The 140,442-nt window shown below is 39.5% G+C and overlaps 12 protein-coding genes and 1 long non-coding RNA gene across 21 annotated transcripts in view; 8 read left to right on the plus strand and 5 right to left on the minus strand.

The window, feature by feature from the left end:
* rnf5 (ring finger protein 5) overlaps positions 1-4,160 on the plus strand; it is a 4,749-nt gene extending 589 nt beyond the window's left edge. Inside the window, exons 2-6 of the mRNA XM_086062664.1 lie at positions 818-836; positions 1,472-1,584; positions 1,667-1,724; positions 2,774-2,885; positions 2,974-4,160. Of these exons, the coding sequence (XP_085918790.1) occupies positions 818-836; positions 1,472-1,584; positions 1,667-1,724; positions 2,774-2,885; positions 2,974-3,089 (418 nt within the window). The 3' untranslated portion in view covers positions 3,090-4,160. The remainder of the gene's footprint in view (positions 1-817; positions 837-1,471; positions 1,585-1,666; positions 1,725-2,773; positions 2,886-2,973) is intronic.
* Positions 4,161-10,837: 6,677 nt separating this feature from the next.
* On the minus strand, positions 10,838-23,946 carry slc44a4 (solute carrier family 44 member 4). Its single transcript, XM_086062663.1, has 22 exons — positions 23,729-23,946; positions 20,477-20,525; positions 20,266-20,339; positions 19,302-19,380; positions 19,112-19,211; positions 18,886-19,011; positions 18,724-18,784; positions 17,857-17,977; positions 17,361-17,444; positions 16,983-17,095; positions 16,329-16,451; positions 16,094-16,193; positions 15,901-15,993; positions 13,887-13,989; positions 13,546-13,805; positions 13,321-13,415; positions 13,118-13,221; positions 12,932-13,005; positions 11,742-11,812; positions 11,555-11,649; positions 11,377-11,461; positions 10,838-11,253 (listed from the first exon to the last, which is right to left on the minus strand). Exons 1-22 carry the CDS (start codon positions 23,766-23,768, stop codon positions 11,144-11,146), a joined length of 2,160 nt encoding a protein of 719 aa, XP_085918789.1. The 5' UTR covers positions 23,769-23,946; the 3' UTR covers positions 10,838-11,143.
* Positions 23,947-24,362: 416 nt separating this feature from the next.
* On the minus strand, positions 24,363-39,024 carry ehmt2 (euchromatic histone-lysine N-methyltransferase 2). Of its 3 annotated transcripts, none has more exons than XM_086063030.1 (27): positions 38,915-39,024; positions 37,976-38,033; positions 37,752-37,874; positions 37,443-37,675; positions 37,112-37,178; positions 36,142-36,224; positions 35,549-35,620; positions 35,165-35,285; positions 34,762-34,848; positions 32,561-32,697; positions 32,127-32,270; positions 31,732-32,051; positions 30,584-30,817; positions 30,404-30,486; positions 30,204-30,310; positions 29,911-30,033; positions 29,731-29,832; positions 28,808-28,912; positions 28,224-28,378; positions 27,928-28,095; positions 27,646-27,790; positions 27,491-27,568; positions 26,670-26,785; positions 26,363-26,449; positions 26,207-26,285; positions 25,965-26,140; positions 24,363-24,978 (listed from the first exon to the last, which is right to left on the minus strand). In XM_086063030.1, the coding sequence occupies exons 1-27, from the start codon at positions 38,939-38,941 to the stop codon at positions 24,801-24,803; spliced, it is 3,408 nt and encodes a 1,135-aa protein (XP_085919156.1). In that variant the 5' UTR covers positions 38,942-39,024; the 3' UTR covers positions 24,363-24,800. The 3 variants fall into 3 exon arrangements, with proteins under 3 accessions (XP_085919156.1, XP_085919155.1, XP_085919154.1); XM_086063029.1 differs by having other exon boundaries at positions 29,731-29,829; positions 35,165-35,303; XM_086063028.1 differs by having other exon boundaries at positions 35,165-35,303.
* LOC147158043 (uncharacterized) lies at positions 39,003-49,799 on the plus strand. Of its 2 annotated transcripts, none has more exons than XM_086063031.1 (5): positions 39,003-39,278; positions 39,794-40,002; positions 40,084-40,278; positions 41,093-41,281; positions 47,841-49,799. In XM_086063031.1, the coding sequence occupies exons 2-5, from the start codon at positions 39,799-39,801 to the stop codon at positions 48,900-48,902; spliced, it is 1,650 nt and encodes a 549-aa protein (XP_085919157.1). In that variant the 5' UTR covers positions 39,003-39,278; positions 39,794-39,798; the 3' UTR covers positions 48,903-49,799. The 2 variants fall into 2 exon arrangements, with proteins under 2 accessions (XP_085919157.1, XP_085919158.1); XM_086063032.1 differs by having other exon boundaries at positions 41,093-41,182.
* A 475-nt stretch (positions 49,800-50,274) lies between these two features.
* On the minus strand, positions 50,275-54,582 carry nelfe (negative elongation factor complex member E). Its single transcript, XM_086061935.1, has 11 exons — positions 54,475-54,582; positions 54,138-54,228; positions 53,970-54,039; positions 53,730-53,875; positions 53,549-53,623; positions 53,411-53,448; positions 52,907-53,322; positions 52,677-52,818; positions 52,531-52,585; positions 51,629-51,731; positions 50,275-51,541 (listed from the first exon to the last, which is right to left on the minus strand). The coding sequence occupies exons 2-11, from the start codon at positions 54,210-54,212 to the stop codon at positions 51,465-51,467; spliced, it is 1,197 nt and encodes a 398-aa protein (XP_085918061.1). The 5' UTR covers positions 54,213-54,228; positions 54,475-54,582; the 3' UTR covers positions 50,275-51,464.
* Positions 54,583-54,716: 134 nt separating this feature from the next.
* On the plus strand, positions 54,717-71,618 carry skic2 (SKI2 subunit of superkiller complex). Of its 2 annotated transcripts, XM_086063373.1 has the most exons (29): positions 54,717-54,784; positions 55,099-55,217; positions 55,309-55,430; positions 55,658-55,775; positions 55,912-56,026; positions 56,126-56,200; positions 56,468-56,521; positions 58,494-58,651; positions 58,887-59,042; positions 59,133-59,278; positions 60,140-60,286; positions 60,370-60,454; positions 60,540-60,646; positions 60,719-60,865; positions 60,964-61,060; positions 61,149-61,361; positions 62,977-63,087; positions 63,192-63,303; positions 63,390-63,508; positions 65,025-65,156; positions 65,415-65,552; positions 65,650-65,754; positions 66,575-66,710; positions 67,021-67,147; positions 67,231-67,441; positions 67,570-67,680; positions 67,841-68,059; positions 69,547-69,687; positions 70,748-71,618. In XM_086063373.1, exons 1-29 carry the CDS (start codon positions 54,772-54,774, stop codon positions 70,946-70,948), a joined length of 3,735 nt encoding a protein of 1,244 aa, XP_085919499.1. In that variant the 5' UTR covers positions 54,717-54,771; the 3' UTR covers positions 70,949-71,618. The 2 variants fall into 2 exon arrangements, with proteins under 2 accessions (XP_085919499.1, XP_085919500.1); XM_086063374.1 differs by lacking the exon at positions 62,977-63,087.
* Positions 71,619-71,788: 170 nt separating this feature from the next.
* Positions 71,789-83,186, plus strand: prrt1 (proline-rich transmembrane protein 1). Of its 3 annotated transcripts, none has more exons than XM_086063281.1 (4): positions 71,789-72,152; positions 74,338-74,669; positions 76,014-76,205; positions 78,709-83,186. In XM_086063281.1, the coding sequence occupies exons 2-4, from the start codon at positions 74,361-74,363 to the stop codon at positions 78,883-78,885; spliced, it is 678 nt and encodes a 225-aa protein (XP_085919407.1). In that variant the 5' UTR covers positions 71,789-72,152; positions 74,338-74,360; the 3' UTR covers positions 78,886-83,186. The 3 variants fall into 3 exon arrangements, with proteins under 3 accessions (XP_085919407.1, XP_085919406.1, XP_085919408.1); XM_086063280.1 differs by having other exon boundaries at positions 71,791-72,132; XM_086063282.1 differs by lacking the exon at positions 71,789-72,152 and adding an exon at positions 73,581-73,810.
* A 1,678-nt stretch (positions 83,187-84,864) lies between these two features.
* Positions 84,865-91,944, minus strand: tmem268 (transmembrane protein 268). The gene is made up of 9 exons (XM_086061952.1): positions 91,761-91,944; positions 89,541-89,653; positions 89,346-89,440; positions 89,119-89,226; positions 87,836-87,988; positions 87,652-87,762; positions 86,334-86,423; positions 86,011-86,214; positions 84,865-85,926 (listed from the first exon to the last, which is right to left on the minus strand). Exons 2-9 carry the CDS (start codon positions 89,632-89,634, stop codon positions 85,759-85,761), a joined length of 1,023 nt encoding a protein of 340 aa, XP_085918078.1. The 5' UTR covers positions 89,635-89,653; positions 91,761-91,944; the 3' UTR covers positions 84,865-85,758.
* A 2,615-nt stretch (positions 91,945-94,559) lies between these two features.
* neu1 (neuraminidase 1) lies at positions 94,560-100,693 on the plus strand. The gene is made up of 7 exons (XM_086061948.1): positions 94,560-94,735; positions 95,263-95,452; positions 96,197-96,459; positions 96,535-96,717; positions 98,057-98,276; positions 98,491-98,727; positions 99,895-100,693. Exons 1-6 carry the CDS (start codon positions 94,640-94,642, stop codon positions 98,709-98,711), a joined length of 1,173 nt encoding a protein of 390 aa, XP_085918074.1. The 5' UTR covers positions 94,560-94,639; the 3' UTR covers positions 98,712-98,727; positions 99,895-100,693.
* Positions 100,694-101,156: 463 nt separating this feature from the next.
* On the plus strand, positions 101,157-119,026 carry prrc2a (proline-rich coiled-coil 2A). Of its 3 annotated transcripts, none has more exons than XM_086062516.1 (17): positions 101,157-101,288; positions 106,027-106,178; positions 107,405-107,582; positions 107,694-107,805; positions 107,898-107,979; positions 108,064-108,207; positions 108,288-108,529; positions 108,641-108,729; positions 108,955-109,106; positions 109,947-110,049; positions 110,118-110,289; positions 110,618-110,710; positions 110,934-111,480; positions 111,571-111,824; positions 112,732-113,017; positions 113,097-113,319; positions 113,435-119,026. In XM_086062516.1, exons 2-17 carry the CDS (start codon positions 106,064-106,066, stop codon positions 116,514-116,516), a joined length of 5,874 nt encoding a protein of 1,957 aa, XP_085918642.1. In that variant the 5' UTR covers positions 101,157-101,288; positions 106,027-106,063; the 3' UTR covers positions 116,517-119,026. The 3 variants fall into 3 exon arrangements, with proteins under 3 accessions (XP_085918642.1, XP_085918641.1, XP_085918643.1); XM_086062515.1 differs by lacking the exon at positions 101,157-101,288 and adding an exon at positions 101,316-101,465; XM_086062517.1 differs by lacking the exons at positions 101,157-101,288; positions 110,618-110,710 and adding an exon at positions 101,316-101,465.
* Positions 119,027-120,960: 1,934 nt separating this feature from the next.
* On the plus strand, positions 120,961-126,522 carry csnk2b (casein kinase 2, beta polypeptide). Its single transcript, XM_086062588.1, has 7 exons — positions 120,961-121,094; positions 121,548-121,629; positions 121,933-122,035; positions 122,225-122,340; positions 122,585-122,660; positions 124,670-124,859; positions 125,495-126,522. The coding sequence occupies exons 2-7, from the start codon at positions 121,558-121,560 to the stop codon at positions 125,583-125,585; spliced, it is 648 nt and encodes a 215-aa protein (XP_085918714.1). The 5' UTR covers positions 120,961-121,094; positions 121,548-121,557; the 3' UTR covers positions 125,586-126,522.
* On the minus strand, positions 124,428-133,782 carry LOC147158051 (uncharacterized). Its single transcript, XR_015091215.1, has 2 exons — positions 133,669-133,782; positions 124,428-124,837 (listed from the first exon to the last, which is right to left on the minus strand). It is a non-coding gene; the product is annotated as an uncharacterized LOC147158051 (long non-coding RNA).
* LOC147158052 (uncharacterized) overlaps positions 132,823-140,442 on the plus strand; it is an 11,128-nt gene continuing 3,508 nt past the window's right edge. The window contains exons 1-2 of the mRNA XM_086062589.1: positions 132,823-133,035; positions 138,074-138,184. Of these exons, the coding sequence (XP_085918715.1) occupies positions 132,984-133,035; positions 138,074-138,184 (163 nt within the window). The 5' untranslated portion in view covers positions 132,823-132,983. The remainder of the gene's footprint in view (positions 133,036-138,073; positions 138,185-140,442) is intronic.

Raw genomic sequence — 140,442 nt, forward strand, 5'->3', positions numbered from 1 at the left:
TGCTGACCTTGTATGTTTTGACATAATGGCTTACTTGTAACATATTAACTTGCTGGTTCAGTTAATGCGAATCATTACAGATACAAGGTTCGCTTTACTCACGGAATGTGTCTCAAATTTGTTTATATTATCAGAGCTAACTGGTCAGACTTAAAATGTGATTATCACCTTTGAACATTTGACATTTGTTTTCCTCATAGGCTGTCGCACAGACGTAAACTTGAATTTCTGTTTTGTGATGCTGATGTACTTTAGTTGCCATGCTTACCCATCAACCAGCCCCCTTCTTCCCTCTGGCCTCCCCTGACACCTCCAGACTTTGTAATATGATGCAACAAGTCAGTAAGGCAGCTGGAGTGGTGACATCAGTTCACCTGTTGCAACTTTGCATCGCAGTTGCCATCATGTCAGAAACGGCTCTCAGAATGATGCAGTACAGAAAAATAAAAACAGAATGGAAAATCTGTCATAACCAGTAAGCGACTTTGGAGTCTTGACAACAAAGTTGGACATTTTGTTTAGTTGCGTGCAAATTCCAAAGGAATGTCAGCTATCTGATAGCCGGCGTTACACAAACGCTACATTGTTGAAGTGTGTGTCTCTTTCGGAGTCCCTTTGTGTGTATGTTGTTGTGCTTTGTTATCTCAGCTGGCTTCTTAGTTATGTCATGCATTCACCAACTATGTCAAAAAAAGTACATTTGAAAAGATAACAGTGATGACTTGTCATGATTCAGGTTGGTTGTCAAACTAGCTGAAGAAAAATGCATTTGTCATAGTCATACAAATGAATAATTGTTCAATTTCTGTCTTTCCAGCTGGCCCTGTCTCCATCAAGTAAGTTCATCATCATTGACTTTGTTCCAAACGTTTCAGCACGTTTGAACTTATTTGCAAATACGTACGATTCGTATTTGCAGGCTCAATGCAAAAATCCCCTGAGTACATTAACAGAGCAAATATGAATAATTTGTTATGAATTAATGTTAAAAATTTCTGACCCTATCTGATCACGGAATGTTGATGTAACCTTAATCGTCATTACATTTGCGTGTGATGTAACTTGGAAATCGGCACACATAAGATGACTTAGTCCAGCTTAAACATACTAATGCCTTTAATGCTTCTGTTTACCACTTCTTTCTCTGTGGCACACTTTAGTTGGATTTATATTGCATGGCTCAAGTGATCCTTTTTTTTTTTTTGCACTAAATGGCAACGTAATTGGAAACGCTTTAGAGTAACGGATAATATTGGTGTCGCACTAGACGCAGAATGAGAAATATTAGTCTGTAGTATACTGCCCCCTGGTGGCCAAGGTGTACATACCAGGAGCAGCATAATGTCTATTAAATTGATGCAAAAAATGCAACAAAACGGTTTAATTTTACATTCTACTGATGTCATTATCATACATCTGCTTCATTCTCTCACCAAATGACCGTTTTCCCTTCCCACTGCTTTCTGTTCAGTGGTTGGAGACGAGGCCCAGCAGACCACAGTGTCCCGTGTGTAAAGCCGGCATCAGCAGAGACAAAGTCATCCCGCTGTATGGACGGGGGAGCTCCAGTCAAGAGGACCCCCGGTGCGTTTCTGTGTCCTGCGTTCTGTGTATGTGAGTGATGGCCTGACGGTGTCCTCATGAGTGACTTTGTGTTGGATTTCAGGTTGAAAACTCCGCCACGCCCTCAGGGACAGAGAACCGAGCCAGAAAGCAGAGGCGGGGTGAGTCTGTTTTGATTACATTGACCGCTGTAAGGAGAAAAGTTTATTTCAACCACACAGGAAGTGAAAATGGAATACCGCTAGTAGACTAGCTGTGAATAGTGAAAATCTATGGTAGGGTTTCTGTGGGTCATTAAAAAAGTATTAAAAGTCATTGAATTGATTTAACTAAAAAATTAAGGCCTGGAATGGAATTAAATACAATGTCCAGAGGTATTCAAAATTTAAACAATTGTTGTAAAAACATTGCCGTTAGCGCTTTATTTTACATGCAACGTGCAAAGGTGTCACTATAATAAAAATTTAGCAATAATAAATTATATTTAAAAAAAAAAGTATTTGTGTGTACTAGTTGAAATGAACAATTAAAGGGATACTGAACTAATTGATAAAAAGTTAATATTTTGTCTATAATTAATGTGATAACTTAATTATTTTTCATGTACAATTAACACCTTTAAAAACAAATTCTTCCACTTGCTGTCAACTGAAGATGACCTGTGCTGAGGAAGTAGGTAACGACCAATCATGGCTCAGTTTAGGGACCAAACCCAGAAAACAGGTCATCTATGATTGGTCGTTACCTACTTCCTCAGCACAGGTGATGTCATCTTCAGTCGACAGCAAGTGGAAAAGGTAGTTTTGAAAGGTATTAATTGGAATGATGAAAAAATGAAGTTATCACATTAATTATAGACAAAATATTAACTTTTTACTGATGAAAATGGATCAATGAGTCAAGTATCCCTTTAACAAAATGGCCTGGAGTCCACAATTTGCTTCATGTTCCAAATACCAAATTGCTCTGAATTTGCCAAGAAAAATATCCTGTTCCTGTCACCAATGTCCAACATGAAAGACTAATGCCACCCAGTGGCAGAAAATTACCTCAAGGCAAATGTTTCATACTCCTTTTAACTGTTAGGTATATCTTTTTATCTTCAAATAACTTTATGAATTAGTTACTATAAAATTAGATTGAGCACAAAATTTGAGCACTTTTGATGTTTGTGTTTCATGCATTTCAAAGTATCTTTTATTTTTTTTAGATGTTTCAGGGTTTCAGCGACACCAGTTTTCACATGTCATTTGGCATTGGCGCTTTCCCCTTCGGCTTCTTCACCACCGTCTTCAACGGCAACGACCCTTTTCACAGACCAGGTAGTAGGCAGTTAGTAAAATATGTATTTCCTTCATGTGCATGTAAAATTGAAGTAGTATAACTCTAGCACCCGTCTCCTCCTTCCAGACCAATACGCAGGTGACGCCCAAGGAAACGGCGTCAACAACGGCAATCATAATTGGCAAGACTGCCTCTTCCTGTTCGTGGCCGTTTTCTTTTTCTTCTGGCTGCTGAGCGTTTGACGCAGAAGACGAGCGGCAAAGACAGACGGGCGGACAGAAGGGAAGGGACGGGGCTTGCTCACTACGAATCGCACACTTAACCTGAACCACATACACACTCATGTTACATTTTCCATGAGGTAATAACTTCGGGGTGCAGTTGTTTGCAAAATTGTCCGCCACCTTGCCTTTTGTTAATAGGAAACAGTAAAAAGCAGCTGTTGAATTACCCTCTCCCACCTCACTCAACATGCGCCCGGGGATAAACGAGGGTGGCACTAAACTATAATGGGCTCACTGTAAGAATAATCAGTCTGTCTTTCGGGGGTCAGAAGAGACAGTATTATGTGGTCAGGGTGACCAGGCCTTTCTCCAATGGCTATTTCAAGTGTCGCGACTGTAATTCACACCTCTGCCTCTTTCCCCAAGCTAAGGACAGTGGGAGAGTTGTGAAAACAGTGGCGAAAAGGAGAGAGAGAACACCGGTGGTTACCATAGCAACCATTTTCTTGCCTCTAAATGGCCAAAGAGTAGCAGTTTGGTTCCGAGTAATTGGGTTTGTGTGTATGTGTTGAACTATTTGTCTTAAATATGACTGCCAGTGCACTGTGATGTCATTTGAACCTGCCCTCGTTCTACCAGGGTAGAGCTGAAGCTACCCATAATGACAGCAGAGGAATTAGAGAGTAGAAAAAAAGCGAAATCTCAATGAACCATATTGGGAAAATGATTTCACTTAATACCGGGCAGGTTCGCCGCAGTTCAGTGAATTGTGCATCTTCTGGGCTCTAAACTATAAACCACATCCTGCGAATGACTGACGCATTTGTATATAGATATTGTAAATGTTTTTTCTGTTATTTTGAATTCATTTGTAGCTATGGCTATGACAACCAGGATGCTTTTTGTAAATTTTGCCACCCAAGGTTAACACACCTTCTGCCATGATCTACCATAAAAAAAAGATTGTCTGATTCCAGTTTGTTTTTTTTAGATGACAGGAGCGCTAGTCTTGGGTTGCATATTTGTCTTGTTTATTTACTATGTGGCTAATGTGAGACTAAGCAAGACATTAAAATTTCCATTAAAGCATCCATCTTGTTTTGTGTCTTAACTAATACAAGCCTGACAATCAAGCATAAGGAACCTCAAATGTTTGTGATTATTTCACCATTTTCAGAAATTCCTTCATCTTTTTTTTTTTTTTTTTTTTTTTTTTTTTTTTTTTTTTTTTTAGAGCTCAGTATTGTTCATTCGGAAATGTCATCATCATTGCTCTTTTTTTTTTTTTTTTTTTTTTTTTAAATATATATATATATATATATATATATACACATATATACATATATACATACATACATACATACATTTTTTTTTTTTTTTGTGTGTGTGGGTGAGTATGTGTGTGTGCGTGCGTGCGTGCGTGCGTGCGTGTGTTTGTTAGCTCACCAGAAAACCTATTAGAAAAAAAAAAATCTCATACCGTTCACCTAAATCGAACACCAGGAGACCCGAGGGGACCGAAGAAAACCAAGGAAGGTGAAATCCAGCACCGACCAGACACCCCCCACCAGAACTCCTCCCCAGCCCAAGAAACATCCAGACCCCAACAAATCCAAAAAACATAAAATCAGGGAGGCCTCAAGAGACCAACGGAGAGACCGAGAAAAGGAAGGAAGGACAGACGAAGCCGCGTGAGATCCGAGACACCAGCCTCCACCGATTCAATAACCTGAGGAGGAAACAGATTGTGTCTGAGTTTCGGTAGATGCTGGTGTGGTGGATCTGGCATGCATGAAAATCTCCACCAAAGAGGGGAGCCGTCGACCCCCGCCGGAACAGAGCAAGCGCAACACCTCAGGGCCCCCCAGGCCGCGGCAGCGCCAAAGGACGACCCCCGGGCCCCACCAGGGCCACCGGCCGGAGAGCAAACCCAGGAGCAGGAGCGCCCCCCGCCCCAACCCGGCCCGCGCCCCCGGCCCAACGCAGCAGGACGGGGCACTGCAGGCCCACCAGGCACCCCACCGGCCCCCAACCCCCGCCCCCCCCACAACCCCCCGCCCCCCATCCACCCCCGCCACCCACCCCAACCCAGCCCCAGCCGCCCCCATGCCCCCAATGCCCCAGACACCCCCCACCCCCAGCACCCCCCCACCCCGCAACCCCCACCACCGCCCCCCCCCAACAAAGCTGCCCCCCCCCCCGACCCCACCCCGACCAACCGGCAGCCCCCCAACCCCCGACCCCCAGCCCCCGGGGACCACCCGCACCCAGGCACCGGCGCCGAAGAGGGGCCGGGCAGCGGAGCGGAGAGGGCAGCCGCGCCCACCCCACCCCCCGCCGTGTGGAAGGACGGAACACCGGGGGCAGAAGGGGGAGATGGGGGCACCGGAGGGCGGCCGACACCCCCGAACCCCAGGCCCAGCGGGGGAAGGCCCCGGTCGTCACCCCAGCGTTCTTTGTGAAAATTAACCCCTGTTACTGAGTCCGCCAGCTCGCGGACTGGCGAACTCTACCCCTAAACCGTGAATGTGACCCCACCCAGTGTATATACAAGTGTGTGTGTGTGTGGTGCATTAAAATTAGGAGCAGGTGAACCGGAGCCGATGGAAATGATATTCCCACGCTCCGATCCACCCGCCACCCAAGCATGTTGCTGAGTGTATGTGGTGCATTAAAAAAAAATAGATAGGGCGGGGGGGGGGGGGGGCGGGTGGCGACACGGACAGGGGACCGCAGCACTGCTCTATACTGCGGCACCCAACCGATGGCACCCCCACAAGCCCCCCCCCCACCCACAAGTTGTGTGGTGTATTAAAATTGGAGGGGAGTTGTAGGGTGAAGACGGTGTTTCCACCCTACCCCACCCCCCAAAGTGTGTTATGTGCCCTATATGTCTATAAAAGTGTATTGTGCAAACCTAGTGTAGTGAGTTAAGAGGTGTGACCAGCGGGGCCCCCCCCAACCGGGCGGGGGCAGGAGGCGCACCGGCCCACCAAGCCCCCACCCACCCCACCAGGACCCCGGCGGGCATATGGGACCCGTCCGGCGGGGCGATAGGGCTCGCCCCCCGGATACTGGGTCCCGCCCGAGGTGTCAGGACGCCCACCGGAGCGGGGCGGGCACGACACCAAACCCCAGCCACCCCCGCCGGCCCCCATAGCACCGAGACCCGGGCCATGGATGGAGCCCCCGGTCCAGGGGAGGGGAAGGAAGGCGTACCGGGGAAGGGGAAGGGAGGAGGGAAGGGGACGACAAGAAGGGCAGGGGGCAGCGGCAGGGACGCAAGGAGAGGGGGAGAGGAGGAGGAAGGGCGACGAGGGAGAGGGGACAGGGAGGCGGAGGACGGGCGGGGAGAGGCGAGGAGGGAGAGGCAGCAAGGGGGAGGAAGGGGGAGGGGAGAGGGAACCACCGGGCACCCCGGCGGCCCACAGGCCCCGAACCGCGTCGCCGGGCCCAGAGCGACGGACCGCGCCGGAACGGCGCCGCCCCCGACACCAGGGAAAGCCCCGCAACGCAGCACCCCCCAAGAGACCCAGGGAACGGCCAAGACGCAGCCGCCACCCAGCAGCCAACAGAGGGGCAGACCCGCCCACTCCCCGCCAGGGGGGACAGCACCCACAGAATTAACCCACTAGCATGCCGTGAATCCGAATATCAACCCCTGGTGCCCATCGGAGGTGAATCCGCTCGATCCCGCTGGCAGCAGCCGGGTTCCTGACTATGGAAACACAACCATTAGTTACAAATTGCCTAATACAGAAACATCAATGCCAGTTATAACGCTGCTGTGGCTCTCGCTAACAGGCAGAATTAAAATCCAAGTTTAGGTTAAAAAATTCTATATACGTAGACCATGTTTCTTTAAATTTTGACATTTGGTTTTTATTTGAGGCAGATATTTTTTCCATTAAAATATGATTTATGAGGAGGTTAGACCATTGGTCGATATTCAAAGTTTGTTTATTTTTCCAGTTAACAAGAATTGTTTTTTTTGCGATAGTAAGGGCTACAAGTATAGATTGAAATTGTTTATGTGGTAAGTCAATTGTTGTTAAGTCACCTAGCAAACACAAGTTTGGAGAGAACGGTATCCTACAGTCCAAGACAGCGGAAAGTTTTTCTAAGACTTTAGTCCAGAAACACATAACCGGAGTACATAACCATAAAGCATGAAAATAAGTGTCTGTAGTGTTTTGTAAACACTGGAGACAAATGTCGGAGTCTGAGAGTCCCATTTTCTTCATCATATATTGAGTAATGTATGTTCTGTGAATAATTTTATATTGGATAAGTTGTAAATTTGTGTGTTTTGTCATTTTAAAAACATTTTCACAAACTTGAATCCAAAAGACAGATTCCGGAGCTATAGACAAGTCTGTTTCCCATTTTGAGATGGGTAAAGACGTTTTATCAGTATATGAAAGTAACTTATATATTTTTGAGAGTTTTTTTGTTGTTGTCGGAGAAAGCTTGGTAATATCTTTAGCTAAAACAGGCGGTTGGAGCGTACCCTGGAGTGTTGGAATTTGTTTCTTTATCATACTTTTAACTTGCAAATAATGTAAAAAGTTTCCGTTTTTTATTTTATATTTTTGGAGCAAGGATGTATATGATATAAACATATTATCTGAGAAGAGATGGTGGAGATGTGTAATTCCTTTCTGCTCCCACACATTCAAATAAAACGATTGGTTGTTAATTTGAAAGTCGGGGTTATGCCATAGGGGAGAAAGCCCGCTGGGCTCCACTTTGGCTTTTGTCATTTCTAGTGCCTTCCACCAGGCAGTCAGGGTGGCGGAAATCATTGGATTTTTAAAGCAGTTATGGCGCTTAATCGATGTTGTAATAAAGAGTAAATCTAGGAGTCTGAGGTTATTACAATCCTTCTGTTCTAGTTCCAGCCAACAGTTAGTATCTCTATTGGGTTGTGCCCATAAAATAATATATTGTAGCTGGTTGGCTATATAATAGTGCATAAAATTTGGTGCCTCTAGACCTCCTTTGGATTTATTTTTCTGAAGAGTAGATAGACTAATCTTTGCTTTTTTTTTTTTCCAGTAAAATTTTGTAACGGCTGAGTCCAACAACTGGAACCAGTTAGCCGTAGGTTTAAATGGAATCATTGAGAAAAAATAGTTTATTTTGGGTAAAACTTTCATTTTAATAGTGGCTATTCGTCCTATTAGAGAAATAGGAAGATTATTCCAGCGCTCCAAGTCACTATAAATGCTATCCAGAAGTGGAGTGAAATTTAAATGAACTAAATCAGTTAATTTAGGTGAGATTTTTATGCCTAAGTATTTTAAATTACCTATAGGAAATGAGTAGTATGGGTCCTGGCTTGCAGGGTTCCATGAATTTTCTGTAATAGGTAGAAGTGTTGATTTTGTCCAGTTAATAGAATAGTCTGATAACTGTGAGAATTTAGTTATTAAGTTAAATACTTCCCCTAATGAAATAGCAGGCTTTTCTAAATAAAGTAAAATATCATCGGCATATAGATTAATTTTATGTTCTGTTACCCCAGAGTGAATTCCTTGAATCATTCTTTCCTGGCGTATGGCTAATGCAAGCGGTTCAATAAATATTGCAAATAATAAAGGCGACAGTGGGCATCCCTGTCTTGTGCCTCTCTGTAGAGTAAAACTCTTAGATATAATCCCATTAGTAGTAACAGTAGCTTTAGGAGAATCATATAATACTGACACCCAGTGAATAAATGACTTCCCAAAGCCAAATTTATTTAAAACAGCAAAGAGGAAGGACCAGTTAACTTTATCAAAAGCTTTTTCTGCATCCAATGATATAATAACTGCCTTTTTATCATGCCGCTGTGACATACTAATAAGGTTAAAGAGCCTTCTAATATTATTAGTAGAGTGACGCTCTTTAATAAAGCCTGTTTGGTCGCTATGAATGATTGTCGGGATTACTGTTTCTAATCTAGATGTAAAAGCCTTAGTGATAATTTTAATATCAGTGTTAATTAGTGAAATCGGACGGTAACTTGATGGAAGGGTGGGGTCTTTTTCTGGCTTTAATAAAAGTTTAATTGCTGCTGTATTCATGTGTGGGCGTATGTGACCATTAGTTTTAATTTCTGTTACTACTCTTAAGAATAGTGGAGCAAGCATTGACCAGAAGTGCTTTAGAAATATAGCCGGATAACCATCCGGGCCGGGTGCTTTGCCATTTGGCATACTATCTAGAGCACTGTACAACTCGTTTATAGTAAGTGGTGCATCTAACATATCTTTATATTCAGTAGTTACCTGAGGTATACTTAAGCTACTGAGGAATGCCTCAATATGCTCTGGGTTAGGTTTATTAGTTTCTGAGTATAAGTTGTGATAATAATTATAAAAAATTTGATTAATTTCTTCTGGTGATTGTGTACATTCACCAGTTGTACCTTTAATAGCCGTTATAAGCGATTTTTCCCGATTACGTTGAAGTTGGTTTGCAAGAAATTTACCTGATTTGTTATTATATTCAAAGTTGTTGTATCTCAATTGTTGTATTATAAACTCTGTCTTTTTAGTTAACATATCGTCTAACTGTATTTTTGTATTTTTTAAGTCAGTCCATATTTGGTTATTTGGGTTTATTGCGTACTCATCCGTCAGTTGTTTAATTTTATCTTCCAAGTCTTTTTCTAATTTTTGATCCTGTTTCTTTTTATAAGATGAATATGATATAATTTTACCTCTAATTACTGCTTTCCCGGTTTCCCAGAGAAGAGCTGGAGATAGGTCTGGAGAGTCATTTATTTCCAAAAAGTCCGCCCATTCTTTTCTTATAATTTTGTCAAATTCTGCGTCGTTTAGTAGTGAGATGTTAAAACGCCATGTAGGTGGTGGTTTAAAGGTATAATCAACTTGTAGGGAAAGGGAGACTGGTGCATGGTCGCTAATAATAATAGGATGTATTTTTGTAACGGTTTTATCAGCAATAGAATTATTTGTAAGAAAAAAATCAATTCTTGAAAAGGACCGGTGCACAGCGGAAAAGAAGGTAAATTCCTTCTTATTTGGGTTTTTAAGTCTCCAGCTGTCGACGAGGCCAAAGTCATCCATATATTCCCCTATTACTTTTGTGGATTGTGATCGCCTTATACATGTTGTTTTATTAGAACGATCCATTAATGGATTTAAGGTTGTGTTAAAGTCTCCTCCAATAATAATAGTAGAGTTCGCTGCTAATTCAAACAGTTTAGAGAAAAATTCATGGAAAAAAGCCGGATCATCATTATTAGGGGCATATAAATTACCGAATGTATATATTTTATTAAATATAGTCACAGTCAATTCCTTCATCTTTAATCACAGGCCACATAGAAAATTAACACTGACCGAGTGGGATGTTGCCTGCACACAATTGCAACATCAGTGATTACTTTCATTAGTTTTTTTTCTGTTTTGTCATTTCATCTCATGTACTGTGTTGGGAATCACTCCGTCGACTATAGTCTCATATAGTGAGTTAGCCTTTTTTTTTTGTGCTGTCTAAATGTGAATTCACTAGGTTATCCCCTCATGTCCTCAATGGAGCTTGAAAAATAGTGAATATATCCCACAATGTATTGTGCAAACAATCCATTTTGTTAAATGCACTCCACTTTTTCACAATATATTTTTTTGTTCAATATCAATTACAAAAGGATCCATTAGTTATAGTTATGCGGCAGCAAAGCTGTTAATTAGGCTAAGCCCGACTAATGGTTAAAATAAAGAATCCATATACTATTAGGGAATTTTGGAAACAAACAATATTTTTATTACAAATGAAAAATATTAAGATGGTCAAGAGCATTTCTAAAAAAAAAAATCCATCGAAAGAAATCACCGAGATATTTTTTTCTGAGCCAACTTGCTTGAACAAAGCTGCGGTCAATCAAGAAAACTCACATCAACAGGCTCAGTCTTCATATGTACATTACGGTCATAAACATTAATATTTAAGCTTTGAAAAATAACTAAAAACGTGCAAAATCAGCATTTTTGTTTTGGTAAACATGACAACAGAACCGTCTGGAATCATGACTTATTCCTGCATGGGCAGTGGGAACAAGATCACTTCCTCTTTTGGGGGTTCTTGTTGGATTTGTTCAGGATCGTCATGAGGTTTCTGGACATGAAATACGGCTTCTCCAGAGAGCCGTCATTACGTTCCAAGTCCTCCACTGTGAACAGTTCACCATTGCAATGTAAAATGATCATGCTGGCTTGTTTACCCTTGAACTTTAAATTGAGCTTAGTATTGTTTAAGAAATACGGCGAAAGAAGCTTTGTCAATGTGTACTCACAAAAGCAGAGGAAGAGCGTGTCGACACACATGCTGTATACACTGAAGAATCCGTGTGCGATGAGGTAGCTGCCAAACACTACCGTCTATGATGATCATTTGGGGAAAAATAATAGCAAGACAATAAATGACTTTTGTTGGCATAGTTGAGTGGATGAAATGAAAAGATTCAGTCATACAATGATTGGCATCCAGTAGTAGTTGAGGGTCTCCGACTGCGCTGAGCTGTGTGGTAGAGGAATTCGGCCAGAGAAGAAGAAAAAGGACAACACGCCTGCAAGAAAAAGTGTGGCATTACCATTCATTGGATTCTTAATTCAAAATGTGCAGTAGAAATCTTGAAGGTGTTAAAGGTGAAATACGTACCCACACCTCCCACTACAAGGAGCTTCCCAAAGAACAGCAACAGGTCGGCCACTTTATCCAGTACTATAGTTCTGTGAGATAAAAAAAAAAAAAAGCGAATTTATCATAAATTGTAATATAATCAAATACTAAAATAAAAAATTAGCATTCATTATTTTATGATTCTATTAGAAATATATTACATACACATTTTAACATTTTGTTTTTAACCTATTCTATTTTTCCGTTTTAAAAACTAAACGTGGCCAAAGTGGAAGTCAACCTTAAACATTTCTTGACAATAATATGTTATATGTGACCTCACTAGTCTAAACATGACATTCTGATTAATATTACATTTGTGGAATATGAATTATGAAGCAGCCGTTTTTATCCATCTCAGGGGAGCGATCATTTTGCCACTTGTTTGCTGTCGACTTAAGATGACATCACAGTTGCTCAGGCAACGACCAATCACAGCACACCTGTTTTCTGAAGCTACACTGTGATTGGTTGATACCTGAGACCTGAGCAACTCGGATGTCATCTTCAGTCGACAGCAAGTGGCAAAATGGCCGCCCCCTGAAATGGATAAAAACGGCTGGATTTTGCTGCTTAACTCATATTCCACTAACCCAATATTAACTCATTTGCTTCCAAGAATGTATAAATACGTTATATTTTAAATATTAACATGCTCCCAAAGACGTATTTATACATTTTTATGTTTATTTTTATTTTTATGTTAGAGCATACAAAAGGCTTTGATGCAGCCTCTGAACTGAAGAGAACGATTGAAGCAATGGTGTTATTACAAAAACGGCTAGCAGGTGGCAGCAGAGTATAAGAGATCAACCAGGGCCATGTTGTAAATCATTGTGAATAATGATGAAACTTATCTATATTCTAATGCTAATTGCTGCAAAACGGAAACAGATAGAAATATATTTTTTTTCCTGATCAAAGAAGGGGCTCTAATCTTTCCTTTGGTAGGTGTTTTTATAGCAATAGAACACAATATATTCTGTGGGCCTTGCAAAATCAGACACAATCCAGTAAAACAGCCGAGAGCGAAGGGGGTTGCTTTAGTGAAAATGGCTGGGAGAAAATGAGTTAACCAGAATACCATATTTACTGGCTGCATAGAAGATATTATTGTCAAAATTTTTTGGGGGGGTTGATTTCCCCTATAAGCACAAAAAAGCACAAACCTTATTATGTTTCTTATGATTAGAGCGAAAGCATTTTTGGCTGAGGTACAGAAGTTTTTCCCATAAACAGCAATCTGTGGAAAAGTACAAGTTATATAAAAATATACTGTATAAACGGTACTAAAATGAATACACATTCATGTATTGTGTGCTAATGGCATGATAACTTACACCCGATGATCTTACCATTATGTATGCATTTCTATTGAGAAACTTCAAGAACTTCTCAAGGCACCAGAAGCAACATTTCATGCAGCACAGGATGAAACGTGCACACGGGTTTTGTGCCCCTGGGTGGACGTTAAGGAGACAAAAACATATCAATGGCCTTAAAAAAATTTATAACAGTATTGTATTTAAAAAAAAAAATTGTAGGTGAGATCCCTTACCTTTGGTTTTGTGGTCAATATATTCGAGGAGGACCCTCACAACCTGCACTAAGGTCAGGATCAAAGCACCAAATGCCAATGAGCCAACATGGTACCTGAAATTATTTACGAAGTGCTTGTTGTATTCATAATGCTACCACAGATTTCTTAAGGTATTTGGCGCCCACTAGAGGATAGAGCTGAAAATGCAGTTTTCTTTTCTACGGGGCACAAGAACCGACCTACCTCAGCGTGCGCACAAAGGCACCGAACACGGGGAACATGGGGATGTCATCCGGTTTGTTGTAAGCCCAATAGTAGGAGGAAAAGGCGCCGGCCAGAGTGCACTGGCCCAGAGCGATGACAAAGTTGACACACCAGAGAAAGGCCACCACGTTGTAGATCTGAAGGTTGAACAGGTTCCTCTGGAAGAGCCCCTCCATGTTGTAATTAACGAAGATGCACGCAGCAGAGGGGCAGCTTGGGTAATCGGATGCATTGAAGGTCTAAAGCAGGTAGAACAGTGAGTGAATCAATGTCGAGTTCATCTGTCCCGTAAAAAAAACACAATCTTGCAGCCCATTCACCTGAGGGTCGCAGTCCATGGTGCCGTTGATGAGCTGACACTCATTCGTGCTGGAGTTGAGAGCCACCACTTTGTAGACGGCCTCTCCCGAGGTGGCCAAATACCTGTATTGATTAGCTCAGGAGAAACAATCATGTCGTGTGCTGGTCTATATTTTACCGCTAGTCTCTATCTACACCAGGGGTCAGCAACCTTTTGTGTCAAAAGAGGCATTTTAGGCCAAATAAATAACAAAAAGCCTGTCTGGAGCCGCAAAAACCTTTGAGCATTGTTATGAACGAAACAGTGTGTTTGTGTTACTCTAATGTACTGAAGGCCCAAGAGCAAATTAGAGCTGACAATATTGACAATATGCAGAATCCAATACCTTTTGTTTTCCGTTTTTTGATTATTTTATTTATGTATTTATTTGTAATTTTTCAAACCTAGTTTTTCATAACTTTTGGGACTTTTCTGACATTTTTGGCAATGTTATGGACATGATATTTTTCTGCCTCTTTTCTTTCTTTTTTCGACATTTTATGACAGTTTTTTGAAAAATGTTCCTGCCTTTTTTGCTGTCAATGTTCTGACATTTTGGGAAATTTTGTGGACATTTTATGGTATTTTGGGGGATTTCTTCTTTTGTTTTTGGACATTTTATAAAGTACTTTTTGAATGCTTTCTTTTGTGCCTTTTTTTTTTTTAATGAATGAGTTTTCTGACTTTTTGGGCAATTCCAACGACATTTCATGGTAATTTTCTACCTTTATGATTAGTTTTTGAACGTTTTCTTTTCTGCCTTTTTTCAAATAAATTTTCTGACCTTTTTTGCAATTTTGTGTACATTTTATGGTAATAGTTAGATTTTTCTCTTCTTTTTTTAGACATTTTTAGGTATTTATTTTAACTCTTTCATCTACCTTTCCTCTATCTTTTCTGACAACTTAATTTGGACCTTTATGCCATCAATTTTTCTGAAATTTTTGGAAATTTTGTGGACATTTTATGGTATTTTTTGGATTTCTTTTTTTGTTTTTGGACATTTTTTAGGTACTTTTTGATCGTTTTCTTTTCGGACTTTTTTTTAATGAATGAATTTTCTGACGTTTTGGGAAATTCTAAAGACATTTCCTGGCAATTTTCTACCTTTATGATTACTTTTTGAATATTTTTTTCGCCCGCCTTTTTTAAAATAAACTTTTCTAGCAATTCGTGTACATTTTATGGTAACATTCTGATTTTCTTCTTCCTTTTCCTCCACATTTAGGTATTTATTTGAACTTTTTTATCTACCTTTCATCTCTCTTTTCTGACAACTTACAACTTAATTTGGAATCTGACCTCTTAAAAAAAGAAAATATAATTATAATAATTCATAATATAATAATATTTATAGTTTACATTGATTATGGCGATGCCAAATGGACAAAAGCGGTATTGTTATGCCTGAAGAAAGACCACATTTCCCATGAGGACAAGCGCATTATGTCATTTTTGAGCTCACACCAGCGACTAAAAGCCGGACCAATGTTGATCCTTGACCGTCCTTTTATCCGGGTAGCCTCCATTTCTTTTTTGTCTCCTCAAACAAAGCTCTTCATTTATTTTGCAGCTTCTGCCATGACAGCAGTAATCGTGCGTCAACATTCAAATTGACTTCCGTCTTTGTAACGAATGGGGAAAAGGGGAAGTAATTTATGCCATAAAGCATTCAGCACAATTTTTATGTGGCAGCGGTCCTATCGTCCTTCTCTAAGTTGCAAAGTGTCAGTAAAAATGGTAGCTACAGACCCCCTCAGGCCAAGGCAAAGGTCCCATTCAACTAAGTCGATGTTTCATCAGAATTATGAAAATATTTTATCAAGATTGAAAAGTTACTTAGCGCCACTTTAAAGAATATTTATCTAAAATATATAATTTTTTACTAGGTTTATTATTGTTATTATTTAGAGATCCACTGGAGTGACACAGGAGGGACTAAAGATCCGCAGGTTGCAGACCCCTGAATTGTGCATGCTCACTCGAAAGGATACAATGCGGTGCTACCCCAGTAGGCCACACAAACCAAGATGAGAAGAAATGTCACCAGTGGGTAAATCAAGGTACTCATGATTTGACTGATGGCCCTGTGGAACAGAACATGTCATTAAGAAGACACAAGATGCCTAACAAGCTGTACAAGTCCAAAAATAACCATCTATTAAATTGCGTCACAGCACGACTCACTTGCTGGACTCCTCTATGATTGCGATGGCGATGAGGATTCTGATTCGCAGGAAGATCAGGACTAAGATCAGGATGACCTCCACCACAGAGATGATGATCACTAAGTAAGCAACAGAAAAAGCAATAATCAAATACAAAACAAAACAGGATTACAGGATAAAATGCCTCATTGTCAATTTTGGCAGGATGTAGAAAGTATGTTTACTCATATGCTAAAATAACACAGTGAACTCACAGAAAGCTAACCAGGTCTCTTGCACTTTTAGGTAAAAACTGAAGTTGGTGGTGAATCCAATGTCAGTAATGGAAGCAGATAGTTTCTTGTAGTTATCGTACTCCCAGTAGCAGTGCCAAATCCCTGAAAGGAAATCACACAATACTTCAAACATAATGTACACACACTCACACAAGACAAATCAAAAAAAGGCTCCATCACAATCATAAGGAGGTTTGTATGCTGCTAAGTCAGGGTTACAAAAGGTTTGGATTTTTCATTATAGTTACCGTAGTTTTTATTTCATTTTGACTTGTGTTTATTTATAATTCAGTTAGTTTTAATTAGTTTCTAGAGCAAATTTGTTAGTTTTTATTTTTATGAAAATGTTTCATTTTAGCTTTAGTTTAGTTTTTTTTAATATATAGAGTATTTGTGGAGTGCAAGATGAATTAAAAGGAAAGGGACTGATGTCAAATAAATACATTTAAAAGGAACCCAGAAAGCTTCTGTATGATATTAACAAAAATTGAAACATTTTTGCTAGGTTTTTTCCCCAGTTTTAGTTGTTTAGGTTAATTTTTATTAATTATAATAACTTTGTACTGAGTAGTGTTTACTAAACCTTCTATTTCAAGCAGAAATGAATACATGCAAAGTTGAGTTTATATTCACCATAAGCCCCGATGCCGAGGACGGCTACAATAATGAACCACACCATAACCTTAGCAAGGAATCTCAGCAGCAACAGGAACCACATGCTGAGCACCATGGCTATTGCCAGACCACTGTTGTGGAAAACAAACAAAAAAACTATATTAAGGAAATCTGGAGAAAAAAAACAGTCAACAGTGAGATGATAGGGAGAAAAGAGAAGACAATAGATGATATTCATTCATGCTGACGTGCAATTGTTAAGAAAATGTCGCTTGTGATTCCATGTGTCCTGAATATTGTCAAATTATCACAAAGTTATAAAGGTAAGCATTGATACAGAAAGTTTTTTTTTTTAATGTGTTATCCAACAGGTGTAAGTGTGAGGCATCAACTAACGCAAGGATCCAGGGCCATGAAGATGCAAAATCCTCAAAGATCCTGACACTTATGTCCCTGAGACCGAAGCTGTTCAAAATGTCCCTGATCAAGACAAAAATAAAAACAATGTCAGTTGTGCATTGTGGCAACAATTCATACAAAGCATGTTATGAGCTACTAAAATTGATGCAGAGGTAAAGAAAAAGACATGACATTCAAATTCAACATCACAGGACAGTTTAGTTGCATTTTGGGAGAATTTTCTTTCCACTGCATCACTTTTGACATCCAAACCAAGACTGAACATGTCTCAAGATTACACAGCTGACTCATGCACACTACAATTAAGGTTCGACACACTTACGAGGCAACCGACCCTGTGCTGGTAATGAGGAGAAACAAGAGGATTACTAAAGTGGGTCTGCTTTCATTTGGGCATTTAACAGTGACCATAAAGGATGTGGGGGGAGAGATTCAAGCAACATTGCTATAAACTGATACTCATTGTCTCTACCCAGTGCCGTTGTTGAGGAGGTTGGTCGTGTCGCTGACAGATGGTGGCAAGCCCTCAACGTTGGAAAAATCCAGTGGCATATCCACAAGCGCTTGGACATCAGGCAAACATCTTCTTATAACTATGAAGAGGACAGACAATAGAATGACTCATTGACATTTTTAGTTTTGCGTATCAGAAGCAAACATTAAAAATTAGAGAGAAAATAATAAATCCAGTGGAACATCTAAAGTCAAACAGTCTGCTCTGCGATGTGTGTTCTTTTTGTTTTTCTTCTTCTATGAGAAATAATGTACAATACAATCTGTGTGATGTTAGCCTCAAGTTGGTCAAGAAGAGAGGTTGTTCAAAGTTTTGTGCAACTTCAGAGGCATATATACGGAAGAGGATTAGGGCCAGTAAAGATGAAAAAAAAAGGTTGGCAGGATTCTGACTCAGTCTGAATTCTGACTTTAATCTCATAATTCTGACTTTAAAGTGAGAATTCTGACCTTATCCTCAGAATTATGACTTTGACTTCCCCCCACAATTCGTCACAAAGTGAGAATTCTCACTTTAAAGTCAGAATTCTGAGATTTAAGTGATAAAGTGAGAATTCTGAGAATAAAGTGAGAATCTCACTTTAAAGTCAGAATTCTGTGATTAAAGTCAGAATTCTCACTTTAAAATCTGAATTCTGAGAATAAAGTGAGAATCCTGCCAACCCTTTTTTTCCCCCTCTTCACTGGCCCTAATCCTCTTCCGTACATATCTTTCCTGGTAATTTATATTTGTCTTTTGAAGTTCCACTGCGTCAAGAAACTTGAATCTCTAATTAGCATTTCGACCACAATTAAGATTGCTGCCAAACAGTTAATTTCCACTCACCAGACTTTGTGGGAATAGTGTAGAAAGGACACAGATCCTTTTGCACAATATCTTTAACAGTCTAAAAACAAATATATTGTATTGAGACATAAATCCTTGCACATAAATCAACACAGATTGCTGAACGAATAACAATTTTGCTTAAACAAGCACAAAACTTACCAAAATAGTGTTTGACAAGTTTAAAGTCGGAACACAGAAGCTTTGATTGAAAACTTCTGCAGGTTTTAGGGTGTAGTCAAGCGGCCCAACGGCAGAGAATTCAGTGGGGCACTTTTCCACACATACCTGGTAAAGTGTAAACAAGCAAGATTACGGCAGAGAAAGGTGGCAAGTATGGTAACAAAAAATAATAATGGTCACATATTCCACATGCAAACCATTCTACCTGTGTGGTTGGACACTGAAGCCCATTAAGAGCTGCTGCCATCACATTAAAACCTGTTGCACATTTGACTATGTCAAAGTAGAGAAGTGCGGGTCGGTTTCTGAGAGAGGAAAAATATTAACGACATTACTTTGGTGGCTTGCGATATTGTATAATTTTTTTGTAATCCATGCAAGTGAAAGTTAATCACATATTTGGTCCGGTGCCACAGAACCATCCAGTTGAGTTCCTTGGATAGAGAACTTGCCGGGGATCTCCGTAAAGCCATGCTGACAAAGGGGGGTAAAAAAACAACACACACAAAAGATTAAACAAAATGACAAATTGCCTCTTTCGTATAGTTTCAGCACATTTACAAAGGAGTGTCACTAAAGTTTCTAGTAAAACAAATCGACATGGACAGCGCTTAATGACGCAACTTAATGAGGTCCTATTGTGCTGCCTGCACACAGACTTTGTGTTGACTTAAGACAAGGGAGTGTGTGCTGTGTGTTGGAATGAGTTTGATGACCCAGCTGGTCATGCTTTAACAAGATCAGTGCAGCTCTTGTATTTAAACAGTTGGGTCAAAAATAACCCAACTATGGGTCAAAAATGGACCGATCCTCTACGTGGGTCGATTTGACCCAACTTTGAGTCAAGAAATGGGGTTTTCAGCGTAAAACAACACAGAAATATTGGTCAGATCCTTTACTAGGGTCAAAACATTGGGTCATTTTGTATAAAACAACCCAGAAAGTTGGGTCAAATTGACTTATAAAGTACATCGGTCTATTTTTGAGTCATAATTGGGTTTTTTTTGACCCAACTGTATTAAAAGTAATTGTTTCTAGATTAGGAGTGCACTTTGGGTTGATCCAAATTTATAAATGTTCTTATTACTTAAAAAAAATTCAGTAATAAAACGAGCCAAGCAGGAACCAAAAAAGGAACTCATTATGAGGTTAATCTACATATGTTAGCATCAGATAGTCCCCTCCAAGGCACTGTTGCCATTTTACCACTGTGTTTTAATGTAGCTGCAAAGGTCAACATGCAACTATCTCACTAATAAACCTTGACGTGTCTACTTTTATTGTGTTAAATATAAAACAATGAAAGAGGAAATAACAGAGTGCCTTAGAGGTCAAGTTTGGGAATATGATTTTGCTTACCTAAAATCCCAACTGCGATGTAGCCAAGGATGACTGCGATAAATAAAACGCAGCAAATTATGTCAGTGCACCCTCTGTGTGGGGGGGGGGGACAGGAGAGCAAAACTTGTAAGTGGGCTGTGTGGACTTTGCACAGAGACTTGTCTTCAATGTGAGTTAGTTAGTTGAAACTCATGGGAAAAATGCAGCAGGAAATGAAATTGAAAATCACCTCTTCCTTATGGGTCCATTAAAGGAGGGATCATATTGGACAGGTTCACCTAGATAAAAAAGAAAAGAAAAGTATTTATTACGTGTCGATTTTTAATCCCACACCACAAAATAACCAACACCGATCAGATGTAGCTTGACCACAATCGAATGATTATTAACAACTTTCTTGCATGTTTTACCAGATATTCATAATGCTAATTCATTTGAAATAATTTGTGTGTACAGTATTGTACAGCCGGTACAAGCGTACAGTATATCATTAAACAATGCAAAGTGTTGTGTTCCTTTTAAGTTAATGAATTACTGTGCCAAAAGCAAAAGGCGGGACTAATTGTTATGAGTTAAGTAGCTTAAAAGTGCTGTAAATGTATGTTTAGGACAGGGCGGTGGTGTTGCGGGAGAAGAAAAACAATTTGTTTCCTGGAACAAAAAGAATGACTAACTATTCTGTATAAAAAAACAAAAAAAACAAATGATGTCTTATACCTTAGACAGCATTCTGGGTTGCAAAAAATCTGCAACACGTGAAGTGAACCTGCTGCACAACACTGACACTAACACCTGAGAATGATTTGAATGTCATTTGAATTTACAATGTTGCTTATATTATGCTTTCGGAAGATTCCAAATAGACAGAGTGGGATCAAAATTGAACAACTGACAATTTGGAATTCAAACTAAATTTTCAGGAAAAATAAGCTTTAAAGGAAGTCAACTCTAAACTTTTCTTTTGAATATGTTCTATTCAGCCACACGAGTGTAAGCATGGTATTATGATAATATTTTGTTTGTGGAATGTAAATTAAGATGCGAAATCCACCTGTTTTTCCAGGGGGCGGCCATTTTGCCACTTGCTGTACTGAAAATGACATTGCAGTTGTTCAGGCTCAGGTAACAACTAATCATGGCACAGCTTGCAAATGTCACATGACCAAACTCAGAAAACTGGTGAGCCGTGAGCAACTGTGATGTCATTTTCAGTGGAAAGCAAGTGACAAAATGGCCGCCCACTACGATGGATTTAAGAAAACGGGTGCATTTTGCTGCTTAATTCATAATTCACAAACACAATATTAATCAGAACTCTAGTGGGGGCGGATAAAGTATATTATTGTGAAGAAACTTTTTGGGTTGACTTTCACCTGAACAGGAAAAAAAGGTTTTATTAAAGCAACCGTTTGAGCATCCAAAGATAATTAATGTCAATAGCAAATGTTTTGAAATCGGAACAAATCAGAGGTCAACCAGCCTCCATGGCTCCAAAAGTGGATTGTGCTCCACTATAGAGTGTCCAATGCCATGGAAATAAGACCATAAAACTAGTTTGGCAATATTCCAAAAGGAAGACATCACACTGCTCAAGAGGTCATCTTCAGAGTTAGAAGTGACAAAAGGAAGCATCATGAAATGCCCGCAACAAAGGAACCTGTTCATCGGCCTCTTGCAGTGACACGAGTGTCACATTTCACAATGCTGTTTGCAGTAAACGGTGACTCGTAAATAGGTTCACGTTGACTCCATTTAATGACGTCTGCAGTTTTAAAACGTTTTTATTGCTCTAGCTCATATGGAAGAGAGAATGGGTGCTGTGGGTCAGGAGGAGTAGCTTTCCAAGTTATCTAATGACTCAGCTTCCTTCATGTGTCCCATCTGTGCAACTTACTCATAAAAAGAAAAATCGGGTCACTTCCAGGGTACAGTTCTAATCCCAATCGATAAAGAAATGATCATTTTGATTATGTGTTGGCCTTAAGTAAGATTACAGAGACAGGGTGCCCCCATATGTGAGTTTTCAATTCAACTGTTTAAACTGAACTCGCGAAAACCTCAAGTGTCAGTGTGAAGAGTCATATTACCAGCTATTAGTGTCAAAAGGGGAATTTAACTCATATTCATATATGTTCGGTTTGCTATGGAATTGCCAGTTTTACTTCAAAAGTAACAAGCAAATAACACCACTGATACATGGATGAGTGTCGCAGCAGGTTTTGTACTATTTGTAATCTAATCGTAATGTGGCATTTTGTTATTGCTAAGTTGATAAAAGGTCATAAATGAATCACTGTAATGTTTTGTTTTTAATATACAAAGGTCAACATTCTGACAGATGATTTATCATGAATGGATGGATGGATGGTATAAGTACAAGCATGGTTGTAAATAACATTAGTGGCATTCTTAATGGCCATACCAGTTTAATAGGAAGTTAACCATTGTTCACGCATTGAGGATTAGAAAGGGTCCACCCTTTCCACACATTAAAAAAAAGAAAAGAAAAAGAAAAAAAGCCAAGGGTTAACATGAAGTTATTCCTTGGATTTCACCTCAATCATCACTTTCAGGTATACATTAATAATCACACAAACATGACATCCTCTTCTAAAGTGTTTTTTGTATTTTATTTGAAGACATGAAATACAATCTGTATTTACCGCAAGGGAGGGTTTATTTACTGTCGCTTGGTTAAGCCTCCCATTCAGTCAATACACTTACTTGTGGCTTCATCAAAAGAACAAATGTCAAGCTGAAGAATTTAAAGTGCCATACCAACCTGCCATACAAACCTTTTATAAATCTGTATCGCTAGTCCGATGGAATGTTCTCTTTGCCCCCAAAAAATAGTGATACTGTTTATTTTATTTTAATTAAGGACGGTTTCTAATTCTTATTTGTATTTATTTATTTATATTCTTTGTATACATGGTATGGCAGGGTCCGCTTCTGCTTATAGCTCAGTTATCCTCATTGGTGAAAACAGGTACAGCATTAAAATGACCAAGGAACTACACTTTGAAGCCAGACACAGTTTTAACAGTGAGTGGGTGAACTATCCCAAATAGCCTATCTGTTGTAATTTATTATTACTTATTGTGTTTGCGTAGGTTAGTAGAATTGAGTGTGAGAATGATACCTATACTTAATTTTTTATGTTTATATGGAAATTAGACAATGTAATATATGTGCCTTGCCCTTGACTAAAACAAACAAACAAACAAACAAACAAAAAATTTGGCAAACAGAGGGTGATTTCGACGCCCCGACTTACGTACACAATCGAGTTACTTCGCTGGCACTGCAACTAAAATATGTGGAACATATTACGGAGATTTGTAACACGCTTACGAAGGTAAAAGTAAAAATTTCTTAAATTGCACCTCAAACTCTTTTTATATTTGCCCCCTTATACCTTGAAGTGAAGAACAACAAAAAGTCTCCCGAGGTAACGGATGATGGCGACATGGCAACTCACCGTACGGAGAGTCTGGATTTGTCTGCTCTCTCTTGCCCATTTTCCACCTTGACCCCCACACCTCCTCTTCCTCGGCTTGTCACTCGCAGCTCACTTTACTTTAGCCAAAACTGTCCAAGTAGAGAGTACAACAAAAGCTTTTCAGAAGACACAGTCTCGTGAATCTTTCCCCCGACCACAGTTGTTACTAAGCAGTGACGACATGAACGCACCTGCTTTGGGACGTGCACCGGAAGTTGGCAGGTGCACTCGCTTCTTCAGAGGCGGGAAAACGTACATATAGAAATCTTTTGTTAATAGTAATTGTTTTTATGTTAATTTACTAATAACTCTGGACAGAAAGTAGTGCTAGCAGTGCGCGTTTCATTGCGTGTTAATATTAAATACGTCATTTTGGAAACTAAGGATTCATTGCCCATTTCGAAACAGTGGACAGTGGTACGTACATAACAATGGCGACGTCATCTTTATTTGTACGATGCTCTCTGGCTTTCTTCGATCGCAATGGCTAAGCATGTTATGTAACCACATTAGACTATATCAAAGATGGCATGTATAACCCAAATTTAAGCGTGGTTCCTCACTTGTATAGGCCAACACACCTGTAAACATTCAAATATGAATCGTTTTCCAATTTCTTCAAATTTATTACTCTAACTGTATATTTTAAAAAGAGTTAGAAAATAACAACAGTAAAAGGCAACACAAATGGATATGCTATGCCACCAATCCATGACAGGTCATTTCATTTCTGGTTTTCCAGAGTGTGTACAAAAAAGCAGTTTGTTTCTTAGAACCACAGAAAAAAATACAATATGGGTGACATATTAATGCTACAACCTGTTTTGTCAAATATACATTGTTCAACAACAAGCATACATTATGTAAACAAAAATGGTATTTCGACGAAACTGTTACATGTCTTAGCTTGGAGGAAATATTTAGTGACATTGAAAATCAGCCAGTGATTTGGTGGCAAAAGAAATACCATTGAAGAAAGTTTATATATATAAAAAAAAAAGCACCGTACAATCAAAAGCATCATATGAAAGACAAATTCCTATTTCTGTTGTTAAATGCTGGGAATAGTCAACCCACAGTCTGCTCCCAACTCAAGACTGGCCTCCAGTGGAGCCAATCTGCTCTGCTCCAAAGCAATGGCTTCTGCTGAGTGTTTGCATTTCTCCGAGCCACACTGACAGGTAAAGTATTTGCTCTTAATGTCCCAAAATCGATCTCCATAGTCAAACCTATGGAGGAAAACACATTTCGTTATGTTAAAATATTGGTAACCTATGAAATCTAGTCAGTTGCACAGGCATCGCAATTTTAATATGATCACTTATGGCAGGCACCATTGGCCTACTGCTAAAGGTGCCGCTACTTATTGGAATAGTACATTAAAAATGACTTCGAGTAACCAAGGCTTCAACGTAGAGGTGCACCGATCGATCGGCCGGCTGATTTATCAGCCCCGATTTCCTTAGTTTTGGGGGATCGGTGATCGGCCGAGCCCTTAAATATAAACTGATCTTTTCCACCGATCTCATCTCCCTCCTCAGAGGTCTGAAAAAGTCAGCCACTGTCCTCTTCTGCTGAGATGACTAATAGGCTTTTCATTTTTATTGCGCAAAAATACTTAATTTGCAGTTAAAACAAACCGTTTGTATTATTTCACGGATATTGGTCAATGTTTTACAATAAAATAAGATTGGAACTCTAAAGGTGTATGGTGCTTGTTCAATCAATCAAGATCGGCAAAAATCGGGATTGCCAGGTCAGACTTTTTAAAAAAAAATTGTGATCGGTGCACCCTTACTTCAAGGGAAATATAGTACAGTGAGATTTTAAATGGTAAAATATTAAGTAAAAGTACACATTCACAACCCTATTATATGCTATCCATCCCTTGATTTTCTGTCTGGCTTGACCTCATCGATGAGCTAGAGCCTATCCCGGCTGACTGAGGCGGGCTACAGCCTGGACTGGCTACCTGTCTAACGCAGGGCAACTATCATGCAAGCACTCGGAAAACATGCTAATTACTCCACAATGATAATGATACATTTCTTGTATTAGAACTTATTACATAATTGTCACTAGAGAGTGTAGTAGGGGACATAACAGCTAGAGTATTTCATTTCTGATTCTCTCAATGAAGAAAAAAATGGAAGTGCTGGTGACAATAAGCAAATAGCGGTTATATATTGGTGACATGCATTTCAACAAATCGCACCCCAGCTCTTGGCCGCTAAGGATGTCTCTGGAGCTGAAGAAGGCGATGCGTGGAAATCTCAGGTCCTGGTGCAGCATGAACACACGCACCGGGATCAGGTTAGGATCACAAAGGTGGTTGATGAAGCGGCTGATGTTCCCGTAGTAACGGGCATCAATACAGTACACCTCCCCATCCTTCAGAGAAAACACAGGATGTGTTAGACCTGAATTGAGCAGGATACTTTGTGTGCTCAATATTACCTTATTGTCCAGATCAAAAAGGTAGGAGTCATCCTCTCTAACATCTGCTTCAGCATCTGAGATCAGCTCCCCAACATATCTGCGTGGAATAAAGATATTTTAACATCAAACTCCCAGTGGCAAAGAGACCTAAGGGAGTGGATGGTCCTCTCTTACTCGCAGATGAAGCTTCCCTGAGGAATGTCCTGCAACGCTCGCACGCCCCAGCCCATCTTCGCGGTCCTGTAGAGTTGAAGGCGAACTCTGAGGGAATGAGAGGAACATAGTTCAATGGATTGAATGTGAGGCTGGCAAATTAAAAAAACAACAACCTCAAAATCATAAAATTAACAACAGTTTATTCAGGTTATATGCAATGTCATTGATGATTTAATTGACTCCACCCTTGGGCTACGTATTGGGTGATAGAATGTGAAGGTGTAGTGAATCTTGTGGCTGGTCAGCGTTTATTTTGAATACTTACTTGATGCCAGCCTGTACCACCCTATTCTTGCATGTACGGTGACAAGAACAGGCCATGTTGCATTCGAATATTAGGGGAGGTTCGATCTTATTAAATTCTTGAAGCAACCGCTGATCCTGTAAAATAAATATATATACATTTATATATATATATATATTAGGGGTGTCAGGCATTTAAAAATGTTAATCGTAATTAAATGTACAATGAAATGTACAATAAAAGATTTTTCTAGGTTTCATACTCTTGTTAACATAAAAGTGGAAACAAATGTTAAACTAATAGAAATATGGCAACATCTTTTAGTCATTGATACAGTGATTTCATAATTCATAAAATGTTGTTAAAATTAAAAAGATGTATTACTGTACTGTAAAAAAGTGTGATATTGATTTGTGTTGAGGTCATTTTTCTGCCACTAGATGGCATAATTGCATTTGTAAGACATTGGTGACAGCTCAGTGCATTTTTCTTTTCATATTAAGAGCTCAAAGAGATCTAATCTTTATCATGAAGTAACTTGTAAAATTCTGCTTTTTTTTTTTTTTTTTGTAAAATACAACTTGACCCCAATCTCCACAAAAATATGCATAATTATTACATTTATTACTGCTCAATTTTGACGTGGACGTGTCTGCTGTGCTGCGCCTGGAATTTCCCCAGTACAGGCTTTCCAAGTACGGGGCGGTCATTAATCGGGCGTTAAAAAAATTAGTGGCATTAAAGGAATTTTGACACACCTAATATAAAAAATAAAAAAAACACATTATTTTCATTACAACAGTTTTGGATCACAAACCTGATACATTTTGATTTTGTCTTACCTTGTCATACCAGCAACGGATGCTGAGCTGTCCACAGAGGCAGTTACTAGAAGAACAGTCATCAGTGCAGCCACAGTGCTGAGGAAACACGTGACAAATGTCGTCATCAAGTAGCTCATCTTCTTTTGGAGCAAAATAGCAGTCATCGATTTTACCTGTAAATGTGTGATGTTACGGTCTATGTTCATTGCTGACGTTTCACAGTTTTCTGAAACGTATTTGTAGTCTGAAGGACAGCCATCATCGTCTACTGCATTCACACATGGAATGGGTGCATTTTCGTAGCCCTGGGCAATGTCACTGGGACGGCAACAATGAGTAAGCAAGAAAAATGAAAAATTTCATTTTTAAATGTCATTCAAAGAAGCCCACAACAGAAAGAGAACATAGCAACATTTCCTTGATATGTAGCCCATTTGAAATGTCAACAGACCAACCTGCATATAATTCTTTCTGTCCTAAGCATACGATTGGTTATCCCCCTTCGTATCTTCCTGTTGATCTGGAGTGCAACCCATACTGGCGTGTCGGGGCGTGCAAGGGTGAGAGGCGTGTCTCCCTCCCTGTTAATAGTGTCAATATCTGCACCTCTTGAGAGAAACAACCTAAAGTGAAAACACAATTATTATTATCATACTTATTTTTTTAAAGTCATTTCATCGGGTAATTAGACAACCTAATAAGTGTTTTGATGATTTAGCTGAATAATAATGTAGCTAAAAAAACGACTCACGTGACACAATCCAAGTAGCCTTCTCTTGCGGCAATATGGAGTGGTGTGTCGCCATGCACATTAACTGAGGCAAGGGAACAACCAGCATTCAACACCATTTCTGCGATATCCAAATTTCCTGCATAAGCTGCCCAGTGGAGACATACATTCAACTCCTAATGGGGAAAGATGATATTTTAAGCATTATTTATTATTATTATTAGTTATATCCTCTACAACAACTAGTCGCAATTTGTTTTGTCTGTACCAGATTGAGACTTGTTCACTTAAACAAGAAATAAACAGAATTGTGTGAAAGTCTTTTGAAATAGTAAAAATAGTAAATAGTGGCGCAGTGAATGATGAATGCATAAATGATGATTCACCATCATGCAGTGTAAATACATATAGACAACATGTTTTGGTTGTATCCTGATAAAGACATGGATAAATGATTAGATGAAGTCAAAGTATTACTAAAACATATCACAAATACTTTAGTACAGCAATGTATGTATGTACTGAACTATAACATGACAAAAGCCATTATGACAATTTTTTTTTTTTTACTTTTGGAAAGCCTCCAGTTTGAGATATGAGATCACCTTGTCATTGATGGTAACGTCAGCTCCTCGGTTCAGCAGCACTTTGATCACATCCACATGTTTGTGTTCTGCAGCCCAGATGATTGGCGTCCAACCACCGTTATCCTGAGATGAGTCATGAAAATGTGTCAGCGTGGTGTTCTTGTATGCATGAGTGACGCCGTGCATTTTGTAAAAAATGTAAGATATGATTATAAAAGTGGTTGTAGTGGATGTTGATTTATTCCTTCAAACACAATTGAGTAATTTGAAAGTATAGATTTGCTTCCTGATTGCACAATTGGTAAATGCTTGAGCTTTCATAATTTTTCTGTTGATGTTCTTTAAGAGAAAGACAGATACAAATAAGAGTTTGAATAGCGATTAAATGCATTAAGACAAGTTACAAGTTTTGGAATTCTTTATTACACTGAATGTTTTTCAATTGTTTAATACTTAAGCTAAGAATTGCTTTCATACAAATATTTACTACAATTATGGTCAAGTTCATACTTCAGAGGTGTGATGCCCAATTCGGACTTTTGTTAAATCCAATCTTTATGTTATGTTTCTTTTAATATTCTTTCACATTCCAAATACAAATGGGACTTCTAATGTGAACACGCACGCAAATGCATTGGATACATATCTGATTTATATCCACATACAAAAGAGGCCCAGGTTGGGTTTGAGGGGGGAGCAGAAGTGTACTATTGAGCATACATGGAAAAAATCTGATACATGTTGAATATTGGCAAAAAAAATGGAATTGATCTGTTGTGTGAACACAACCTATAACTTTACTACCACATTAGCGTAGCGTAGCAATAGACTACAATTCTTTGCATGCAAACATGTTAAATCACTGCCATGGGAATGGAACTCCGTCTTATATCGAAGACCCCCTATACTGTATTTCATAGCTCAGCTTAAATTTTCTTTACCTGTGAATTCACATCCACTTGCCCTGTTTCCAGCAGTATGTTGACAATTTCAAGGTTGCCCTGTTTGGCCGCATGGTGAAGACCAGTATAACCATCCTCCTCCTCAAACAAAAAAACAAAAACTGAATAAATTAAATAAATCTTGACCAAATGCAAACGTTTACAACAAAAGATACTCACGACATGGTAGACACAGGCTCCATTCTGGATCAGGTATCGAACCACCTCTACGTGATTGTTGACGATGGCTTCTAGGAGTGGCGTTCTCAGGTCTTTGTCCTGGGCATCGATGTTAGCACCCGCCTGCCGGTAAAAGATGATCGTTTAGGGAAGGCACAAAATGTGGAAATGATGAATGCATAAATTAGATTAGATTAGATTAGGTGGATGGATGGATAGATAGATATAGTAGCTATATAGCTACAGTAGCTAGATGGACAGAAAGACAGAGATAGATAAATGGTCTCACACACTTGCAGAAGTATGTAGCAGACTTCCAAAAGACCTCTTTGAGTGGCAGCATGCAGAGCAGAGCGTCGATTCTGAGAGTCAGGCTGGTATGTGGGATCAATGCCCTCCACTTGGATAAACACATTACACACAAAACATTCGCTTTTACAAAGAAGTATCCAAAGCTATATACCACAATGTTGCAGGACCTTTTACAACGTACTTAGCATGAGCAGAACTCTCTGGACTTCGCCTTGTTTGGCAGCAGGGTACAGCTGGCGTGGGTGGAACCTAAGTTTCTTTCTCCTAGGAGGAAATTCCCCAACAATTTTCATAGATTTAGAAAAAAATCTCTCTTTATCTATATCTGACAGAAAGAGTAATACTGCACTTGAGAGCAAACCTTTCGGAATCCTGCGTAAGAATTGCCTTTTGTAGTGCCGCCCTGCTGGGTCCTGATGGAAGTGCACTGGGGCTAACAGCCTTCCCGTTTGGCATACAAACCGACGGCCCCACGCTGTCCACTCCCTCCTCGGGAGGGGGCGCGGTGGTGGCGGATGCAGTTGAAGGCACAGGCTGGGGCGGCTGCTGTTGCTCTACTGTTAGGGTCACCATTCCATGGCTGCGCATACGTGCACTGGTGAAGGCAGTTGTTGGTAAGAAGTACGCTAGATATGAAAATGATTTTTTTTTTCAATCATGTTTAATACATTTTTTTTCTTTTTCATCTACCACTGTTTGATTGCCTTTAAAAATCCCCAGACACCCAAAATAGCATTAAACACATTTTACAACCCATGTCTGATCTTAATCTGTTTATTTACTTAAAGCCGTTCATCTCTTTTTTTTTTACTTTGCCAAGAAATGTAAGCACTAAATGTTGATGAATCAGGCCTGCAAATAAATTAGTTTCATGTTAGTTTCATGTCCTAACACTCATTTGTTTGGGGGAAGTTGGCACCAGTTTGAAATGTGAAATACTGCCACCTACAGCTTAAATGTCAACCCTACACTCAGCTTTTATTTGACATTTTCCACTGGACATGACTTTTTATCTAAAAAAAATTTTTATTATTATAATTTTTTTTTACCGGTACTCATCAAAAAAACTGCTTTTCTGTCATTGCTTTGCTTTCCCTTAAAAAAATACAACATTAGTATATAAATAGTACAACTTTAATCTGTACAACAGTGGTCCTCTACCCTGGTCCTCGTGGACCAATATCCAGCCTGTTTTCCATGTCTCCCACAGCCAACACAGGTGAGTCATATCATCAGCAAGCTCTGGAGAAGCCCGATAATGATCCCCAGCTGTGTTGGCTGTGGAATACATGGAAAACAGGCTGGATACCTGTCCCCGGGGACCAGCATTGAGGACCACTGCTCTACAATATCACATACAACTTTTTATAGCACTAATTATTCGTACAGCTTTTTTCCCCATATCAATAGAATGCTGTATCATGTTGTAAATCAAACTAACACAGAAAATCTTGATTGAGCCAACAATACTAAATAACCGCTAACCAGCGAGCCCGCAAGGAACCATACCTGACAGGCCTTTCAGGCATTTTCCCGTCTTTCATCCCCCCCGTGGAGGCTGTGAGAGAGAGCGCCGAAGGGACAGTTGGCGGCAAAGACGGTGTGGTGGTGGAGGACGCCGACATGGTGACCACCATGGTTGCGGAAGCTGTCGCAGAGCTGAAGGAAGGCATGGTGACCTCCTGGGCCTCAGTGGCATCCTCGCCACAGTGGGGACAGAAAAGCATTCCGCCGTTTAGCCTGCTCCGCCCACCCCCGAGTACCGTGACGCACCCGCGGTGGAAACGGTGGGCGATGCGCTGGTCCGGGCAGCACTCAAGGAATGTTCCCTCGAAGAAGAAAATGGGGATGAGCATGGACAAATAACGCCGATTTGAAAATGACAGCAGCTGCTGCTTACTTACTGCTAAACAAAAGAAACCACAACCAGGACAACAGTGGTGTTTGACCATGTGGGAGCGATGGGTGTCACAAAGCACCATAAGGGGCACCCGGCTCGATGGACGCATGGTCTCTCCTTTGGTCGTCACATTGGTGCAAGCCCTCAGCTGGCAGATTACCCAAAAGAATGGCAGTTAGAAAGATATTCTCAAGCTTTTATCACCCCTCTAAATGAGGACATGCCAGTATCAGGGTTATTAGCTATAATGAGGAAATGTGCTCATCTTCTGCCTCTGACATTAGCAGATGTGAATATAATGTGAATAATGATCTGTTTTGCAAGTTTGGGTAACAGTTTAATGAACTAGCAGAAAATGTATTTAGTCAAACCGTAATTTTCATGCTCATCCTAAATGATGGGATCGCCTGCAGGATACACAAGAAAGTTGCCACAAACCTCTCCATTGCTGCTCTCAGTAGCCATACACTGTCTGCTGACACGGTGGTTGGTGCTGTCAACACGAGGCGCTTCCATCCTGCAGCTGCAAAGGGGAAGCTCCTCCAGTCGCTCCGTGTCCCCTCCATCACTTCCCTCTGTAACAAAGACAGCCCACGATTTTAGACTTTCCACTGATCCAATCGGCTATTATCGTATTGGCCGATAAAACCTGCCACAGTTTGGCTTCAGCCCCTGATGCTACCTAGCTAAAAGGTAAACAAGCACCGTGAGAGCTAGCTAGCTAGCACCTGGGGCTAAAGCCAAACTGCGGCAGGGTTTTTACTTTCTGGACCTGGATTTGCCACCTCTGCCGATATTTGGGATTTTTTTTCACCTGTAATCAGTGCACTGATCTTTGACCGAGTCAGGGAATTAAGACAATACCGTCACTGTGTTGTATTTTGATCAATATTGTGTTTGTGGAAAATTAATTGAGCAGAAAAATGCACCTGTTTGTATCCATCTTAGAGGGTGGCCATTTTGCCTCGTACAGCCACTTGCTGTCGACTGAAAATGACATCACAATGCCTAAGAGCTGAGGTAATGACCTGATTAATACTTTGGTTAATGCTAAACACTATTGCTAACTTGGTACAGTGCAATAGCTATAAACAAGTAAATACACTTACCAGGTACTGTATGCCAACTTACTTGCTCACCAAAATCACCCCTCAAAAGTCGGATTTCTAAATCCCGTGTATAATTCACAATTGCTGTTATCCATGCTAAAAGCCTGATGCATTAGACAAATATTTTTTCCCAAATAAAGATTCTACTTTGTGTGATTTATCAAAGGGGACATGGCAATCTACTAACATTTTAATGGTACAGTTTAAAATACTCTAGTACAGTCTGACATATTCATCAACTATTAATCCTCAACACATTGGTACCAGTACTAATGTTTAACATAAACATTTAACATGGTGCACTCTATCTATCACTAGAAGTCGTCCTAAAGCCCTGAACTGCTGTCACCTCGCTGCTGTCCTCGAGTGCTCATTAAAAGCTGTCAACTCAAGCAACTACCTCGTCACTCATTTCCACAGTTTTACTTGTCCTTCTACAGATTACACCTCTTTGATATATATATATTTTTTTTTTTAACAAGAAATGCATGTTACTCTCATGAAATTATGGTATTCAAAAATGTTTAACTTTTTTGCTTCTCGTCTTGAGCTTGATGGTGTGATAAACAACATATTGAGCAGATAAATCACATCTCAGGAATTCTTGTCTGGAATGCAAGAAATCTATAACAGGTGCGTGAGCTGTCTAAATTCCTGTAATTTCCCAGTAAGCATACATTTTGATTAGGGGTGTTAGAAAAAATCGATTCGGCAATATATCACGATATTACAGCGCGCAATTCTCGAATCGATTCAATATGCGGCCGACATCATTTTTTTTATGGGAATATTCAACAAAACGTCTTACTTAGGGTTAGGATTTACACATTAAGCATGGAAGAATGTTATATTAATGGAACATTAAGCCTTAATATTTTTATTTCAGTGCTGTTCAAACATGAAACAGACTACAACCTCTTTGTTAAATGCAGTGGCTCAGTTATAAGCCTGAATTTTCATATAAATAAATACATTTTCATACAAATCTTACAGTGCACATGTACAAGTTTACTGATTGGTATTTTCTAAATTTGAATTTTAAAAAAATCGCAATAATCAATTTATAGATTTGCATCAAGATTAATCGGTATCGAATAGAATCGTGATACAAATCGAATCGCCAGGTACTAGGCAATTCACACCCCTAATTTTGATGACCAGTTGAATGACACTATACTTTCCCTACAATTCCATGGGTGTAACATTATAAATTAGAAGATCGGAGAAAACTCTATTATTTCAAACAAACTAAAGTCTACGTACGTGTAAACAATCGTTTATTTGGTAATAAGACTGAATGAGGGGGCTGAGAATAATACTACTGCAGTTAGCTCAAATGAAAACTGCAGGTTACAATTACTGATCACCAGGACCTCAACATAGTCAATCACCATTTAAACCCAAATTATCTTTGAGTAAGACGATTTTAGTTGTGATGTTTGACACTTTTCACTCTGAATGTTAAATGTTAATGTGTTTCTAACAGTGTCCTCATGACAAAAGACACATGTCCTAAATCTATAAACCTACCATGATGAGGTGAGAGTGTCAGGCTATCGGCAGCAGCAATGTCCAGTGCATCTAAGGGAACCTCTGTGTACTCACTGGACCTTCCATCTGAAAAGCGCAAAAAGCATACCAGAACAAGTGGCTTGCTGTTATTCATGTGATATTCTTGGGACATAAAACAATTAAAAATAGTTCTAGTTCCACATGTAATGTTACAATAGCCTAAAGCTGAACTTGTAATAAACCTCACTTAATTGATTGTGTAAAAAAAATATCTTTGGGGATCGGAAGTTTTGGTCATGAGTTAGATATTAGTTACAGCACTGGTTATAAATAGACAACAATCAAATGAAATAATAATTCCTAATTTTACTGTTGGTGCAAAACAGATTTAATGGCTCGAAACTGCGCTTATGCCACTCACCTCCAACTGTCTCCAGCACATCAGCGCTGTTTCTGTTTTTCACCTGATCCACCTGTTTCCATGGAAACTCTCCAGACTTGATCTGAATCTGTGTGTCTGTTTGCGATTCAGAATCTGATTCCTGAGAAGAATGTTCAATCTGATAAAACATGTTCAATGCATGTGATGTTGCAGTCACATCACCATCTTCACAAGACATCCGTTGAATTTTTAATTCTTGAATGAACTATAAAGAATGGCCTGTGACCTTTTAAAAAGGCATACCCAAAAATATATTGTCTATCCCATTTTTTTAAGTGTACAAACATTTAAGGAACAGTAAGCTGTTACCGATAATCTACTAAATTGGAAACTTTAATACCAAGTAGAACAAAACTCACTTACATGATCTGACATGTTCACGGAGCCCTCTGTGTCTTGAACATTCTGCCTTTCTGTTCCACCAACATCTTCAAACTATTTACCAAAATCAATAATGATTAGCCCATAAGTAGCAGTACAGATTATTCATCACAGAAAAACGCTACCATAAGTTGTTCACACTTGCAGATGTGTTGGTACCATAAAGGTAAACAATTACTTCTCATTTTACCGTGACAATAATACTGTAAAAATATTGACCATACACATTTTTCTGCAGCATTTGTCCCCATTACGGTCACGGGACCCTATTCCAGAAGATTTTGGACTACAGGTGATGTCATCTTCAGTCGACAGCAAGTGGAAAAAATCATTTTTTTTAAAGTTATTAATTGTACAAGAAAAATAATGAAGTTATCAAATTCATTCTGGACAAAATATTAACTTTTTACTGCTGAAAATGGCTCAATGAGTCAAGTATCCCTTTAAAGCACTAAAGAAACAATTCCTGTGTTGTCCTTTCACTTGGCGGGCTTTATAATTACATGGCTTTCTAAACCAATCCACCACTCAAGTCATTTACAAATTTTGTGTGTAGCTTTCCAACTTTGACTTACCGTCTTTTGTGTACTGTCAGAAAAGCTCTCACACTTCTCAGGAGAGCTGGAAGATAATTGGCCAAGTTTTCTTTTTTTTGCAACTGTTGAGAAAGAGACATAACTTTTATCATTTATTTTCACAATGACAGCAAAACAAACGAGGATATTTTGGTATCTGTCATCGGGTTGTGTTGTGTGCAGTGTGACTGTGTGGTTTATGGGGATTTCTGTAATAGTGACAAGTGGATATAGAGCTGGACACTTATTAATTTATCTTCCTGACATATTAAAATATGGAACCTCTAGATTCTAATAGGGATGTAACGATCTCCAAATGTCACGATACGATAATTATCACGATATTGTGGGGAGGATGGCGATATTAAAAATGGTCATGATATTGTAAATGAAAAAAACCACAATATTTTGCTTTTGCACATAACAGCAATGCACATAAACAACCTACAATCTCTGATAACACTTAATATTGAGACACTTACTTGCTAATGCACACACACATTGAATTCCTCCACATATTGACTCGATTCACAAGCATATTACATTCCCTTTCATTTGACGATTAGCGTGGATTTTAAACATAGAAGGGCCAAAACCTGCCTTGTGAAAATTAAACTGCATTAAAAAAACTAACCACCAGAGGGTGCTGGAACTGCACAAATGAAAATCAACTTGACATTTTTAACAGATGTTCTGCTTTTAATATTGTGACATGACGACGACAATATATTGTGGCAGTTTTAATATTGCGATATCAAGATATTGCCGTTATCGTTACATCCCTAGATTCTAATGCTCCTAAGATTGCACAGTTTAAGTTTTAACCAATATTTTTTGCCTTGGAAGTTGGATAACAGTAATGGATGTGCAAAAGAGTTGTGAGCAAATGTCACTGTACATTGTATGTGAGATAATGTAATCCCAAAACAGAATTTTCTGTATATTATTCCAAGTGATGAAAGATGCTCACCAGTATCAGTGTCAGAGGATGACCCTGATGGAATCACAGGCGCAGTGGGTGTGTCAGTTTGGCTCCTCTGTATAACAAAGTAGTTAGTTACAAAAATGCTAATGAATATAATAAGAATATGCCACATATGATATATGTGTGTGTAGTATTGGCTCACAAAGACACATTGTAAAGTAGAGTTAGAGCGTTATCAAATACTTCATCACCAACATAGGGGGGGGGGGGGGTTCCTCAGGTTACAACAGCATGAACATATGACACGTGACGCATGAACTAGTTTGCGATGTGATGCAGCACAAGGTCCTATATCACAAACATGAAGCATATTTACCTGCATTGGTGGAAGCCGGGTCATTGTTTTACGTGCCCGATGGATTTTGGGTGATTCCGATAAGGGAGAGGGAGAAGACGACGATGGAGGTGCAGAGGGCAGGACAGGTTTACTACTAACAGGCCCAGAAACACTCATCTTTGCTCGGCCTGGGGATTGCGTCGTAGACGTAGAAGGAGAGGAGGCCAACAAGGAGGAGGTCACGGGTAGGGGTATGGATTTGGCTGCATATCCTTTAAGGGAGAAGTCAAATTTAGTACAAATGATGTTAATGTAGTAAATTGTGGACATTCACAAGCAAAATATCACCTGGAGGTGGTTTGTTCAGTGGTGAGGATGCTCCATCCTCCCCGTTTTTGGTTACATCCTTTGCAGGCTGCTGAGAACCGCCTGCTAGCTCTGTTTTTCTGGCAACGGCATCCATGGTGACATCTGCATTATATGAAGGTAAAAAGTAATTTATTGAAACAAATACATTACGTATCCAGTATTCACCTATTACACAGAGAAAATAAACGAAATTGGGTACATACCCTCCTTGACTTGACTTGGGCCAGCTATGGCCTCTGAGACATTTTCTTCTAGAGACTCCTGGAAAATAAACAAGACAATATCCAAAACAATTCATCTATTTTTTTGAGTCAATTTATTGATTTGTTGTGTGCATATGGAGACGTACAGTGAATATAAAAAGTCCACACACCCCTAATCAAGTGCCAGATTTTTGTGATGTAAAAAGTAAGACCAAACTTTTTCCAACTTTAATGTGACCTAAAAATTATACAACTCATTTGAAAACTGAAATATTTTAAGGAGAAAAACACAAAAAGTACAGTTTAGATGCAAAATCACTGCAACGACAAATAAAAGTTCAGTAATTAAACGTGCACAAATATATTGCCATCGACTGCCATTATGTTTATATTTCAACCAATGGCTGACCGACTTGGTGTTTACGTCAAATGCCGCCATCAGTAAAGCAACCCATTCATCACAATCGAGCAAAACATCCATCCACCATCCCTTTTTCAAAAGGACCCAACTTAAGCAATAGTGCACAAAGGCATCACAGCTAAAGAGCGACTGAAAACAAAAATACAAAACATTGTCAAATGTACAATTAGACCACGTTTATGACTCGACGAGTTCAGATCCATACAACTGTATGGGATGAATTACCCTATAGATAAAAGAACACGATCTCAACAGAAACGCAAAAAGAATATCTGAGATAAACGGGATCACATACATCGTAGTACAGTCATTTTAAACACAGCACTGTTACTTGCTAACAATCACAATTGCTAGCAGTTTAGCACAACTTGGCAGCAAACAGTTCCCGTAACCAACACATAAAACGCTGCCACATTCTAACATCCCTATGCTTTAAGCGTCATGTTTCGCTATGCATAACAGTGTGTTTTCAAATGTATTCATCTTTTTTTCCTGGCGTAATGTGTGTTCTTTACTACCTTTGTCGCAGGCTCAGACGCCGACATTTTTCCCAATGAGCGTAAACGTACGTGAACGTGCCTACGTCACACTCCAAGCCCCGCCCCCACTCGACGTTATTGATTTTAAAACCCGCTGATCAGAAATCAGTATACACCATCGCGCTTAAGGAGGACCATAGCGTAAACCGAACCATATAACCGACTCAAAGTTTGCTGTTGTCACGGGATGCTTTTCATCCAGACAGGTCGTAAAGTAAACAGTCTGGCTTGAGCAGCAAGCAGCGAAAGGAAGGAAGAAGACTGGAACTAAAATAAATAAATAAATCAGCGCCTGCCGAGTGACTACATCGGTTTGGAAAACTCGACGAAATAAGAGGGGGAGGTAAGTGCATTCAAAGTTAAAAACTGCAACACGATAAAGTGACGATGTTTCGTTTGTGCGTGAGTGGTCAGATGCCAACAAGCTAACCTGTTTGCTAACGCTAGCTGCTATTTGTACTGCGTGGATTAGCTGGGAAGGGTGTAAAAATAGTAATCATTGATCAATAACCTCATTTATTATTCTCTTTGCAGTTTATCATAACAATTGATGGTTTTGGAGACACCGAATTTAGCTGACTTTTCATTGCCGCTCACTTATTTATATTTGGATTATATATGTTTGTTGTTGTTTTTTGCAAAGATTATTGTTTATACCGCACTATTCTTTTTTGTCAGCATGTATTTTATGCTAGCTATCACATCTTAAATTCCATAGTACACTGTATATTGTATTCCTTTCCAAGTGTTCCGAGTGTTGTTATAACACGTGCTTTACGTCGACAATATATAACTCATGTGCAGTCATCTGCAAATGAAGTTGCTTAAAAGTGACACCTAAATGCTCCATCTCTTCAGACACGATGGAGATGCTGTGTTTCCGCTTGCCCGGCCATGGGGACATGACCCTCAAACACATGAATTCTTTGAGATTTCGCCAGCATTTTTGTGATGTCACCATATTGACCAGCAACAACCAAACATTCAGGGGACACAAGGTAGTGCTTGCTGCTTGCTCACCCTTCTTGAGAGACCAGTTCCTCCTCAACCCTTCATCTAAGCTTCAGGTAGATAAGGAATGGCAATTTGCACAATGCCATTGTGTCTGTCCTGTGATAAACAATGCTCTCTTTCTCATAAATGTCCAGGTGTCAATGCTGCACAGCTCTTCAGTCATGTGTGATTTGCTACAGTCCTGCTACACTGGTATTCTACAATTTAAACCAGAGGAGATAGTCAACTATTTGACTGCCGCAAGTTACTTGCAGATGGAATATATTGTAGAGCGCTGTAGGGATGCTCTGAAGAAGTACATGCAGCTGAAAACCCCTAATCCACTGAAGGTTAGTCACCCAAAGTTGTTTTTGCTAAAAGAGAAAAAAACACTACCATTGTTTTATTTCAGTGTAATATTCTTTAAAAAAATATATATATATATAAAAAAAAATACAGTAAATTGCCCTAAAAGTCATGTAATAAAATGATTGTTTTTGTTTTATTATTTGCAGTTGAAATAGTATTTAGAATGTCTTCCTATAGAACACATTCCAATGCTTTTAGCCTAATTGAAAACTCCCAAAACGCCCAAAGGCTTAAATGTGAGTGTAAATGTTTGTCTATATTTGTCCTGGATTGACTACTCACAACCTCCTTTAGAGGGCAAGTGCTATAGAAAATGGATGGATGGATAGTTCTACACGTTTATGACAGTTAAGAATGTTAGTGTTACCTTAAACATGAGCTCATCTGGTTAATAAACCTTTTATGAGCGACAGTTGCACTCTTAATTTGTATTGCTTTCTATAGGGACCATCATGCTTTATATGATTATTTCTCTACCTGCAGGCAAGCACCATATTGATTCCGAATGATGTTCAACAGAAAATAGTCAACCTAGCCGATCAATGAACCAATCTAAAATAAGTGACCCTATTGATTTTTTAAAGGAGTCAAAGATAAAAGCCTACTGAAATCATTATGTCAGAGAGAAAAGAATCCAGCAATTTTGGAGGTCAGCTGATCCAGAACCTGGTGTCATGAATCACATATTTTGCTAATGGTCATTTTGTATACGTTTGTGGGATCTCTTCATTCTTTTTTTTATGCCGATTTGCAATCAATTTGAGCTCTCATTATTTTCTTTTCCACATGTCGCAGATAACTACAGAGGAGAGACCGCCTCAGCCTGTGATTGTCAGCGGCAGCATTCATTCCATCGCATCACCCCTTGGCAGCCGACCTTCCCCCGTGCGTAGTTTAGAAGTACACTTGATGGAAGAGAACCGCACACAGCAAAGCAGTCAGCACCATAATGGCAGTCCTTTGGTGGAAAAAACATCTGTGAAGGTGTGTGTGTTCCCAATTGACAGCCATGTTCCACCAAGTAGTATAATACAGTGCAACTTTCCACTCTGGAATGCTGAATCTGGCTCTCCACTTCTACAATGTGGTGTGTTGCTGCATCATCAACACAAGCAGCATGGCATCACAACAGCATGAGTTTTAACTTGTGAAAGGAGGATCTTCAAATGTTGACCAATCAACAAACTGCATTTATCTCAGAAATTTGGTACATTGCGATGTATAGGACTTGCAGAGGTGGCAAATGCAGCTCCGTTCCGTCTTCAATTCCGCTCATCCGGGGTCGAGTCGCAGGGGCAGCAGCTTTAGCAGGGAAGCCCAGACTTCCCTCTCCCCAGCCACTTCAGCCAGCTCCTCCGACGGGATCCCAAGGCGTTCCCAGGCCAGTCGAGATATGTAGTCTCTCCAGCGTGTCCTGGGTCGTCCCCGGGACCTCCCGCCGGTAGGACATGCCCGGAACACCTCCCCAAGGAGGCGTCCAGGAGGCATCCGAACCAGATGCCCGAGCCACCTTAACTGGTTCCTCTCAACGCGGAGGAGTAGCGGCTCGATGCTGAGTCCCTCCCGGATGACCGAGCTTCTCACCCTATCTCTAAGGGAGAGCCCGGCTACCTTGCGGAGGAAACTCATTTCGGCCGCTTGTATCCGGGATCTTGTTCTTTCGGTCACGACCCACAGCTCGTGACCATAGGTGAGGGCAGGAACGTAGATCGGCCGGTAAATCGAGAGATTTGCCTTTCGGCTCAGCTCCTTCTTCACCACAACGGACCGATACAGCGTCCGCATCACTGCAGACGCTGCACCGATCCGCCTGTCGATCTCCCGCTCTAACCTACCCTCACTCGTGAACAAGACCCCAAGATACTTGAACTCCTCCACTTGGGGCAGGATCTCATCCCCGACCCGGAGAGGGCACTCCACCCTTTCCCGACTGAGGACCATGGTCTCAGATTTGGAGGTGCTGATCCTCATCCCAACCGCTTCACACTCGGCTGCGGATCGCTCCAGTGAGAGCTGGAGATCACGGCTTGAAGAAGCCAACAGCACCACATCATCTGCAAAAAGCAGAGATGCAATGGTGAGGCCACCAACGCTTCGGCTACGCCTAGAAATTCTGTCCATAAAAGTTATGAACAGAATCGGTGACAAAGGGCAACCTTGGCGGAGTCCAACCCTCACAGGAAACAAATTCGACTTACTGCCGGCAATGCGGACCAAACTGTGACATCGGTCGTACAGGGACCGAATAGCCCGTATCAGGTGGCTCGGTACCCCATACTCCCGAAGCACCCCCCACAGGACTCTCCGAGGGACACGGTCAAACGCCTTCTCCAACTCCACAAAGCACATGTGGACTGGTTGGGCGAACTCCCACGCACCCTCGAGGACCCTGCTGAGGGTGTAGAGCTGGTCCACTGTTCCACGGCCGGGACGAAAACCACACTGCTCCTCCTGAATCCGAGATTCGACTTCCCGACGGACCCTCCTCTCCAGTACCCCTGAATAGACCTTACCTGGGAGGCTGAGGAGTGTGAGCCTTCTAAAGTTGGAATACACCCTCCGGTCCCCTTTCTTAAAAAGGGGAACCACCACCCCGGTCTGCCAATCCAGAGGCACTGTCCCTGATGTCCACGCGATGTTGTAGAGACGTGTCAACCACGACAGCCCCACAACATCCAGAGCCTTTAGGAACTCCGGGCGGATCTCATCCACCCCCGAGGCCTCGCCACCGAGAAGCTTTCCAACCACCTCAGTGACTTTGACCCCAGAGATAGGGAAGCCCACCTCAGAGTCCCCAGACCCTGCTTCCTCAAAGGAAGGCGTGTCAGTGGAATTGAGAAGGTCTTCGAAGTATTCTCCCCACCGATTCATGACGTCCCGAGTCGAGGTCAACAGCACCCCATCTCCACTATACACAGTGTTAATGGCGCACTGCTTTCCTCTCCTGAGACGCCGGATGGTGGACCAGAACTTCCTCGAAGCCGTCCGGAAGTCGTTTTCCATGGCCTCACCGAACTCCTCCCATGTCCGAGTTTTTGCCTCCCCGACCGCCGAAGCCGCATTCCGCTTGGCCAGCCGGTACCTGTCAGCAGCCTCCGGAGTCCCACAGGCCAAAAAGGCCCAATAGGACTCCTTCTTTAGCTTGACGGCATCCAGCGGGTTTGAGGATTGCCGCCACGACAGGTACCAACCACCTTACGGCCACAGCTCAGATCGGCCGCCTCAACAATGGAAGCGCGGAACATGGTCCACTCGGACTCAATGTCCCCCGCCTCCCCCGGGACAAGGGAGAAGTTCTGCCGGAGGTGGGTGTTGAAACTCTTTCTGACAGGGGATTCTGCCAGACGTTCCCAGCAGACCATCACAATACGTTTGGGTCTGCCTGGTCGGACCAGCATCTTACCGCGCCCATCGGGGCCAACACACCACAAGGTGGTGATCAGTTGACAGCTCCGCCCCTCTCTTAACCCGAGTGTCCAACACATACGGCCGCAAATCCGATGACATGACTACAAAGTCGATCATCCCACTGCGGCCTAGGGTGTCCTGGTGCCAAGTGCACATATGGACACCTTTGTGTTTGAACATGGTGTTCGTTATGGTCAGTCCGTGGCGAGCACAGAAGTCCAATAACAAAACGCAGCTCGGGTTTTGATCGGGGGGGCCGTTCCTCCCAATCACGCCCCTCCAGGTCTCACTGTCATTACCCACGTGAGCGTTGAAGTCCCCCAGCAGAACGAGGGAGTCCCCAGAGGGAGCTCTCTCCAGCACACCCTCCAAGGACTCCAGAAAGGGTGGGTACTCTGAGCTGCTGTTCGGTGCATAAGCACAAACAACAGTCAAGACCCGTCCCCCCACCCGAAGGCAGAGGGAGGCTACCCTCTCATTCACCGGGGTAAACCCCAACGTACAGGCGCCTAGCCGGGGGGCAATGAGTATGCCCACACCTGCTCTGCGCCTCTCACCGTGGGCAACTCCAGAGTGGAAGAGTGTCCAGCCCCTCTCGAGAGGATTGGTACCAGAACCCAAGCCATGTGTGGAGGCGAGTCCGACTATATCTAGTCTATATCAGCCTCACACACCAGCTCGGGCTCCTTCCCTGTCAGAGAGGTGACATTCCATGTCCACAGAGCTAGCTTCAGTAGCCGGGGGTCGGACCGCCAAGGCCCCCGCCTTTGGCTGCCATCCAACTCACTGGGCACCCGACCCCTTTGGCCCCCTCCACCGGTGGTGAGCCCATGGGAAGGGGGACCCACGTTGCCTTTTTGGGCTGTGCCCGGCCGGGCCCCATGGGTATAGGCCCGGCCACCAGACGCTCGCCTTTGAGCCCCACCTCCAGGTAAATTTGCCCCTCCGTGAGTCATCACCTTATCGTGGTGGAGGGGTTTGCGTGTTCCAATGAGCCTAGGAGCTATGTTGTCCGGGGCTTCATGCCCCTGGTAGGGCCACCCATGGCAAACAGGTCCTAGGTGAGGGACCAGACAAAGCATGGCTCAAATGACCCCAATGATGAACACAAACTTTTGGATCTTCGTTTCCAACTCCATAAAGTAAAAACCCTGCCACAGTTTGGCTTTAGCCCCAGGAGCTAGCTAGCTAGCTAACATCAGAGGCTAAAGCCAAGCTGTGGCAGGGTTTTTACTTTCTGGACCTGGATTTGCCACCTCTGAGGTACCACACTCAATTTAGTGAGGGAAAGCACCCTAAACAGCAAACTCAACTACATGTGGCTCTTTAGTCCCTCTCCTTTGGCTCCCTTTGGATCTCTATAAAGAAAATTAATATTATTTTACATATTTAAGTTTTTTGCTTTATTTTTTGGATAAAATATTCTTTAAAATGAATTAAAATTAATAATTAAATATTAAAAAATGGTCTGGGTCCAAATTTTTACGTTGTCAGAAAAACAGAGATGACAGATAGATGAAAACGTTTTTTAAATTATCTAAAAATGTCAAAAACGTTACCAAAAAAATGACCAAGAAGAGGAAAATCAGAAAATTACCATAATATGTCAATGAACAGAAAATTTATTTTAAGAAAAGACAGGAAAGAAAATATTTAAAAAGTAACCACAAAAATGTCCAAAAACTAAATAAAAAATGACCATACAATGTCCACAAAAATGTCAGAAAATTGGTAGCAAAAAAGTCATGAAAACATGTAAAAAATAAATTTTTAAAAATTTCCGTAAAATGAAGAGGTAGAAAAATTGTACATAAAATTGCCAAAAATGTCAGAAAAGTCTAAAAATGTATGAAAAATTAAATCTGAAAATTTACCCCAAAAATCCAAAAAGGAAAGGAAGAAGAAAATGAATGTGTACGTATTGGATGCTGCGCTCATATTTTTATGTTGTGGTGCAGCTCTAATTTAGCTCTTGGGCCCTCAGTACATTAGACCATTGGTTCTAAACCCCGGTACTCGTATTCAGCCTGTTTTCCATGTGTCCATCAGCCAACACAGTTTTCAGGCTTCATGCAGAGCTTGCTGATCGTTTGAAACACCTGTGTTGGCTGTTGGAGACATGGAATACAGACTGGATAGGGGTACTCGAGAACCGAGGTTGAGAACCACTGCATCAGTCTAATAATAAACACACAGTTTCCTTCATCACAATCTTCAAATGTTGAGCGACTCCAGGCCCATTTTAGGTGATTTATTTGGCCTAAAATGGCTCTTTTGCTGACCCCTGCCTTATACCTATGTTTTGAATTTTGGGGGGGGGGGGGGGGGGGAGATTAGTTCATTTTTCAATAAAGGAGGGTTTGGTGAATGTGCATAGGAAATTACATTACATAACTCATTCACTCCCAGCCATTTTCACTGAAGCAACCCCCTTCACTCCTGGTTTTTGCTTTATTTTTTGGATAAAATATTCTTTAAAATGAATTAAAATTAATAATTAAATATTAAAAAATGGTCTGGGTCCAAATTTTTACGTTGTCAGAAAAACAGAGATGACAGATAGATGAAAACGTTTTTTAAATTATCTAAAAATGTCAAAAACGTTACCAAAAAAATGACCAAGAAGAGGAAAATCAGAAAATTACCATAATATGTCAATGAACAGAAAATTTATTTTAAGAAAAGACAGGAAAGAAAATATTTAAAAAGTAACCACAAAAATGTCCAAAAACTAAATAAAAAATGACCATACAATGTCCACAAAAATGTCAGAAAATTGGTAGCAAAAAAGTCATGAAAACATGTAAAAAATAAATTTTTAAAAATTTCCGTAAAATGAAGAGGTAGAAAAATTGTACATAAAATTGCCAAAAATGTCAGAAAAGTCTAAAAATGTATGAAAAATTAAATCTGAAAATTTACCCCAAAAATCCAAAAAGGAAAGGAAGAAGAAAATGAATGTGTACGTATTGGATGCTGCGCTCATATTTTTATGTTGTGGTGCAGCTCTAATTTAGCTCTTGGGCCCTCAGTACATTAGACCATTGGTTCTAAACCCCGGTACTCGTATTCAGCCTGTTTTCCATGTGTCCATCAGCCAACACAGTTTTCAGGCTTCATGCAGAGCTTGCTGATCGTTTGAAACACCTGTGTTGGCTGTTGGAGACATGGAATACAGACTGGATAGGGGTACTCGAGAACCGAGGTTGAGAACCACTGCATCAGTCTAATAATAAACACACAGTTTCCTTCATCACAATCTTCAAATGTTGAGCGACTCCAGGCCCATTTTAGGTGATTTATTTGGCCTAAAATGGCTCTTTTGCTGACCCCTGCCTTATACCTATGTTTTGAATTTTGGGGGGGGGGGGGGAAGATTAGTTCATTTTTCAATAAAGGAGGGTTTGGTGAATGTGCATAGGAAATTACATTACATAACTCATTCACTCCCAGCCATTTTCACTGAAGCAACCCCCTTCACTCCTGGCTGTTTTACTGGATTTTGACTGATTCTGCAAAGCCCATAGAATATTGTGTTCTATTGCTATAAAAACATGGAACCTACCAAAAGAAAGATTAGAGTCTCTTCTTTCATCAGGAAAAAAAAGTATATTTCTATCTATTTCCGTTTTGCAGCAATTAGCATTAGAATATAGCTAAATTTCATAATTAAGCACAAATCTGTTTATACCAGTGGGTAAAAGAGCTTTTTGCAACATGGCCCTGGTTGATCTCTTATACTCTGCTGCCACCTGCTGGACGTGTTTTAGTAATAACTAACATTGCTTTAAGCCACCTCCTCATGTCAGAAGCTGCATCAAAGCCTTTGGTATGCTCTTGCATAAAAACAACAACATAGAAACGTATAAATACGTTTTTGGGAGGGAAGCACAAAGTATCAAAATAACATACTTGCACATTTTTGTATTTGAATGAGTTAATGTGTAAATTTTGTCCATCCATTGCTTTAAGGGACTGCTTCAGGTCAGAGGCTGCATCAAAGCCTTCTGTATGCTCTAGCATAAAAAAAAAGAAGTTTTTATATGTTTTTGGGAGCAAATGAGTTAAGAACCATAATAGTAGTGTAAACACTGTTGTTTCCAATATTACGCTAATGTCTCTATTTTTGACACAGGATAATGCATCAGGCCAGAGTGGAGATGCCCAACGTGATATGTTCCAAGTTTACATCTCTGATGAAGAGCAGAACAATGTCAAGGAGGAAGAGGCCGGCGCTCCCATTGATGAGAATAGGGATGCCCGTTCCCCTGCAGCAGACAAGGAGGTTGCAGGAGAGGGTGGCGAATATGACTTGAATCCAACAGCTCAAATCCCTGACACTGACGGCTTCTCAAGGGAAGGACTGCGTGCTTTCAGACACAGGCTATCTGAACCTAGCTGTGGCCGAGGGCGAGCAACGGGGAGGGGTTTCAAGAGGAGACGGTGGGTGTCATCCCAGGAGAAAAAATCAGCCTCCCAAGATTTGTGGTATCTCGCAGGGACAGCTGGCGGCTTTGGGATGGACCTCAGCGAGGGGCTCAAGACGGGAAGTTTATTCTCAGTTGACCTTCCGCGATTGGACTTGAATCTAGATGACACTCAGGGGGATAAGTCTTTGCCACTGGCTGCCAATAGTTTGACACATTTCCCAGTGGAAGAGTCTGGCGATGCCGGTGAGGGGAGTTGTCGGCTCAATGCCGGTACGAGCGAGGGCGGGGACGAGTCCGTCGCCGTGGTGGGCTCTACATCCAGCGTAACCGGGCCCGTCATCTGTGAGCACTGCGGCGTGACGTGCCCCTCGACTCACGCCCTCGCCATGCACTACTGCTCCGCTCACCAGGTTTACGCCTGCCCCTTCTGCGACAAGCAGTTCCACCACTCCTACAACCTGAACCGACACATGTCCTTGCACCGGGGCAACGGCAAACCCCACCAGTGCCCCCTGTGCTCCAAGGGCTTCACCCAGCGCTCCACGCTCCTCGACCACATGAACCTCCACAGCGGCGAGCGCCCGCATCGCTGCGCGTACTGTCACGCCCGCTTCGCCCACAAGCCCGCCTTACGGCGCCACCTGAAGGAGCAGCACGGCAAAACAACAGTGCAGAATTCCATTCACGAGCAGGAGGAGCGGGAGAGATCGCTCGGTAGGATACGAGAAGAAGCGCAAGAATGTCCAGTTACGCAGCAAACGTCTTAAAAACCAAAGAATTTCAGGCTAAACTAGTTTGATCTGGTAAACAAAGTTTAGCTGTGAGGCCTTTAAAATCTGTGTCATTTTAGTCTTAAAGAACTGACTTTATTATTTTGTATGTTGTATATGTAGTTGCGTGTAGTGTAATGTCTTTAATGGGCAAAAAATATTTTTTTGCTGTGAAAAAAAATGCTGGTTTTAATGAATTGTAAATATTGTATTCCATCTAAAAGGCATTCCGAGGAATCTTTGGGGCCTAAGTCTGTTCACACTTATACACTGCCTAATATGGGGCCTTATATTTAAGGTTTGTTCGATTTATGGTTCCTTTGAAGCATCAATGATTTGGACCTCTGGTAATTACTGTTGTTCAAAGAAATAAATATTTGAGGTCGGTTTTCCTGTTAATTTACTGTACATCAAATATTTACATTTTTAAGTAACGGTCAGATGCAAGGTTTAAACAGGAATAGTGTACAAGAAATGTACAGGTAGCACTAATACTGTAATAACTTAATAATTTCATACATTTATGCTAAAGAAAGAGTACAGTTAATTAGAAATGTATCACACCCTGTCAACATTTTGTGTTAAAAGTGAAGTTATTAATTTTAGCTGGAAATGGCATAAGTGGCAAGACTGTAAAAAATCGATTCTCATTTAGTACGATTCAGAATCGATTTTAAATGTCACAAAATCGAATTTATTTAAATTATTTTATACTGTCTTGCCTTTTTCTGTGTGTGCCTTTTTGGAGCGCTGTTCGTGTTGTACCCGATTTGGCCAATTAGGGGCAGTGTGGTTCCACGCGGTCTAATACACTGTTAAGTTGTAGCCACATTAGAGAGTAGAAGGAAAAAGTCACGATCAAGTTATTCCAATAAAAGTCATTTTTTTACAGTGTGGAGCCGTTCTTTTGAGTGATAAGCGCTCTAATTAGCATTAGTGAGTCAGACTGGAGTAGATCATTACAATTCTTTGCACATCTATAGATTGAAGCAAAAATCCGTGTCAATCAAATCATTGTGAATCAAAAATCGTTCTTAATTGAAAATCAATTCTGAATCAAATCATGAAACATTCAAAGATTCCCACCCCTAATAATGTGTAACAATACATTGATTTTATTTCACAGTATTTGTCAAATTTTAACAAAATATTCCATGTTCAAAATTATGAGAATATCAAATGTTTTTAATATATCAAGTTTGTGAATGACGCTAGAATTTATTAGAATCCTTCAGAAAATTGTCAAATATCTCAAGTTTTCAAAATGTAAAAAAAACACATTGAAATTGCTAATATTTTAAATATATTTTTAACCTCTTAATGCCTTCACACGTTTTCTGCCAAGGTTGGCCCAAAAAAAACAAATACATAATTTTCCAAATAAAAATTTAATTGAATGGTCAAACCAACATTAACTGAGAATATTTCATATTCATCCATAGGTCAGTGGTTCACCTGACCTGTGCAGTGTGCACTACTAACCTTGCTCTGCAATCTGAATTCTCGCGGCGAGCCTGTTGATTTCCACCAATCACAGAGCGACATTGTGTTTGGGCGCGGGATATGTAGGTGTGACGAAACCAAAAAACGCAGACACTGTGGAAAACTAACCTAGGACAATGATTCATTAACACTGGATTTCAAGAATATTAAGTTTGGGATTGTAATATAAGACAGAAAAAGGGAAATGATGCCCAATACTTTGATAATAATGGCAAAACAGTTAATTCACAGATGTAGATTTATTAAATGTCGACCTTTTGTTTTTGATTTATTGTAGGGAAATTAAAAGGTTTGGAAGGACATTGAGGAGGGTTAAGACGAAGCAAGCTTTGGCGGTATTTAATAACTTAAAAAAATAATAATCTTTTTTCTTGTTTGACAGCACCATTCTGGCTGTGTGCTGAGTTTGAACTGGATGTTGGAGTTTGAATTAATAAAGAAAGCAAAAAAAACTAAAAACTAATCAAACATGGACAAAAGGACGCTGCAATTAATTCTGTCCTTGCAGAATTACCGTTTCCTTGTTGAATGTTGAACAGCGGGGCTTTGCATTTTTATCTGGTAAAGATGTTCGTGTTTTTTTTTCTCCATATGACGAGACCGAAGACGACGTTTTTGGTCAAAACAAAAGCGTACAAGATGCCGCTTCGTCCAATCAGCTCTAAGTATTGTACAGAATGTCCCGCCTTTCCCAAGCAAATCACCGTGGAGCAGTCCCAGATTGATATTGTGGAGAAATCTCTTGAGTGAATCACAATGATCAATCTGGCTATTGCCAGGTGAGTGCACTACCTTTCTCATTGCAATCAAGTTTCAGCTTCATGCATGCTAAGTTGCTAACCAATCTGACAACATTTTGGGAGTCACTGCAGCAAATGTGACAATAACAAAAAGACACTTCTTGATAAAAGAATCTAAACACTCATTTATGCATGTGGAAATGGATCAAGAAAAGAGTTGAAAAATAAAGCAATCCATCTTTTGATGGCCAACGAGTCATAATGAGAAAAAGGTTAAAGACAAATATAAAAAACTAATAATAATAGCCACTTTGTTTCATTCCAGGAAATCTTCACTGTACACGACCTGGTTCCTCTTGTCCCTATAAGAGCCTTTGGTGCTGTTGTGCACAGCTGTAAACGAGGGAGGCAAATATGCAGATTGAACTAGATGAAGATGCATAGGAGTCGAAAAGAGAAGTTGAACGAGTGAGTGTTTACCCAGAGAAGCCCACACAGACTTGCCGGTGGCAGCGTCCAACATAGGTTGCTTCCTGGCAATGCTGACTTTGATGTGAATGTCTCCCACTGTGCCCCCATTCAGCTGAAGGTGAGAAAAAGATTAGAATAAGGCAAAACAATAGATGTTTGTATTGCTTTACACAGGGTTTCTGCAGGCAAGTCTAATTTTATGCTTTTTAATGCTGTTTTCTATGCAACTTCGTAAAACAGATTTAATGCCCACGCCCATATACCGTTTATACTCAAATATTAGGACCGTCAGTTGTTTACAATTTTTAATCGTAATTACTGGTAATCGCACGATTTCCATAGTTAACTCACAATTACCGGTAACTGCAAATTAATCGCACATTATATCTGTTCCAAATGTACAATAAAATATTTTTTATGCTCTTGTTAATTAACATAAAAGTGGACAAATGTGGTTGCCAAGTACAAATGTGGTTGTATCTTTTCAAACATCGATACAGTGCTTTTATAATAAATAATTTGTAGTTAATTGAAGTTAAAAAGATATACTAAGCAGTTAAAAGGAGAGTAAAACATTGAGTTATACATTTGTGTTGAGGTAATTTTCTGCCACTAGGTGAGATTAGTGTTTCATGTTGGACATTGGTGACAGGAACTCTACGTTTTTCTTTTCAGAGCAATTGGTATAGGGAACAAAAAGCAACCGGTGGACTACAGGCCATTTTGTTCTTTGTAAATTACAAGTAGAGACCAGTCGACAAGATATAACTCATGTGTGAGTTTTTGATCTCATTTATTATGGCTAAATTGGGTTATACATTGTATGTAAAATAAAGCACGAACAACAATGTATTTAATTATTTATTTTAAATGACCCACTGAAACCCGGAATATTGTCATTATCTACCAACCTCAGCTACTGCCTGGTCTGCAGACTCCATCTTCTCAAATGTAATAAACGCACAACTACAAATCAAAACAGTAACAGTGAATAACACAATCAAAGAAAATGTACGAATAATGACAAACATTAGATGACGATGATATTGCTCCCTACTTGCGTGGGTTATCCATGGAGAGGTCGATGATGTTGCCGTGTTGAGAGAAAGCTGAGCGTATGCTGTCCTCAGAGAGCCCCGAGCCATAAACATACACTGTATTCCCCTTTCTCACTCTGCGCTCAGGATATGAATCCGATCCTTATAAAAGAAGGGACAGATTTACAAATCAAGTGATAAAGCAGGAGCCTTTTTTCCCTCCACTTTTCAACAGCGAATGGTTACTCACGTCTGAATGTCCCATCACGCTCTTTGTCTGACTCACGGTCCCGCTCCCGCTCCATCTCACTGCTCCGGTCTCTGCTTCGGTCTCTCTCCCTGTCCTTTTCTCTATCCCGCTCCCTCACTTTGTCACGTTCTCGATCCCCGTCACGTTCTCGATCTTTGTCACGCTCTCGATCCTTGTCACGCTCTCGATCCTTGTCACGCTCTCGATCCTTGTCACGCTCTCGATCCTTGTCACGCTCTCGATCTCTATCCCGGTCCCGTTCTCGCTCCCTGTCACGATCACGGTCCCTGTCACGGTCTCGGTCCCTCTCTCGATCTCTGTCTCGCTCTCTGTCCCGGTCTCTGTCCATCTCTCGGCTGGAGGACATTCCTCCCCCGTCATCTTCATCTCTGTATCTGTCACTTGAACTGACGAAGCTGTGGTAAAATGCAGGGGAAATATTTCACGTCAACAAATTGGAGTAGAACACCGTTCCACTTTTTCTTCAAGAAGCTGAGATAGTACCTCTCATACAGTGACTTCCTGTGGGATCTCCTTCCAGACTTGAAGTAACATATAAAAAAATATGGCAAAAAAAATTATGTTTAAAAGTGCCTCTTACCTTTGCAATAATGGCATCGTGCTTAACACATTGCATATTACCTCAAGTTGCTCTTCATCTGTAGAAACACTACTTTGGAAAGGTAAGAAAGCTGGAACTGTGCCCTTTTCAGGGTCCTGTGATGTTAAAAAATTAAAATAAAAAGGAGAAAAAATTATTAACACAAACAAAAGACAGGTAAAAAGTTCATATAGACATGCAAATAGAAGGACAATATGTTACCTTAAGTTTAATCTCCAGCATTCGAGAACGTTTAAAACCTGAGTTCTTGTTCTCTGACTTGATGGCACTGATCGCTCCTGATTTGATCAACATCTTCGCTTGCTCAGTTGCTGTCGCCGTGTCAACAACAGGCTGGTCTGACAGCGCTGTGATCAAGTCATGTACAAATAACAAAAAAGCTCAAGACTAATTTTGTACTTAGCAGAGGTGTCACAGTGCCACTGGTTAAAATTCACTTACTCCGTTTTAATCCACTCGGGTTTGTCTGGTTGGTTGTATTCTGCTTCTTAAGAGCAAGGAGTGCCTTTTTCTGAAACACAATGAGTGACTTAATAATCTAGCAATTATTCATAGAAAACAATACGTGTTTTTTTTGTGTACAGCATACAGAATGTGATTCCTCTTTACCTTTTTCTTGAGCTTCGCATACTTCTTTTGCAAAGCCTCTTCTTCCTCCGTTAGCGAAGATGGAAACGCAACCATGATGGAAGTGGTTTCACTACAAAAAACAAATGACTAATTACTATTCAACTGAACGGTTCTAACACTCGACAACACAATCCAACAACCCAGACGATTAGCTCGATAAGAACTTGCCATAAATTCAAACGCGTTACACAAAAATATTAACGTACGTAACTAAACATCGTTCAAAAGCAAACAACTCTCTTGATTTGTCATACTCGTGACGCATTTGCATAGACTAATTAGAATTTATCTGCAATAACCTGAATCGTCTACTCACCAAATTCACAGGGAGCGCTCAACAAAAACACAGTCGCGTAAATATGACGTACTACATGGCGACGGCATTTCGGAGAAAAGTTTACTAAATCGTATCTGTTTTTATGTGGCAATTGCATATTGTATTATTTACAACATAAGATATGTTAATTTATATTTTAGTTATTTTGACACCAAAGTCGATTTTTCCAATATTTTGCATCTGCCTTGGCTGTCGAGCCACTTCCGTTTCGTCAAGCAAGTTACTTCCGATTCCGAGGCAACCAAATGCGACAACTCAGCACCATTGATAGAGAATATGGAAAGAATAAGTAAGTTTAACATTTTTTGCCAAAAGTCCCACCAGTTCTATCAAATAACCAAAAATTGGAAAATAATCGTGCTTTATTATAAACTATCTAATTTCTGTTACTTGAGTATGAGGAGCTATTTTCGACAAACAGCTTCAGCATATTGCTTTATTTAGCAGAACCATCGCTTTTGGCCACAACTAGATTATGAATTCATATTAGTCATTGTTGAGTCTATCAGTGTTTTCTTACAGAAAGCATTTCCCCGATAGTATTTACGTTGTCAGGGTGCATCTCGTTTACTAGCGTGTTTGTTTACTCCTGCCTCTCTGTAGATGTGCCCCCACCGGGCCCTATGGACCTTCCTCTGTCCTTGTTGGAGATGGGATGCTCTGGCAGGTTTGAACTTATCACGCATCCTGTCCCGGGCTTACCTTTTCCTCCGCAAAGCACGGTCAGTATTGATGGTGGATCTGGAAGGTCTTTGCCAACTCAACAGGTTTCTTCATCTTGTACACTATCCTGTCATATATTTCCCTCATCAGCTCCCCAACGGGCTTCCCCCCACGAGCCTGAGCCTGGAGGCTGAAGTAAAGAAACAGTTTTTACAGGATCCTGGCTGGCTTCCTTTGCATGACACAGACTTTGCCTTCCAAAAGTTTCTCAGGTGCGTATCCTAAATAAAATCCTATTTGTTGTTTATGCCAGTATTCCTTTAGGAGGAGGTATAGATCATTCTTACTTGATGTTACCTCTGACAATGTCAGTCCACGCCCTGTGCTTGCTTGGGCTTCCTCCAACATTCAAAAATATTTTACCATTATTTATTTTGTTCTTTGGAAAGAATTATATATGCCGATATTTAAAGCTCAGCTCTGTTGTTGTCTCTTCCAGTGTGACACAGAGAAATGTGAATGTCGACTCCCTGCTCAACTGCACATCATCGCCACTCAATTCTGGTCTCTCTGTCATCAGAGATCCGACCACAGGGATGCTGCTGGATTTCACAGAGGTATTCTCACTCCTCCCCTTGTACTACTATTATGTTAATACTAGGAAGGGCATGCAGTGATTAGAACTCTTGCGAGTTATGCTATTGTATTGTTTGAAGTCAATGTGAACTTATTATTTGTTTTATTTACGGTTAGGTATCATTGGAGAACACTGGCCTTTCGTCAAAGAACTCGCTGTCATTACAACGCAAACCCGGACCTCCTTCAGAGAGCCTTCGAGGAAGCAACACAAACTACCCCTTTCTGCCTGGTGAAATAAATGCCTTCAGTTATTTTTCCAAATGAGGACAAAACTCTCAGTATCTGAAAGTGTATTTACCACATTTCCCCTCCCTCTACTTCTCCATAGGGGGTATGGAGGAACTTACTCTGGACCAAATCAAGCATAAGACAGAGCTGGAACAAGACATAGACTTTGAGAATGGTGAGCTTTAATGTTGTTTTCCACCAATGTCCAAATACAGTGGACCTTTGACATTCAAACGGTTCAGTGGTTGTTAACTCCAAACTTGACACCCAATTTACAAGAAAATGTGGTCCAAATATTGAACAAAAAACTGGAACAGATTCGTCCTCTTTCCATTATTCCTTTCTGGGAAAGTGAATGTAAATCAGTACAAATTAAACTCTACTGTAATGCCAAGATACTGTATACGTTGTTTAAATTTCCTAATTCATTTCTAACCAACAGATTTGCTACAAGTTCCTCCTGGTTTTAAAGCTGGAATGGACTTCACTGACAGAGGTTTGTCGACATGCCTTGGCTTGTGTATGTTGGTCAAGGTACATTTTGAATATTTTAATTGTGTTTATTGGTTCACACTAAGCCATTCTGCTATACAAACTGGAGTAGGTGGTAATGATTTTTACCTTAGCCATTACTACGGTAATCAGTAGTACAAACCAAATTCCCAAAAAGTTGGGACACTATACAAATTATGAATAAAAACTGAATGTAATTATATGGAAGTGCCAAATTTCAATATTTTGTTCAGAATACAACATAGATGACAGGTCAAAAGTTTTAAACTGAGAAAATGAATAATTTTAAGGGAAAAATATGTTGATTGTAAATTTCATGATGCCAACAAATCTCAAAAAAGTTGGGACAGATAGCAATAAAAGGCTGGAAAAGTCAATTGCACTTATAAAAAAAAACTGCTGGAAGATCAGTTACCACTAATGAGGTCCATTGGCAACTTGATTGGAGTATAAAAAGAGCTTCTCGGAGTGGCAGTGTCTCTCAGAAGCGAAGATGGGTAGAGAATCACCAATTCCTCCAATGTTGCGCAGAAAAATTGTGGAAAAAAATCTGAAAGGTGTTTACCAGCAAAAAACTGCAAAAAGGTTGAAGTAATCATCATCTATAGTGCATAACATCATCCAAAGATTCAGAAAATCTGGAACAATCTCTGTGTGTAAGGGTCAAGGCCGAAAAATCACACTGGATGCCCATGATCTTCGGGCCCTTAAACGGCACTGCACCGCAAACAGGAATGCTCACTCAGTGTAAGAGAAATCACAGAAAGGGCTCAACAATACTTCCAGAAAACATTGTGGGTGAACACAATCCACCATGCCAGCCACCGTTGCCAGATGAAACTCTACAGTACAAAGAAGAAGCCATTTCTAAAGCAGACCAAGAAGCGCAGATGTTTCTCTGGGCCAGGGGTTATTTAAAAATGGAGTGTGGCAAAGTGGAAACCTGTTTTGTGGTCAGACAAATCACGATTCAAAGTTCTTTGTGGAAAACTGGGGCGCTATATCATACTGACTAAAGAGGACAAGGACAACCCAAGTTGTTATCAGCACTTCGTTTATAAGCCTGCATCTGTGATGGTATAGGGTTGCATGAGTGCGTGTGGCATGGGCAGCTTCCACATCTGGAAAGGCATCGTCAATGCAGAAAGGTATATTCAGATTCGAGAACAACATATGCTCCCATCCAGGCATCATCACTTTCAGAGAAGATCTTGCATTTCTCAAAACGATAATGCCAGACCACATGCAGCACCAATTACAAAATCATGGCTGCGTAGGAAAAGGACCCGGGTATTGAAATGGCCAGCCTGCAGTCCACTTCTTTCACTTTTTAGAGCACATTTGGCGCATCATAAAGCGGAAGGTGCAACAAAGAAAGCCCAAGACAGTTGAACAGTTGGAGAGACGCGCGTTAGACAAGAATGGGACAGCATTCCTATTTCTAAACTTGAGAAACTTGTCTCCTCGATCCTCAGCTGTTTGCAGACTGTGGTGAAAATGGCCTTGTCCCAACTTTTTTGAGATTTGTTAACACCATGTAATTTAAAATCAACATCGTTTTCCCTTAAAATGATAAATTTTCACAGTTGAAACTTTTGACCTGTTCTCTATGTTCTATTCTGAATAAAATATTAAAATGTGGCACTTCCACATAATTGCATTCAGTTTTTATTCACAATTTGTGTAAGTGTCCCAACTTTTTTGGAATTGGGTTTGTAATTTCTTAACAGACAGTCACACAAAGAACAAACAACATGAGGTTCTTTCAGAATGAGTGTGCTATTTTCTAAGTCAAGACACTTACAATACAATACTGAAATTAAACAGGATGATAAAAAAATACATGGCACTGTAAGAAGAGCATGCACTAATTCACCAGTCCATGTACTGTATCTTGCAATATGCAAACACGTCATTTCGAGTAACTTTTCCTTTTCTAAATGTGAATCTTGAAGAAACTGAAGTAGCAAAACCCGAGGTCAACCTCATGTCACTCCTGTCGGCTTCTGATGATGTAATCGACTTGGAGGCAGAAGCAAAGGAGGAAGGCCAAGGACATGAACAGGCAGCCAAACTTCTGAGGACAAACAGCCTTGAAGACCTGGGCATCAAAGTAATCTATTTAGTGTTTTATAATATGTATTAATCTAACAATTTGCAGCTCAATGATATCTCCGCTTTGGCTTTCAGTTCATTTATGACAAATGAACTACAGTATTTTAAAGTACAACTTACTTGTTGATGGTACAGTTCTTTGTTATACATTTATCAAAGTGTTTGTAGCAACTACAATAAGTTCTGCATTTTAAAAAGTTGTATGACTATTTCTATTACTTTCAATGCATCAGGATGCTGTCTCTACCTCGTCTCGCTTCAGCAAAGAAAAAGATAGGAACTCAATAAAGAGTGAGAAGCTGGAAGAAACAAAGAAATGGGCCATTCCTGTTGACATAAGTTCACCCTGTGAGGATTTCCACAAACGTATCCCTCATCCAGCTTTTAAGGTACAGCTGTGCGCCAAACAGTGTCTTCATGCTCTTCTTCCATTGGTGTTTACTGTCATGCTATTTTTGCACCCTCCTCTCCTCCTGTAGTGGCCGTTTGAGTTAGATGTATTCCAGAAACAAGCCATATTACGACTGGAGGCCCATGACTCTGTGTTTGTAGCGGCACACACATCGGCTGGCAAAACTGTAGTGGCCGAATACGCCATTGCACTCTCACAGAAACACATGACAAGGTGTGTATTTGCAGATAAGGTCAAAATCACGTCACAGTTTTGTGTCTTTCTGAGCTGCCACTTTTCTTATTTGAAAATAGCGGCATATTTTGGTTAAAAGGGAAGGGAAACCCAATTGAAATGCTTGTCATTACCACTAGGGGGACACAAAAATGAAAAAAGATTGGAATACTACCTTCATGCACCTACTGGCTTTGGTTAAACAAGCAGCCTTAGTTACTAACTGAAAAGGAGTTCACTGGGCTAATAAAAAAAAAACATAATATGATTCTAAAGCACTGCTTCATGTAAAACATTATGAATGTTAAGAAAATATCCATAGATATGGATAATAAGCTCCAGCTCACGTTAAGTATAAAAAAAAATGGATTGATGGATGTTATTAACTCATTCCCTCCCAGCCATTTTCACTGAAGCAACCCCCTTCGCTCCCGGCTGTTTTACTGGATTTTGTCAGATTTTGCAAGGCCTACAGAATATTAGAGTCTCTTCTTTCATCAGGAAAAAATTATATTTCTATATGTTTTCGTTTTGCAGAAATTAGCATGAGAATATAGCTAAGTTTCATCATTGTTCACAAATCTGTTTAAAACAGTGGGGAACACAACTCGTTGCAACATGGCCCTGGTTGATCTCTTATACTCTGCTGCCACCTGCTGTCCGTTTTTGTAATAACTACCATTGCTTTAAGCCACCTCTTCATGTCAGAAGCTGCATCAAAGCCTTCAGTATGCTCTTGCATAAAAAAAAAACATAAACGGAAAAATACGTTTTTAGGAGTGAAGGACAAAGTATTAAAATAACATGCTTACACGTTTTTGGATTTGAATGAGTTAATGTGTATATTGTGTCTTATGATAGGACCATCTACACTTCCCCAATCAAGGCTTTGTCCAATCAGAAATTCAGAGACTTCAAGACCACCTTTGGGGATGTTGGTCTCCTCACCGGTGATGTCCAGCTCAGTCCTGAAGCTTCATGTCTCATTATGACCACTGAGATCCTCAGGTTTAAAAAAATAAATAAAAAATTGTGATTAGCATTTGAATATTTTTCCCCCAGAAAACTGAAAAGTTTCTCTTCACTTTAAGGTCAATGCTTTACAACGGTTCAGAAGTCATCAGAGACTTGGAGTGGGTCATATTTGATGAGGTCCACTATATTAATGATGCTGAGGTCAGGAGATTCTCAAAAATTCCCATTTAAAAAAATATTCAGATTCAATAGCACCCGTTTTTCTATTTTTTTTTTAATTGCACAGAGAGGAGTGGTGTGGGAAGAGGTTCTCATCATGTTGCCTGATCACGTAAGCATCATTCTCCTGAGTGCTACAGTGCCAAACGCTCTAGAGTTCAGCGAGTGGATCGGGTAGGTGCTGCCAAAATTCCCAAAACGCCTAAAGCCGGATAAATGTGACATGTCTACTACCGAACTTTCCAGACGCATTAAGAAGAAGCACATTTATGTGATCAGCACATTGAAGAGGCCCGTGCCTTTGGAGCATTATTTGTACACTGGAAACAACACTAAGACCCAGAAAGAGATGTTCTTACTTTTGGATGCTACAGGAAACTTCATCACCAAAGGGTACCAACTTTCGTCTTCTTATCCGTAGATCATACAAAAAAAGGGGACGTTTATAGCAGGCAAAGTTGTTACAAGTATAGCATACTGTGTGTTTTCAGCTATTACGCAGCTGTGGATGCCAAAAAGGAGCGAACTAGCAAATATGCCCAATCTTTTGGCGCAAAAAATACATCCCAGAACACCACAGCTAGTCAAGTAATTATTTATTTCTTCCTGAAAGCTGCTCTTATATCTTTATTTGTTCTTTTTTCCCCTCATATGTACATCCTTGTCTCCATTCTAGGACCGAGCAGTGTGGCTCACCCTCCTGCACTTCCTGTCCAATCGACAGCAGACCCCCGTGGTGGCTTTCACCTTCTCACGTACACGCTGTGACGAGAACGCCCGTTCGCTGGACTCCATGGACATGACCACCTCCATCGAGAAGGCCGAGATCCACTCGTTCTTCCAAAAGAGCCTGAGTCGCCTCAGAGGGGGAGACAGACAGCTGCCTCAGGTAGCTAGGACGTTATTTCACAGGAAATCTCAGTTCATCTATTTCCTATAGAGGTGGGTGAGCTAGAGCCTAACCCAGCATACTTTGGGTGAGAGCAAGGGTGTAACCTGGACTAAAATGGGTGGCAATGAATGAGTTAAGTCTTCAGTTAACCAAAGAAACATATTTTGAATGTGGCAAGAAACCAGTGTAGTTACAGAAAACCACTGAAAACACAGGAAGGCTGGAGCCATGATATCAACCTTGAACCTCAGAACTGTGATCTGTGCATCACACAAACTAGACTCAGGAAAAAGTCAGCTCTTTTGTTGTTGTTCCAAAAAAAGGAAACAGATCGCTCTTTATGTGTTGTTCTACATGAAATTAACATAATACTGAATAACTTCTCATATGCTGTTCCAAAAAAACCATTTGATTAGATGTTTTTTTTTTTATTATGTACAGTATGTTCTCTTTAAAGAGGAAGTCAAGTCAAAAAATGTATTTACAATAATATGTTCTATGCAGCCCCACTAGTCTAAACACGGCATTCTGTTTACTAGTTTAGGGTTTAGTTTAGCGTTTGTGGAATATGAAATAAGCATCAAAATCTACCCATTATTATCTATTTCAGTGGGCAGCCATTTTGTCACTTGCTGTCGACTGAAAATCACATCACAGTGCGAAAAGGGATACTTGACTCATTGAGCCCTTTTCAGCAGTAAGAAGTTGATATTTTGTCCAGAATTAATTTGATAACTTCAATATTTTTCATGTACATTAATACCTTTAAAAACAAAATTTTCCACTTGCTTTCAACTGAAGATGACATCAGCGGTGCTGAGGAAATAGATAACAACCAATCACGGCTCACCTGTTTTCTGGGTTTGGTCAGCAAACTGAGCCATTTGGTCGTTACCTGTTTCCTCAGCACAGATGATGTCAACTTTAGTTGAGAAAAAGTGGCAAAATTTGTTTTTAAAGGTATAAATTGTTCATAAAAAATAATGAAGTTATCACATTAATTTTAGAAAAATATTATCTTCTTACTCTTGAAAATATCTCAATGAGTCAAGGATCCCTTTAAGGGTTCAGGTAACGACCAATCATGGCTCTCCTGTTTTCTGGGTTTTGTCATGTTCGCAAGATGATGATTTATTTTTTTTGTTATATTGTTTCTTTTTTTAATTACTTTACTTTTTTACTGAACTCTTGAGAGAGTAGGGCTTGTCTTCTTTCTGCCCCTTTTTATTCATCACTGAAGAATATTGTTTTATATTGTCTTTAATTTATTTGACAAATGAATGAAGTAAATGATTGAAATGGAAAAATGGCTGCCCCCTGAGATGGTTAAAAACGGGTGGATGTTGCTACTTAATTCATATGCAATATTAATCAGAATACTGTGTTTAGCCTAATGGGTCCGCATAGAACATATTATTGTAAAAGAGATGTTTGACTTGTCTTCCCCTTATTATTACAACCGAAACTAAACATACAATGGCTTATATAATGATATCTGGAATGCTAATAATTTTGTGGCCGACATTTCGGCTTTTTAAGGTAAAACGTCATATATGCTTGAATACTATTTTAACAATAACAATTAACAAATTGAAAAAAAAATGGTATTCAGATTGTGCTCATGAGGGACCTGTTGAAGAGGGGAGTAGCGGTCCATCATAGTGGAATCCTGCCCATATTGAAGGAGGTTATTGAAATGCTCTTTTCAAAAGGTCTCGTAAAGGTGAGTCTTACTTGTCAAAGTATTTATTTTTAATTATTTGGCGTGGATTTTTTACATTACGTGGCGAAATAACCATCTTTTAATCTTATATGTCATTGCCTTAGGTGCTGTTCGCGACCGAGACGTTTGCGATGGGAGTAAACATGCCTGCCAGGACGGTGGTGTTCGACAGCATCCGGAAACATGACGGAACCGGCTTTAGGAATCTGCTGCCAGGTATGCTTCCGAGCCAAGTGTTTATTACACCGCTTCTTCTCAGCACACGAATAGGCGTTTTGACATTTTTTAAAATATTTTTTTAGGTGAATATATTCAGATGGCGGGCAGAGCAGGCAGGAGAGGTCTTGATGCCACAGGCACCGTCATCATTCTCTGTAAAGCCGGCGTTCACGAGATGTCTGATTTGCATGTCATGATGCTGGTGAGGCTCTCTGTGTTACATACACAGTACATTTTGTAGAGTACATTTTACACTAAAAAATACTATATTCTGTCCCAATCTGAACAGAGAAAACTTTACACTTGGAAGAGAGCAAAATATTATTCTAGTGGATATAATGTTTAAAAAAAAAATCACTCAAGGGTTGAGGCATGATTACAGAACCTTCAGGTTGGGAGATGGCCAATCTACCCATTGAGCCATGCCGCTGCTACTGTGTGTCAGTATGTAAAGTTCAGGTGGGAACTTATACTGGTTCTTGCACCTTAATGCTCACGATATTATGCTAAAAGAAATGACCAGAAGACTGCATGTTCTCAGCTGAACTATTTACTAGGATGCCAGAAAGATTGAGTACAAAACTTGTGGAGCTTTCTTCTCTTAGTATGCAGAAGAGGATCGAATCTATTCAAAATAGTCTCCACTAGGCCTACACGGGGGACGGCGTAGCCTAGCCAATATTAGAATGTGTGACCTGATAGCCTTAAATGGTTTCTACTGGATAAGTGTGCCAGAATGCAGATAGATAGAAAAGCGCCAAGCAAGGACAAATCACAACGACACAACGGCCTAGCTCAAGTCACCTATCTAATCATTAAGAGCCCTAATCTAACAAGTATATCGCAGGTGTCAGGTGGAATCCTTATACCTCCATCATTTTTGGTCTCCTTTTGGACACACCAGCAATATGTTAACAAACAGTAGGCGTGGCATAGCTCATGTGGTAGAGTGATGCTGAAGGTTGTGGGATTGTTCCTCAACCCTTGAGTGATTTTTTTTTTTTAATAATATTTTACTCTCTTCCAAGTGTAAAGTTTACTCTGTTTAGACTGGGACCGAATATAGTCAAAAATGTACTCTATGCAATTTACTGTGAGTATACTACAGCATACTGGTTCAGAATGCTGTAATCCACATATAGGGACGAAGGTCTTCACAAGCCCAATGTTCACTAATAGTGAAATTGTCTGTGGTAGCTTGAACGTAAACTGCATTGTTTTCCAAATCTTTAAAGTATTTTTTGTCCAAACTGCCATACTCTTAGGAGGCATATCTACAAGGGCCAAATTTTCTAATGGGTCTGGGCATAGACTTTTCTCAATGTTAAGCCAGCGTGTTTGTGTGTCATTTCAAATTCATATTATCATTGGCTTCATCTGTGCAGCCCAGAAATAGTATCTTAAATTTTGGAATTTAAGCCCTCCATTTGATTAAGGCATCTGTAATATTTTGAGCTTGATTCTGGGACATTTTTTTCCCCAGATAAATGTTGACATTTTGTCCAGGTAATCAAAAATTGATTTTGGAATGTCCACAGGCAACATTTGAAATAAGTACAGCAGTCTGGGTAAAACGTTCATACGTATACTTTCCACACGACCTAGCAGAGAGATTTGGAGTGAGGACCATCGTTCCAAATCGTTACATATATGTCGAATTAATTTATCGTAATTTTCTTCATATTTTTTGTTTTGATGTCACATCTTCGCCCTTCCAGGGTAAGCCCACCACACTTCACTCGCAGTTCAGACTGACTTACACCATGATCCTCAACCTGCTGCGAGTTGAGGCTCTCCATGTGACGGACATGATGAGGAGAAGTTTCTCTGAAAGCCACAGAGACACTCAGGTAGCAACACAACAAAGCGGATTGAAATGCTCAGCTAAAAAAAAAAAAGTAGGCTTAATGTATCAGCAAATACAGTGAACCCCTGTTTATCTTGTTTATCTCATTTTTTATGATTAGTTTTACTTCTCCCGCATGATTACAACACATCACAACTGAATTTGAATACAAAGAATTTACATACAAAGCATAGAATGTATACAAAATACGTAGTGTCTAGTGCGGTGGGAGTGTGCTCATTATCATTGTGTGCTCCTCTAGGCACATGAGAAGAGGATCGCCCAGTTAAAAGAGACATTGTCCACTCTGCCTGCTGTGGCCAGTGAGGGCCAGCTCTCTGATTTGTTGCCGTATTACCACACAGTGACCGAACTACAGACCACGAGAGACATCCTACAGGTGCTACAAACACGCCATGAAGCCACACAACTTCACCTCACTCCTTTCTATCACTGCTAATATAACCACCAGTCTTACCTGCTGTCTTTGGCTCCAGCGTGCTATTCTAGAGTCGATCAATGGGCTGAAAGCGCTGTCTGTGGGCAGAGTTGTGGTGGTGAACAACAAGCAGCATCTCAACGCCCTGGGAGTTATCCTGCAGGTAGATTTGCACACGCACATCCTGCTTGAAAGGTTTGAGGGGATAGTATATAGAAGAATGCAGCAGAACATTAAGAATATTGATACATTTTGATCTACTGAAGCATTACTGTGAATGGATGAGTCAGCATTTAGACAATGATTATTTAAGTGTGCTGTACATTGGTTTTAAGGCACAACTCTCCCAGCTTTCACACAATTATCAGACTTCCAGTATTTTCAACACTCACTTGTCGAGTCTCCCAGCATGCACTTGGCTAGAGGATGCATGCGACCTGGATCTGGGCTGCAGACAGTAATTCATACCTGCAGGTGATGATATCTCACCCAAGCTATTGCAGGAAACAGCTCCCTTACACTATGGAGAGGACCAAAAATGGAAATGGAAGAAAAAAATATATATATATATATATACACACACACACGCATTTCATGCTGACAGCGTATGCAGCATGAAATAAATAAATATGAGAGCAGAGCGTTTTTATCTATTGATTGACATTTAAATCAATTTATATATTTATTTCCACCTTTATTTTTATATTTTGAATCTATTTTTTTATTTATTTTTTTATTTTTACTTTTATAATTTTATTTATTTATTGTTGTTGTTTTTATTTCCATTTATATTCACTTTTTTTGTATTTAATTTTAGGATAATATTTTTTTGTTGTTTTTATTTTCACTTTTTTGTTAAAATGTATTTATTTTGGCATTTTTGGTCCTCCATATTACTCGAAGCCACTGTGAATAAGTGGGCAAAGTTAGGTTAGAGGCAGTGGCACGAATATCACCCACTCCATGTCCGCTTCCCTCACCAGGTGTCCAGTGACGCTGTGAATCGCACCTTCACAGCACTCGTCATATGCGACAAAGGCAACGAGGAAGGAGAAGGAAACAGTGGTGACAGCCGAGCTCTTCCTCACCTCTACAACACGGCGCTCTTCATCCCTGAAGGTTGGTGAGCTGGATTTGATTTGTGTGCATGTGTGCTGAACTCTACATTTTGGGAATACATTGGGAACCAGCAGATAGTACTGTTATGCTTTTCTGTCAAAATTAGGGATAAAGGCCTTAATTTGCCATTCAAACAAATGTTTTCTGCAGATGGAAGACATATGCATTTTTTTTAAATGGGCTTTTAAATGGACATTCACCACAAATTCTGCTTAGCAACAAGTGACTCAAGGTGTCGCAACCAAGAAAAATTCTCCATATTAAAACCATACAAGTATATAAGATGACCCTTGGTGTGTTTTTTTTCCAGGTCCATGCAGCCACACAGTGCAGAAGCTAAAGCCTCAGGACATCACTGGCATCACAATGAAGACCCTCAAAGTGATTCCCGACAGGATAATCGACAATTATCATAAGAGACAACAGCCCCGATTCAGGTTTGGCAGTCAACTGCCTTTATTAGGAATCCGAACGTTAGCCTAAGTTTGGTGGACAAAACCGATCTTCTCTCATCATCCAGGGCTGAACCACCCGGTCAAGCCATCTCCACGGCCACCCAAGAGCTCATGCGGCTGGCCGAGGCCAACGCAGGCGGCATCGCCACCCTCGACCCGGTCAATGACCTTCAGTTGAAGAGTGTCGATGTGGTGGAGGCCTCCATGCGTCTCCGCGTACTGCAGGACAGCCTGAGAGAATTCAACTGCATCCACTCGCCAACTTTCGCAGAGCAGGTGTGGGCTTCTTGTCAGTTTTGATCGGCGTACTGTACGCAAACGCCGCATCTGTGCGATATCGCTATCATGAAGTGTCATTTAAACCACTACACATTTTCACTGTGTACTCATTGTGTGCATTTCAGTTTGCTAAAGTTAAGGAGAGGATGAGTGTGCAAGAGGAGCTGGACAAGCTGCTTTTCCTGGTCTCAGATCAGTCGTTAACTCTGCTGCCCGAGTACCATCAGAGGATTAAGGTTTGGTTATTTGACATAGTTTGACTTTAGCAATTGAGCAATCACAGATGTTCATTGTTGTATAGTTATATCATAGTTCACATACCACCGCCCTGCTATATCAAAATAAATAAAGTAAATAGTAATGAGCTGGCTGTGTCTTCCCGTCGCTATTCCTCAGGTGCTGCAGTCGCTCCAGTACGTGGACGGCGGCGGCGCCGTGCAGCTTAAAGGCCGCGTGGCCTGTCAGATCAGCAGCCACGAGCTGCTCCTCACCGAGCTGCTGTTTGAGAACGCACTGAGCCCGCTGGCGCCTGAAGAGAGCGCCGCCCTGCTGTCCTGTTTGGTCTTCACGCAGAACACCCAAGTGGAGCCGCACATTACCAACACTTTACAGGAGGTGAGGTGCAAGTGATGATGTCTTCAACACTGTCAAGAATTGACTGTAGAATTTACAGTAAATAACTGGCAAAAAAGTTTCCAGATAATTATTGTAAAATTAATTAATTACTGTAAAAATATATTACTGCATATTATGACAAAAATATATTATTATTTATTACTGTATATCAATTACAGTTGTTACTTGGCCAGGTCACTCCTGGTTAAATAAAGGAATGAACTTACAGTTAATTTATATACAGTAAAAGAAATTGTAAAACAACAAAATGTTACAGTAAGTTACTTACTGTTAATTCATTTATATACAATAGCAATTATAAAAACAAAACAAAAAAACGTACTTACTGTTAATCTGTAATGAGTAAAAAATTGTTAAAAAAATTTACAGTAATATGATGTCATAGATTTTTACAGTAATTAATTGAATAATAACCTGGCAATGTTTTTTTTCCAGTAAATTCTACAGTCAATTTTTACAGTGTTGAAATGTAATGTTTCATTCTTATATCTTATTGTGTAACGCTCTTAGTGGTGGACTGTGCATTTGATAAATGGGCCTTTAGTGGGGACTTAATAATTGTATCATGTCAATCATCTGGAGCAGTTAAGAATCAATAATTATCGATTATTTATATCAATAATGTGGCAAAAACGTAAAACATTTGATACATGATGCGTACCATTGTATTAATGTGTGCAGATCGCTTTAGACGTGTTTCGTTGGTCAAGTTTTGCTCTGACCAACAAGTGATCAAGTCATCGAGAGCTAGCTAATTGTTGTCCCTGTGAGGATGAATTTCACACCTGATTGGTTAAAGAAACGCTTCCATTGCTAATAGTTTAAAGGGACAGTGGGCCAACCAGCATGTCTTGTAGGCTTACATCGCAAACACAATATTAATCAAAATACTGTGTTTAAACTAATGGGGCTGCATACAAAATATTATTGTAAATACATTTCTGTGGTTGCCTCCCACTATGACACTGAACACTGTACATGTGCACCAATGATGCATAACATCATTCTTCACTTGTGTTCCCTTAATTCACTCATGTTTTGTAAAAATACACCTTTTGCTGCTGCTGCTGCTTCTTCCACCTGTTTGGAGCTTAACCTGGGACATGAAAGGGCTTTATATGGTCTTAAATTAGTCATGAGCACTCTCTATCTAGTTATCATGCTCAGTTAAGCAGCAAATTCTTATTCTGATTCTTAAAAAAAAAAAACGGCATAATCTTTTTCGTAGCGGCAAGAGGCGAGTCATGTACTGTACACTCACCAAACAGCAGGTACAATTGCATAATTTATTGATCCAATGGAAGATTTGTATCAAACTCAATTTGACTCATTCAATAATTTCATTGGTTTAGAACTGAACTGCATTGTACTGAATATCAATATGTTTTCCTTAACCCCACCTTTCCTTTTCTACTTTCCTTTGGTTGACTCATCACCTGTTCCTCTAATTGACGTTTTCTACTCAGGGTATTAATCGTGTGCTGTCAGTGGCACAGCGTATAGGAGAGTTACAACGGGATTGCGGCTTACCACAAACAGCCGAAGAATTTGTGGGCCAGTTCAAGTTTGGCCTGACAGAGGTCGTGTACTGCTGGGCCAGAGGCATGGTGAGTTTTGAATTATTTTTTATCTGGGAGAAAATTTTCATTTCCGTTTCTGGTATGGAGGACCAAAAAATGTCCCAATAAATAAATAAATAATTTAAATGGAAAATAAAAACGGCTGTAAAAATATAATTCAAAAATGTAATGATATATTTATTTTTTACATCTTGTTTTTAAATGTTGTATTTATTTATTTTGTTGTTGTTTTTATTTCCATTTTGTATACATTTTTTGTATTTAATTTTGGAATTATATTTTTTTATATCCAAAATTAATTAAAATGGAAAATAAAAACAGATGTAAAAATATAATACAAAATTAAATTAGATATTAATTTTTATCTTGTTTTTAATTGTTGTATTTATTTTTACTTTTATTTATTTATTTTTTGTTGTTTTTATTTCCATTTATATTTATTTTTTGTATTTAATTTTGGAATTATATTTTTTATATCCAAAATGAATTAAAATGGAAAATAAAAACAGATGTAAAAATAAATAAAAAATAAAATTTATATTAATTTTTAGTTTTTTAATCTTGTTTTTAATTGTTGCGTTTATGTTTACTTTTGTTTGTTTATTTTCAGTTCTTTTAATTTCCATTTATATATATTTTTTATTTTTATTTGGGAATTATATTTTTTGTATCCGTTTTTATTTTCACTTTTATCATTTATTTAAAAAAAAAACATTATTTTGGCATTTTTGGTCCTGGAAGCAGCAAATCACTGCAATTCAAATTTCCTCTGAAACTGTGTGAATGGTAAGAGATGCTGTTGCCTAGCTACTACGGAAATGAATCATTTGAGGACAATAATTAATAATAATTCATTATGGCATATAGGGACTCATTCTGTTGTATGCAATGCAGACTCGTTACCATGGCAACAGGTGGCTACCCCAAGTAACCAACTTAACCTATATTTAGCTGCATTTCTGACCACACTGGTGATGAATTATAGTATAAAGCTTCATTTCATACCTTATCTATCATGTTGCTATTTCTCATATCTCATGCTTATATTGCACATCCCTCACCATTCATCTTCTATCAATTACCACAGCCGTTTGCCGAGATCGCCCAGTTGACGGACGTCCAGGAGGGCACGGTGGTGCGCTGCATCCAGCGTCTGGACGAGGTGCTGAAGGAGGTGCGTCAGGCCGCCCGCATCGTGGGAGACTCGGTGCTGGGGAGTAAGATGGAGAAGGCCTCCCTCGCCATCCGGAGAGATATCGTCTTCACCGCCTCCCTCTACACCCACTGAGAGATGGATGATGGACGTGTGCTTAAGACACGTTTCCACCAAGCCGCACGGTTCATTTCATCATAAGTGGATACACACATACACATTTTGCAAACGTCACATGATCAGAGGTGGTTAGTCGTTCAATAAGCTATTAACAACAGCAGTTTGGGGTGAACAGTGTACATTGAACAAAATTAACGAAAACATAGAAATGGGAGAAGTAGAACACATTGTTTACAACAGTTTCTGCTCGGTTGCCATATTTTTCTATGCGGACTGTCTGCATAGTTAACAAATTCTCTGAGGTGCACGATGTGGAAAATGTGAATGTTACTAAAATGATGTCATTTCGCCGCGTGGAGCCATGCAGACCTCACGGATGCGTCAAGCATAAATGAATCGAGTCATTTACAGTATTGGTGAAACTCTTCTCCGTTTGTGTCTGCATGACTAGCGTTTACTGCCCCTAGTGGCCAAGTCACACACACCAAAAGGAGATGCAATTAATTAATCATGATACACACATTGTTCAATTCTTACATTCTATTTAGAATTCAGCTAACCTAAACTGCATGGGACTGTTGGAGGAAACCACCATCCGCCACTGTGCTGCGAAATTACATTTACCTTCTGCCTTTGTACATTTTGTCTTTGTAAATTGTTGTAATAAAACGTACTGTATTCTTAAGTGTGTGTATTTTTGTAACTTAAAAAAACTCCTATAAGACCATTAAAATGCTCTGAAAATCATTTCAAAGAAGATGGAGGGAGGTGGGGGGGGGCGCAGCTAATCCAAATCCAGCCTCTTTATTGAGTTCTAATGGGATGTTCCAGCTCAATGCCTGCGCCTTTTCTTCAGTCAGAAATGACTGTCGCTTTAAGACAACCATCTCTGGGTGGCTGATTTCATATTCACCGACGTGTTCGTGGAGAAACCTTGTAGACACGCGCGCTCGCGTGCGCGCGAACGAGAGCAGAGATAGGCACAGTGTTCCAGGAGAGATAGCGCGCAGGTTATCAGTGCTCTTGAAGATGAAGGCATCTTGAGAATGGCCTGCACGCCTTTAGAGTAGAAGTCAGCGCCGTTGCGCATCTTTGGAAGGGATTTCCCGCCCCCCACCCCCTGCCTCACCTTTATCTGGATTGGGGACAACAGCATCCCTTTAAAGGAGGAGGATAGAGAGGCATGTCGGAAAAACACGGTAAAAATCAATTGTTTATGGTATGGCGCATTTTTTTACGCTGTGCTTTTGTGTGCTTGGAAACTATTGTATTCACTTTTTAAAAATACAATCCCCATTTGTCACCTTTTCCTTCCGATGTGCGCATTTGAAGCCTATAGATGCAACGCGCTGCGTGGGTGCAGCCAGCGGAGAAACATCATATGCGGCCTTAATTATCTTCTTTCATGCCATTATCACACTTTTTTATTTTCAAGTGTTTTTTTTTTCCAATTGGATTTGTTATTTTTATTCATTAGCCTTAACAAATGTTGGCATTACGTGGGCGTCCAGGCTGACATAATGATGATGTGATCGTGTGAATTAAGATTAAAGAATCACGTCATATGACTGGAAATCAAATGTGTGGCTACTTCGTCCACGGATGTACCTGCACACGCCACAATATTGTCCTGTAGTGTTTGTAATTTAAGCACATTAAATAAGTCTCGCTGATTATTTTTTGTTAACCTTCTAATTTTCACTCATTGTCCAAACATCCGTTGATGACGTCGCGGAATGCCACTATATCTGCTGATGGTGAATAGTAATTTTGGATTTTGTCAATTAAAATAATTAACACTAATCAATTGTCACTTTTATACCGGGATATTGGTCAACCTCAATATTAATACCCACAAAAATAGGGAAATAAAAAGTGGCTAAGCAGCTCGTTAATTATGAACTTTACGCCATCTAGTGGAAGAACATTACATTACGATACAACGCTCAACTAGTTTTGTGTGTGTGTGTTTTTACAACAGCAACCAGTACAGCTCAGCCGTTGTAAGTGGGAAAACAAAACAAAATAATAAAACACGATTAACTTTAAATGTTTATTTTATTTTATTTTTAGTTATCCTTACATTCTTTCTATACTGAAGTATCACGGGTGGGCTAATGTGTTCCTTAGGGCAGGGCGACGTAATATTGGTAATTATTGAATTTCTTATATCTATTAGTTGGATCTCTGAAGTTCCTGCCCATCCATCAAATGTGAAATTACTCAGCCAAGTAAAATCGTTTGGTAGCTGCTTATTTCTGAAAATGCATCAAGCTATACCAAAATAGCTGCTAGCATTAGCACTGTAAACAAACCACTATTAGCCATGAACTAGTAACATTATATGAGTTGTGTTGTGTGATTTATAAACTCTTCTTTCCATAGTATTTTGACAAAATAAAAAAAGTTATTATTGTATCCATCTATGGGTATAAATGGAACAATGGTGTGTTAAAAAGTCACCAGCCAGGGCTTAATACAATCATTTTTATCGACACAAAACTACTATTTGATCTCAGCATACTCTGTAAAGAAGGCAATCTGCTTTAATAGTTTTATTTCAGTTAAAGGTCATCCCTCCATCATTAAAATCCTTGCCCCGTCTTTCAATCTGTTTCTGGTCCCGTTCCTGCCTTGATAAGCGTGTGAGAGAGATAGTTGGAGGAGGACAATTATGTAAAATCGCTCCCTGAACACAAGTCGTCATCCTTCATCACTCAGCTGTTCTGCTCTCTGTCCCTTTAAGTCACTCCCTATACTATCTCCTATGTCACGCCCTCATCCATGCTCAACATCCTTTTCCAAACAGCGTGCAGTAGCCTCCGCTTCTATTAAAACACATCAGTCAACACCGGCTGGAGTCACAAGCTAAGGAAGGTAGTTTTGAAGGGTTTGATAGAAGGGGAACGGTCTTTATTCTGAGGAAATGTCAATCAATGTCATCATTAGCATATAGACGGGTATTCCTGCAGGGAAATGTCAGTGCCCTTTATGGATCTTACTTGAAATCTTTCTTTTGGAAATATGGTAAAAGAACAGACACTGTATAAACAAAAATAATGGGACACAAGGCCTATTTTTGTTTTTAAGTGTGCCTGTGAGAGTTTTATCCAGATACAAGCCATTACGCAAGATACTTTAACACAAAAAACAATGGAATAACACATGTCGACAAATAATTTAACATTAGGTATCCTCTGCAGAGAACATCTTATGTGACCGTCTCCTTCCTGTAATGTACTGCCCCCAGGTGGCCAAGGTGCATATACCAAAACGATCAAAACAATACCCATTGAACTAAAGCAACAAGAAACAAACAAAATATGGCAGAAACTTTTAATTCTTTGTGCTCAGTTATCCTGCCATGCCTTCCATAGTGTCCTCTTTTGTCCCTGCTCTCCCAGGCCTTGACGACTCTAGCCGTCAGATGATGCAGCCACCTCCGTACATCACGGGCCCGCAGGACCTTAATGTACCACAGCACCCCAACATGCCACCCGGCGCCCAGCCCGGCTATCCCCCGCCGCCTCCGCCCCCGGGCTCAGAGGGATACCTCCAAGAGACTCAGTTCCATTGTAACACAATAGGACCCCCGGGGGCCCCACAAGGCTACACAGTCCAGACTCAGGGCCCCGGAGGAACTATGTCTCATCCTCCAGTGGGATATCTCCATCCTGGGTACCCTCTGCAGCTGCAACCGTGTACCGCTTACGTTCCTGTGTACCCCATGGCCTCGGTAAGTCATATTTAAAAAGATTCTATTAGTGTCATCAACACTTGACATCTCTCTCTCTCTCGTTTTCTCTCCCCCTCTCTCTCCCCCCCCCCCCCTCTCTCTCTCTAGCTGCTAGCTAGCCGTATATAGGGAGAGTTTGGCCAACTCGATGTGATTGGTCAACTGCTGGTCACATGACATATGGACACCATGTTGTTACCGTGCTGTAACCGAGTTGGCCAAACTCTATATATATGGCTCTGTACCTAGCTAGCTAGCTACCTAGATACCTAGCTACATGATATAGCTAGTTAGCTAGCGAGCGAGCGTCTCTCACTGGGACGAAAAAAAAGGCTTATTTTTTGTGCGTTTTTTGTGAGTCTGAGTTTTTTTTTGTGTGGTCAATATTATAAACAAATCATGGTTATTTGTGACTTAACCAGTGAGCAATATAATACATGTAACAATATTTGAAATGTTAAAGTACCACTGATTGTCACACACACCTAAGAGGGGTGAAATTTGCTTTCCATAGTAGGCTTACTCACACCAATGTAGGGCAGCGCGGTACCCTCATGGAATGTTCTGGGTTCAAATGTCAGCTCACTTGCTCCCCAAATTCCAAAACCCTGCCTTTTTGATTAATTGAATACTTTATTGTCCAAAAGCGTGAATGTGTGTGTGAATGGTTGTTTTGTCAAAATGTGATTGGATGGCACTGGCAACCAGTCCAGGGTGTACCCTGCCACTTGACTCTCATAAATGGATGGATGCAGTGACATAGTCTACCAGAATTGGGTAGAAATTTTATTCTATATAGTATACAGAATTTTTTTAAGGAGCTGTACATAATGTGTGTGCGTGCGTGTGCGTGTGCGTGGGTGCGTGTGTGTGGGGGTGTGTGTGCGCGCTTACAGCTCCTTAAAAAAAATCTGAATTAGAAAATAATAAGTAGAAAGTTTAAATATGTGAGGTTGTACGATGATGTTTTAATCAGTTGATTTAATATGACACTAGTTGAATAGGAACTCTCAACATGATATACCGACTATGTCCATCTCTTTATACAAACTGCAGCATCATTAGTGGTGGTAAGATTATAGTCCATTGAAATCTGATTTAAAAAATGAATAACTTTCATTCCCAGAAGCATGTATTCCCTTTCAAATCTTGCAGCGAATTATAATTGCATTTAAGAGGTTATGAAAGCAATAAAGAGCTTCAAAAACATAAATAAATTTCAATGGAACATAAATAAGTCCATCCGTTAAATTCTAGCATAGCTAAATTTTAGATGTTAAAAATGTAACTCACAAAAATTCTAAACATCATTAAAAATGTGAAAATTTCCCATCTCCATTGTAGGGGCAGCCTTACATGCCTGCAACAGGAGGCCACCCGGCGATGCCGCCGGGTCAGATTCACCCCATGCAAATGCCGCCCAACATCACCTTGATGGACCGCCGGCCACCGCACGACTACTTGCCCATTGCCGTGCTCACCACGGTGTGCTGCTTCTGGCCCACCGGCATCATCGCCATCATCAAAGCGGTACAGGTGGGTGCACTCACAAAATGTCTGTCTGTCTGTCTATCTATCTATCTGTCTGTCTGTCTGTTTGTCTGTCTGTCTGTCTATCTGCCTGTCTGTCTGTCTGTCCGTCTGTCCGTCCGTCCGTCTATTTGCTAGCTAGCTAGCTATCTGTCTATCCACTAGGTATCTAGCTAACTAACTATCTAGCTGTTTGTGCTATCTGCTAGCTAGCTATCAGCCTATCTGCTAGCTAACCAGCGTCTGTCTGTCTGTCCGTCCGTCTGTCCGTCCGTCTGCCCGTCTATCCGTCCGTCCGTCCATCCATCATCCATCCATCCATCCATCTATCTATCTATCTATCTGTCCGTCCGTCCGTCCGTCTGTCTATCCACTAGCTATCTAGCTAACTAACTATCTAGCTGTCTGTTGATCTGCTTGCTAGCTATCTGCTAGCTAACCAGCGTCTGTCTGTCTGTCTGTCTGTCTGTCTGTCTGTCTGTCTATCTAAGATTGATTGTAACTTTTATATGTCATATCATCTTCTGATTTCAAAATCTGTCTTCAATTTAATTCATAAAATCAGACGACGCAACATCTGGCCTTGTACAGTGGTTACTGCTCAGGTAGCGCGCACACACAGTAATGTTTTTATCTATGTGTGTTCAACAACAGCAGACTGTGCAGTTCCACATGCATCCAACAGTTACGTTACATAACAGCACCATTTAGGGAGCAACTGGAGGGGATGTTTTCTTTTTCTTTTTTTCTTCCTAGTGACCCTGCTCACTCAGCTCAGTTGGCTTTGAGTTGAGTTGAGCTGACAAGGCCTGGGCCTGACTTTGGTGTGTAGATGCAGTGCCGCGTGGCCTCTTTCTTTCTGCACGCTCGGTGACATCGATCTGGTTGTGTTTGTGCTGCACCCACTCGTGCATCTTCTAGTTACATAATATTAAAATGTCCCCTCCTATGGGAATCTGTTTGAGGATTCATTTGATATTCTTGATCATCAGTTTAAAGTCAATGGACTAGTACACTCTTTGTCCTCACTACTAAGACAATTCAGTGCACTAGTACAGTAGAACCACTACTAGTTACACTTTTGGCCTCCTAGTACACATTTAAACCTTACCAGTAAACTACAGCGGTGCCTTGGGATGCGAGTGACTCGACTGAGCTATGCAGAATATCAAGCATCCTTTCATCGGAGGGTTATGGTACCAGAATTTTGTATCAAAAATGATTATTATTTTCATATCTTAGCACACAATGTACATGGCCGAGTCACAATTGTTTATCATAACATGGTCAGGGTTTCATGAAATAAAATCCACACATATCCAAACCTTGCCAAACACCTTCGTAATGGAAGCAGGATCAAAAAGTGAAAAGCATCGTTTATAATTGTGAAGAATTAAAAAATTGCCGCATCATTGCTCTTTTAGACATGATTTGAATGAATGAGGCATCAATTGGCAGTATGCAAAATGGCGTTGGACTATGACTGACTTGTTAGCTAGCGAATCAGTGCACGAGATAAAAGTGGAGAAAGCAAAGAAACAGCAAAGAAAAAGATATTTTCAAGTAAATGCTAACGTTGCTTTTTACTTACATTTATTCCTGCTTATATTATGAATGCTTTGGGCAAGGTTAGTATCAAAGTTACTTAAGTTTAGAAAAGCTAACGAAATAACAAAAATTGAAAAAAATTTTTTTGTTAGGAAATAAAATAAAAATGAAAATGCTTTTTTTTGTTTTAAGTAACTGAATATATATATATATATCTACAAAACTAACAAAAGTGAACTGTAATTATAGGGAAAATCTTTAGTTTTCTTCTTTGCCAATTAATTTAATACATGAACCTGTAAAGATCGATTGATTTTAAATGTATACATTTTTTTGTATACAGCATGGCCATTAGTCTGAAGAGAAGAGGTTGAACAATATTTTTTGTTAGGTTACTATGCAATACTTGTGTGCATGCAATGTGCAGTACAGTAAAAAATTATATTGATTTGTGTTGAGGTCATTTTTCTGCCACTAGATGGCATAATTGCATTTTTAGACATTGGTGACACCTCAGTGCATTTTTCTTTTCATATTAAGAGCTATTTAATCTTTAACATGAAGTAACATTTTTTAAATTGTAAACTACAATAATCTCCACAAATATACGCATTATTAATACATTTTTTGCTGCTAAATTTTGACGTGGACGTGTCTGGAATTCCCCCAGTACAGACTTTCCAAGTAAGGGGCGGTCCTTAATCGTGCGTTGAAAAATTTGTGGAGTTAAAGGAATTTTAAATTAACTCAAAATTAACTCACACATTTTGACACTCCTATTTAAAACTAAACATGAAACTCCCTCACTGTAGATAGTATAATCGATGACTTCCCTGCCCTGTTTAATCTGTTTTCTAAATTGCGAGGCTATAAATTTGAGTGAAATCTTCTTGCTCCAACCTTGTCACACATTTCAACGAAGTACTCTTAACAACTTTCCGTACCCTCCTTTCTTACTTAGGTACGTACGGCCATCGCCAGAGGTGACATGGTGACGGCTGAAATCGCCTCCCGCGAGGCGCGCAACTTCTCCTTCATCAGCCTGGCCGTCGGCATCGCCTCCATCGTGCTGTGCACCATCCTCACCGTGGTGGTCATCATCGCCTCGCAGCATCACGACGACGACTGGGACCCGTAACGAGGCGAGCGTAGATAAATACTTGGAAACAGAAAGCACTGATAATATGCGCTGCTACTGCTTGCAGCGACGCTAGGCCCGTCTCGCACACACACGCACACACACATCCACATTGACAGCCAAAAACAACCAATTACGCTGGATGTCCAAATGCCAAATACAAACTGTTATCCACATAATATTTACACTGAGCTGCAATTCATTTGTGTCATGGGAGCTTTGACACAAAGGGTAAGTCACTTAACTATTTAACCAAGTATATGAATATTTGGGGGGGTTGGATAACCGTGCCATGTTGAAACATGTGTGCTGCTACTGTATTATTGATGATGCACTTGTGTATGAGAGTAAAATTCAAGTGTGAAGGCGAGCGGATCAATACACATTTAACACACCAAATGTAGGCTAGTTGACAAAGTGGCCCAACAGAACTATTTGTTTGGGTGATGTTTTGTATTTGCTGTCAAAACATACAGTATATAATATGCGTCAGCTTGTGGATTGCTTTCACAAAAAAAAAAGAAGAAATTTAAAAAAATATATATTTATTGATTTATCTAACATGTGCCAGATATTTACTTTGTGTTCAAATTGGCTTGAATTTAATACCTTTGTGTATTATCAGTATTGTTATGAATCTGAGGTGATGATGCAGCTTCTTACTAGTTCAAGTAGTGCATGATAATAAATGCATTTGTTGTGAAGCAGTATAAAATTTCTAAAAGTGTATTTCTAAATTATTTACTTTAGGGGAAGTCAACCCCCAAATTTTTTTTGACAGTAATATGTTCTATGCAGCTCCATTAGCAGAGGTGGCAAATCCAGGTCCAGAAAGTAAAAACCGTGCCACAGTTTGGCTTTAGCCAAAAAAAGAAAAGTTTGGCTTTAGCCCCTGATGCTAACTAGCTAGCTCCCTAGTAGATGAACGAGTACAATGGAAGCTAGCTAGAGAGCTAGCTAGCTAGCACCTGGGGCTAAACTAAGCTAAACTGTGGCAGGGTTTTTACTTTCTGAACTTGGATTTGCCACCTTTGCCCACTAGTCTAAATATGGTATTCTGGTTAATATCATAAAAGGGACCTGTTTAGCAATGACCAATCACAGCGCTGCTTCAAAAAAACAGATGAGCTCTGATTGGTTGTTGCCTGAGCACTGAGCAACTGTGATGTCATCTTCAGCCGACAGCAAGTGACAAAATGGCCGCACCCTAAAATGGATGAAAAACTGCTGGATTTTGCTTCATAACTCATATTACAAAAATGCGATTTTAATCTGGATGTCATGTTTACACTAGTGAGGTCACATATAACATATTATTGTCAAGAAATGCTTAAGGTTGACTTCCACTTTAAGAGCATAAGATTGGTTCAATTTAGTCGATGATAGATTTTAGTATATCGTTTTTAGAAGCGTATTGGCCGATATTGTGTTGCGCTTAGACACTACGTGTGAATTGGTAACGATTAGGAGACAACATAAGCTTGCATGCCATTTGCAGTTTCTTTAAATTCATCTTAAATATAGAGGCTTGATGTGCACATGTGAGCTACTGTATACAGTATTCCTCTATGAGTGGGGTTGTTATCATGTAGCAATCATTAGATCAACAGTGCAGGATAGGAACACGAAAAATAAATGTTCATGATAGAAGAGAGAGAAAAACAATAATATTGCCTAAACTGCTTTGCAGCACTTTGTTAAAATTTTGTTCATCTTCCCTGGACCTAAAGTATGTTTTTATTGTTGTTTTTTGTTTACTTTCACATATCATACTGTTTAAATTATTTGAGTAATTAGTTATTATTATTTAAATAACTGTACAGTGGTGCCTTGAGATACAAGTGACCTGACTTAGGAGTGTTTGGTACATTTCGGCCAATTTGCCTGATTTGTGCTGCGGTTGATTTAAAAAAAGAAGGTGTGTAGGGGGTGGGGCTTGTTCGCATAATGCTAACGTTGACGTTAACGCATGTATTCTTTATCCTCTGTGAAGAACATTGCATATTTGTAATGCCTCTGTATCCTATGTATCCGTGTGTCTGTATTGTACTGAAGAGAAACAAAAATTGTGACAAAACAGTTTAATTATTTACATTGTTTATGTCATCACTCTATTTTATTCTATTTTTACAATATTAAAGAGGGCTATTTTTCCTCGTTAAAACACATGACAATTTGTTTTTGGGGGGAAGCTGGAATAGATTAACTGCATTTACATTCATTTTTTATAGCATTAAAAAAAGTTTTATAAATTTTGTATCTCAGGGCACCACTGAATACAAATTATTGTTATTCTTATTATACTATCTCCAATATTCTTTGATTTGGGAAAGCTCCATGATTTAAGTGCTTAACTAAAAATTCATAAAGTTGCTTACGTACTTAGTTCTGTATGTGTTCTTTTTCCTTTTTTTTGCTATTTATAGCTGATATGGGAGACAACATGTTAAATTTGCCAATTTATTCAAAAGTTGACATATTTTGCTGTTATATATTTTTGCCTTATTATTGGGATTTATGGCAGAACATCTGCTCCACAGTTCTGAGGCTCCGACCTTTTGTAAACATGCGTTTGATATTGAAGACTAATCATCCATAGGTGTGAATGTGAGTCGAATGGTTGTTTATATGTGTGTGCAATTGGCTGGCAACCAGTCAGATGGGGTAGGCTCCAGCTCACCTGCAACACAAATGAGAACAAGAATTATGGAAAACAGATGGAACTAGTTGCCAAGAAAATATAAAGTAAGGACTGCAGTATATGACGACATTATATGGGATTGCACTTTTTGGTGTCATACAGTATTGATGTAAGACATATGTTCAAAAAATGATGATATGAATGTGGAAAAGGTACGAATAGGAAATACTTAAATTCTTTGTACATGTTATTAGGGGTTTTCATCCCTCCAATAAAAGACATTTGATGCGTACACTGTAAAAAAAACAACGTAAAAACAAAAACAAAAAAAACAGCAATGGTATTTTTCTGGGCTGGGGCGCCCAAAAAATACTGCGAAATAATAGAAAATTACGTTCTCGATATATCTCATTAGATGTCTTTTCAAAATAAATGTTAATACAATTAATGCTACCATCAAAAGGACATTACAGAAATTGTAGTTATTTTCACTTTTTAAAAAAAGTGTCAATTCACTAAGAAATTTAATTTATTGTTAATTTCTCAGTATATATAATTATAATTTTTTCCGTTTTTTTTTTAGGGTTTTAAAGTTGAATTTTACCTCTTATTGCATTAAATAACAGGCAAATATTTTAACGCATTTTAACAATCAATATATGTATTTCTAATGGTTTTTTTTAAAGAACAGAAATATTGTGTTTTTACAGTTACAGTGATTTCATGTTATTTTACATTTGACATTTGACATTTTTGACATTTTTGTAAATAAAATGATATTTTTAAAATACAGAAAAAATCAATAAAAAGTAAAATTCTGTTATATTACAGTTTTTTTTTTTACAGTGTATCTCATGGCATGCATATGATTCAAGGACGGCCATCTTAAAGTAAAATAATAAAGTAATAAAATGATATTACAATTCCATTCGATAGTGGTACGGCTCAGTTTGAGAGGGTACATGATGCAATGAGTTTGTTACAATATGAACTTGTCTGTACCATAATGTGGCATTTGCTTCGACGATATAGTTCTCCAATTCAAAAAATGATTAGATACTGTATGTATTTCAATATATTTTTAATGTAGAAGGCTTGCATCTTTTGAATAAAATTTGCTGATTTAAATGTTTTTATTACACCCCTAATATATATATATATATATATATATATATATATATATATATATAAATGGCCTATTTAGAGCATGAATTGCACAGCCGCGTTGCTGTTAAGTGCATAATGCACAGATATGAGTGTGTTTGTACTAAACATTCGCAACTAGCTTATCTTGTTTAGATTGTGCTAACTAGCTGCATCTTCTTGAGCACTTTGCTTTCTGACACAACATTTTTATTTCCAGTTTATTGTGTGCTTAGTCTTTATTTGATTTAATTTGACCTTGTCACACAGCAGTGATTATTTTTTCCAAGGAGGCGGCTGACAAGTAAATACAAAGTGTACTCGGTTTTGTTAAATTGTGACTATTTATTTATGAAGTTGAGCTGTTTTGAGTCATGAATAAAATATATGAATTGCAGTCTGTGAATGACAATTTGGAGGAGACAGCATCTTTTTCTTTGAGTGTGTGTGTTTTTCTTCCACCTCTGTGTGTCTCTCTCCAACCTCTCACTAAAAAGCTATTTATAGCTGACCCTTTTTTCCTGCGTCTGTCTTTTTCCCCTTTTGCTCATATACGCTATTACAGTCTCCCTATCTTGTGCATATTCACTTCATTTTTGGGATTTTTTGTCATGATAATACAATTGAAATTCAGTGGCAGTGAGGGATGAGGTCACTCTGAGTCTCTAAGACTCTGAAGCAAAACCAGATAGTGGAAAATGGACTATTGATGGAGTGCTGGGAAAGGATACACTTGAATTGTTTTCATTTTCCAGATGATGAATCCAAATGAATTGTGCAAAATATGGCCCAAAATGTCAGTATTCCATCATAATCACCCCCCAGACATATTACAAAAACAAGAAAGTATGTTTAGATATTGGATGGGACCTGGGAACCAAAAGATGGAAGCTGAGCCAGGCCTGTGTGCACAGGATCACAGATGGTCATTTAGCCTCCTGAGGAGAGCCAGCATCTCTGAAATTGTTCAGCTTGGCCTCATGCTGCACGTTTCTCGCCACTCTGCTTTATAGAGTGCCAACTTCCACTAGGTGGGGCACAATGCGTGGTTAGGAAGCTGTGCGGGCCACATAACAGTGCTGGCGTTTGGATAAAAGGATCAAGACGGATACTGGCTGTGTAAAATAAGACATAGTTGGATGAGTTTGATGTGGAATAATTTGAAAGTTTTTCTGTATGTCTATACAGAAGAAGGAAGGAATTGTAGTTTACTTTATTGCACAATACTCAGTTACCTTTTTTTTGTTTATCTTCCACTTGACAAATACTCCACATAAAAAAAAACTAATACTAAAACTAATAAAAACTAAATTAAAATAAAGCATTTTTAACAAATAAAAACTTAGTCTAGCTTAAATTTTTTTTAAGTCAACATGAAATAAAACATAGATAAATTATAATAAAAATCCCAAACTTTTAGAATCCTGGTTCTGACTCCCATTTAACATGAGTTTGAAAGATTGGTCAATCTCTCATGACCCAGTATTAAGAGCGTTTGCACAACCACATTATTTCAGTTGTTTATTTTTACTTCCCCTTTCGAAAAAATAAGATTAAGAAAATATAATAATTTACTTATACATGTCAGATTTTTTGGGGGGGATATGATTTTTCTTGGTCTTATTTTTTTTTTATTTCACAAAAATGTGTCAGCAAGGGTGTGTAGACTTTTTATGTCCACGATACATAAACCACTGCAGTGGGTAGGAACGGGTGACACGGGAGTGGATTTTCACTCCCATCCCATCCCACTCCCACAGCAAAAATCCCGTCTCATCCTGGACAATAGTAAAAAAACAACAACAAACAATTACGTCCCACTCCCAGTGAAAACGACTCCGGTCCCGTCTCGCTCCCATTCAGTATTACTCCCACTCCCGTACCGCTCCCATTATGGAGGTCAACTGCATCATTTAATAAAAAATAAAAAAAATAATAAATAAACAACAAGTTAAGTTGCATTTTACTCATTTATTGAGTAGTTTGTTGCCCCCTTTTTCCTCATGGTCCAAGTTTTTTTTTTCTCGAACAGATATTGAATTCATCCCACCCCCATCTGCTCCCATGAGGTTTTTATCCTGTCCCGTAACAATCCCATGATTAAAGGTAAAGTTCATTCCTATCCCGCGAGAATCCCGTGACCCGATTCCCGAAAAAAATGTCAGCCTCTTATAAGAAGTGATTCCAAACACAGCTTTGGTGTTTACAGTTTTTATTACAGTAATATAGAAAATATTTCTACAATAGCTCCCTAATAATATGAAATGTCTGTTACATGTGTAAATTATGTTTACTGTAATATCTTGACTTGTTTGTTTTTTGTTCTTTTATTATTTGTTTTGTATGACCTCTATGAAATTGGGTCACAACTTCATGACCATGGGGAAAATGTGACTCCTGCAAAATAGAGGAAGTTATCACATATATACACAAATATAAATCACGGCAATCACAGAAGAAGGGGAAAAGGGGAATACAACCCCTGCCCCCTCCCAAATTCTTGACAATAATATGATCTATGCAGGCCCACTGTCTAAATACGCTATTCTGGTTAATATTACGTTAGTGGAATATGAGTTCAGCAGCAAAATCCAGCCGTTATCAATATCAGAAGGCGGCCATTTTGCCACTTGCTGTCGACTAAAGATGACATCACAGTTGCTCAGGTCTCAGGTAACAACCAATAACAGCTTCAGAAAACAGGTGAGCTGCAAAATGACCGCCACCTGAGATGGATAAAACCGGCTGGATTTTGCTTTATAACTCATATTCCACAAATGTAATATTAATCACAGAGGTGGCAAATCCAGATCCAGAACGTAAATACCTTGCCACGGTTTGGCTAGCTAGCTCCCTAGCAAGTAAATGAGCACCATGGGAGCTAGCTAGGGAGTTAGCTAGCTAGCACCTGAGGCTAAAGCCAAACTGTGGCAGTGTTTTTACTTTCTGGACCTGGATTTGCCACCTCTGATTAATCAGAATGTCATGTTTAGACTAGAGAGGTCACATATTATTGCCAAGAAATGTATAAGGTTGACTTCCCCTAAGAGTCCACTTATATCCACTTTTTGTGCGTCCAATCTGTTGTGCTATTCAAGAATCTTCAGTTTGATGAACTGGCAGAGGCAAAATGGCGCAGTGGGAGAGTGGTTCCTTGACGGTCGGAGGTGACGTTGTGACATGCCAGACAGCCTATCAGACACCAGCAGCTTCACGTAGGCAGCGCTGTAGGTCATCAACAGCTGGTGGGCTCTAGCCTATAGCAAAAAAAGTCATTATTAATATTGTCAGAATTAAGTATAGTGAACCACAAGACTTTGCAGTGTGACTGCTTTTCTTACCTGAGCAGGTAAGGATGCATCAGGAATGAGACTGTAGTTGCTGGTGAGTTTAGAAGAAGAAGAAGTGGAGCCTTTGTCTTCATTCCTCAGCAGAGGCCTCTGCTCCTCTGAACCTTGCTCCACCTCCGAATGACCTTCCACATGGTCCACGGTCGGGACATCAGCCACCAGGACGAGATGGGACATCTTCTTTTTTAGCTTGCTCTGGCGAAAGAGTCACATCGGATAACGCAAGTGTCTCCACAACACTAGAATATCCAGAAATAAAATAGCCATGAATGATGTTGACCCAGTTTGAAGGCCGCCGTACTCCGATAACTCACCCAGGTGTCAATGCCCGCTAAACTGTGCTCCTCTAGCGTTTCAGTCAGCGTTCGCAAACAACGAGCCATGTCCCAGTACACAAAGTAAAGCTGTAAAGAAAGGAACAAACAACCGCACGATTACACACATGACGAATTAGTTCTTCATTTCTGATGTGCATGTGTAGTTCAATTTTTAATCAGATGTCATGGAAGTACAAATAATTAAATGTTGACATCAACACAAAAAAAAACAGCATTTTACAGTAATATGTTGTATACAGTCCCACTAGTCTAAACACAACATTCAGATTTATATTGTGCTTGTGAAATATGAATAAAGCAACAAAATCCACCAATTTTTATCCATCTTGGCAGCGGCCATTTCGTCATTTCCTGACGACCAATCACAGCTGACATGTTTTTTTAGTTTGGTCATGTGACGTTCGCAAGCTGAGCTGGGATTGGTCAGTTTCAGTCAACAGCAATATATTATTATTATTATTATTATTATTATTATTATTATTATTATTATTATTATTATTATTATTATTATTAGCATTAGCATTATTAGCATCACATATTATTGTACATAGCAAATGTACACGCTGACAATTCTCTTCTTTTTCTTATCATTGTTAACTGCAACATTTGTTACACACACAAAGGGGAACTCAACACCCCCTCCCATTTTTTTTTTACAATAATATTGTTCTATATAGCCCCACTATATGGTATTCGGGTTAATATTGTGTCAGTGGAATATGAGTTAAGTAGCCAAATCCAGGCATTTTTATTAATATCAGAAGGCGGCCATTTTGCCACTTGCTGTCGAATGAAAATGGCATCACAGTTGCTCAGGTCTCAGGTACCAATCACAACTCAGCATCAGAAAACAGGTCAGCTGTGATTGGTCGTTGCCAGAGCCCTGAGTAGAGATGGCAAATCCAGGTCCATAAAGTAAAAACCCTACCACAGTTTGGCTTTAGTCCTCCATGCTAGCTAGCTAGCTCCCTAACAGGTAAACAAGCACCCGGGGAGCTAGCTAGCTAGCACCTTTGGCTAAAACTAAACTGTGGCAGGGTTTTTACTTCTAGACCTGGATTTGCCACCTCTGGCCCTGAGCAACTGTGACGTCATCTTCAGTCTTCAAGTGGCAAAGTGGCCGCCCCCTGAGATGGATAAAAATGGCTGGATTTTGCTTCATAACTCATATTCCACACATGTAATATTAATCAGAATGTCATGTTTGGACTAGTAAGGTCACATATACTATTGTGAAGAAATGTTTGAGGTTGATTTCCACTTTAACTCTGTTGGTTGATTTTTGAGGACCAACCTGCATGCTTCCTCTGCAGTTGTACACCCAATCAGCCACGGCCACCAGCAGCTTGTGCTTGACCATCGTCTCATTCACCTGGATGAGCCGCACATCCAAGTTCATATTGATCTGACACAAACCAAATGAAAATGTACATATGTTTGAATCTCATAGAACACTGAATGAGATGTGTTCATTTTACCTCCTTTTTATTCCGGTTGAGAACAAAGATGATGGCGGTGGTGAGGAAGATGGAGATGAGACTGACGCATAGACACAAGATCCAGTAGTCGCTGAGGGTCATGTAGAGGCGAAGCGTGGAGAAGACGGCGCACCACAAGACCATATAAAGAAACTGCAGGAAGGAGAGTATGCACAGGAAATGGATTTGTGTGAATAAATGATTGTTTTCATTGCTTGTTCCACAGAAGATAATGCGGGATTTACATTTACAGTACTTTTTTTGTGTGCAGCTATCCATGTGCAGTACATTTTATTTAATTAACTGGTATTTAACTTTTAAATACAGGATGATACTTTTGCATATAACATTCAAGAATTTCAAATAAAAATAGCACATCAATCTTTCTTTGTTTCTGGAAACTGAAGCCAGCTTTATAATGTGAAAATTATACTTCTTGCTACAATGTACAATTTAATGGCACAATCAAACAATGATCTATTTTCAGCTAAGTTTAGGTTAGCAAATGTGGTTCCTTGACCTAAAAAAAATCTGAAACAAAAAATAAACATTTTGACTTTCTGTTGCTGCTGAGAACATTCTGGCACCTGAGGCTGAATAGTTAACACATAAGTGAAGGTGGTGAAAAAGAAAAAATCATTATTTTGCTTCCCAAACTTTCAAACTGACTGGGGCCCGACTGCCAGGCGATTTAATTGGCTAATATTTTCCCTTTTCAAATGGACAAAAAAAGACTCAACATTAAAACATTACAACATAAGACAAAGATAATGACATTTAAACAAATTTTTTTTTTAAAAACCAACTTTTCTTTCTGTTGTAATGTAAAAATATGTAAGCATTTAAAAATAAGTTATTTGACTCATTATGTATTTTAAATTCATCGACCAATAAATCAGTTATCTGATTTCCTTTTTTTGAAAAATATCAGAATTGACATAGACCTAAAAAAATAAAAAATAAATCCCATTCATTTAGCCTTATTAGTGTGCACACAAATTCAAAAGTCATAACTTTTTAGACGTTATTAAAGTACTCACTGTAAAATATACTTAGGAACAGTATCATAGAAGTTTTCAAATTTGGGGAGTATTAGTAAAAAGTCATCAGAAAAATAAATAATTAAGTGCAGTAACAGTATTTGTACGTATGTAGTTGCTTTCCACCCCTGCTGTATTAACACAATTCTAAATGACAGGAATTATCTGTCAAACTTTGAGGAAAGCGTGAAGAGGTGACAAGGTACCAGTTGAATTGCTTGCATGAAAGTGCGCCATCCTTACCGGGGCCATTATGAAATGGAAAAGGGATGAGTTGAAAATCATGAATCTTCTGACTGAAGGAACTTCAAGAGCTGTTTTCAGCGGAACTTCAACATCTGTGATTGGAATCTAACATGATAAGAAAGATTAAACAAAATATAGACTGACGACTTGATACACAATAAGATGGAATAGTGTACAGTAATTGTGTTTTTTGTGTGTGTGTGTGTGTGTGTGGGGGGGGTTACCTGAAAGCCTTTCCTCTCCAATGTGGAGCTGCACAGCGTGAGATCAAAGCTGGGGTTTATTAGAGAGTAGCTTGGAATTGCCACAACACACTGACCTAAAAGCAAAAGAGAGATGTGTGTGTTGAGCATTAATGTCAAGGGGATCAACAAAATATGCACAGCTGACAAATAATTATTCGTTATATACTGTGTTACCATTTGCCCATTTGGGTTTATTGTTCGTCTGTGGTTGAGCTTCCTCCACATTACTCTCCTCCATCATCTGATCATCAGAATCCTTGTCTTCCATCTGCTCAGGAGGGAACAAACTGAACAAAAAACATTATGATTATCTAATGAACTTTACAATAATAAATTTAATATTTAACAATGCAGTTGTAGTTTGCAATGGCGTACAACTTATTGTAACTGTACTTTGAGAGCCTAGCCATGATAACAGCCAACAAATATTTTTGACAGTATTCGGCAAAAGTGAGTGTCAATATTTTAGTCAAGGCAGAAAAAAATTCCAGTTTTACTTAATTTGGCTAAAAATTTATCGTTTACCACAAAGAATAGGGATACTGACTGCTCTGTAATATAGAGGGGTGTCAAAATTAGTGAATACATTTAAAAAATAATAATAATAATAATAATAATAACAATTATTATTATAAATAAATATATAGTAATTTATAATAATAATAACATAATCATTTAATTTTTGAAATTGAAATTGAAACGTTTATTTGGAATATTTCAACATTATTTCAATACATGAATAAGTGACAATAATCAACGAAAGAAAAGAAAAATCAAAAGAAAACAGGCAATAGAAAAGAAAACAATCAATGAATATTCAAAAAGGAGTCAGAAGAAGTCAAACGTATTTACTCCCACCCCTTCTTCTTAAGTAAATAACATAACTTCCGTCCTTCTCTTACATACACACAATATGTGAATTAATACATGTAAACATACACCCACAGCTTAATACATTCGTTTTAACACCCCATCCCACCTACAAATCGACTACTACTTCAGTCTATTTACACAATATAAACGTTCAAAAAGAAAGAGAAAAGCAGTCAACCAAAACGAGGAGAGAAAAAACAAACAACCCAAAAAGTAGTAACCAAAAACATAAATAATACAATTATCCCAACACACCTAGTAAGTGACCACTCCTCCCTCACCCTAAGTTTGAAAATCCTATTTTTATACACTGTCTCATATTTGTACACCGTTTCAATTCCCCACTAAATCTCTTCCCTCACGACGCATACTGATAAACAAAAACTCTTTCTTGTTGTACGAAACCTGGGTTCTTTGAAGTCACAATGTCTCAGTAAATCGTAACACTCATGATGGTTCTTAAACATAATGAGTGTTACGACCTACGGAGACACTGTAACTTTTCATTTTAATTAATTAATTAATTTAATTTTTGTTTATTGACTGAACATCTGAAAATGAATGAATTGTCTTTAAAAACATGCAGCATGCAAATATATAAAAAAAAGATCTGGTGCTTATGTGTGACTGCAGCCATTTACGTCACTTGGAATTGGCACGTGACTGCTGAAAGCTCGTATGCGTGAGACACTAAAGTAGCATTTTACTTGTTATTATGAGACTCGATCCAGAGGAGGAAGTGAAAATAATATTCAGATCTTGACTTATAAAACAGCTCCTTTAGGAAAAAAAAAAAAAAGATTTAAAAACTTCACATTTGGTTGAAGTTGCTCAAAAATGGAATAGAAGGAACCCACATACTGAAACTGATGTTATGATGCAACCTATCAGAAAAGCAGAACTTGTGTAAAAACAAAAAGAGGCTTCGCTTAATAATAAACTGGAAATACATAAATAAATAAATAACAATAATCATCATTTTTTTGTGAAAATGAAATTGAATAAAAGACATATCCAATCCACCAACTTATTAAATGAATGAATAAATAAATAAATAAATAAAAGATAATTTTCAGTGAAAATGAAATTGAGTAAAAGTCATATCCAACTCACAAACTGATTAAATAAATAAATAAATAATTATTCTCTTGCTGTCCTGTCTCATTGTCACATTTTAACACTGAAGTGTCATGTCACAAGACGTCATCGTCATTCAAAGGGCACTCCTCCTCTCTGCTCTTCATGTTTCATTTCTATTTACTTACCTTCCCTCTCATTAACATTTACACTAATGCAAGTTACACAGACTCCAAGCTTTCACAAAAATGTGTCCCATGCAGTTGCAAAAGTGGTAGCTTCGCTGTTTCAACACAAAAGGGAAAGAACACACATTCAAAAATAGAAGATGATATGTTGAAGTATGTTTTTATACCGCCAAATGCCGTCATGGGGTAAAGCTACTACAAAAGGAAATCAGGTTGATAGGTTTGGAGAAATAAAAGTCAATAAAAAGCTCCCTACCTGCTCTTCTAATCAAAGTTCTTCATGTCAACAAAGTTGTTGTGACTTTTTAAATTCCATTTTAGCTCAATTATTTTAGCCAGATATACATGTAGTGTCATGTCTTAAAAGCAGATCAGTCAGACGGAAGAGTACAAACACTATATGTGACTTTCACATTTGGACACCGCTCTCAGCTTCTCTTTCTTGCTCTCTCTCTCTCTCTCTCTTAGCGTGTGACTCAGCTCAGCACGGCCTCATGACTGCTGGAATGTTGTTCACGGTTCAACACAGCATTACGTTAAATGTGAGCGTGTCTGCGCTGCTTGTTTGGAGAAGTTACGTTTCCACAATTGTAAACGGTTCCCAGGCGCCATGGAGAACATACTGTAATATGGTTTTCCTGCTAAATCTACAGTGCAGTGGCACATCTAGGTGGTGGCCAGTGGTGTTCCCGGCCACCCGGCTAGCACAGGGATGTTGTTTAATGTGAATCTGTGGTGCAGAATTCCTACTTTTCCCTCAATTGCATTACACTGGGGTTCACAGGTGCCACGTTAACACTGTTAAAATGAACCCAGAATATTAGGACTTGTTTCATAGTAATGGAAATTTGTGTTTTGTAACTACAATTAATAACATGATTTTATCTTCACAGTGAACACGGTAGAGAAGTCATTGTTTATCATACCATCAACAGTCCGTGTTTCAATAAATAAAATGCACACATAAACCAAACTTGGCCAACACACTCATAAAGTAGGAACAAAAGTTAGTAAAGACAATGATTCGAATAATATGTTCTATGGGATGCAGCTCCAATAATCTAAACAGCGTTCTGATATTGCATTTGTGGAATATGAAAAAAGCACCAAAATCCAGCCATTTTTATCCAGCTCGGGGGGCGGCCATTTTGCCACTTGCTGTCGACTGAAAATGACATCACAGTTGCTCAGGGCTCAGGTAATGACCAACCACAGATCAGCTTGCGAACATCACATGATCAATCTCAGAAAACAGGTGAGCCGTGATTGGTCGGTACCTAAGCCCTGAGCAACTAAGATGCAATTTTCAGTCGACATCGAATGGCAAAATGGCCGCCCCTGTCATGGATAATAACAGGTGGATTTTGCTGCTTTATTCATATATAGTGAGTGAGTGAGTGAGTGAGTGAGTGAGTGAGTGAGTGAGTGAGTGAGTGAGTGAGTGAGTGAGTGAGTGAGTTAGTTAGTTAGTTAGTTAGTTAGCTAGTTAGTTAGTTAGTTCATTCAAACAGATACACAGGGTTGTAAAAGCTATTGTTTCAGAATCCATTCCAAGAATGACAAGTAGCTAAAAGGTTTTACTGAAATTCAAATTCCCAACATACTTTCAAAACCAGAGGCAACATTTTCTTCTTCTATAAGTTAGGTGTATTATTCTGTATTTCTTTATCAAAGAGTAAACGTTGGCACTTGTGTTTGCTTTAGCTCTTGTTTAGCTCGTTATCAGCCCTTTTGATTTTATTTTTACCGTTACGTTGATTAAACTGTCCCAGGCACATTGAGATCCAGACAGAGTTTTTCACATGTTGCCTTTATGTATCGTCATAATAGACACAGACATTCAGCTTTAATTTAAGAGTTTCAGCCTTTAATGCAGTGTATCTCTATGTTCATGGGCTCAAATATATTTAGACAACTCATAAGAGCTTAATGGGCCATTACCTTGTTAATAAAAGATACATATAACTTCAAGTTATTCAAACGGTAATTGAATGTGAAGCATTTTCATCCTGGTATTTCAAATTATGTTTATATTTTCAATACAAAGCTCACAGTTGACGCTTTAGCTTTATTTCCAAACCATTATGATGTATAAATGCAAATAATAAAAAATGCAGTGTCATTGGCCAAATACTTCTGCACCATTTTAACAAATACACTTGCCATGTGATTTTCCCCTTCACCACATTAATGTGTATGTGCTGGTTTACATTTTAGATGGAGACCTTCACTAGCATTCCTTGAAACATATTGAGCACAAATAATTGTCTATCAATTGTGTGGGCATTTTCATCCTTTATATCATTTTTATGATTACTTTCTTATTTTACTTATGTTACTTCTACAATAGCTGGTTACATTTGGTGGGCCTAATTCATTTCAGAAATGCACGTTTTCTACTCCGTATGTGCATAGTTTTTATATTATCATATTATTTTGCTTTCTATTCTTTTTGTTTTGCTATATTTGCTCAAAAGTGCTGCGGATTGCAATCATGAATGAGTTATTGATGTATTGAACTATACAGTATATTGTATTGGCCTCTCGTGTGTCCAGTTAGGGGTCCTTGTTTGTTTTAGGTCCATTACTGCCATCGTGTGGTAAAATTATTTAGAACCCATTAGTGTCTTATCTCTAAAGCAGTCCTAATCGTTGGCATATTGTGACAGATTTGGCTTCGCCTAGTTATTTATTTTTAATATATATATATATATATATATATATATATATATTATTTTTTTTTACACCCCAGTCAAACGTGACAGAAAGTTACACACATGCAGTTTACAATTAAGTTTATAATAGTAATAATAATAATAATAGTATTATAATTATTATGGTTGCCATTGCATGTGTGTAATTTACAAAAACGTGTGCAATTAACTTTTTTTTAGTCTTAAAATAAATATCTTTCGCATTTATCAATATCATTCAAAAATATCAAAAACACCTTCTATTTCCGGGTTTAGGCTCACGTTGTGATCATGTGACCTCCCACCTTGGTCACATGAGCCAATACTCTTGCTGATGATTCAGGGTCACAATGTGGACCGGCTGAATACTGATTTTTATTTCGTTTATATTTTGAAGCAGTTCTCGCCACATGTATATTCATTTTCGGCTCCAACAGTAGAAATGACTTTCGTACGGGGATGGAACGTTAAAAGAGGAAGTGTGCTAGCGACAGCACTGTCGCTATTGTTTCCCGCTGTCATCATTTGCTCTGTCACGGTAAACCATAACAACCTTTACTTGTCGAAAATAACAAAGTTTAAGTAGTATTATAGTGTGTTTAACTTAACGCATTTTTTCTTTTTTCTTTTTTCTTTTTTTTTGTGCTACTATTGCCGGTACATAACAACAGGTTTATAGCTAAACTGCACGCAACGAACTAGTCTAAAGTACCACTTTAAAAAATATGTCACGGGGCACAAAAAAAAACACGCTCAGTTACTGCTGTATTTCCCAGAAGTGTTTGTTTGTTTTTATTTGTTCATTTTTCCTTTCGGACAATCATAGAGACAATTTACAAAATTCACTTTTCTTTCATATAAAGTTTTTTTTTTTTTTAACGATAATTATGATTTACTACTGTATGAGCTCGTTAGCAGTCGTCTGTAATATAAACATGAGATGATCCCTTATTTTTGCATAATTGCTGTTATTTGCTAAATTGAGACTTTGTACAACATGTCTCATCTTTTCCCTCTCTGCATTGCCCTGCACAATTACTCAGATGCTTTGCTCTCTTGGTCCAGATCAAACCCCTGGTGTTTGAGGAGCAGCTGCTGTGGGTGAGCGGGGTGGAAGGTGAGGTGAACACCTACAGGATCCCTTTGATCACCTTCACCCCCGCGGGAAGTCTGCTGGCTTTTGCCGAGGGCAGGAAATCCTCATCCGGCGATGTGGGAGCAAAGTTCATTGCGATGCGGCGATCCACTGATAAAGGTATCGTGACGGTGACCCCCTTCCACAACCCCCACCTGCTGAACTCTTATCAGACTTAGGATGGGAGTTGGATAAACATTCACTCGTGACCATTTATTGTAAACAAAATATAATGAGTAAAATAACTTGATTTTTGCTCCCTTAATAACAATATGAATTACTGGCAAGTGGCAACCAAGGATGTCAAATGCCCGACAATATTATGTTTTATAAAATTCAACATCAGATCATCAGGGCACTTCTGGAGACTTCTTGGCTGCACTGTAAGAAAAGGGGGTGAATATTTTCTCATGTCCTACTTTTCAGTTTTTTATTTGTATTTTTTTTAATATATCATATAAATTTCATTCCACTTCACAATTGTGTCCCACCAATCCAATCTTACATCTTTATGTGTGCGTTAATGAAAACATATTCGTGTTTAATGGCTGATTATTAATATCAGCTGATAAATTGACCAAGCCATATGTAGTAAAGGGACATTCCTTTGAGGCCATCAAATACATACACATTTTGGAAAGTAATGACTAATGGTTTTGGAGAGGAGTCAAGGAAGCTCAAACTACTAAGAGGAGGAAAACAAAGGGGGAAGTTTGCATCATCACCTGTTGTCAGCTTACAACAATATCGTGACATCTCTTCCCCTTTGAATGTGTGAAGAAGACATTGGCTACCAGGCAGTGAAAACAAATGTTCTCATAAAAAATAATACCTGTAGAAATCTCCTCTCCTTCATCCCACTAGGATCCACATGGTCACCGACCAGCTTCATTGTCGACGATGGACTTCAGCAGGACGGCCTGAACCTGGGCTCGGTGGTGATAGACCAGGAAGTGGGCTCAGTTATTCTGATCTACACAACCTGTTTCCACTTGTACCAGTGCCGACCCGCCAGTACCATAATGGTAGAAAGCAAGGATGACGGCCTGAGCTGGAGTTCACCCAAAAACCTCTCGGTCCAGCTAGGGGTCAAGAATTTTGCTCCTGGCCCAGGTTCCGGCATCCAGGTAAGAGGAGGTTGTAAAGAGAACTCAACTTAAATCTTGAGTAATTTTTCCATAACTTTTTATCACCCACAACAGAAACGCTATGAGCCAAACCAGGGCCGGTTGGTGGTGTGCGGTCATGGAACGATAGAAGGCGATGGTGTTTTCTGCATCTTGAGTGATGATCATGGACAGACATGGTTCAATGGTGCAGCGCTGAAAAGCATCCCTTACAACCAGCAGAAAAAGCCGCTAGACTTTAATCCTGATGAGTGCCAGGTACGCAGATCTGCTTAGCCTTTGCAGGGTTTAATTTACCTTGACTATGCCCCAACTTTTAAATTACGAGCCTTCGCTTGGTTGATTTTTGTTGGATTTTCGCAATCCAAATTTTGATTTACAAGTGGGGTTGATTTTTTTGTGTGAAAAATAAAGTAATTGCAGTTTTTTTTGCGATTGCGATTTAATGTGATTTAAAAATATATATTTTTCCTATCAATTAATTAATCTGTATTACAAAAAACAGTATCAAATTTATTATCTATTAACTTTTAGGTTTTATTGATTAGGCGTCTGCTAAAATAAAGGCAAATAAACTATGAATTAAAATGAGAGATCTACTTCAATTAGACACTTTGACTTGCAGTCTTAAGTGTTCACTATGACAACTTCACAAAATTCCACCAAGCAAAAATAAATTAGCGTAAATAAATAAATAATAAATCAAACCTAGCGACCAATTGAAATGAAGTAGTTTTTTTCCCCTCAAAGTTGCAATTAGAAAATTGCATTCTACACCATTGTGATGTCAATTCGAAATTTTTTCCCATTTTATTTATTTATTTTATTTTTCAATATTTGTATTCACATTTTATAACAATACAAAGACACAAAAAACAAACCCATACTAACCGAAACTAAACTTAAAAACAAAAACAGGGCCTATCTAAACACAATACTGAATAGCACTACTTTGTCCATTACAATAATCCTAGTTCAAACAGTTAAGGTGGATGGCACACTTTGAATTTTTTTTGTCACTTTGAATTTACGCCGCCACTCGGCTGAAGTGGGAAAAAAAAACAGCGGGACAAGTTCACCGTTGCACTTTCAACTGTTTATTAAATCAGACAAGCAGCCAAAAACACAAATACAAAATGAAAACATTTGCAAGAAGCAGACATTAGACTGTGGAAGTTTCTCATTAGCGAGACTTGTATCACTTCAGCTCGCTTCTTGTAGCAGCTTTTTCACATTCAGCCAGCTCGTTGAGAATTTGGAATGTCGACTGACTGGTAAATTGAGAAGCAAGCTGAAAAGTTTGACAGTTGCCTTCCACCGTTTGGTGTTCACCAGCAGCTAATCGGGTTGCTGCCACATCAGTCTCTAATGTTCTGGCTTCAACTCCGAGCAAGCATCTTCACAATGGAAACTTTGAACTTGGCCCACTCAGATTGCATGTCCCTAACATCCCATGGGAGGCGGAATACCCCCCCAAGGTGACAGATAGACTCCCCCAGTTCACCTTCCTGACTACATTATAACTAGTTGGAGGTGTGGAATAACCTTCACTCTTAGCAATAGCATAACTAGCTTTTAATCTTCTGCTTTTTTGCAGCCATTTGAAATGACAGACGGAAGCATTGTTATCAATGTCCGAAACCAGAACAACTACCACTGTAGGTGTCGGGTGGTGGTGCGAAGCCGGGATGGAGGATTGTCCCTGCCCATAGACGACCTGTACTTCGACTACGAGCTTGTGGATCCCGCAGTGGCAGCCGGGGCCTTTCAGAAAGAAGGGGTGCTCTTCTTCACCAACCCGTCAAATGCGCAACACAGTAAGGGGCCAGTAAAGGTTAGCTGCATTTTGGAGCATGGAATTTTAAACATTAAAAAATATTTGCTCTTAAAGTCAAAGTTTCTGAAGACTACACATAATTTCTGGGAAAATGTTGATTATTTTATTTTATTTTTTACATTTTGACAACATCATTCCCAAAATGAGTCATATTGTACGTTTGTGATTATGGCTAACTGAACTGTTCCTCGCAGGAATTAATCTAACCTTACGTTGGTCACTGACTGACGGTAACTCCTGGGAGAAGGCGGCTCTGCAGATTTGGCCGGGTCCAAGTGGTTACTCCTGCATTACATCTCTGGATAGTGGCTCCGTGGACGACCGGAAACACGTCTATGTCATCTACGAGAAGGGCACAAAAGACTATTTTGAGACGGTCTCGTTTGCCAAGATCCACCTGTATGGAGGCCGGTAATGCACATGAATCACAGGTGAGGTTAGACTTTTAAACATTTTACAAACTGAAGCACAGTGCGGTAGTGGTTCGCACATCTGCTTTTTGTTGTTGTCCTGAGGTTAAGAATTCGAATCTTGTCACGATCCTTCCTCTGTGGAGTCATTTCTTGTCATGTTTGTCTGCCATCTAGTGGTGAGTGGTGGTATTACAATTACAAACTATACAGTGGAACCCCGCAATTCGTGGGTGGTAGGGACTGGGGCAGCCCTCGAATAGAAAAGATTTGCGCATAATTAATGACCATAGAAATAAATTGGGGAAAAAATATCTACTTTTTGTTATCCCCCAAAAACGCTGATAAACCTCCACATTCTCTACGAAAAAGGGATGTTTTATCCCATTTGAGAAGAACAACAAAAGAAAGCAAAAAATATATTTTTCAAATATATTGAAAACATTTAACTATTGAGTGAATTTGTGGGTGCCGAGCCATTAATTTTGGGGGATCAACTGTAGTAGAGGAAACATGTTCAATCAAGGGACCACGGCATTTTCATGATTATAGTAATTCATTACCATTACTAATTGATTCTGGTGACAACACAACCTTTCTCATAAGAGCTAATAACTGTATGACTTTTTTTATTAAATTTTACTGTTTTTGTTTTACGGTGTGACTAATACTCCTTCAACATTTACGCTGCACTCACAATGGCAGGTATCCGATACATGTTTTTTTATACATGATTTTTATACACATTCACAAAGAGGCCTGATTTGAACCTTAAGATACCGATCTCGTTTGTGGGGTTTTCTATTTACACTGCCATCAATTGCCTAATCTAAATTGATAGATAAGACATATATACATATATATATACAATGTATTCATCTCATGAGGAAAATTTAAATGAATTAAATAAAATTAAAATTAAATATATTCACACATGTACACTTAACATTAACAATATAGAAACAAACAAAGTGCAAACAATATACAAGTGCATCGTAGAAGAGGAAATTTGAAACTCGACATCTAATCCCAAAATTTTACGATAAAAATAAATGGTGCCACGTTTGAGAGTAAAAGAAAATATACTGTGCTGACTTGTGTAACTGAATCATGCATCTTATATCTAGACTGACAGGCGAAGCAGAGTTGTCTGAATATGACTTTTTAATTATTTATTTTTTTCTCAAGGTTTGACCACCCAAGGAAAAATGGAAACACTTTCTCAGGAAGGAACAAAAGTGAACCCCCCCTTTTTTTTATAATATAAAATATATGAAATGTGAACTCCTGCACCATGATATCCATAATTATCTAATCTTTGTCTCGCGTCTATCTTTTATTGAACAAAAACTGTCTTTATTAAGACTTTTTTTTTTTATGAAAAAAAAAAACGTGTAGTAGGGTAAGTATACCCCTATGTTCCTTTGAGGCTGACCACCCAAAACCAAATGAGATGTTAGTTGAATTATTATTATTATTTTTTTGTGACACTTACAATCACAGTCTGTTTATGAATTTTCACCGTGCTTGGAGTTCAGTAGTATTAAACGAGGCTTTAATATTGCTTAGTTTATAAGGACACATCCACTTTACTGGTATCTTACAGTGTGGTACATGCTGTGTACTTGTGTTTCAGCTTTGTCCATTTGTGTAAAAATGTCTTACATTCCATTTGATTGTAACAATTTCTTTACAAAATGTAAAATGATGCCATGGCCTTTTTTGATGAATGTACTGTACACTTTGGAATCTCCTCGAGTTGAAATGGTTTGCTTAAAACCATGGCTATAATATTTAAAGTGCGTACATGTGGGTGAATGTTAGGCCCCTGGAAGCCACTCCTACTTATGATGCAATCAGTGTGTGGGGAATTTGTTTTACATTGTTTTATCATTTTAGCTATTTTCGGATTTGCATCAATTCGAATGGACTATTTGCCAACACCTCTGTGATCAACAGAAATAATAAATTGTTGTCAAAATATTTACATTTGTCTGATTCTGCTTTGTTTTTTTCCATTCTTATTTTAAGAAATACAAAATGCATCTATGGCATCATGTAGTGGAAAGTTTTTAACGTCACTGTTTTGACTTTTTAAAGAGAAAACTTTGAAGCTTAATGTCGCCCTTGTGTGTTTATTCTGGTTTGTACTTCGGAAGCAGACTAAAATAACTGTTCTATAATACAGTATGTTTAAAACAACAACAGTCATCATGTTTGTGGAATTATATTTTTAGTATAAGATAAATCATGTTAGAATGAACATGACCTGGAATACCCTCACTGTTAACAGTAATTTTCTTTTTGCATTATTTCGGCTTTTTTCAAGTTTATTTACAAAACAGATAAGCATTTTTCCATTGCCGTGATTTATTCAGATTTATTAAAATATTTGTTTTCTATTTTTGATACAGGATACAGTATTATTATTATTTTAATCCCTCATCGGCTCTCAAACGGCTCCCATATCACGAAATTACCCAGTAGCCTTTGACAGTTTTTTAGGTGACGCTTCGATTTACACTTTTCTTCCCCCCACCCCCCCTTTTCATTTGTTTTCGGGATAAAGAAGGGGAGTACAAGTAAGCAGCATAGTTTCTTTGTATTTATCCACTCACATCTGTGACGAAAATGCTAATGGGTGGTGTTTGACTGTGCGGGGGAAATAACGTTGTTTCGCTAGCTAGGTCACTGTGCTAGCAAAGCTAATTTAACCTCATTCTGCGAATCAACCTCGAGACAAGTCGGGATAAGACCAGGTCAGTGACTGGAAATAGTTTTAGAATATATATATGAAGAGATATATATTCGTTGCGTTGTTTTGAGCAGAAATGTAATACGCTATTGGAACAGACCAGCGTTGGAATTTTGTGAAGGAGCAGTCTTGGATGTTTTTTTTCCTCGGAAAGGGACAGCCTTGGTTGTTTCTAGCTTGTTTAGCCTAGCTTGCTAATGAATGTAGACAGTAGCTTTATTGTCTTATAAAGCAAATGTGGTGGAAGTCCAATACCAGACTCGATTTGATCTCGGCACAAGTTGCATGTGCTTTGCTCAATTATCTGACCATATACGTTTAAAGTGTGTGGATAACGCCAAACATTATAGCAGGTTGTTCAGTCAGTTTCAGACCAACGTGTATATTTAGCCATTTCCGTGCCAGATTGCCATATATCAACGTTTGGACATAAGAGTAATGTTATTCACCTCTACGTGTACGAACAGAATATGTGTTTTTATCTTACTCCATGTCCAAACCGGTGTCGCTAAATGTTAACGGTAAAATCAACCGGGCCTGTGTCCAGCGCCATTTTGTTCCGTTCACTCATAAGTCTGTCAAAATTACAAGCGTTATATGACCGAACTAACAACTAGGAAAGCCCATGGGAACCGATTAACGTGTGATTTGTAAGAAAGCCCAGTTGAATGGTGTGAACAGCTCGAAGTGGTACTGCAAGTATTGAAATGCGTTATGAAACATCAACGCAGTCCCCCTCCCAATGCGAACATGGATGGCCTGCCAGTTAGCTCCGGCTAGCATCAGTGCTACAACTAAAACATTCAATCAAAGTCGTGTTAACGATTTGGGGGTTATTTTGGGGGTTATCAAATTATGCCGCTTTTGTTGGCGGTGCATTGACGACTGCGTTGAGTTAAAACCTTCAGAATATTGTTAGGTAAGGCCTGCCGATGCTGCGGATAGTCCAAGGCTTTGTATAGCGAGGCTGCTGGCCCCTTTAATCCCATATAGTTGACCACGACCTAATTTTCTAATCTCATCTGGCCATTTACACACGGTACATGCATACAGTGACACCATCGGCTGTGTTGTTTGGTGTAAACATCACATAATCACACACACCATATGGATATTTGTGCAAAGTTACATACATTTATTTGCCACATAGATGTTTGTTTGCATTGTTTTTCACTTTTTGTTTGAAGTGGCATTGCTCAGGAATGATATCCCAATGTAGCTGTTAATAATGTTATAGGTACATTTGACAGGTACATAAAATGTCAATGTAATCTGGTAAGGGAATTACCATTGAGTCGTAGCTTCACTTTTGATTTACATTAGTGCCTTGACATCATCCCAGTCAAAATATTCGTAGAGTAAATAATCTTTCACTATTGAAATGAATGGAAATTCCATTAATCTTAGGACATATAATACATCATGAAAACACATGCGAGAAACTGTTTTACAATTTACTGACTCATAGGTTGCTGTATAATTAGTCTTTTTTTGCAAGAGGTAAACAATATATGTGCGTAATATGTATTGTTATAGTAATGTGGTTTCATCCAAATGGTTCCAAATTTCCAAGCGAATTTAGTGAAAATGCGCAAAACGATCATGCGACTTATGCCTGTTTCCATGCAGTGTTATTTTGCGAATATTGAGAGGAGGAGACTGTGCCATAAAATGACGTCAACAAAATATTGTTAGCTTTTTATTATTATTAATTACTGTAATATTACAATTTCTTCATCCTCCCCCAAACATACCTTACTTAATCGTCCGCCGCCATTTTTTGTGACTACAATATGTATGTGTGCCGTCATATCTCGTCAAAATGTGCAACGTGGTATCTGGCTCTGTCACCGTGTATTCTCAAATTTTATTTCTATACCCAAGATTTGAATTTTCCTTTTATCAATACGCTGAAAAATCCTCCCCCTCCAAGCATAAAAACATTAGGTGGGTTTCCATCCACCTATTTTTATTAAACATTTCAAGAACTGTGAAAATAAACCTGGATTAAAATGGTAGACTTTTTTTTAATGTCTACCATTTCCATTAAGTTTTATTTTCACAGTTCTTAAAATGTTGATTAAAAATAGGTGGATGCAAAGAAACCCACCCAATGTCTGTATGTAGGGGTTTGCAATATTGTCATTGATATTATCCTCAACTTTGCTTTCATGATGTCCAATTTTACATTATCGATTATTACTATGGTCTCGCTGCAGAAGTAGGATTCTGCAAATCACTGGGCAGGATTCATTCACATGTCTCGGGAGCGCCAGACGAAAGGAATATGACAGTTTCAAAGTGAGGAAGTGTAATTGGAGTTTCTTGTCTTAGCAAATAATTTAATAGCTAGACTTCAGTCCACGTCCCTTGCCTGGAAATTATTCGGGGTTGGCAAGACAAAATAAAATCGTAATGTGTGCCGGAAGAGCAACCATATGAGGGATTACATGACTTTCCGACTCCACAACCACGACTTCCGCTAAAGAAAAGATAAAGCTGCGGAACACACTCAGAAAACCCTCACCGAGTTGAGTTTTTCATTGTTAAATATTGCCGCAGAATATTGTAAAATGTTTTGCAGAAGATGTATGAAGCAAAATACTGTCTATCTATAATTGTTCTGTGAAGAGAGGACAGACTAACCCTAACCCTTTTTTGAAAAAATATTGAGATTTTGTTTATAGCTTATAACGACCACCCACCCCTATCTGTATGTATGTGTTGTTGTACCATTTGTCTTTGGATATTGGTTTGTTTTTTTCAAGTAGGCGGTTTGTTTTGTTAAAGTAGCTCCATAAATGCTGACATATCATGGCCCTTTTAAGTGTAAAGTCATTCAAAAATACATACTGTTATGTAATGAAGCGAGATAAACATTTGGGTAGATAATGTTTTTAGTTTTCACTATTACAAAATCACCTGTCTCATGAATCATGTTAAGTGACAAATGAATGGTGGTAATGAGTTCACCTTTTGTTGATGCGCAGTCCTGGCACTTAGTTGCATTGGTGCAAACCGTCTTCAAACCAAGATACAGAGAAAAACATTTGTTTCCATAGCAACTTTTTTTTTCTTCCTTTCCCAATTTTTTGTACAGTGATTCTTTGTGGGGATGTTTAGTTAAGCAGATATGATACCTATTTAACGGCATAAATAGGATGATTTTAAACTAGTCCGCCAGTACCACAATACTCATCGTTAAGTAATGTTATTTGTCCATATCCTCTGAGGCTAGACAGAACCGGTCCCCATATGTAGCATAAAGTGTAAGACAAATAACACAAGAGGCTGTTTTGGGAGTGGCAACCTGTTCTACCATCAGCGTCATTTTAACTGCTAAAGGTCCTATAAGTTGTATAAAGAAATAATGTGCTTCGGCATACACATGAGAGAAGAGATCACCAGCATTTGATATTTGAAGACATTAAATGCCAAAAGGACAATGTGTGTTTGCTTAACGACCATTTTGTTTCCTAACTTAAAGTTTGGGGAAACCCTGAGTTGAGCTTCCCTCGTTTTTTAGATCTCGACCTGTGTGTGTGATTTGAATCACTACAGTTTGGACCATGATTCATCTGCCATCACCGTATTTGCGCTGAGCGAGGCTGGACGTTGCTAGTTGCCCATGCGCATCGCGACATGGCTGTAATCTCAAGACGTTTTGGGTGGTGTGGTGACGTCTCTCTGTGTTGCATAATGAGACTTTTCGTGAAGCGTATCATGTCTGGTCTTGTGTGCGCTTGACGCAAGTGTTCGTAAAAGGTGATTTACTTTCCACGCTAACGTAAAAATGTACATCTAATATTTGGGCAAAGTAGAGTCTGTGGGCATTGGGCAACATCTGGCCCACCCAGAATTTTGACCGGCTCTCACGGAGTCTTTATAAAATCAAAATAAAACAAAATAGGCAGTGTGGTTATCTCGAAAGTGGTGCTTTAATTTGGGTGTGGGCAGTACAAGTGATGAAGCGCAAGCAGCAAGTTTCGTCTACAGTGTTACCAACTTAGTGACTTTCCGACCCGTATGGTGACTATTAAAAAAAAATAAAACAACTAACAAGAAACATTCTTATTTGTATTATATTCTGCTATTGTATTTCTTAAAATAAGAATGGAAAAAAACAAAGCAGAATCAGACAAATGTAAATATTTTGATAATAATTGTATTATAATCCTTATTTTCTGTGCAGTAGAGAGGAGTCGGACGTTTGTTCTGATAATTATTTGGGAGTTCCATCAAGGAATGGTTAATCAATTGTTGCAGTTGATGTTATGTAATTTAAATGTTGTTGTTTAACATTTGTAATTTTTTTTCCAATACAACATATTCCATATCAACACAATAAAACTATAAAATTCACTTCTGCTTTATATAATATGTTGAATTAACATTGGACACAATTGAATTTAGCATGGTGTGGCCCCCAACAACCGTTTGTTCTTCACGCCGAGCGTTTAGAATTACAGTATAAAAGTATCTCCAGCTCTTCCATGAAGCAGTGTGTTATTGTTTATAATCTAACTGCCTCTTTGTAACATTTTGCTGTCTCTTGCATCTCACAGTCTCAGGGCTCACCATACTCGATGAGCGGACAGCGCAATGTCAGAGCGCTCTGGGCAAACTGCAAAGGGGAAGGAAGGCAAAACCAAGTATGCGTCTCTCAACCTGTTTGATACATACAAAGGAAAGAGCCTTGAAACACAAAAGCCTATTGGTGAGTATCTTGGCTTCAATGATGGCATAATACAAAAGTGATTTGCATCAGTCACACTTACACCTCAAGTATCTCACAAATATTTTTTCTTTCACTGAACTGATGTCAGCAGCACGGTGGACGACTGGTTAATCGACGATTCTAAATAGTCTGTCCAAGATTATGAATGGTCGTTTGTCTATATGTTTCCTTTGAGTGACTGGCAACCAGTCCAAGGTGAACCATGCCTCTCTCCAAAGTCAGTGGGGATTGGCTTCAGCTCACTATGAAAATAAGCAATATAGAAAATGGATGGATAAATTAATTGATAAATTGTTACGTCAAGGACTAGTGTGATCAGATGGTGTCTCACATTATATTGAAGATGAAGGCGGTCCTTCAAAACTCGTGAAAAAGCAACCCAAAGTTAATCATTTGATCCTGGCTGCACTGAGGTATGCTGAGGTATCACGAGATTTGATGCGGTATAGTGGTTCAGATGTTGGATGATTTTTGCAACTTTTGAGGCATTTTCCCCCCGAAAATGCGTTAGAATGTTCCAATGATTATTCTGAGATGTATTTTTTTGCAATCCCTGCGATGTTGTTTAGTAAACTGTGGCATAAATCTGCTTTACAACAATTTAAATTTAAAAAAATTTAACTGCCGATCTGTGTAAGACTTTGTGCTCACGTTGCAAATTTGTAGTCTCTCCAGTCTGCAGCATATTTATTGCCACATAGGACAGAATTTTGAATGTAAGGTTTATCATGTGAGCTGATCCAGAGGTTTGCTTGTGAACAGTCTGTTTATTGAGCTTTGTCCCTGTAGTGCAAGTTTTATTTAGGATCTTGCCGTTTCCCTTCCAGCATAGAAAATCTATGCGATGTTTTGTTTTATTTTATTTTTATTTCAATCCCCCAGGATAAAGTGGCTGTTTGAATCAGCACAGCTTCTCATTTTCAATTACAAAGTTTTCCCCTGCTTCAGCAGTATATCAATTTCCTTGTGTAACTTTTTCAATGACTCTCAGACGCTCACAAAATTAAGTTTGCTGGAAGACTATTTGTTTTATTTTTTAAATGGAATGATAATTATTATGCGATATCAGCTGAATTTCCCCTCTGACATTAATTAAAGGCTTATTTTATTTTTCTATTATCTAAACCAGTGTACAGTGAAGATCTCATTGATGTGATTCCTGGTTCCTCGTCTCACCTAATATATTTATTCCTTTCTCCAATCAGTTCCCCCCCGCCATGGCTTGCAGTCTCTCGGTAAAGTTGCCTCTGCCCGGCGTATGCCACCCCCTGCCAATTTGCCAAGTCTGAAGGCAGAGAATAAAGGCAACGATCCCAACGTCTCACTCGTTCCCAAAGACGGCACAGGATGGGCAAGCAAACAGGAACAAGCGGACCCAAAGAGGTAAATTGCACTTGAATAATATACACATTCTAAATATGTAAGTCTGACTAAAATCATAATTGATTTTTATGTTTCACAAACAATAACAACAACACAATGTTTTCCTTTCAGTACCGATGCATTGTCAGCACCGCAGCAGGAACCGCAGCAGCCTGTGGCTTCACAGACGCCTGCACCGACCCGCCCGAGAACCCCGCCAGCTTCAGAGGTGCCAACAGTCACAGTAAGTTATATGCACCATAATATCAATATTGTTATTTCAGGTTGTATGAGATCACAGTTGACGTGTGTCTTATTTTGGTGTGTCCTGCTCAGGCTATGGCCCCAGCTTCAACCCAGGCCGTAGGGGCAAGGTCCTGGGCACAGGCCAGTGTTACACATGGAGTACAAGGGGATGGTGGGTCTTTTTTTATGTATCACTCACACATGCGCACATAAGAATCAGCCTTTTATCTTATAGCTGTATCTTTGCTTTTTGCAGGTGGAAAGGGATCAAACCTACCGTCGCCATTCTCTCGCGAGGAATTTCCCACCCTGCAGGCGGCTGGCGACCAGGACAAAGTTGGCAGAGAACAGGGCACTGCAGATCAGTGGTATGGGCCCGGACCAAGCCTCCGCCCCCAGAGTAAGTGATGTTTCTTTCATCTCGGAGAAAACGTATCAGTATACAGAATTCTTCATTCAAATTCTGTGCCATCTGTGTAGACGTTACAAGCTGGCGGGACGGTGGGGGCCGAGGCCTGGCACCCACCCTCTCTGGGGAGGGGGCGGCAGAGGGTGGCAGCGGCGGGGCTTTGCTAATGGACGGGGCAGCCGGGGTCCCGCCTCAGAACCCGCAGTCCCTCGTGCCACCTAGGAACCCTCCCGCAGGCAGCCCCGCCTTACCCTTGCCTCAGCCCCCTGTCGGGCCTGGGTTTCCTCAATTCCGAGGGATCATGCCTCCATTCGTACGTTTCTTTTTCATTCGCTTGATTTCAAGCAAATACAGTTTTCTGCTCTTAATTTTCAAAGCATGGTGTGAAGAGTATGTGTTAGTAGTTTTTTTTTCTTTCTTCTAGATGTATCCACCATATTTACCCTTCCCGGCAAATTATGGTCCTCAAGGGCCCTACAGGTTTCCACCACCTGGCGAAGGTCCAGCTCCAAGGTATATGCTTTTCCAAATAGTTAATAAAAAAACAACTAACTGTAGTTGTATTCCGCTGGGGTTGACATACATTTACTGTAAAATGATTGCTGATTTTAGAAAAATGAATTCACCCAAGATCAACAATTTGCAGACAATGGGTAGTCTGCCCACAAACAAAAAAAGACAGCATCACATGACATGTACTGTACTCAAGTTGATGTAGCATTGTCCCGCCGCTTTCAGGTTCTCTCGGTCGCAGGTTGGTCCTGACTGCAGGCCTCAGCTTCTCTCACGAGATGCAGGTGGAGAGGTGGTCAAGCGACCCTCCATCCTAAAGCAGGATGACCTCAAGGAGCTCGATGAGTTGGACCACGATGGAGATGAAGGCTGGGCAGGTCTGATTTCGCTCATTCATAATATTCTGCTGATCGATGATGATGGGGGGGGGGTGTATTTGGAACTTTGGCATAGATTTAGAAGTATCTAAAGCAATGGTTCTTAACCTTGGGTTCAGTGAGTCAATCTCGGGTTCAGTTGAGGTCAAGACACACACCTAACTCATAGAATTTGTGATGATGCGCCACGCATAGTCGTCATTGGCTGCAGGTGATCACGCTACATTGCTACGTGCTGCAGGGAATTTAGTGCGCTCAGTAGTAGACTTTTGACTGTTGTGATTGTACGTCGTCTGATTCCAATCCCAATCTAGGGCCTCTGCCGTTTTCAGTGTCCTTCCATCTTAAAAAAGCAGTGGTGATTGTTCTTAAGTGCTCTATGAATATAGAGTTGAGTTAGGTGATGGGACTCAGTGTCCTAACTGCATGATTTGCAATGCCAAATTGAGCAACTAGCTGTCTATCAGAACAGTTCCTTAAGATGCATGGAGATGGGGAATACAAGAACACAACGCTTTCTGAATTCAAGGTGAAGAGAGCCAAATTTGATTAAAAGCTACTCTCCCTGTTCATTTTGATCACCAGTAAACCCTATACCAATGTCTTGAAAAAAACAAACAAACATATATTTATCAATAAAGAAGGGTTCCGTGAATGCACATAGGAAACTGGTGGGGTTCAGTAACTGAGCCACTGAGCTAAAGTAAACATATTGATTTCATTTCATCAAACATTTCTTATAGACTTTTAGAACAATCACTGAATTTTGGTAACCAAATCTAGGCAAGGTTTCTCGAGGTGCTGCTCTTAATGGTTATTTGTCCCATTTTGGTTGAACAGGGGCACATGAGGAGATTGATTACTCCGCAAAGTTGAAGTTCAGTGATGACGAAGGAGATGAAGAGGGAGAAGAGGACACAACAGAGAGCAAGAATGATTCAAAGTCAGTTTGTGACCAAATAATTTAAAAAAATGTAGTTGTTCAAAGCTAATTTAAAAAATACATTTTAGTGAGCAGCAGAAATCTCAAGAGGCCCCCTCTGCAACCTCATGCTCTCGAGCCTCAGACAGCAGTGGAGATAACTGCCGCAGCCCTCCTTCCAACACTGAGGATGGCCCACAGAACGCCTCCATCAAGCCAGGATGGGCTGAGGGAAGCCAAGGAGCACCATCCAACTACCAGGTAATTTAGCTGTGTTTAATGTTAAGAGGCTTAATTAGACTAATTTTGATAATTTTACAAATCTGGATTTCCTCTCCATTTTTGTGTACAGTTGTAGGTATACCTTCAAATTATTAGTGGGGTGTAGTAAGGCTAGATAGATGTGTGGTCTCTTAAAGCGTTTTATTTTTCATAGATTTAAAGACTACGTGATTAATAATTGGCCCAGGCACAGTTTAAAAGGGGGAGGCCCAACATACCACACAGGCTTGTGGAAGTGTTTGTTTGCCTTTTTGTAAGTGTAAACCATCGTGGTGGAGTATGGCTGACGGTGTCTGCCTGTATACAGGGGCGCAGGCATGGACTGGGTGGTCAACGGGAGCAGCCCTCCCCCCCACCTGGGCCAATCGTCGGACAAGGGCCTCACTCCTTTTACCGACAGGTAGAAATCCTGACCGGGCCTCTTAAATAATTTCCACCATTTCTCATTCATGGGCCACAGAACCTATAAGTTATTTCATATGTAGAATTAGCTTTTTGATATTTTTCTTTTTTTTCTCATGTTTTATTCTTTGGTTAAAAAATATTATCTGCACAATAACAAAGATCTTAATATTATATTAAGCGCCTTAATAGTGATAATAATTCTAACACAATTTGTTCAGGACCGGCCTCACAGCCAGAGTGCGTCATTGGGCCCTGGAAAAGTAGGCCACGCCCAGCATCAGCCAGCAGCAGGGGGCCCTACCCCTCCTCCCCAGCCTGGATTGCTGGTCCATGGGGTCCCAGGGGACGACGAGGATGAGACATGGCGTCAGCGCAGGAAGCAATCTTCCACTGAGATCTCCGCTGCAGTTGAGCGAGCCCGTCGCCGCCGCGAGGAGGAGGAACGTCGGATGGAGGAGGAGAGACGCGCAGCCTGTGCCGAAAAGTTGAAAAGGCTGGATGAGAAGCAGCAACAGCAAAGCGGCAACGTCGGAGGAAGCGGTGGCAGTAAAACACCCAGCCTGGATGGGAATTCTACGGCAGCCACAGCTGGCAGCCCTAGTCCATCCTTATCGGCCTCTGCGTCTTCCCCCAACATCAGCCAGCCGCCTTCGCCGTGTGTCGACCCTGAGGAGCCTCCTGTGCTGCCTGCGCAGTCGGGCACAGGTCTTGGTGTCGGTGACAGACAGCGGGCGAGCAGCAACAGCAGCTATGACTCGAACACAGGTACGCTCACACATAATAATGACCGGTCTGTATAATTAGTTTGAAGTAAAAAAAAAAAAACATACTCAAACAATTCCTTTTGCCATTCAGAGGTCCAGCATTGTCCTCAGCCAACTGTGGCACAGCCACAGCCGCCTACGTTGGAAGTACCTTCACCCGTCGACAAAGAGGAGACTGCCTGCACTCCTCACCTGCGAGCAGGAAGTGTAGGTGAAAGAGGGACGGAACCAGTGAAGACTGAGAATATTGGCGGGGGTTCAGGCCGTCAGGCAATCGTTCCTCCGGGCCAGGGTTACTCGAAGTACCAAAAGTCCCTCCCGCCTCGTTTTCAGAGGCAGCAACAGGTAAGAAAATTACTCTGGCAATTGATTGAACACGACTGTACCTATCTCTTAAATATGTACTGTTACTACATTTCAAGACAGTTGTCATGACCAAAATATCACGATTGCTATGATATTAAGTCTGAAAACATTTCAAAACATGTTATTTTGATTACATAAAAAATACTAAATACAGAGATATACATACTGCATTAGGAATTGTAAACAGCAACAACCAAAGTGAATTCTCAAAATACTTGACATGATGCACAACACTTGATTCCCGTCATGGGAATAAAATAGTATCTAGCTAGCTGTTTTTCAATTTTAAATCAATGAATATTAAATACACATACGTGAACATAAACAAAATTCAATCAAAATGTTCACAAATATGGTTTCAAGTTTTATTTTGAGTTGGCCATATTCACAAGACTAACGTTTAAATTCAAATTGGCTATATTGAAGTTTGTAAAGGACATAAACACTTTATCTGGAAGTTAACAAGACCTATCTGCTACTCGTGGATTTCAGGTGTTCCCCATTTTCTGTCAACTGCAGGAAGAGGTGGTCTGTGATTGTAGTTTTCTCCATGGATCCACCTTTTTCATTGTTTATGGTATGGGCAACGTGCACACCCATGGTTGGATTTAGGAAGAGGTGGCAATCAAATATCAGCTCATTCACCGTCTGGATGATATTGCGAAAAATCTCCTTATTCAAAATTGGTCCGATTTTTCGCTAGTGTTGTTTTTGTTTTGTTTTTTGTCGCTAGATGGGTCTGAATACTCGCTAAATGTAGTGACAAATTAGTCACTTCGCAGCATTGCATTATCTCGCCAGCAAAAGGGTCACACACATTACACTCAGCAAGGTATTGTTGTGGTATGTTCTTACCCCCAAACTCTGGTTCTCTTCCTGTTGAAAGGAACAGCTTTTGAAGCAGCAGCAGCACTGGCAACAGCAGCATAACCAGGCATCCCAAAGCCAGATCTCACCGCAGCCCCAGGCACCACAAGGTCCTTCACCAGTTTCAACACCCCAGCCAGGACCTGGACCTAAGCAGGGCGGCCCATTATATCAACCCGGCAACTTGGTTCGTCCGCTTCCGATGAATTTTGACCCACGCTGGATGATGATGCCGTACATGGACCCACGCATGATGCAGGGACGCCCACCTATGGACTTTTATTCCACTGGCATGCACCCATCAGGTAAGAGAATATTTGTAATCCTTGAAAATATATCAATTCGGATCATTTCAGTTATGTAATTAACAAAAAAAATCATCAGGGCTTATTGGGCGTGAGCGGTCTGATTCAGGAGGATCTGGTTCAGACCCCTTTGATCGGCAACAACAACATCCAGGGCACCCTCACCGTGGTACTCCCCCGATTGATCCTAAATTGGCCTGGGGGCCAGAGGTATTTCCTGGTGGAGGAGAAGCTTGCGGGATAAATCCCCCTTTGAGGCAGAGGCAAACGTCAGAGGAAGAGGATGTGGCCAAAGGGCCCAGGTATGGAGATGCAGTAGTTGTTTTAGGTTTTATTGGATTCATATTCTATTAACTTTGTGTCTTTCATTTGCTAATTGGCAATTATGTAAATGCATCTGTTTCATCTGTGATTTAGGAGTGACACTCCTCCACATCGCATACGAGAGGGTGGGTTGGGCCCCATCAAGCAGCCCAACGCAAACTCTGGGCCGTCGAACCAGACGCCGCCTCCTGTCAATGCACCGGGCAGCAGCCACCCCCCTCATCATTACATGAGTGGGCGGGGCAACTACAACAACTTTCCTGATCAATGTGCAAGGATGACACAGCACCAGCAGCAGCAACAACAAAGAGGTGGTGAACGGGGAACCCATTCCCATGGCTTCACCCATCAGGATGACGTCCCAGCCCGGGGATCTCATTCAGGTCAGCTCTGGGGGACTCCACACCCTCATTACGATCGGAATGGCCGTGCAGATCTCCCTAATGTAGATGGCAACTCCCACCTTCACCACCATCATAACCACCACCCTCAGCAGAAGCCTCACTACACTGTCCAATCACATAAGCTCGAGAACATCCATGACAGGGTAGCTGAAGGCCCACTGAAGAAAACCAACCCTTCTCCGCCACTCAACCAGCCATCCCTATCATCCTCTTGCTCCTCATCTTCCTCTTCTGCTTCTACCAGAGAAGATGGTAATGTCAAGGCCTCTTTGCTACATCATCATTCTCACAGAGAAGGTGAAGCTAGTGTTGGCCAAAATCTTGGTGAAAGAAGTACCGGTAGTACCAGCAGTGGCGGTCATGTCAAACATGAAAAAACAGGCTCTGCATATGCGCCGCATGCTTCAATGACCTCAAGCCCACCTCCTGCTCAACATGGCAGTCACTCCCAACCCCAGCACCATTCTCATCCAAGGTCAAACCAAAGAGGGGTGCGGGATCACAAAACCGAGACCCAGTGGGGCCCTCGACCTGGCAGCACCAACGCAGGTGGTGCTTCCAATCACGGCAGGAGGGCCAACACTGCAGGAAGTGGGAACAATTCCCGTGGCACAGATGACGCCTCCCATGCTCCATCAGAGCACAAGCCCGCCAGCCAGGCAGGAGGCAACAATCCCAACAAAAGGGCAGGTCCAATCAAGAAGCCAATGATGAAAGAGGTAAAGAAAGAGGGAGAAGTTGATGGAGGAGAGAAATCAAGCCAAGGCTTTAAGGATAAAGAGAAGGAGGGTGGCCAAGCCACCTCAGGAAAGCAGGATGCCTCCTCCTCTCATAACACTTCAACTCCATCGGGCAAAGAAGAGCCTGTTGTGACAATAAAACCCAGGAATGGCGGCAAAGAACGGCCGCCTGGAGGAGGTGGCGGTGGGTCAGGGAGATTACCAAAAGAGGTGGACGCCAGTTCTTCAGGATTTTCAGGATCCTCGTCCCGGAGGGACAGAGACCGTTCTTTTGAAAGGAGAGCCAACATTGCCCATAATCATGGAGTCTCCAACAAAGCCACCAGGGGCAGTCGTGGGCGAGGTGGAGAATTTTACGGCCGTGGTCGTGGTTATAGGGGTACCTACACAGCCAGTGCTGGGCCTGGTGGTAGCAACCGCGGTAGAATGGCTGGAAGGAGTAGCAGAGACTATCGCGCATCTGTTGCTGTTGGCCACCACCATCACGATGTAAAGGGTGAGGGACCCGGTGGTCGGCACGGTCAAGATAGGCCCCGTCACAACCCGGCCAGAGCAAGGAATCGAAGTGAAACACGCAGCGAGGGCTCCGAGTATGAAGAAATCCCCAAGAGGAGGAGGGAGAGAGGCTCCGAGACGGGCAGCGAGAGTGGTGTAAGTGATCTCGGTCAATCGGACAAGGATGACACCCACAAACCCAACACCAAGAACGGCATCGAGAATACTAATACCACTACCAGCGGGAACGTTTCCTCTGCACCACCTAGAGGGTCACAGGCTCGGGTTTTCACCCCGAGGGGGGTGCCGTCGAGGAGGGGCAGGGGTGGCGGTAGCGGAGGAGGAAGTATCTACAGGAATAGCGGCCATGTTGGAGGACCGGCTGGGGGACACAGGGGTGCCCCCGGTTCAGCCTCTCACGGGGGGCCCTCAAGGCAGCCAAACTCTGCACGAAGGCAGCAAGCCCCGTCACAAACCTCAGGGCACAAGGACTTGGGCAGGGGAGGGCCTCCTTTGGAGAAGAAGGAGAAGGCAACCGATGGAAATCAAGCTCAAAGTCATGGATCCAATCCATCACAGTCCTCAGTCTTGGCTGCGGCTCCGACCACTCAAGCCTCCACTGACAACGGAGCTGTTTTGACCCAACAAGCTTCAACCAACCCTGCGTCGATCACTGGCGGGCCAAATTCAGTCCCTCCTCCCACTAACCGCGGGTTCCCTCCCGGTGGCTTCGAGCGACCCAAGCGTCGCCGCCACATGCGTTCCCAACATCAGCAGGACAAGCCTCCTCGCTTCCGGAGGCTGAAGGAGCGAGAGAATGCTGCGCGGATCAACGGCGGAGTCGGCGTGATAGGAGGAGGGAGAACCTCCTCCCCTTCCGTAAACTCAGTTCAGGACAGTAACGGAACCGCTGTCTCGGCGACGTTGATCAGTAATGCCCAGAATACCAACCACAACACCACCCTTACAGCTAACAGTGGCAGCGGGCACCTCGGCAACGCAAACAGCCACCACCATCAGCACTTCAACCAGGGCGGCACAGGACCCGCCCACCCTCAGCACCACCACAGCCACGGAGCCAAGTCCCCGGATTTCACCAACCAGAACTCGGACCAGGCCAACGAGGAGTGGGAGACGGCCTCAGAGAGCAGCGACTTCACTGAGTTCCGAGACAAAGAGGGAGGAGGGAAGCCGTATTCTTCGCACCATCACCACCACCTCGGGAAGGGAGGAGGAGGAGGAGGAGGAGGCGGCGGTGGCGGCGGCGGAGGAGGAGGAGGAGGAGGAGGAGGAGGAGGAGGAGGAGGAGGCGCGGTCGAGCGAGAGATAGCCGGAAAGGAGCCTCAAGGTAATAAAAGAAGCTTTTCGAGCCAGCGTCCTGGCATGGAAAGGCAAAACCGGAGGGTTAACGTCGGCGGGGGCGGAGGCAGAGGCCCTCGAGGTCCACCCGGTGGTGGCTCGGGTGGCACAGGAAACGGAGGCGGCAACCGTGGAGATAAGCGGGGCAACTGGCCCTCACCGAAAAATAGGAAGTGATCGAATATTTCAAAACATTTTGGCTGAACTGCACTCACTTTCAACCCAACTCTTCCAATTTTTTTTTTTTACCCTGTTTTGATTTCATGTTGCATCCCTAAACATATTAGTGTATTGTACAGTATACGGAGACGGTATTCTACGTTCACCCCAGTCAACTTTCTCCCTTCTTGCATCAGTCTGCTGTTGACAGTCCTTTCTTGTACATTTTCTCAGTTGGTTTCATCTTATTTCCGTTGAATCGTGCCCCCTTGCCCCTAACACGCATATAGTTCTGCATTGAAAGTCCACATTGTTTTGAATCGAGGAATTCACATAGCTACACATACAAGCACAATATAACATCTTCAAACATGTAGAACATGTGTAGTCGTGGATGTAAAATGATTGGCAAAACGTGAAATTGGGCAAACTTTTATATTCATGTACGTGTGTATATTTCTACCACACTTTGGCCTTTGGTGGTGTACAGTAGTCCAGTTCTGCACGACTTCCCCTTACAAAGGGGAAAAGCGCAGCTTCAGCTTAACAAGAAGAGTACCAGTGTATCATACAAGTATCTTATATTTGTTTTCAGGAGAGTTGTCAATTCACTTTCAGCCACACAAGAGATGTTAAGTGTGTATGTATGTGTATGTGTGTGTGTGTGTGTTTTTTTACAAAGTGGATCGGTAAACAGCTCCCATTCTCTTATTTACTTTTTCTTTGTCTCCCAGGTCTGAGCTTTTCAGTTTTCTGCAAAGTATGTAACTGTGATAGGACCCGTGTACTACTGCTCTCTCACTAGGTTTGTCTTTTTATATCCTCGTCCTGTTGCTTGTGCAGATGCTGTTTTATTTCCCTTTCTCGCTTTCATGTCAACATGCGTTGACGTTTCATTTAGATTGATCTTCTTTATTTTTATTATTATTATTATTAAGAAAATAAAGGCTTTTTCTGCCTCACCGTAGCATCCTTGTTACTGCAGAAGCTCTGGACACTGCAAAAATACTCCCCAATGGACAATAGTTTTCCACTTTCATTGGTTTAATCAGACTCCGTTAATTACTTGACAGCTTTATTTCTCAAGTTACTTCCTCCTGAGGTTTCCATTTTTGTATTGAAGAATTCTCTTTAAAGTGGAATGTCTTCGTTTGAGGGGGAAATTAGTTTGAGGTCATGATAAAGAACACGTTTCACAAATTGTTGGTTTGTTAAGTTGTAATTGCTTTGGTGGGTTATGTTGTAAAAAGCACTCCTTGTAGTATAAGAAGAAAAAAAAACTTGGTTGCTGTTATTTTTTTTGGTTTTGTTTTTTCCTCATTTAGTAGAGCAAGTTTTATGTGATGCAACAAAGACAGGTACTCTGTCTGGGCCCAGAGTACGCAGATATAGGTCGAGTATTACATTTCCTCTGCTGTTGTGCATGCTGTGATGCACCCTGTGCTATTACTATTCGGACTTCTCACTGCAACAAGGACTACCAGGAGCTCCTTATCTGACTGGAGGGTTTTTCAAAAGTTTTAAAAAGGAGGTCATCTGAGTCACCTGTAACGGATGGCAAGAATTCAACAACCCGGATTTGGTCAGGAAATATTGGATTTGAAACACTTGTAATCACGCAGTAGACAGACCTGCACAGTTTGGAGAGAAGGTGAACTTTACTACTCCTCTGCATCGATTCACTGCTGTAAGTTGGGGTTTTTGTTTGTTTACTGACAGTAACAGTTTAACAGGGATGTTGCGAGTAGGGCATTTGGTGATTTGTGAGTGTGCGCGACTGTGTGATGTGTTTGGTATGTGTGCGTTTTCTGGTATCTATATTGTAACGGGAACGGCAAGGACCAGAGGGTAATGAGAATGGCACCACTTTCTGCCTGGTTTGCCCACACTTAATTGAACCCATGTTACCACATCTGCTGCTTTAAAAGAAAAACACCCGCGGTGATGCATTCAGCTCTGCATACATACAGCACATTCATCTAAATGAACAAGCAGTGGAAGGAATCACTGTTTTTGTAGAGTTTAATACAGTACATAAGCAGGCAAGCGATGCATCTTCTTTCCACTAGAACGTCAAGCATGAATTCACAGCCATGTGTGCAGCTTGCCTTGCCTGTCACTGGTTTCTGCATCGCTAGCTGTACTACGGAGACTGGCTCGGCGAGTCCGCCATCCCTCATTAACTTTTTGATATTGATGTGCTCATTATTGTATGTACCCATGCTAAAAGAAAAAAGTAGTGTATTGAAATAACTCAAAAAGATTGTACTGTTTCCAGCATTACCGAGGTACCTGGAGTGGTCCATTTTGTTTTAGCATTTATGGTTTTATTAATGGAGCCGTAATATATGCACATGTATGTATATTGGTATGTATCTTAAGTTTTGTCGACCCCAACTTACATTCCCACCAACAAATGTTGCCATTTTTAGTTCAAGGGAGCAATGTACAAGCAGAGAAGTGTCTTATTATAATAAAGTTATACAGAGAAGGCAAAGTTAAATAAACTACTTTTGATTGAATGGAAATACGGCGTGACATGTCTTGTTCCTTATTGCATACCATTTTTTGCAGGTCAGACATATTTAAGAATGATGTCATTTGCAAGTGATATTCCCTTATAAATTACAGAATATCTTCAATTTTAACAATTGTGTATTTTCCACACCTTTGGACAGTTTATCTTCACTTTATTTGAAGTAGCATGTCTCCAAGAAACCAACGAATTAGTATTTTTATCTCAATTGACAAAATTAACTCAATAATTCAAACACATAGGAAAAACACGACGGAAATGTTTTTTTCTGTGGTGACTACAGAGTCCAATAGGTACGTATAACAAAAGCTTAGCGAGTTAAGAATTGTGATGTCATGACAACTTTGATAAAAATAGGCTGTCTTGCCCGAGGATAAAAAGCGTTGGCCAGAAGTGATTGACACCGTCCATCGCCTTGGCTCCAAGAATTCATCGAGGCCCAGAAGCGTGATTATCCAATTTTCGTCTCTGGTTCCGAGGGCGGCGGTGTGGAAGGCTGCTAAGAACTCACGATACCTGCGCGAAAACGGCCTGCATTTTGCTGGGGACCTTTACAAGATCGACAGAGGAAACCGGAAGAAATTGTGGCCAATGATAGAAGCTGCTCGCAAGGAAGGAAAAGCAGCTTACTTTGTTGGTGGTCGTGGTTTCATTGAAAACTAAGAAATTTCCCCCCCAGCTTGACAATCTTTGGACATTGGGTTTTTGTTTTTGATTCTATAAAACCTAATGAGGGCATGTTCATTCTATGATTGATAGGCAACCTTTCTCCAGATGGGTTGAGTTTAATTTGTTCACTTTTTTGAAGTTGTCTTTATACATTTGAAGTGTCTTTATACATTTGATAGTAGATGGGAGTTAAAATATTGCTATTTTTTTCATGTTCGATTTCACACAATTTTAATTGTTTATGGTACAGTTCTTGGTGCTATTCTAATAGTGTTAAGTTACTTGTGACTTAATTGTCTATTATATAATAGTTTTATTCTCAATTTTGAGTTAAATTGTCTTTATCTTTTGTTTCTTTAAATGCCAGGGTTCTAAGAGATAATAGGAAGCGTAAAGCCTTGTTCTTGTATGCTAAGCGATGTAAAGCTGACGTTTTCTTTTTCCAAGAAACTCACTCCACTGCAAACGAGCAAAACTTTTGGAGGTCACAATGAGGAAACAACATATGGCTGTCACATGGGTCGGAACACTGTTATTCACTCAAGTTATTGACTTTAACAAGATTATCTTAATGATTGTAAATGTTTATGGATACAATTCCAGAGAGGAAAACAAGATATTTTTTTACACAATTGAGCAAAGACTTTTGGTATGGTTCTTATGCTCGCAAGCTATGGCAAGACATTTGCAAATTTCTTTTGGACAATATTTTTTGTAAATTTGAGCTTTCCTTACCAAATGTTTTATTTTTATTTTTTTTTAACTATGACAGTTCATTTGAAAAATAATATTATATGCCTATATACCTTTTTTTTCTATTTTTATAGATGTATATTTACAGTCCATCACTACTTCCTTACTTTAAGAGAAAGCTCAGTATTGTTCATTCGGTAATCTTACAGATTCGACATGTCATCATCATTGCTCTCTCTTTTTTGTCTTTGTTTTTTCTCTTTTTCTTTTTTTGTATGTGCATCTCTATTTCCAAAAATAAGAAGGCTATCAAGACCTTAATTTTGGATTTCTCATTTTGGTGTTTTTAATATTTCTTAGTTTAAGACCCCTGGCATTTTGTTTTTCCTTTTTCCCCCTTTTCCTTTACTGTTATTGTGAGATTGTTGTGTACTGTGATGATTGTTTGCTTAATGTTTGGCTTTTGATTTCAATTTGTTAAATAAAGCAATAAAAAAAAAAAGACAGTATGATCTTCCTTTTAAAAAAATGTAGTACTCGAACTCGCCATCATGTGGCAGCATTGCTCAATCTGCGCCGGAAGTACAGGAATAACCTCCTGTACTGGGAGCCGGTGTCCATTTTATTTAAACCCGATAGCTTGTTACGTTGTTTTGAGCTGTCGCATTTTCCAGCTGCTATAAAAAGTACAAAACTGGGTAAGCTCACAAATTGTTACCCATCTGTCCCGAGAAACGTACTTTCACACATTAACGGAAATTACTAAAGCTCTTCCGAGGACGTCAACGATGCGCCATATTGATTGTGCACTATTGCTAGTTCGTATTAGCATGACAAGCTAACGCTGGCTATAAAATAAGACTGCAGTGTTGAACCGCGTTATAAATAAAAGGTCGGACGCTCAAATCAATTTTCACTGGACCTCTGGGTATATTCTTCTTAATTACAATAGCGAGTTGTTTATTACAATGGCTAAAACATAGCTGTAACTTGTCAAGTTAGCCTAGCCTCAAGCCTGAGCTCGTCAGCATTCCTTCCTGAAACAACATCTTACCAGTTTTTAATTCAACCACATTTCTGTTCCTTCATTGCAATGCACACCCATACATTTGAAAACCTTAACAATGCGTATAAAATGCTTACATTTGCAGGTCTTCAGAGATGAGCAGTTCAGAGGAAGTGTCATGGATCTCCTGGTTCTGTGGATTAAGGGGGAATGAATTTTTCTGCGAGGTACGATTCTTTTTCAATTAGATGATTTGACCATGGCCTTAAATGTAATGTGGTGCGACCCTGATTTGTCATATAATTAATACTGCTTACATCACTTCCAAACAAATGCTGGATGATGCACAGAATATATAATATAACACGTATAATACTAAACATTTGAAACATTGCTGGAATTCAATGTTACTTGACTGCAAATTGACTATTTATGTGACACATACAATGAAAATAGAATCATGTAAACTACGTTATATGTCTCAGTTAAAATTACTTATGAAATGATCAATGTTTGTTTTTGATTGGCAGGTGGATGAAGACTATATCCAAGACAAGTTCAACTTGACGGGCCTCAACGAGCAGGTTCCCCACTACCGCCAGGCTCTAGACATGATTCTGGACCTTGAACCAGGTGTTTAATGCTTTACCTCTAATAAAAACTCACAGTATGTTGTGTTCTGTTACAATATGAATGGATTGTACTTATAATACTGTCATATCAGTATGCATTTAATGGACTGTATTTGACAGACTCAAACATGTATTCATGAGCACAGGAAAAAAAAACTCTTGACAATTCTAACTACCAATGTGTCTGCAGATGAGGAGCTGGAGGACAATCCCAACCAGAGCGACCTGATCGAGCAGGCGGCTGAGATGCTGTATGGCCTCATCCACGCACGCTACATCCTCACCAACCGAGGCATTGCGCAGATGGTAGGTGCCAATGCTACGTCAGCGAAATCCACTACTCCAAGCCCATTTTTCCATTCTGTCCATCTCAGTGAGATGGAACGTTCTTAAAAGCATGCGGGATGGACGGCTCTGAGTAAACATTAACTGTGAGGAAGTGAGCGATAGACCAAATGGATTCTGATAATGGCTTTTGTAATGTTTTTGCATACAGAGTTTTGCTATTTGACGATAATGTTGCTTCTGTCAATTTTCTTTTTTGTATTAGTTGGAGAAGTATCAACAGGGTGACTTTGGCTACTGTCCTCGTGTCTATTGTGAGAATCAGACTATGCTTCCCATTGGTGAGTAAACAAAATAAATGAGTGAGTATATGGAAATGAGACAATTTCAGATGATTGCTGATTTTTGAATGTAATTTATTTTTATTTTCAAATATGTGGCAACATTTTGGTGAATATATACGTGGATCCTTGGTACTGAAATAACATATTTCAAGTTTATGAACTGTGCGTGATGAACTACATTGTGCACTTAGTGTGATAATAACAAAAATCCTGAAATCAAGTACACCCCAAGGCCCCAAACTGCCCATAAATGGGGAAAATGTTCCCCTAAAGTTGGACAGATTTTACATCTACTTTTGCATGGGTGGGGAGGGAAAAAGTGGGCATTCACAGTAGACACCATTCTGACATGTCAAGGAAGCTGAAACATACTCAACGTAACTCAGGGTAACTTCAAAATAAAGTTTGCCAAATAATACATTGACAGCAATGCAAATAGCTTTAATAGACTTTTTGAAAGTGGCACACGTCGGGTCGTCATGGCTAGCTTGACTTCCCTTCCCTTTTAGACATTGGTAGTTTTGATTGCGACCAACATCAACACAACGCGATCCCGAACTCATATTCAATTGCTAATTTAGGACGATAAAAAACCGCTAATTAATTACGCCGTCATTCTATGAAGTGTCCGATGTAGGTGGCAAGCAGCTAGCTGTTAGCATTACCAACGCGTGCCTGTGGCTGGTAGCTGTAAATAAGTTTGACGGCTGGCTTACTTGAATTCTTTTTCAATATTCTGGACGAAGGATACTTTGTTATTCACGCTCCATGTTTAAAGGAAGGGAATGTGCCTTAAATTGCGCTTTGAGGTCTTTTCATTATTAAAAATAAATAATTAATATATATATAAATTTGTCTTCATTTATTTTATAAAACACTTTTGCCCATTAAAAAGAAAAACATTCAACTTTAAATGTCAAACATAGCCGTTTAGATTGTAGGAACGCAAGTTTAAGCCATTAGTACCTTGTTATTTTACACATGGACTATGTATAAAATAAGAATGTTTCTCCCTCATATTGCACTTTAAAGTTGTATTCCTAAATCCTAAATTGCTATATTAGACATTTTGAATTTATTTTTTATTTATTTAATGGGGAAACACATTTTTACAAAATAAATGAAGACAAAGTTCTATTTATTTATTTATTGCTGATCCGAACCGTGACTTCTGTGATCCATTGCGCCACTAATAAGTAAACTGAGTAAACTGATTTTGTTTTTTTTAATTCTTGAACATTTTTTGTTGCTGACAAAATTCTGCTCCACATATCTGCCCATTTATCAGTAATATAGTGAAAATAAGTGGAATTGTGAATGTTTACTTTGCAAGTCAATTTGCGATTAATTTTCTACTTGTGCCCCTAAAATTTCAGGTTAGCGGTTACTGTGCTCCTAGTAAAAACGGCGCCCTGTATTAAAGAAGAAGAAAAAAAGTTAAACACACACAAAGAATGTTTTCATATTTTATATTAGCAATATTGTGGCAACACTGCAGAGCTGTCAAATTTTATCTAAAAGTAATTGATTATCAATTGAATCAATTTTACAATTTTAATAATCAAGTAATTGTTTCGAGGCCTTTTTTTAAACTTAAAATTGGCCAAATGCTTTAATTTCAGCCTCTCAACAGTAATTATTCACTGATATTTGTAGACCTTCATGAAATCTTTTGTGTTTAATCAAAATTTGCAGACATCTGTTTTTACTTTGGAAAATCGACGACTGAACCTGTAACTGAATCACTTTCAAAAAGATGAATGATTACATCAATCTCCCTTTTTTAATCACTAAATACGAAATAAACAATAATCATTGGTTAGTAAACACTAAACAGTAATCAGGGGGGAAAAACAATTCTTACACACTTGAATGCAAAATAAAAAAGGAATAATCGATTGTAAAAATAGCCAGTCAGGAATTGTTTTAATAGCAGCGTGACCTTGTCACATGTCGAACACATGTAGTCACAGTTGCGCTTTTCTTTGTCTGGCGTCCTCCAACAGGCCTGTCAGACATCCCAGGAGAGGCCATGGTCAAGCTCTACTGCCCTAAATGCATGGATGTGTACACACCCAAGTCCTCCAGGCACCACCACACGGACGGAGCCTACTTCGGCACCGGCTTCCCCCACATGCTGTTCATGGTTCATCCCGAGAACAGGCCCAAGAGACCTGCCAATCAGTTTGTCCCAAGGTTAGTTAAGTGACGTCACCTCTCAGCCGTTTACCTGCTGTCGAAAGGCATAAATAATAAATAATGTAAATAACAGGTGGAGGAACGAAAGAGCACACAAAAAGGTTCACATTTCAACACAGAATAAAATCTGCCCTAGTTTTACTTGTTGTTTTAGTACACAGGCCATTTTAAACATAATTAAATCTCAATGCATATTTTCCACTAATAAATAATGGAAATATGTCATTTAATAAAACACGCAAATTTCCAGTCACCTGACCTCTGAAACACGTGAAAGAGCCTTATTAAAGGAGCACGTAAACTACGCCCATATTTGGACGTCCTGAATGCAGTGGTCTATGCAGGCGCTGCGTGAGTGCGTGTCAATGTATGAACAACTGTGGAATTGCTCACATGCGCAGCTTAAAGGGAACATTGGTTTGAATTTTTTTTTTTAAATAGTCCCATTTAGAATAACATTCACATTACCATTAAATATAATGCGCTTCACAGTTTGAAGCGACCAATCAATTTTAGTCTTTTTTTTTTCCCCGTCAGTTTTGTTTGAAGCTTTTATCCGGCGCATTTTATTCACGTGACTTTCCGTTAGCTCGTCCAATACTCAGACGTTTGTCACTCCCCTCCCTCTCCAGGCTCTACGGGTTCAAGATCCACCCAATGGCCTACCAGCTGCAGCTGCAAGCGGCCTCAAGCTTCAAGAGCCCCGTCAAGGCCATCCGCTAGCCAAGCTGTCAAGAGAGACGAGACGACAAAGAATATTGAGGAAAAAGGCGAGGGGTCACCTGTGTTTTTCCATAAGCGACACAAGTGACCCCTCCCCACTCTGAAGACTGTATTATTTTGAGGGTTAGATTAGAGCAAATGAAAGCAACATGTAATAATAATAATAATAATGATGATTATGAGTGTGAATGAGATGTGAACGCACAGCCGTAGTCTTCATCACATAGATGTGTATTCAGTCTCCTCTCTCAGTCAAGACACTAACACTACTCAGAAAAAAATAGGGATGTTGGGCTTTCAGGTGGAACTCAAATGAATTTAAAATGCACCATAACTTCTACAGCAAATTTAATTTCACCTTCTCTAACCTTTTGAATGCACACGTCCAGCTGTTCAATGTTTCCCTACTTTTTGCACAACTCCAAATTCACAACAGTGGAAAGTTAAAGTGCATTTTAGGTTCAACTTAAAATTTCAATATCCTTAACTTTTTCTGACTAGTGTATCTTTGGTATCCTACTTCTACTACTTTGGTATCCTTCCCTTACCAAACTGACGTGCCAAAAAAGACGGTCATTTTCCAAATAATTAAAACGACGTCAGTATTGGCACAGTTTGGTAAAGAATCCTTGGTGGACTGCACCCTCTCCTCAATAAGCGCCACAAACATGGCTGCCAGCAATTCAAACAGTGACTGGTTTATTTTTTTTCCATGTTGCTGGTTCATACAAATGTTTGCTGTTGTGGTGTCAAAACAAGAATCTTACAGATATAAATACATACTGTGCTTCTACTGTTAAGGAAGGACATCATAGAAACAAATAAAGCTAGCTCTCTGTAAATGTTACTTTTTCCAGGCTATCATACTTGGCATTGTTTTACTTGTTTATATGAATTAAAACACCCGTTTCCATCATTTTTGGAAACAAGCTGGAAATGGCTCACACAAACAACCTGCATACACTTTTACATATTTATTTTCATTTGCTAAACAAATTGTGTAGTGAGTTTAGATTTACTCTACACATGTAACATCCCAGAGTGTGCTAGCTCTTTATGCTAGGTTAGCTTCATATCTAACATACCGTGTTTTTGTTAGTTTTTTACATATTCATCTTCACAATAAAAACAAAAGCTGTTTTCTTCCACAAAAGAGGATAGAGACGCTGCAGCATAGCACTGATTTCACTCCTGCAACTCATGATTTGTTTTTAGGGTTAGCATTAGCAATAGCCAAAACCACCAGTTGCCATTTTATTTTTTCTTTCTAAAACAGTGAGGCAGACGCTCCTTGTTTCCCCTCGTTGCATATATTTTCTCCTGTTACGTTGGAATTCTTCAAGTGAATCCATATTTATGTGGCCACAGTTGAACTCCTGTTTGTTGTTTTTCTCTGCTACTGGGAAAAGGTGGACGGGATTATAAAATCTCATTAAAGGTTGATTCTTCTTTTCATATGTTTTGCTCCTTATTCTTAAATGGGCTGTGCCCTTGCCAGTGCTCTTGTTTTTTTGTGTGCGTAAAAAAAAAAAAATCAACCTGAGGCTACATCTTTAGGATTACAGACACGGGTGTATGCGATGGGGTTTCCCTCTGTATCTGCCTCTGGCAACACAGAGTGGCTGGACTGAGTTGTTTGGTGTGGCAAAGCCCTGTCAGAGTTTCCAGGGGGAGAATGATTCAGGAAAAACCTCAAACTACACTTTAAGAACAGCCTGGATACCCAACTCTTTTTTTTTCTTCTTCTTTTTTTTTTACAAGAGGATTTCCCTGTCTAGTGAAGCAAGAGATTGGAAGTTACTTGCCGTAAACAGACAATCCTCCATTCTGGAATTTTTGGTAAAAGGGCGTACTTTTATTTCTCAATTTGGTATGAGTGTTTTCTTTCATTCTGCCACTCCTTTATTTGTCATTTTGCAATTTACGCACTCTATAACATAGGCCTCATGGAATGTGTTATGCAAAACCCTTCAGAAATGTTGTAATAGTATTTCTATGACAACAATATACAGTGGAATGTCCAAGATCTAGCACAATCTGCTCAGTTTTGTACTGTTCCTATAACTATATGCCCTACTGGTTACTTTTTCCAGAATGGCTGTGGTGAAAAGATTCCCTAAACTGACAAAGTAAATAGTGACTCAATACTTTTGCAGTTGGATTTTGACCAATCAGGAATCTCTATGTCACTTAGCTGTAATCGCTGGCTGATGGAATAAGATTATTTTAGCTCTGTTACAACCTCACGCCCTATTTCCAAGTAACATTGACAAATGTATCTTGGAAAAACAAAGCGAGGCATTTTACCGACTTGAGCAGCCTCCCTCTTAGCAAATTAATTCACAAAGATGCTTTCAAAGCCTATGCTTGTCAGTCATTGACTAAATGTTTAGTGTTCTTTCTCCAGGCGTGACACACACACTTAGAAGACAAACATAGTTTGGCAAGATGGGGCCTGTTCGCGTGACTTATTACCCAAAGTCTCTTCTGCGTCTTGAGATTGAATACCAACCTGTCGAGACCCGAAACTGCTGAACACAGATTAAGTTTTAGTATTTGATTCTGTTAAATGGTAAATAGACTTATTATACTTTATGAAAACACTTTGTAATGCCATAATTAAATATAACAAAAAGCCAGCATGCCTTGCCCACCATTGGGCAGTATAAAGGCCAAATAATACTAAACACATACATTCTAGTGTGGATACAACAGCCAATCATATAGCAGTGTGGCATGTCCTGCCTAGAACTCATATAGTTTATATATGTGTTCTTTGCAGAGGATAAAGAAAACTATGCATTGCGTAAAGGGTTGTAACAGCCACGTAGCCACATAGATACTAATCATGACCCATGTTAGTGTTAGCATTAGGCTAGCAAAATAGAGGCTAAGCTATGTGGTTGTTTTAAAAACATGATATGTTATTTACTTCCTTTTATGTTCAGTTTGACAGTAATTTTTAAAATAAAATATTTACTTATTTTATCTTTCACTGCCACCCTACATTGTATCTCAAGTTTGCACATGCAACTCAAAGCAAAACATCGTCCGGATGACTGCTCGTAATCAAATTTGAACGTATTCTGAAAACAATAAAGAACAAAATTCTTAGCAATTAAAAAAATATATTTTTAAAGTGTAAATTATAAAAAAGCTTGAAACTGAAAAGTTGTTAAGTTTAGCCAAACTTATCATGTTGGTGCTTGGGTGGTGTGGAGTTTTTCGCTTTCAAGTGTGGTGAGGTTAGCATGCTAATTCTTTTTTCAGTTTCGATTGGATTCCTATAAGGAAACAAAAACAAAAACAAACAGCTGTAGGCCTACTGTACCAAAGTCAGTACAGTCTATTATGTACATGACCAGCGCACAAGTAAACAAAAGGCTATATGAATAGGTAATAAGACGGCCATTTTGAGCTACTATATGGCTACGTCTACGGTATCGCTAAGCTTATTGTCCCTACCAAGATGGCCGCCAAGTGCTAGAGTCTGTACTGTGACAACAGTGGCCAATTCTATACGGAATTTTGACAACACGTTTTGTGTGCAATGGACACTATTTTTTGCCTGTTAAATCCAAAATATGTTCATTCGAAGTTTTACTGTATCTACTGTGTGTGGTTCAAAGTACTGTACCACATTTCTTCTTCTCAACCAATGTGGCAATTGAAGCATTGTACACATGGCCATTACATTCCACGGGAAGTAAAGATGCAGCGTACATCCTGGCATTTTTTGCACCTTCAGTGAATACCTGTTCATCGGGTGCTTATGTAACTATTATAATTACTTTGGCCCTCTTGTTCAATCACATTAGTCAAATGATATTTGAGCCTCATCTTACGCTCAAGGGGGAAAGGTAACCTGCCGTTTCTTTACGTCACCTATTATGTTTCTACAATGTCAAAGAAACCCATATGCAGTATTTTTTGTGTAACAATTGAACTCAAACATGTATTTATTTTACTGTAGTAGAACGTCCTTGTCCCGCATATGACAACTGACCATGTTCTAAATTTAGACACGAAAACATCTTGAAGTGCATACATTAACTCACCATAACCATGTGGTGGTTATGGAGTAAACAACATGACTCACTCCTCTGACTCAGACCATCAGCAACCTTTCCTGTCAAAATAGCTGTTTTAGGCCAAATAAATAACACACACAAAAATCTGTCTGGAGCCGCAAAATGTTTGAACATTGATTGTGATGAAAGAAACTGTGGGAGTGTTAGTTTAATGTACTGAGGGACCAAGAGCTAATATAGAGCTGCACCATTGTCTTCCGTATTCTTCTTCTTCTTTTTCTTTTATTTATTACTTTTCTATAATAATAATAATAATAATTATATTTTTATATTATTATATTTTTCCTGATTCATTTGTCATACATTTTTAGATTTTCTGTGAAATTTTTGGCAATTTTATGAGCACATGGTAATTTTCTGCCCTCATTATTATTATTATTATTATTATTATTTGATTTTTATTTTTACATTAAAAAAAATGTTTCTATCAATTTCTGACATTTTTGGCAATTTTCATTTTATGGTTACTTTTTGAACATTTTCTTTCCTTTAAATAAATATATATATATATGTGATATATATATATATATATATATATATATATATATATATATATATATATATATATATATATATATATAAAGAATAATTAAATATACAACAACAATTTTAAGTTGTCAGAAAAAGAGAGACAAATGGTAAAAGAAAAGGAAAAGCACAAACTTACCATAAAATGTCCATGAAATTGCCAAAATGTCAGAAAATGTACTATTTAATAAAAAATAAATAATAATAATTAAAAAAAAAAGGCAGAAAGGAAAACATTTAAAAAGTGACTATAAAATGCCCCCCCCCCCCTCCCCAAAAATAATCTTGACAATTACCACAAAATGGCCACAAAATTGCCCCAAAAAAGTCAGAAAATTTATTTAAGAAAAGTCAAGAAAGAAAATATTCAAAAAGTAATCGTAAAATGAAAATTGCCAAACCAATTGAAATAAATTTTCTGACTTTTTGGGGCAATTTTGTGGGCATTTTGTGGTAATTCTCAGGATTTTTTATTATTATTTTTGGACATTATATAGTTACTTTTTAAAAGTTTTCCTTTTTGCCTTTTTTAAAATTGATTAAATATTAAATTTTATTTAAGTTTGTGCTTTTCCTCTTCCTTTTTTGACATTTTTAGGTAATTTTTAAAATGTTTTCTTTTACCATTTGTTTCCTTTTCTGACAACTTAAAATCTATATATATTTTAAATAATAGACTATCTAATAAATACAAATGTAAAAACCTGATACTTTGTAAAAACAAACAAACTAACTAACAAAATTAATTTGTACTCATTTATTTTTAGAGATCCACAGGGAACCACATATGGCTCCAGAGCCGCAGGTTGCCGACCCCTGGGCAATTAACTAGCAACCTGTCCAAGGTGTGTCTTCCCTCTTAGCTCACCTGCAACCCAATCAAATTGATGCTTTTTTTTTGTATACCTTATCATTTGATGATCATCTGGCCCAGATTTCCAGCGGATAGTCTTCTGTCATTTGTTTACATGTTGACTGCTCTCCGCTAACTAAATTAGGCTGAGCAAGGGGTGCTGTTGTTGTGTTCCGATGTCATTGTACATAGCAGGATCTCGATAACGCTATTGTTTGGACTAAAAACATCCATGACCACGCCTGTGTTGATACGTGATAAAAGCTGACAGCACCGACTGACTAAGCCATTCACATGAAGCACCGACATTGTTGCCAGGTCACAAATTAGGTCCACTTTTACTGTATTTAATTTTGTTTGTTTTTATTCACATTGGTGCTCAAATTTGACACAGAACATACTCAGTGTACACAAACTCTGAATCACCAAAGTATTGACTTTTTTTTGGTTTGTTTAGGGTCGGTCAAGTTTAGACAAAAATTATTTTTATTTTTATTTGTGTGACATATATGGTATTTGCCCCAAACAGTATGTCAGGTATAAAAAAAAGAAGACAAAAAAGAAAGTAATTCACATCTCCATGGCAACTAACCACTTGACGTAACCTCCCAGGTGATTCACATGAGCATAGTTGACTCCCTCTTTCTTTGCTAGGCTAGAGGTGGACGTTACAATTTACTCTGTTACATTTACTTAAGTAACATTTTGGATAAATTGCTCTAATTCAGCTCACTACTTGTATTTTTATGAACAAGTATTTCTTGTGTGACGCATTTTGGTTTGTCACATGATTGTCTCACCAAACCAATGTCTCATGACCACAGTCTCCATGGCCCCACGCAGAAGTTTTCAAAGTGACTAATTTACATAAAACATGACAGATTTTTTTGTTTGTTTTGTTACCCATTTCTCTTCATTTTTTATTTATTTATTTATGTTTTGTCGAAAACGCATGATAATTGGAATTTCCGCTATTCGAGGGCTGGCCTAATCCCTCTTCCCAAAAATAAGAGACAATCTCATGACTATTATACTGTCCTCAGTGAGCACACCAGAAGGTGCCTCAGAAAGTGAATTCGCATTAAATATTAATTCTTATTCATTCAGTTTAATTAAGTTATTTAGTCTATACATGTTTTTTTTTAATAAAATAAAATAAAGTACAATGTTATAAAGTGTTATTTTCCATATTATAATTTTTTTGGGGGGTGGAGCATTGACATTGGTATTTTCATTCATTTCAATGGGAAAATAAAATGTGAGATACAAGTCTTTTGAGTTACGAGTGTGGTCACAGAACGACTTAAACTTGTGTCTCTAAGGCACCACTTTAATGCTAATGTGCCATTCATGTGTTGTCACATTTTTCGTGGTTCAATTTGCCTTATTTTAAATTTAAAAGATATATAGGTTATTGTTTTAAAGCGATATTGTTAAGAAATATTTAAATTAGCTTATTCCCGTTTTATGTTTGTCTAAAATAATAATAATAATCAGTTACTTAGTAGCCTACACGGAAAACTTAAGTAATTATTTGGAGGATTACTTTTTGTTTAAGTCATTTAGCTACTTGAGTAGATAAATTCTACCCACCTCTGCTAAACTCGTGATATTAGTTTTAATCAAACTATTTTAACATTAGGTCACATTCTTTTAAATATTAATTAAATTGAGCCCACTGGAAGTTTGTGAGACGTCACGTGATCGCAGGTGGATTGGAAAAGTTTGTGTTGGGAGGAAGAGGAGGAGGCGGAAAATAACTGCTTTGCTGTGCACAGAAGACCTCCTCTCATTGGATAACGGTGACGCTCAGAAGGGGGGGAGATTATAAATGAGGCGATGATGGGAGAGGGAAAAAAAAAAAGTTTGATTCTAACTGTCTGTGAGCACGCAGGTTGACAGCCCCGCCACGTCTTGTCAATCAACATGAACCGAATTGTTCTCCAGCTTTTCGCCGTGGGAGTCTGCTTTGCTCTCGGTAAGAACGTACTTTCTTCATTTTATTGAGTTACTTAAAAAAAGATTGGTTTCGATAGATGTGCGCCTTTTAGTGAGACTTTTTCTTAGTCCTTCGCGTGTGCCTGGCGTTCTTTGTTGTACAATCTGCGATTCAATTGCCCGTAGGCATGTATACTATTTAACAATTGTCGTGTCTAATTTACTATAAAGTGATTGCTTGTCCAATTAACATAAGCGCCTAAGTGACAATGAGTACTCAGAGATACTTAGTTAATTTGATCATCTTGGAGTGCGTGGAGTGTCTCTGATTAACTCTGATTCACAAGGCTCATTGACTCTAGCGCCCGCTATTCACGCTAGCAAATAGCAGAAATAGCATTAAAACACAATGAGCCCCTTCAAAATGGTTTGTAGTCCTTTGTTACAGTTTACTTAGCTTTCATCTATTTTGATTCTGCTCGCCTCTACGTGTCGTTCCAAATGAGTCAACAACACCGTACGAGTTGGCAGATGTTCTCAGAAGAACAAGTAGCGGCACCTCTGTGTGCGCATGGCAGGCTATTTATCACATGCTGGGGTGAGGCAGCAAGAAGCTTTCGAAATGCTGAATCACGTCCCAACTTGTCAGACCATCTCATGAGAAATTCCTCACCTCATAACAGTTGAGACCCGTGTCTCAAATTCCATTTCCACAGAGGAGTTGCAGAGTCCACACCACAAGTAGCATTTGTTCAGCGGCTATTGTGCTTTTTGGTGACATTGTTCCTTTTGTAGCCCCCCCTCCCCGCCGGCTTTAGTTGGATCCCGTTTCAGGCCACACCCTAACTCGCAGCGACCCTCTTTTGTTTAGTTTTTCCCATCCTGGCTGCTTTTTATGCTTTCAGGTGCTTTGTTTAACCTCATGCCACTCAAATAGCTGTTTGACTGAAGGCGATGATTGTTGATCCACCGCCCTGGTCACCTCTGTGCGAGCACACGGGAAATGTAGTAACTTTCCAAAAGATGCCCGGTTGATTTAGTTTCTTGTCAACATGTAACAGGCCACTGAAATAGTTCCTGCTGCATCAGCTAGCAGATAAAAACAGAACTACATCTGGCTCTACACTTTTAAATTGAGTTTCTCAAGACCCCATCTCTACTTTGTCTCAGGTTTGACTGTATATTTTCAGCCATTTCCACAGATCAGGGTTCAAAGGCCCCTTCAGAGTTCAGCAGTGACACTGTGATACTTGGAGGAGGCTTCACTCTAAAAAGAGTTGGGTCAAAAATGGACCAATCTTGACTTGGGACAAATTGGGCCAACTTTGAGTCATGAAATTGGTCTTTTAGTGTAAAACTCGTAAATATTGGTTAGATCCTTTAATTGGATCATTTTGTATAAAACAACCCAAAAAGTTGGGTCAAATTGACCCTTAAAGTGGATCGGTCCATTTTTGATACATAATTGGGTTACTTTTGAAACTAGTTATGTTCTGCAGCTGCTTTGCTAAACTGGGTACTTGGAATAAGTAAAGGATACAGTGAAATCTATTCTAGATTGAAATGTGTTGCTCAAATGTCTCAGCTACAGGTCATAGGTCCTAACCAAATAACCAGTCAAAAACAAATATATTAATATTTTGACTCTCCAGAAGTGGCCTAATCTAAATCCTGTTGAACATCTGTGAAACTGGTTTAACATGCAGTTTTCATTATTTTCAGTAAAGTTTTATTTATTACCTTGGCCAGTTTTTGTGTCCACTGTGGCTCTTTTTTTTGACTTTCGGTATACTGACAATTTCCATATTTTCCGTATGATGCAGAAGAACCACTGTAGTCTGACAGTCACAATAACAGCACACACAGGCCAAAGGAAAAAAGCAAAGTATGACTAATGCTTACTAAGCTGAGGTCTATAGCGAGGTGCGCTGATGATGCTTTGGATTTAGAAGCAAATGTTTTCCTGATGATCTTGGTTGACTTTTTGAAATCGGTGAAGACGCTGTGGGCAGTATGGACCAAACCCAAATAACTGGGGGGAAACTACAAGTCATTGACACTCCCCCAAAAGAAAGGCGTAGAATTGCTATTGATGCCACCATATGGTGTCAAAGAGCTATTTTTGTCAAAATGAAACCCCTTTACTCATTTCAACTGTTAATTGATGCCACAAGAGGGCAGCAAACCACTTTTTAAAAAATAAAGAAATAAATGTAACTAACTCACCTAAACATTTCCTTAATAAGCGAAGTGCAAATTACGTTTGCGCATGCGTGGGGAAACAAAGCGAGGCTACCAACTAACCGTCATTTGAATGGCGGAGATTAGAGTGGTGACAACTGTACACCTTAAAGCTTGCAAGTCAACCCCCGAAGTCAGTAAACCACATGCTATGCATGTTTAAAATGCATTAAGTAAAAACAGCAACTTTACAGCGGTTGAAATGTTAGAAATCAGAGCTCATTCCATTGGATCCAATTCATTTTCAATGACAGTATGGTAGTTTAGCCTACCCACAATGCACCACGGCGCTACCCATAATGCACTGTGCAGTCGAGATGCGCACTTCGATGATACAAACTTCCCAAAAGATAGCGGCAAAGCACTTCTTTTATTGCCATTTTACACATAAACAAAACAGCATTGTATGTCTAGCGAAACTGAACGGTAATGTTAACTGTGATGCTAGCTAGCAGTAGCACAACACATACGTGACGTCCAGACGGTCATGGTTGTCATAGTAACAACAGTTGCTTTTATTTACAAGCCAAACGTGCTAAAAAAAGAAAGTTGACGCTGTTTTTGTAAACTATTTATTGGATGTTGTTGTGTTAATCATTATCCAGATGAATGCAAGCCATACTCAAATTTAGACAAATTTAGAGTAATATTCTCTTAGATTGTGTTACCCAAGTTTGCATGTTCGTTTAACGTGCAAATGTTTTTGGGGTTAAGTAAATATCCCATCACACCCCTCACCAGGCTGTTTACTGAATGAGGTGTCATGTACGGCACGCCAAATCCTAATGCAAACTACTGCTATTTACATTACACACCTGACTTGCTTGTGCCTATTTATCTTGGAACTTTCTAGAAATGCTAGCACCGATCTTTATCATTGTGCGTGACTTCATTATTTGTTTTTATTTCAAATCGGCCTCTTAAGTTAAAACAAAAACGCTTTGTGTACGTTTACGGTCGCCTAGTTGGTCATTGTTTGCACTCGCTTCCCGTTTCCCACTGTTGACTAAGGAAATACACAGCTTTTTAACAAAGCAAAACTCACTGGAAAGAATTTCACACACATGCATGCACTGTCCTGCGAGAATAATTTAACGTGCACAATGACGAGGTTCCCTGAAACTAAAAGCTTTTCTATTTTCTATGACTATCCGATGCTTTTTGGAACAATATTGCCCTCAAGTGGACATCTGAATAGAAAAGGATGTTGTTCAACTCCACCCTTTTTTAGGTCTGTCAGTTCACTACGCTAACAGCAGGTGGCATGGTAAGCCTGATTTGGGCTTTATAAGAGCCACACCTGAAAGATTCGCTCTTATTTTTTTGTCACAAATATTGTTTTTATTTCATAGCCATTGGCATATATTATTATTATTGTTTCAAACTACTCCACATTTTGTTAATTTTTCCGTTCAATGGTAATGATCATTCAGCTCCTCCAATTTTTTTTAATTTGAGTTTTTGGATGACGAGTGCTGTGACTACTCGGATCGCAATGTTTAATGTAACGTGTTCACGTGTGACTCGTGCGTCATGATACCCTTGTGGCTTTTTTTGGTCAGGCGTGTCCTTTTCAAACATGGAACATTGTTCTTAAATTCTAGGACAAATTGACATTTAAAAGCAAAAGTCACGGAAAATAGTGGCAACCGAATTGGTGAGGAAAAAAATATTTTGGTACAGACTTTCTGTCAAAATGACAAGCAAATCAATTTGGCAGGAAACATGTAGACTCACGCTTGATTAGCTTTATTAGACAAAAAAACAAACAAATGTAGCGGTCTAGAAGTGGCTCCCGGGCAGCGAGTTTGACGCAACGCATATATCCGGTTGAACAAGTCCTTTGCAACAAAAAGAAGTTGACGTAAACTCGTTGGGCAGCATTTTATTTGAAAGATTCTTCACGGAAGCGAGTCGCCTGATTTGTTTTAAAATAAACCTGAATGACGTCTTCGCTATGAAAAGTCATTGAGTCAAATATTTATTCTAGCCTGCTGTTTGTTTTTGATTTTTTTTTCTGCTTTTGATGGTGTAAACATTATACTGGCGCACAAGGATACAAGTAAATACTAAAGGTAGTTGTGTACTATAGTGAGTTCCCTTCAAAGGCATAATATACTGTACAACGTGAAACATACTGTACAGTACAGTTGACGTGTTTACGTGTCGACCGTAACGATGCATCGCGCTTTATAATGACTGCATGTATGACATGTCGCTCATTCCAATAGCACACAACCATCATGTGCAGTATGTACATTCATCTATGAAGTGAAATCTGTCCAATAATTATTTTTTAGAATATATTTTCTTCACTAAATTTAACTCCCTACATACACCATGTAATCGTTTAGTGTGGCATTTATTTATTTATTTTTCAATCACAATAGCCCATTTTACAATGTTAACTTAAGAGGCATCGTGGGTGTATGTGTGCTTTTTAAAAAATTGTAATACCCTGTATAGAAGTTTTTAAACTGTTAACTTAAAGCGCTACAATTGCATATTGTCGCTTTAATCACTCTCTAATTATGCAAGCCTCGCCCCCATTTAAAATTGTGACCAAATCTTAAGCTTTAATTGTCATCCCCTATAATTGATATAAAATCCTTTAAAATCGGCCGTTTTTGTTAGGACATGAAAAATAGTTAAAATTATTTATTCAGCCATGCGTGCAATTTGAAGCAACACTTTTTGGCTGTAGAAAAGGGGGCTGACAGTTGTGTACTATGTTTGTTTGTGTTGTTTATGTTGACTTGTGGTTATAAAATGTTAACATCCGTTAACATTTGAACAATTGCCATTGTTTTAATGAGCTCCCTCGTTGTCATTCTCAGGCCATGCTCTGCAGTGCTACGACTGTAAAATTGGCTTTTGGAACCTGTGCATCACCAGGATGGTGACATGCCCAGAAGGGGAGCATTGCTATAGCGGCAACGGCACGGCAGGTAAGATGGCCGACGACATTCTTTTCGACAATTTGCATCTGTTGAAGGACGCAAGCGCTGTCACTCAAATGGCTCCTGGAATGTGACACGGAGGGATTCAAAGTTGACTGTTTTAACAAGACGAGCAGTCATTAAAAAAAAAATGGAGGAGATAAGTAGCATGTTGTGCTATAGGAGTGCTGCGTTATTAGTAAAAAGTATTTACAGATGACAGAAAACTGATAATTATGACATCATAAAGCATTGCAGGTTATTACTTTACTGTTATCAATCCAATGTATCAGTAATTGTTGAACTAAATACACACTGGATGTAATGCGTTTTGACAGCAAAATTTACATTGTAGATGAAAGCAGATAAGAGAAGTTAGTCTGGCTCCATTTTCCTCGGTAGCGCTTAAAATGGTTATTCGGCCGCAATTGCCTTTATTTATTCTGCTGTCAAAGTTGATGTTCCTATTAAAAATAAATAAAAACAAAAACAAATTCATAGTCATAAATGTATTCAAAGCTAAAGAAAAACAATCATATCCTCATCAAATTGTATCCAATCCTTTTTTTTTTTTTTTTAAATAAGCAGTAAAAGAACCATTGCTATAAAACTGTTTAATCTGGATTTGATGTAGGTTTTGCACACTTGTTTATGCTGATAAATCCTGTTAAAAAAATTCAGATCCTTTTTCCTCATTTGAATAGGGTTTGGAACTAATGTCAAACCAGGTTGGATCAAGATTGTGTAGTTCGCATCAATTTAGATTTAGTATTGGAATAGCCAATTTAAACACAGATCTGTCAAATGTCATTAGAATTGACCCATATTTGTTGACACTGTTGGACAAGGAAAAACATTTAATCTGGATTTGATCCAGATTGCACATTTGAACGAGATTTAATTTGATCAAGCTTCATTTCCAATTTTAGTTTTCATACTTCGTAAAATTACATTTACATGTCTTAATCCAGTTTGAACAAAATTGCTTTTGCATTGAAGTTATAATATCAAAGCAGGTAAAATCCAGATTTAATGAATATTTATCTATAAGAAAATTATATCTAGCATTTGTTTGATTTTCAAATCTGACATCGTCATACAATTTGAAGATTTGTCAAACCAGGTTTTAATCGACTGCTTTTTTTTTTTTGTCAGCAATTCTGATTTATTATGGAAACATACCATCTAACATTTTAAAATGTTAATGCCGTCAGATCTTACCGAGTTTGAACCAAATTTATGTTGGGACGCTTTAATATCAAACCAAATTCCAGTTGCTTTTTTTTTTTTTCAGTTTAAATTTGATCTCTTTCAAAGTAAATTTTTTGTTGTTGTTGATAAGCAGACAGTTTTAAGCAACAGATCCCAATCTATGTGCCATGGCAATGTCAAATCTAAATTGTTGATGTGTGATTTGGATCAAATCCAGATTACACTTATCTTCACGTGAAAGCTTGTAACACGAATTTGACAAACCTGGCTTTACATTAAAGTTTCTAACACACACACAATGTTAGAAGCTTTAATGTCAAACCAGGTTGAATCTGGATTTGATCTGAATCGCGTTTGGCAACAATTTAGATTTGACATTGGCAAAGCGCTTATAGCCAGGTCTGTTGCTTGGATTTGTCAATGCTTATCAACAAAATGTTCAAAATGTATGGATAGTCAAAAGATGTCATGTCTTAGCAGTTTTAATCCTGATTTGATCTCGATCAGCACAAATTTGGAGATTAGTTCACATTTTGGTAGCTGTAATATTGTTGGAACATGGAAATCTTAATTGTAATGCATGGTTAGAAAAAAACTTGAATCCGGATTGAATCCAGATTGTGTGGTTCTCTGCAATTTAGATTTAACATTAGAATAATCAGTTTTAACTTGTTCAAATGCATAGTTTAAGTCCTATCCAATTCCAGCAAAATTAGCTGTCCAAATAGGAACCCTTTTGACTTCTTCGGATTCTTTGAATAGACTCCCACCCGAGTTGAGAGCTTGAATATTTCAACTGGAGTTTCTGGTGCATTTCTGAAGTTTACCAATTGCTGATGATCCACATACTTGCCATTGCCCAAATTGCTGGTGTCATGTTGAAGCTGACGATGTCGTTGTCGCCCTCAGTTGGCTTCATGGACATCAAAATGAAGGGCTGCCTAGCGAAGGCCGAGTGCAACGTCACCAAGGATGTGAATTTCCCCTCCAGCAGCAACAAGACCATCTATAAGATGACCAAGACGTGTTGCAACCGCAATTTGTGCAACTCCGCG

The sequence above is a fragment of the Leptonotus elevatus genome, chromosome 19 (genome assembly GCF_054856555.1).
Source record: "Leptonotus elevatus isolate MCC_2025b chromosome 19, RoL_Lele_1.0, whole genome shotgun sequence".
NCBI lineage: Eukaryota > Metazoa > Chordata > Actinopteri > Syngnathiformes > Syngnathidae > Leptonotus > Leptonotus elevatus.

Bases quoted from the DNA above. Each gene is read 5' to 3' on its own strand.
- slc44a4 (XM_086062663.1), bottom strand. From the start codon at position 23,768: ATGGGCAAGAGAGAGCAGACAAATCCAGACTCTCCGTACG. The intron at 19,381-20,265 runs GTAAGCAAAATC...CCCCTTTGTCAG, and splicing joins CATCGCAGTTGGGATTTTAG to CATGGCTTTACGGAGATCCC. The intron at 19,212-19,301 runs GTGATTAACTTT...TTCCTCTCTCAG, and splicing joins TGTGGCACCGGACCAAATAT to AAACCGACCCGCACTTCTCT.
- ehmt2 (XM_086063028.1), bottom strand. From the start codon at position 38,941: ATGTCGGCGTCTGAGCCTGCGACAAAG. The intron at 30,311-30,403 runs GTACGTTGTAAA...TGTTTATCCAAG, and splicing joins GAGAGTTCTGCTCATGCTAA to TGGAGGGCATTGATCCCACA. The intron at 27,791-27,927 runs GTTGGTCTGTTG...TTGCCGTCCCAG, and splicing joins ACAGAAAGAATTATATGCAG to TGACATTGCCCAGGGCTACG.
- LOC147158043 (XM_086063031.1), top strand. From the start codon at position 39,799: ATGGAGATGCTGTGTTTCCGCTTGCCCGGCCATGGGGACATGACCCTC. The intron at 40,003-40,083 runs GTAGATAAGGAA...ATAAATGTCCAG, and splicing joins ACCCTTCATCTAAGCTTCAG to GTGTCAATGCTGCACAGCTC. The intron at 40,279-41,092 runs GTTAGTCACCCA...CACATGTCGCAG, and splicing joins AAACCCCTAATCCACTGAAG to ATAACTACAGAGGAGAGACC.
- nelfe (XM_086061935.1), bottom strand. From the start codon at position 54,212: ATGGTTGCGTTTCCATCTTCGCTAACGGAGGAAGAAGAGGCTTTGCAA. The intron at 53,876-53,969 runs GTAAGTGAATTT...ACTTGATCACAG, and splicing joins CCCGAGTGGATTAAAACGGA to CGCTGTCAGACCAGCCTGTT. The intron at 53,323-53,410 runs GTACTATCTCAG...ATTTTACCACAG, and splicing joins AGGAAGTCACTGTATGAGAG to CTTCGTCAGTTCAAGTGACA.
- skic2 (XM_086063373.1), top strand. The intron at 63,304-63,389 runs GTATGCTTCCGA...ATATTTTTTTAG, and splicing joins CTTTAGGAATCTGCTGCCAG to GTGAATATATTCAGATGGCG. The intron at 67,148-67,230 runs GTTTGGCAGTCA...CTCATCATCCAG, and splicing joins AGACAACAGCCCCGATTCAG to GGCTGAACCACCCGGTCAAG.
- prrt1 (XM_086063280.1), top strand. The intron at 74,670-76,013 runs GTAAGTCATATT...TCTCCATTGTAG, and splicing joins CTGTGTACCCCATGGCCTCG to GGGCAGCCTTACATGCCTGC. The intron at 76,206-78,708 runs GTGGGTGCACTC...TTTCTTACTTAG, and splicing joins CCATCATCAAAGCGGTACAG to GTACGTACGGCCATCGCCAG.
- tmem268 (XM_086061952.1), bottom strand. From the start codon at position 89,634: ATGGAAGACAAGGATTCTGATGATCAGATGATGGAGGAGAGTAATGTG. The intron at 89,441-89,540 runs GTAACACAGTAT...TTTTGCTTTTAG, and splicing joins TAAACCCAAATGGGCAAATG to GTCAGTGTGTTGTGGCAATT. The intron at 85,927-86,010 runs GTAAGAAAAGCA...TTTTTGCTATAG, and splicing joins ATGCATCCTTACCTGCTCAG to GCTAGAGCCCACCAGCTGTT.
- neu1 (XM_086061948.1), top strand. From the start codon at position 94,640: ATGACTTTCGTACGGGGATGGAACGTTAAAAGAGGAAGTGTGCTAGCG. The intron at 94,736-95,262 runs GTAAACCATAAC...CTCTTGGTCCAG, and splicing joins TCATCATTTGCTCTGTCACG to ATCAAACCCCTGGTGTTTGA. The intron at 98,277-98,490 runs GTAAGGGGCCAG...TGTTCCTCGCAG, and splicing joins CCCGTCAAATGCGCAACACA to GAATTAATCTAACCTTACGT.
- prrc2a (XM_086062516.1), top strand. From the start codon at position 106,064: ATGTCAGAGCGCTCTGGGCAAACTGCAAAGGGGAAGGAAGGCAAAACC. The intron at 108,530-108,640 runs GTACGTTTCTTT...TCTTTCTTCTAG, and splicing joins GAGGGATCATGCCTCCATTC to ATGTATCCACCATATTTACC. The intron at 110,711-110,933 runs GTAGAAATCCTG...CAATTTGTTCAG, and splicing joins CTCACTCCTTTTACCGACAG to GACCGGCCTCACAGCCAGAG.
- csnk2b (XM_086062588.1), top strand. From the start codon at position 121,558: ATGAGCAGTTCAGAGGAAGTGTCATGGATCTCCTGGTTCTGTGGATTA. The intron at 122,036-122,224 runs GTGTTTAATGCT...ATGTGTCTGCAG, and splicing joins GATTCTGGACCTTGAACCAG to ATGAGGAGCTGGAGGACAAT. The intron at 122,341-122,584 runs GTAGGTGCCAAT...TTTTTGTATTAG, and splicing joins ACCGAGGCATTGCGCAGATG to TTGGAGAAGTATCAACAGGG.